This window comes from Tachypleus tridentatus, chromosome 10 (assembly GCF_004210375.1).
Source record: "Tachypleus tridentatus isolate NWPU-2018 chromosome 10, ASM421037v1, whole genome shotgun sequence".
In the NCBI taxonomy this organism is placed as follows: domain Eukaryota; kingdom Metazoa; phylum Arthropoda; class Merostomata; order Xiphosura; family Limulidae; genus Tachypleus; species Tachypleus tridentatus.
In genome coordinates, this window is record NC_134834.1 from 82,155,769 (window position 1) to 82,299,947 (window position 144,179).

A 144,179-nucleotide genomic window follows, 5' to 3' on the forward strand; every position below is an offset into this window, starting at 1 on the left:
TAGACTTATCGATTTTCAGAAAATTAATACATTTTAAATGTATGTGTAAAACTGGAAGTCTGATTGGCTCGAATGCGTGTTTGCATGTGAACAGGAGTTTATCAGAGTACTGTACATACTTTGGAGACCATTTAATAAACACTATGTGCTTTAACTAAAAAAAAAAAAAAAGCTAGTTCGTAAGAACTGAAGGCAAAACAAATGCATATATGAAGCAAATTTTCAATTTATTTCTTTAATAAGTTTGCATTGTCAGAACAACTCTGGCATAGTTTTCTCCATATTTTTATTCAACTGTCAGTAAAGGAAAGCAAAACGTTCATTCGCTGTTCACAGTATGTACTCAAACCAACATTAAAGCACTATTCTGTATTTTAATGTATTTTCTTTCTTGGTGTTAAAATGTAATTATATTCCCAAACATTACGATTAAACATAATCACTTCCACGTTATCAACTTATTTTGCTTTCGTTGTGCAACCAAAGGGCTTTGTATTTTTTGTAAATGAATTCCAATCTAGCTCTAACAAAGTCAGTTCGATTTCGAAAGATCTGTTTACAGCGCCACCACGCACAGTGATTTGAATAGAGCTCACGTGATAGTAAACAAGCATGCGCTTAATGTGGTTGATAGTTAGACCGTTAGAATGTCCAGACGTATTCAGGGTAAGACGGCGTATTGTGTTTATCTCTAGAAATGTTAGTCGATACAGTTCGCTCAAAAATACTTGATATAATACAAAGAGTCTGAGTGCGTAATGTTACTCTGCTTCTTCGTGCCGTAGTGTGAAGTGAGGAGAATCTGGTTACGAACAGTAGACGGTTGATTATGATATTGGCGTCGAACTCGTGATTTTGTTATAAAGGTTGAATTTATCAACAGTGGGTTTAGAATGTTGTTGATATCCTCTCTTGAACTAAACCACGATTTTTATGTTTTTGTTTGTTGTTGCTTTGTTTTTTTTTTGTAATTGCTATTTAAAAACTAAGAACTGTTACTGAATCTAAAATTGTGTAGTCACAATTCGGTTGTTGTAAGTCCAGAATCTTAACCGATACTTGTAGTTGAGTTTGATGTAAGCTGAGAACTTGTTTCATCTGGTTCTAGTTGTAATAATTATAGTTGTGTTTTAATGTAAATTGTGAACTGGTTCTTGATTTCTAAGTTGTGGTTATTTGAATTTAATAATTCCGGTACAGAAATAATATCATCATTTAACTACACCAGTTTATTATAATGTAAGAATGAACTAGTTCATATTCACTTCAATAATGTAAAACGTCCTGATTATAGTAAGACCTGACCACAAATACAAACTATTAATTTCTGTTGTAACAGATCTTGCCATTAAAACAAGAACATGGCATTTCGTCTACGTTATGTGTGCTTTCTTCCACACTTGGAAGTGTACTACTCCCTTACAGAGTGTATGAAGAAGGCAACTGATATTCTCAGCCAAAGTTAGACCAAAACGTGGATGAGGAAAGTGTGAAGTGAACTTATTTGACCAAAATATCAGAAAGATCATTAAACCTCGCAAACTTTACCAGCTTGATCAACTCAGAATTTCTCGTTGAAAGCGTAGTTGTATTTGCACAAGTCATGAAAAAACATGACTTTCGAGACTAACCGAGTGTCCTGTATAAACTGATTATTTTTTCGCATTTGAAAATATTTAACAACAGAGGATCCATAAAAGAAGACTATGTTGAGTAAGTATTGATATATGTTAAGTGTTTTTTTATTTTAATTTCTTTGATCAAATCATTTCTTAACATATCAAATTAAACCACGGTATCTAATTAAGTTTCCAAGACTTGTTAGTTTGTCAGTTTTGTTCCGACTTCGATAAAACTCGATATTCCTGAGCTCGAGTATAAATACATTATTTATTATAGTATAATTCATTTCTTTAACGTGGTTAGATATATTTATTTAAATATATATATACGTGTATATAAAATTCAAAGGTGACGTTTCCAAAGTGTGTGGTGCCCCCACAAGGAGGCGTGAATTATCTCCTGGGGGGTCGAGCGATTATTTCTTATTAATGAAAATAATTAGTTACTACTATAGATATTGATGCGTATCTGTGTAATGTATCTTGTCACGTAACTTATCTTTCATTCATTAAAAAATGCATATTTATATTAAAGAAAAGTATGGGTGACAAAGGTTCGAGAAACGTTGGTCTTACTACAAGCACTGAAGTTATTTATAATGGAGTTTAAAACATGATGTGGATATTGAATTTTATTTAGTAGATTGCCACTTTATTCTCGTAGGGCTATTGAAGAAGTTGTGTTTTGATAATTTATTCCATAAGTGTATAACCTCATTATTAAGCAAGGCTTCAGGACACGCCAAAATGATAAATCATATTAATTTCTGGCTAATTTGTTTAAGTCAATAATTCAAACTTGGCCGTATCAATCATTTCCATGTAAGCTAACTACTTCAACTGATTGCGATGTGTATGCATTTTAAAAAAAAGATTTGATTATTTTATTACCAAAAGATGAAAATCGATTATCATTCAATAAAGATTAGAGTGGCGACATTATGTACGGTTTTTCTTAATGTCTTTATTAAGATGCGAGTTTTCATTTATAACAATTAATTCTAGACTTTGTTCGGTTAATATGTGTGTATGTATGTGTATGTATATAATTATTACTCAACATTCGAGTTAAATAAATCAAAAGGAGGAGCTGCGTTGAAACAGCTAATCTAGACCTCCGACTAATGACATTTTCTGATAAACTAGAACAAGCCCAAACAAAAATAAAAAACGCTGCACGAATTAAAAGGATCCCCAGGGTACAGACTATAATGTGGGGTACAAAATGTACCATAGGTTTTGGAAGTGACTACTAAAGTAAGACCCACAACGCAGTGGGGATACACGGTCTCAGTCTTGTTAAATCCGTTGAAAATTAATTTTTGCATTAATAATTTAACAATAATAATAAAATATTGTAACGTATTACAAATTTTCCAAAATGTGAATAATTGCGAAGTTAACAGAAACTCTAAATATATTTATCGTAGAATATTAATAATTTTAAGAATGAATTAAATAAATATAAAGTAAAAAGTAAGTAAATTTTACTGAAAGTTTCTGAGAAATATTTTTATTTATTAATGTCATTTAAACAACTTGGCATTCCTTTATGCGGATGAACACTTTACCGCATTTTAAGGCTTGTATTGTGTCTGAAAAGTGGTAGTTACCATGGGCTTTGAGTTGCACTTAGTAGTTATACTAGTTAGTTTAGGATTAGTGGTTGGGATCCTTCATACTTGTATAATTTGTCTATTGGACTATTAATAAGTATCTGACCAAGTGGCAGTACCTTATTATTACTTTGTTTCTCCTTTATTTCAGAGAACAGTCACTTTCACACAAATGTCTTCAGGCAGTGAATGGTGATATAGATGTGGGACATTTAGGCTTGAGCACTCACATCTCGTTCTCTTAATTTATTTTTATTGCCTTATTATTTAATTATTTTATTACTATTATTTCTTTATAGGACATTGGCGAACGGAGATTAAGACTGATAGACGGTGTATCCCCACCGCAATGTGGGTCCTATGTCTTTAGCCACCTCCAAAACTTAGAGTATATATTATATCCAACATTATAGTCCATACACTGGGAACCCTTTTGATTTGTGCAGGGTTTATTTTGGTTCAAGCTTGTGTTTGTGTGGAATATATATACAGGGTGGCCCGTAAGCCCCTACCCATCTATATATCTTGTGTATCCAGTGTATCTGTGTACTGTCCATCATTCTCGCTGCATAATATTATGCACAATACGCTCTTCAAGTGTAAATGGGCTTACATCGGCCATATTTCTCTAAAAAAAAGAAACAAATTTATAACACATGAGTAATTGAATATAACAATACCATATGGATGGTAGGGACTTACGGGCCACCCTCTGTGTGTGTGTGTGTGTGTGTGTGTGCGCGTGCGTTTGACGAATCTTACGTTTTAAAGCGTTTCTTTTGCGTTAGCTTCTTTATTTACCTTACAATGTAACAAGTTAACGTGTTGGTTGCATCAAGAACGATAATTCATTATCGATTTTGTAGTCTTCATGTGGTGATATTTTTTTACGCTTACTGTATCAGCAAGAAATATTGAACTGGTGATTATTTTCTGTCATTGTGGGAACCATTTGTAGGGTATATTTATTTTCTCTTTTTATGTTTGTTTCATTGGCTACATGAGACGATAGGCGAATCATGGTTAAATAGTAAGTTTCAATTCTGATGTTTCCTCCTTGTTATCCGGATATTGTTATCTTTAATATTCATTTTGTATAATCCTCTCTGTTTTATGCTAAAGAAACAATGGATATTTGTAACATCATGGGCTAGTTTACACTACATAAGACAAATTTTACCAATAGTATTAAATAGTATATTTAACATTCGTATTTAGAACTGCACTGTCCAATAAGGATATTGAGCATGGCGATTTAAATGTACATGCGATAGGCTACAACTCCTTAAGCTGAATTCATATTGGCATTTGTATTTAAGCCTATATAAAAGCAAGAAATAGGGTTGTGTATGAGATACTATTGAAATAAAATTGTTTTATAGCCACTCAAGCTAGAAAGATAAAGAGAAGAGATAGGACAAAGTCAAGAAATAAAAAAACTAACATTTTTGTACTGAGGTGTAAAGAAACATTAAAAATTGAGTTCGCCGTGACTGGTTAAAAGCTGAGAATGGGGAAGTAAAAACTTAAAGGAGTCTTAACAGAGACTACATGAGTTTAGTAAAGTGGGTGAAGAAAAACATATAGCGATTTTTTTCCCAGAAACAAAAACAACAAAGGGCATAAATATTATAAGGAGGAACAAATAATTTTGAGTTGTAGGAATCGTATCATTTGGGACAGAATAAACCAGTGGTTCTCAACCTTTTCTGACTACGACAATCAAATTTTCGAGACACACCTGGAAAGCCTCAACGATTTTTTAGGTACACGTTATACGGCAAGCGTTAAAAGCCTTAGAACGCAAATCACAGACAAAGCAAAGCGATATTAACGTCATCTGCACATTGACAATACTATCGCTTGCTTTGGTCGTGAGTGTCGTTCTAAGGCTTTTTAATGAATTTGTGGTATAGCAGAAAAATCAAAACTTTTTAATTTTACATATGTTTTCAATGTGACGCCTGTGCCTGCTTCCGAGAGCAAATCAAATTGTAGCGAGGCTCTAACATAGGCAAAACAAGCTCGCATTTCATCATTGACTGTAAGAAGCCTCTCTCTCTTTCTGGCTTTAATTTCGGTCTGTGCTGAAAATCCAATTTCGCAAAACCACAAAGATGCAAATGAAAGCACAACTTCAACTGCTTTTGAATTGATTGCAGGATATGAATTTTTAATGGAGATCCAAACTCTTTTCGGGAAATAATGACTGATAAAATTTGTCGTTTCGTAAATCAATGAGCTGTTCTTCTTCCTCAGTTGTAAGATTTGTCTCGTTGATTCCGAATGGATAGGTCACCCTGTTATATTCGTCGACAGCAATGTTTTAGTGCGGACCGTAGGTCGCTTAATGTGTTCAAAATTTGAGTGACAATTTTCTTCTGTGACGGACATTCGTTAACAGAAGGAAAAAAATCAAGGACTCCTTTCGAGATCTTATTCTTTCACAGCGTCACCTTTTCATCGAAGGCCTTCAGTTTGGACGTTGCAGTAATAATGTTTTCAGATGGTCCTTGGAGACTTAAGTTCAGAGAATTTAATTTGTCAAACATGGCGGAGAGAAATTGAACCTTCAGCCACCAGATCTCATCATGAAAAGAAAATTCAAAACCTGCTTCCTCAACCTCCAAGAAATAATTTATTTCAGTTTTTAGTTGGACAAGACGCTTTAACACCTTTCATTTCGAAAGCCATCGAACTTCAGTGTGATACAGTAGCTTTTTATAGTCTGAATCCATCGCCTCACAGAGAAGAGAGAAACGTTGAGATTGAAGTGGCCGAGACTTCATGAAATTCACCACTTGAATAACTCTATTCATAACAAACTGCAAATATTTTGGCAAAGATTTGGAGGCGAGCGCCTCTGTGAATCGTACAGTGAACAATTCTAATGTTTGGATTTTGTTGGCGCACCAGAGTGACGAATCCCTTCCTTGTATTGAAGGACAGCCATCGGTACAAACGTTGATATAGTTATTCCAATGTAATTTGAAGAGCAAAATGTTTTCATTCACCAACTCGCAAATGTCTTGGCCTTTTGCTGACTTTTTAAATCTTTGCAAAATAAGTATTCGTTTACGATTTTTCATCTTTTATGAATCAAACAAAAGCCAGAACTTGAACTTTTCCACTAACGTCAGTAGATTCATCAACTTGAAGAGGCCACAGCAGAGACAATTCATCTTCAGGCGCTTCGAAGTGTTCGCAAACTTGATCCTTCAAATCCGACGACAAGTCTACAATTCTGCGCGAAATTGTGTCATTGTACAGTGGAACTTGCTTCACCTTTTTGGCGGCATCCGTTCCAAGCATAGTTTCAACGATGATTGCTAACGCTGGCGCAATGACTGATTCGGCCTCCGTATGCTCTATCTTTCGTTTTGCCAACAATTGAGCAACCTTATAACTTGCAATCAATCCTTTTTCGATCAGCTTATATAGTTCACAAGCTTCCTTGATCGTTCATGTTGTTCAGCCGCGAGATTCTCGAAGTATTCTTTTGGTTTATCCTTCACAGCTGAATCTTTAGTTTCCAAGTGTCTCTTCAGTTTGCTAGGAACAAGCGCCTCGTTTGATAAAGCTGCATTGCAGAGTAGGCAGAATGGTAATTGAGAATGTTCAAATTCCAAAGCGATAAAACCGTATTCGATGTATTCGTTTTTGTATTTTCGTTTGATTCCTTGCTTTTGATTCAACACATTCTCCTTTGCAGTACCAGACTTACTTAAATATTTTTCCATGGATAAATGATAAAGCTAATTCATACACAATGAACATGAAGTTCTGCAGTTGATATAAAATTCTTACCTACAGCGTAGTAGCTGTAGCTTGCCGCAGAATGAGAACGTGTTCCAGAAAGCAGTTTGATTGTTTGATGCATCATTTTTGACGTACGAAGCGCTTGTTGCGCCACAATTAAACTAACAGTCGAACCGTTGCAGTCGAGAATGAAATTAAGTATAAACTTCTCTGTGATCGAGTTCAATGAAAACCATCGAGTGTTTTGGAAGGTTTCAGTGTCTATATAGTAGCTTTTATTAACTGATGTGTTCGACTTGCTTGTAAAATCCCAAGAAAGTTGAATATGTTTCAAAAACTCCGCGGCACACCTGCCAATCTCTCGCGGCACACAGGTTGAGAATCACTGGAATAAAGCACAATTGTTATTGAATTTACTTAAATCAGCGCGCACGTTTTACGTATGTAAAAAAAAAAAGAAAGGAAATGGATTAATATCAGAGACAGGATAAAGTTAAAGAATGACAATGAGTGTGTGTGTGTGTGTTTTCGTTTAACAAAACCACATCAGGCTATCAGCTGAGTCCACCGAGGGAATTGAACTTCTGATTTTAGCGTTGTAAATCCGTAGACTGACCGATGTATCAGCGAGGAATGAATTGCCATGAACAAATTGGTGGGTTAAGGAATATTGTACAGATAGGGTTAAAATTGAAGAGTGCAAAAAATATGAAACGGGAAAGTAAGAGGAGAAAACTGGCACAACAAAATAGTGAGTGAATCAATTTAGTTTGAGATATAATAAGAAACATGATGTGAATTAAAAATAAAGTTCTGAAAATAAAATATGTACTTGAAGTATATTTATATTCGAGAGAAGGGTGTGCAGGTACTTCATATAATAAACAAAGTTATTCATAGAATATACACGTGACAAGGATTGCTTGGATGGGCAACCGAAATAAAAACATTTTATATTATGTGCATGTTTCGGTCTGATGGAAGAAAAAGTGAATAAAATCTCAACTGTTCCTCTGTCCTAAAACACACAAGAAAAACCGGCACTGAGAACACCGGCAACTGAAATAGTGGAAGGTATTGAAAACATGTCACTTTTGGGGTGGGGGAGGTTTTAATTTCGCGCAAAGCTACGCGAGGGCTATCTGCGCTAGCCATCCCTAATTTAGTAGTGTTATACTAGAGGGAAGACAGCTAGTTATCACCACCCATTGCCAACTCTTGGGATCTTTTACCAACGAATAGTGGATTGACCATAACATTATAAGACCCCTACGGTTGAAAGTGAGAGCATGTTTGGTGCGACGGGTTCGAACCCGAGACCCTCGGATTAGGAGTCGAGTGTCCTTACCAACTGATCATGCCGGACCAAATAAAGTTGATTAAAAGTGTAAATACAAGAGTGAGAGGAAACAAAGTTCATAACTCTAACACAGTGTAGTATATTTATAACTAACTAACACATAACTAACTAACACAGTGTAGTATATTTATAACTAACTAACACAGTGTAGTATATTTATAACACTATCATATGTTAGTTATAACCACGCAGACAAGACGTCTTTGCAGCTGATAATTAGCAGCTATATTCTTGTTCTATAAATTTAATTCACTACCGGGGTTCAAATCTCCTGAGTATAACACGATCGCTTTAGTTTTATGTACGTCATAACGCACGATTCTGATAAACGTAATTCGTTATTGATCATACAAGTCTGCTGTTGGTTAACGTGACGCACAGAGATTACCAAAAAATAAAAAAACCTCTGAAATAACACGTTTTCACTCATTCTCATTAAACGCCATAACTTGAGTTGTATCAGTTTGACAGCTATGTAACTACACGCATCCATCTATTAGATACAACGTTTATCAAAGGCGTCGGCGGAACGTCTGGTCTTTGAAACTTTTCGATAAAATAATGTCTGAACAAGACCACTACTTAAAGATGTGTGTCGTCTTCATGTCGACATTTAAGACAATATTGGACTGAAAACGAAACGTGAATGTATCGAAATAACAAAGGGTTAAATATGAATTTAAATCGTGATCGAAAGACGTTTATCAGAATTACATTTCTACATTTTTTGGTGTTACGTCGGTAATATGGTGCTGCCAAAAACTGACCGCTTTTGGAAAAGGTAGGTAAGACCTCTTTCCTCCGCAAAATCTTTAAACAATCATTTCATAAAGATGTGTTTAGATCGGAGATTTAGAATTTCCAAAGCGGAGATGTCCGTTATACTTAATAGCATTGGAAAACAAAGGAATGTTGATTAACTTTGGACACAGAACCACTGACACAGAACGAGACTTATGAGTAAAATAGTAATAGTAAATAGATCATATTGCGCGAACTTAGGTTCTGTGACAACAGTACTCAAAACCAAGAAGGATCTCTTCTTGGAAAAGCAATGTCTCCTGCACACAAGCTGCTTTTACGACAATGTTTTTCAATATTTGCATACCTCGAGTAGCTGGAGAATTAACCAAATATTTACAGTATTTCACATGAAGATATAACCGTTAAGTTACTGAAATCGGCATCTATGGATTTTTTTCTTCTGTGTTTTTGCAACAGGCGCTGGCAAACAATTATGTTCGTGCATAAGATGGATTATGGAAAGTAGTTTGGGGAGGATAGGTGTTATTTGTACACGATAGCCTTGCGAAGGAGCCTTTTTCAATATAAACTACTTTTCAGGACCATTATCAAAATACTCGGCCATCAGATAATGCATAACTGAACCTCACCAAGTTCGGTTAAACAACAGAGAAACACTTTTTTTTCTCTGTTTAACTGTTAAGCAAAATATTCTGTCTCTTTATCGTAGATCTTCAAATATTTATTAATTAAACTCAAATACAGTTGTATTTAATCTAATAGATGATACATTACTTGTACTTGTGTCTGATTACCCCTATAATTTCATCTATTTGAAAAGAATAGCAGTCATTAGCTGGAAGATCATACTTTGCCATATTACTTACGAAGTGATGCAAAGAAAAGAAAAAAGAATTGGGTAAAATTAAGGTTTGATAACTCATTCATATGTTAGGTAGAAGTAAATTCAGGATATTTTTACGTTTCATTTTTTTATATTTTCAAATATGACTTATGGCTACTTTTAAAATGTAATATTGAAAGTAGACATCTTTAGGAAATATTTTCATTCTTGATCAATCACCAAAAAAAATCTGTTAAAGTAACTTTTTAACAAGAACGCAAAACATAACTTTGCTGCAAACGTTGTATGTTTTATTAGTAACTAGAGCATTAATTTTCAGTTGGAGATATTTATCGTTAAGATGGTTAAAGAAAAACATTAGTTCAGTTCTAATTACACAGTACCGATCGTGGCCCAATGGTGAACGTTCCAAACTGAGGTTTTGTGGTTCGCGTCCCGTTACCGTTGCTCTGCACTTAGGGGTTGCAGGTAAATCATAAGTGTAGGGATGAAATCACATTATTCGGTCCAACAACAGTGGTCTAAGAGTTGACGGTAAGCAATAAACTGTAATAAATGGAAGTTTAATGGAGTTCTGTAACAAGTAAGACAAAGTATGCAGAGTTAGCTATGTGCGACACTAACACGTGAAGAATTGCTTTTGTTATATGTGGTATTTGTGCTGGAGTTTTCTTTCTTCGTCTTAACGCTGATTATAAAATCGAAGAACATAGAATCAGTTGCTTTACTTACTTTGCTTTATATAAAATTCACTGAGATATTTTCGTGATCCTATCTTTAATATGGGAATATCTGGAGAATGTTGTCTTTAAATAAATTTCGCACCTAACAGTCGCCGGAACTTATGGGGATCATGTACTTAATGTGAGAAAAAAAAAAATCATCCCACTTACAGGAAAACATATTTCTTGAGCTAACCAGTATTTTTCTTCATTCAGTAGTATTTCATATTACAAGGTTGTACATCTGAAACTGCTCACGTTTATAACATAAAACAAGAATTGTACTAAACACTTTAATTGTGGCTGTTGTAAATAAAGTTAACTAAGTCCATAACTTGGGTACGTGAATATTTTTGAATTTTGTAACACGATCAAGGTATAGTACTTTAGGTCACATCCACGAAGTACTAAATAATGGTTATTTCCCTAAACGAATTAAGTAAAAAGGATTGTGATAAAGGTACTAAATAATGGTTATTTTCTCAAACCTGTTATTAAGTAAAAGAACCGTTTCGCTCTTCAACTTCGAACAACAGTCATTAGATAGCGTACACACAGTGACTTTAAAGTACAGTGTTAATTTACATAGGTGAGCAGCAGCTAGTCAATAAAATATTCAGACAATACCTGTAATTGCTAATTAAACCTTGTTTGTTTTTTGTGTGCAACAGTTATAATAGCTTTTTATAAGCATAATATAAATTATAAATCTGTTTTTAACCCCATAGTGCTCGAAAATTAGTTTTAAGCTAGAGGCCTCGTCAAAACTTGTTGCAGCATATAATGCGCGGTTTATAGGTTTGTACATTTTGCATTCATTTAAAAAGTTTTTATTCTGTTGGAAAACTTTCACTTGAACCAAAAGAATGGTGCAGTGAAATATAGAATTTACTTGTTTATAAATTTTGTCTCTACAGGTACCACCCTCCAGTGGCAAGTGGTATGTTTGCGGACTTGTACTACTGGAAATAGGGTTTCGATACTCGTGGTGGGCAGAGCACAGAGAGCCCTTTGTGCGGCTTTGTGCTCAATAACAAACAACAACCATAGGTATCTAGAGACGATATACATATTAAATTTCAAAATATTTGTCACCGAATGTAGAATATTTAAATATGCGAGATCTGTGTGCAATACTATTTATATTGTAGGTCTCTCAAGACATGATCTTATCATTTAGTTTAATAAGCTATAAGTTCTAAAGAGTGCAATGGAAATACAGCTGGAATTATAGCATGCACACTATAATCTTTGGAGAAAAGTTAAGTTTGAATAATTTCGTTGTAGTGTGTTGTTGTTTTTTGTTTTTTTTACTTCATCAATATCAGGCTTTATGGTATTACTGTGTATTTATTGTTATAAGGCTTTAAACAGGCTAGCTTGTGTGCTTTGCAAAATGATTTTAGTGTTAAATACTTTGGTAAGTACGCGCAATTTATTAAATAGCTGAATCTAACTAGTGGCCTATAAAGGACTGTTACAATTATTTAGAAAGAACTCAGTAGATAGTTTTGCTTCGCTTACATTCACATCTTTGCACTCCAAAGAGAAGTGCTCGAGGTTATCTATTTTGTTTTAGTTCGATTTAGCTCCCACTCATCGTAAATTACTCAGGTTAGTCAATCTGCTTTTCTTAGTTACATCCACCCACCCTTTTCTTTATATAAGGAATATGTTTATCTCAAATACTTAACTTTTCCACATCTGATCAGTGTCTCCATAAACCTCAGCTCCCGAATTCACAAAAGATTATTTTGGTCGCATCCCTTGTAAATTTTAAAGCAAATTTACAATAAAATATCGTTATCCTGATCTCATTTTGCACCAAAACATCAAACATGTTAGAGCCATGATCACTGCAACCTACTTGTTCCCCAATTCCAACTTATAAATATTAAAAGTTAACATAAACCTAAAATAACGTTGTTTATAATAGGTTCCTTGACTTATTGGTAACGAAAACTACCTTGAACAGTTTCTAAAAATCTTTCTCCCTCATGGTTTGACTCTAACATTTCTCAGTGTACATGCCTGAAATGAAAACCACCCATCATTATGACTTCTTTAACAGCTGAAATTCTAATTTCACTATAAAGTTCCCAGTAATTTCATCAGTATCATCTGGTGGTCTGTAACAAATAACCATTAAAAGCTTATTCCCTTTATATCCGTTAATAAAATCCAAATGGATTCGGCTTCTTTGCTATAATCTTTAATATCCTCAACTTCAAAGAGATAACTCACATTTTACATATAAAGCCACTTCTTCCCATTTCTTTAGTACTCTTTCACTATTAAATAACCTATAACTATGTATCTCAAAGAAATTTCTGTCATCAAAATCCTCTATACTTAATCATGTTTCAGTTATTCCCATTATATCAAAATCTTCAATTTCTGCCATTGCTCTAATGTCATCTATTTGATTTCTTAAAGTTCTAGCATGACAATAGTAACGATTTAGCCTACTCTTATAACTACATCTCTACTCATTTCCTGTGCAAAACTTCTAATATTTTTGCATTTAATTTACTTTTGCCCTCATTACTATCTAGTCCTATTTAAATCTTCCCGTACAGCTTGGTTAATAGTTGTAGCAAACAAACCAAATCCCTATCATTTAAATGTAAAATTCCATTCCAAAACGACCCTACTCCCATTAAACTGATCCCGCAAGTATAACTAGCCAATCTGCTCATCCTTATATATTAACCTAAGGCTATCATTCAGCCCTAATAATCTACGTACAATTTCATCACCACTTCAAGTTAGAATTATGTTATCTTTAAGTTGTACATCTATAACAATAATGTTATCTAATCAATACTGACAACGGAAGGTGGAAGTGTATTTATTCACTAAGCTTTTTGAAATTCAAGGGTTAAATTCAATTTTTCTTCCTATAGACAAAAGTGGAATGTGGCGGCCACCTTAAACTTCGAATTCCGTTTTCATCAGTAAAAATTATTGTTGTGAAAAAAAATAAAATTAACCCTATCTTAATGTAAACTTCATTTCTACTTCAAACAAAGACTGGATATAAACATGTTTTTAGATGTTGAAAAAAGGCACTTTTTATGGTTGAGAGCCATTTTACCTATCAGGTGCAATAAAACTGATTTACAATATGAAGTAAAATAGTCCCCATTCTAACTCGAAGCAACTGCAATTTAAAATAAGTGCTATATTTAGCACCTGTATTTAAATCACTTAACTCATTTAAATATTCGCCCAAGTGAAAGAAGGTGCTTGTGCGGGGCAATGGCGGAAATATACATTGTGGATGTGAGACGGACTCTGATAAGGGGCTGCTTCACTTCAAACAATTTGTCGTAAAGCAGTAGTATCTTAAAAAAATCAGTGGTTACACTGTTTGTAATTACTCTTTGTAGGAAAGCGACAAATATAATTATTTCCCGAAATTTGTATAAATAAATTCAAACAAAAAAAGTGCTTGTCTTAGCTCAAAACTGTTCAACCACATAAAAAAGCCACGACTTGAAATTTACATTCGCACCAGTGTGTACGTAGTTGTGTATAATCCACTGAATACAGCTGCACATCATAAATTATAATACATGGGGTTGGCAGTTTAACCTCACTGTCCCTTGTATTAGTTAATAACCTAAACAGTTTAGGTTTCATTATTCTACTCATACAGGTTTATAAACATTGAGAGCTGATATGCCAATTTTTAAAATAAAATGTTTACTTATCGCCCGACCAACTCGTTTGTAATAAACCCCCCCCCCCTTCATCTCTCGGCAGGCACAGCTCAGCTAGCTCATTTTACATGTTTTGTGTTTAACCAGACAAACAATCAATCGTACCGATTATAACCTACTGCTTAGAATGTCAAGACTATAAATCCGAGGTGTTCGTCCCGTTGTTTCCAAAACGGACTTTGCACTTTGGGATCGTGGACAAAGGTGTCGAGAGGCAGGTCAGGCCCCGGGGGATAGTTATGTCCCTTTTTTAAAGTTTTCTTAAATTTATGGTACATTCATGGGCGTATGAAGATTTTTTCCGGTGGGCGGAAGCCAAATATGTTAATTTATATTTTTTGAGGCAAAGCTATTTCCCACAATACTGCGAGTTTTCAGTAGGTATATTATGGAAATGAGAATACATTATTCCTTACCCCTGTATTTTCCCGGGACCCGGAACTGACACTCATCTTGTCAGGCCTGATCGTGGATTCTTTGTAAGAGTGACAGTGAAATCCCGCTACTCGAACGAACAGACCAGAGTAACCCAAGAGTTGGCGGTGGATGCTGTTGAATAGGTGCCTTCCCTTTAACCTATCATTTCAAAATCGAAAACGACTAAGCAAAATTGGTCTTTGTGTAGATTCACGCAAAAAAATTTAACAATTCATTAAATAATTACAATAGTTTGTGGTATTGCTCTCTAATTCACTTTCCTTGATTACGGCATGGTCAGGTGGGTTAAGGCGCTGGACTCGTAATCTGAGGGTTGCGGGTCCCCGTCACACCAAACATGCTCGCCCTTTCAGCCGTGGGAGAGTCATAATGTGACGATCAGTCCCACTATTCGTTGGTAAAAGAGTAGCCCAAGAGTTGGCGGTGGATGGTGATGACCAGCTGCCTTTCCTCTAGTCTTACACTGCTAAATTAGGGGGTTCCCGTCACACCAAACATGCTCGCCCTTTCAGCCGTGGGAGAGTCATAATGTGACGATCAGTCCCACTATTCGTTGGTAAAAGAGTAGCCCAAGAGTTGGCGGTGGATGGTGATGACCAGCTGTCTTTCCTCTAGTCTTACACTGCTAAATTAGGGACGGCTAGCACAGATAGCCCTCGTGTAGCTTTGCTCGAAATTCAAAAAAACAAACGAACACTTCCTTGCTTTTCTGTAACATTAAGAACAAATAAGATTCCCACAACTGATGAGTGGTACTGTTACTTAGATATGGGCTTGAAAATTCGCAACTGCTGTTTTTTATGGTTCTGATCTCATTTCCCACGTGGTACTTGTAATGCGTTGTCATACATAAGAGTTACAATAACTTATTTAAAATATAGATCTGATGCTTAACATAGATTCAGGTTACTGGTCTCTACTTACTTTGGTTCAAAAGTGACGTTATTTTCGTAAGTCTGTTAAATATGAAGAACTGGCGTTAATTCGCGTCTTGTGTTGTCAATGCTGTTAATTTATTTAACGTTATATTGCAGTTAAAGTTATTTGTGGTCTAGATTACTTTGTGCTATCAGTCGTCAAATGACCGACTCAATAAAACCACGTTTTGATATTTTTGTTAAACTCAGTCTAAGTAATCTTGCAATTAGGTAATTGTTTACAAATTTCTTTGCAGTTTCAGTATTCGAATAATTTATTTTGTATAATCCCGAGTTGTTTGGTTTGTTTTGAATTTAGCACAAAGCTACACGAGGGCTATTTGCGCTAGTCGTCTTTAATTTAGCAGTGTAAGACGAGAGAAGGCAGGTAGACATCACCACTCACCGCCAACTCTTGGGCTACTCTTTAACCACCGAATAGTGGGATTTACCATCACATTATTAAACTCGCAGTTTAAAGGGTGAGTATTATTAATGCGATAGGGATTTGAACCCACGACCCTCAGATTACGAGTCGAACGCTTTAACCAACAGGCCCCCGAGTTACTACCATTACTTTCCGCACTAGTTTGACACGGTATAACAGTTAAGGTTCATTGTTTTCAAGCACTGCAGCGTCGATAATCGAATCATTTACTCTATAATCTTGAGTCACCATTGTGGTTAAACTCAACAATCTGATGCAATATTTCAATTAGTGTTTTTCTTGGACATTCTTTGTTGCGTCAGTAGTCTGATAATTTACTTACGAGTACAATGTTAACTGCACTCGCATATCTTGACATGCTTTTAGTGGTATCGATCATGTTTGTATGACTATTATTTAAGCCTACTTGGTTTATATATGGTTTTAATTAGCGGCACTAAATACCAACATCATTAAAAGTAAAACATGTAATATTTAAAATACTTAACTAAATAACGTGTTTTTCTTTCGTTCTCATTTTATAATGTTATACAACGTCAGGGCTTTTTCGTTGCTCGTTTGTTATGAACATGTAACATTTTCTTTTGTTAGAGTAACGGATGAGTTTTGTTGTTAATTTGAACAGGAGTCAAAATTGATACACTGTTATATCAGTATTTCAAATGATAATGGCAAAAGTTATCAAAATAACTTATACTAAATGTCTGCGCTTCAGAAGATACTACTGCATCAACCATTCACACCAATAGTAACTATTAAAGCAAGCATTCTGCACCAATAGAAATTATCAAACAATCGTTTTGTGTTAATAGAAATATTACATCGATTTCTCTTGTTTCAGTAAAATATTCTGTAAACATGGAATTTTATCAGTTTGAAAGGATCACTAAACAATGTTTGTTACGGTTAAGAGGCTTTTGCAACACCAACCACAGAATTGACAACTTCAAAGATTTTTCGTGATAAGCAGGATGAACACTTTAATATAAAGAAATAAAGTAATTCGAACACTTTAGACAAAAGTTTCAGTGAAACTAATTTAAGTACTTTAGACAAAAGTTTCAGTGAAACTAATTTAAGTACTTTAGACAAAAGTTTCGGTGAAACTAATTTAAGTACTTTAGACAAAAGTTTCAGTGAAACTAATTTAAGTACTTTAGACAAAAGTTTCAGTGAAACTAATTTAAGTACTTTAGACAAAAGTTTCAGTGACATTTTACTTCAAAAGTGAAAAGGTCTTACAATAATCTAAAGTAAATCAGTGATTATTTCCTTAAAAGTAAGAATGTGATTAATAAAAAAAGCCAAAGCAAAATAATTTTAAAATGATTCTAAGCTACAATATATATAAATGTCAGTAAAAGATTCGTCATTAACTCAATTACAGATCATTAATCGAGAAATAAGATGTAAAATAGACAGTGAATTGAAATAATTGCCAGTTAGGTCAAAATTACTAGAACATTTTTAATGATAGAGTAATTGGTCTGCTGAAAAGTACTATTTAATTGTGATTTGGAGTTAATCCATCTATTTAAGCCAGTTAAATGTTGTAGCTGTCCTTCGCTCGTGAACTTTATTAAATTAATCCCTTGTGATTATGGAAGAAATCTGAAGAGTTGTTGTTAATATGTGATCTTAGAATTAAAATCTTTAAACGGTGAATCAGTGCAAGCCCAAATGATGTTCTATGTCAGAAAACAAAGTTCGTGGACAAGTAAAAACTGAGAAACTGAATTATTTGTGAAAGAAATGAATCAATATAAAGTTTAGATACTGAGTTGTAGTCAGTACGTGTATCGGTAACAATAATCATCAGAGCATTATATTTGGAGCATACACATATTTTTCAGTTTAAGTCTTACACCAAAGTGCAAAACGTGACAATATTTTAGAATATCTGTTACTAAACAATAATTATAAGTTCCCCCCAAAAGGGCCGAAAGCTACCTGGAGAAGACATTTGTCTTAACTTGTCGCACTACTATGCAATACTCTTTTCTCTTTCAGTTAGTAGACATTAAAATGACGTCACATAAGGGACACTAAACGTTGCAATTTATACAGTAAAACGTGCGCAAGCCATGAAGCATAAGAAGAAACATGAACTCTGTAGACTACAACGGAACAAGATATATGGACTACAAAAGCAAAAAAAGACATTTGTTACTCAAATTTGGTTTTATTTGCTCTTGAACGCTTTAGGGACCCAGCAGAATTAGATGTAATACATTACTGGGACAACATCAGTCACTTTTAATCAAGGAAAGTTATATGTTCAAAAACAAGAAGTTTCTTAAAACTTAGATATAGATAATGTGAAACCTTCAAGGTTTGTGAAAAGAGATCTTTTCGCTTTAGCTGAAGATAATATTTCACATTTGATTTTTATATCTCCATTAAGCATTACAGCTGGTGGTATTTAATAAATGTGTGAAACTTTTAAAACGTGTACTTCGGCCATTCTGTGCTGATATTGTTATAGCAAGGCACAGCTCGAGCAAATTTCAGCCATTAGTGTTTCATCAAGTTTGCTGTAGTTTTAAAATGCATATTTCAACCATTCTGTGTTGATATTGCTATATAAAGGTATAGCTCGTGTGATGTTTTGTAGTGTTATAAATGTAGTGATAGTAATATAAAAGCAGCTGGTGAATGATTTTTAATTATTTATATTTTATTCTGTGCAGTATGTGTAAAAACTACAAGAACAATTATTTTAAGTAATAAGAGAAGTTTAAAAAGGCCTGCAAATTTTGTCACAACAGTGATGATTATTTCATAAAATGAACGTATTTTGTACTTAAGGTGATGAATCCAAAATACGTAAAGAGATGAAAGCTGTTTATTTTAAGCTGTTCATTAAACTACCACAGATTTTGCTTGTTATATTACATGCATCATGATCAAGAAGATGAATGATACGCAAGTTTCAATCCTGAAACAATGGGTGATAAATTGTTAAAAAAAAAGGACTTTTCTAAAAATATAAAGCATTTATCAAAATCAAATAAGTATAACATGACAATGAGAATGTTTTTTTTTTTTTTCTGGATTTACACAACATTTGGAAACTCAAAATTGGAGATGACTGGATCAGTGGATTTGGACCGACTGAATACGTAACTTCAGTCATATGAATACCACTGAGAATAAATTGGACTAAACAATAATACAGATTCATCACGTAAATAAATGAGTTTTATACAGTATTTATAGAAACAGTCTTGAATGTATAACTATATACGTCTCTCAGAAATCTTGGATATAAACTTGATTATAAGAAACAAAAAAAAAAAAAAAGTTATTTGTTGCGTTTTGATGTATAACTAATAACTTAAGATACTTTAGGTGTTTCGATATCATTCCACCAACATACGAGGCCTAATTTGTTTAACTGCTTTGTTTTTCCAGGCGGCGTTAATGAGCTATGACTTCAGCGAAAACTAATCTGTTGTAGTGGAAGTAGCGAGTCAAGTAATTTATTAGGTTTCTGCATTGTTCTCACTGAAACTTACGTTCTTGTGATGAAAGGAAATTCACAAAAATTTAGTTCTCTTATTTTTAATAAATTTTTATTTTAAATATTTATTTTAATTTAATAAAAATATTTTAATAACAGAGCCTTGTATAGATTTTTTTTATCATTTAAGATTTGACGTATTATAAATAAAAATTGTTTGTTTTTAAAGAGCTAGTTATGTTCTGACCATCATAAGATTTGTAGCGTCCTATTCTCTCCAGTTTTACTGTTGACCCATTGTAGCGAAATAAAATTATGAAGGGAACAGAACGCTAATATATCATTGTATGGCTTTCCGCTAAAACAATAATATTGTTTCATCGAACAATATCGTAGCTGGATATGGGGTGAAGGAGCTCCAACCCTCGTATGCCCAAATAATTTTTAAAAATAAAATTTAGACGTCATAAACGTTTTGAATAGAAATAACTGGCACATTTAGTTTTAGACAATTAGTTATTTGTTGAACTTTATTGTAATCATACATTATATATGATCATAACCATATGTGTGTTTGTAATTTAATCCTTCTCTAAATAATGTCGTTTTAAAGCGCTGTTCAGATTGACGAGCTATGTCGAGACCACGATGCACTTTCTTTACTTTAAATAAGTGTCCTTTTCAAGACGATAAGTGATTTACGTATAAAATGTTAGGAAATGCAAAAGTATGATTTAAATGTTATATTAAGGAATTAGTGTTTTATACCGACTGCATTAAATCAAGCTATTGATGACACGTTGAGGCATTTATGATCGTATCTTCATGATTGTAGTTCTACAGGGTATATATCCAGTGTATCTGTGTGCTGTCCTTCATGCGACGCCATGTTCTGTGAGACATTTTCCTCAACATAGCAGGGTTATTGTTCCAAATGCTACGGTAACAGCCTCCTTCAACTCATCATTAGTATTATAACGTTGTTTATAATAATATATGGATGGGTAGGGACTTACGGGCCACCCTTTACTTCTTAGAACTATGACCTCATGGCTGGCTGTCGTGGTGACCAAGTAGCGTGCCCTCTGGTGACACTTCATGGAAATGTTATATCTTCCCTACTAGCCAATCAGCGTGAGGCGGAATCCTTTGATCACATGAGGGAGGGAACTGCTGTCTTGTAACTGAATTTCTGTTCTAATACTTCCTCGTGCCAAGTATAAATTGGATAGGTTATGGATCTGCGGTTCAATATTTATATCCCCATAGCAACTGGAAGCTATGTCTATGGTTTATTACTAGAAATTGCGGTAGTTAACAAAAACCAAACATATGTATGATGCTCCGCACTTTGAAGTCATAATGTGTTATGATAGCGAGAGGCTCATTTCATTAACTGGCTAGAAAAGAATAGTTTAAGAATTGATGATGGGTACTGTTGACTAGCTGTTTGTATATTCAAAACTAACGACGGCTAACACAGATAGTTTTACGCGAATATCCGACAACCAAACAAATCCATTCTTTCTTCAAAACTAATTTTATTAACAGTATTGTTTAAAATACCAAGTATAAGGTAATGTACTTATTTTTATTATTTTGCATTTATTTGCTATACTTCATTATTATGGGAACTATTTAACATTGTTAACACTATGGATTTGGGACACCTTAAATCTTCTAAACTGGATGAACCTTGTAAGGTGTTATTGGGGTTATGGCCGAAAATGTCAATAACAATAAATATAACAATCTTAAGATTCAGTATATTCTAATGATTATAAGTTTATTTTTTTCATAACGTTACGTTCTCACAGTTAGTTCTTTACATTTCTCGATAGGTCAGCGGTACGTTTCTGAACTTACAACAGATACGCTAAACTCAGCTACATTATTTATTAGGTTAGGTTTAATATATGTAAACTGCTTGCTTTAATCAGAAGTTACTTATAATTTCTCGATTTCCATTTTATTCTGTTTACCCGAAATCCTCATTAACTTTCGCTTGTAAATTCGATATTCGTTAGATTTGCGTTCAAAGGTCACTTATTTTTCCTGTTAATCCTATTTAAAATAGAGATAATTAATGAGACCACGTTTGTACACTAGAATGTCCAAGACTCGTTAACATCTCTATTTTATTCAGTCGTTCAATCTTTCTATCTTTACATCTTTCCCAAAATCAGACTTTCAAAACGTACTGACTGTGTAGGAGTCTCTCACATAAACATTAAGAGCAGTATTACGATCATAATATTTCATAATAGGTTCTTTTATACACTTAAACAAATTCTAGAGCTTCGTGTGATGAAGACCATTTATTCAGGTTTATGTTCCTAAAACTGACGTCTCCCATAACAGTAAGCTTGTTTCTGTGAACAGCACGAGTTCTCTCATTTTACGTGTATACATAGCCTTGTCGCTACGAGCAATGCAATCAGATAGTCGAAGCTGTAGAAAACTATAGCAAGTTTGTTTTTGCTTTGTTTTCAGGGAAACGTTACAAGTAATCTATCTCTGTTATATCATATACTTCCCTTTTTGTTTTAAACACAATGTTTGACTACACCGTACACTTCCAATCATTTATATTCTTTCTCAGCGCTTCGTTACCATGGTAATGTTACTGTATACAAAAGAATGTTTCTTGTGTTGAATCAGCTTTTGATAAACTGGGAACAAAGTCATTTTGCTTCGATTATGCCATAAAACCTACACCATGCCTCTTAGTGGCCCAGCGTCAAATCTTGGGTTTATAACGTTAAAATCCGCATTTCGATACCTACTGTTGGCAGGCCACAGGTAGCTTACTGTCAGCTTTGTGCTTATGCAGTCCTTACATTCATATCGCACTTTCCTGTTGTACTGTGTACTTTATCTAGAAGTAACAGTGAACACATCTACCTGTTATATCAATCAATGTGTATTAGTTCTATTATAAGAAGCATCTTATTAAACTTTGTTCTGATGAATATCGAGTTAAAGTACTATAGAATAATATACATATTAATATAATAGCAATATTTAATATTATAAACCATTAAATAGTTCATATGTTTGTTAATTTTTGAATGAAAGGTTTACTTTGTTTTCGTGCAGAGTGGATGTATTCTTAATCATTTTCGTGTCTGTTAATTTTTGAAGATATTAAATACAAGCTGATTGTTTTCGGAACTACAAGTTTTGCTACAACAAAGCAATCAAACTTGTACAGCAGAGCGTTTGTAACAACAAGAGCACCAAAACCACACCGCAAACCAATCCGCAGCAACGCCCTTATCCGCAATAAACAGGTTATTGGTACAAAACAACATATGGCTCAACAAAATATTAGAGCTGCTTTATATCTATCTCTTACTACAGTAAAGATTTGAAATTGATGAAAGATTACAAGCCAGAAGTTGACCAGCTTATAGCTGTTCCTCGAAGTAATGTTTGTATGTTTATTGTTTTCGAAAGATAGACAAATAAACTCTATCACAACAACTTCATTAGCCTTTATAACTTTCAAGTTGCCCGATTCAAATCTAGTGATTTTCTGTGTCATTGATCGATTTGAACATAAACCTGGAAGATGAAACCATTTATACAAAAAAAGGTTACATCTTAAACAGGTAGTTATATCATCATCATCTTAAACAGGTAGTTATATCATCACCATCTTAAACAGGTAGTTATATCATCATCATCATCTTAAACAGGTAGTTATATCATCATCATCTTAAACAGGTAGTTATATCATCATCTTGATCACAGATGTTATAGTGTGAACGGATAATTATACCATTAGACTGATCGCAGAAGACGTCATAATTGAGTAGATAATTATACTATAAAATTGAACACAGATGTTAAAGTGGAAACAAGTAACAGTAGCATCATACTGACAACAGATGACGTTAAAGTGGAAACAGGTAATTATTCCATCGGATTGATCACCTAAGGGAACATGAAACCTGGACCATTGTATAAGCTGCGAATATCTCTGCTATATAGATAGGTTGGATTAACTACTGGGCATAGAAAATAATAAATTACGATTGTATACGGATATTAAAAATCAACCTTGCTAACAGTATAGCCAATTAAACATACTTTTCTTATTATGTACTTGTAAAGATTAGAATGTACTGTATTCGTCAGTTGTAAGAAACAAAACTAGGAACTAAAGATATAATTTTAAAACTTTACGCCGTAATATCCGCATGCTGGCTTTGAAATGTTTATGCAAATACATTAAGTTTATGTTCAAAAGGTCAAAGGTTGGTATATGAGTTATTCGTTATTCTTTCACAGCTACGCTTAAATATATATATTTGTTTCTGTATTAAATAACCGATCATCAGAATAATTTTAATATACTGATAGATAATCATACTTTATCGTAACACCAGTTATTACTGAACGAAATGTTTCGCAGATTTAAGTCTAAATCACGTATTTAAAAAAACAAAAAATTCAAATCGATTTCTTCGAATTTGACAATTTCGACTTGAACTTCTGATGTGTTTGTGAAATTGAAACGTTGAAGTCAACACTAAGAAATACGGCGCCGTTCTGCTTACATAAAACATTACATTCTAAGTGATGGAAGATACGTACACAGACATTTAGTTATAGTGAAAAAAAGCTAAAAGTTGTGTGAATACACCGAGCAATCTTATTGAAAAGACTAATTATGTTTAGAAAAGACTTGTTCGGATCCTTCACATATATCCATCGATTTTTCTAGATAAGCATATTAGTTTCTTGCTTTCGTATAAAAATATATTAAAAGCCCTTTATTTCTATGAAGAACTTGGTTTGAACTATCCTGCAGTTTTGTGTACAATAGCAGATATCTGTTGATATTATCCAGTATGAGCTCTCCATAGTCGTTAATCGACTTTTTTTTGTAAGCCAGTTGTAAATTGTAGATTACGAATTGTTGTAAGAGGTACGTGCGAACGTGTCAATCACTTGGTTTCTTTAAGTTTTTTGTTTTGATTTTGAATTTCGCACAAAGCTACTCGAGGGTTATCTGTGCTAGCCGTCCCTAATTTAGCAGTGTAAGACTAGAGGGAAGGCAGCTAGTCATCACCACCCACCGCCAACTCTTGTGCTGCTCTTTTACCAACGAATAGTGGAATTGACCGTCACATTATTACGCCCCCACGGCTGAAAGGGCGAGCATGTTTGGCGCGACGGTGGTGCGAACCCGCGACCCTTCTTTAATAAGTAGAGACTGGCGTTTTCAAGAATGTTATAAATGCGCCCTGTTTTCATTTGTATTTGTTTAGTGTTTCGCATGTATATATGCAAGTACGCGTAATATTTTACCGTTATTGAAACCAGTAATTGTAGAAAAAAAAATTAGAATCCCAAACCTCCTTTGATCAGATATGTTTATATCGTTTGTTATGCTAAAATATTTTACAGAGAAGTAAGCGCACTTTCTCTGGTTTTCGCTTACAGTTAGAAGCTGATTCGCGAGAGAAAAAAGGAAAGAACAGCTTATGGTTAAATCTCTGTTGTTTATTTTGTTTTGTTTAGACGGTTGCGCTCAATAGTGAACGAAAAAAGATAAAAAAAAAATCATCTAATCTTTGCTTAATTGCTGCTAGGTAATTATTGTTGAATAAACACTTCCCGGCACCTCTTACGGAACTCGTACCTCAGAAACATCAGGTACGGTTTGAGAAATACCGTAGCTGATTCTACTTGTACCATTTTGAATTATTTTCAATTGTCCATTGTATCTATGTTTATTTAATATTTGAAGAATACGTAATTAAACTAATACTTTATTCTTATCGTTTATTCAAAATTTTAAGACAATAAAAGTAAATACAAAGTGTGATTTTATACTGCACTTGTCACTTATTTCTGATTCGGTGAATTTCATCCCACAGTAGAATTGATTACGCTTCTTATTTAGTTTTTGAACCGTTTCTTCTGTTCTTTATTGTTGTTAAGCATGGTGTTAAAGAATAGGTTACGTGTTCTGTGCTCACCAAGAGTATCGAAATTCGATTTCTAGCGTCTTGTGTCGAGAGACTTGCCTCTACTACTATTATAGGTTGTTGTTTTATCAGAAGTTGCTAAAGCTTCCTTATGCTATGCTTTTAATTTTAGAACTAAACCCTAATCTACGTTAATTGTACATTTGAATTAATTATTGAGGAAAGTGAATTATTCGGTTCATTAACATTAGACCTGGAATTACTCTTCATCTGTACTAAGGTCTCTTAAAACTCTGACAAATTTTATATATTATAATTTATCTCGGACGAGCCTCCAATTTATTATGTTACGTACAGTGGAGCGCCATTAAGCCGCGGACCAGTAAACCGCGAAATCGCTTAAGCCACTGTAGCAAGTCTTGTCCCAAAATTTTTGATGTATTAAATCTACTACCTGGCTTTTTAAAGTTTCTCACACTCTTCTTGTCTTTATAACTTCAAGGGAATATTTAAAAAGGATTTGCTTTAATTTGGGAAATAAATAAAATATATTACAATAGAAATCGACCGTTAATCTACCTTATCCGCTCTCCATGTCAGCTTTATGGAGGCCGCCATTGTTACCGAATCACACCTTTCCATACATTAAAATTAATCCGCGGTAAATCGGTGAAAAAAGTGATCAATAATTAAAGTATTATTTTTAATTCGATAATCCGATATTTTTATGGAATTGTATAAATATTGGCCGCAAACCTAATAGAAATCACTTCAGTTTCTGAATTAATAGTGAGCATATCATATTGACATGGCGGCCCTCATGTAACACGGGAAGACGAAATTTTACATGAAAAAGCGAACCATCACAATGCATTGGTCGTTTGTGTTAAAACGTCTTGTCAATTGTATTTGAATAGTCTATACATTAATATTATAATGATCACGCAATGGCCCGGATGAGGCTCCTCAGCGGAGCTGTTTGCGACTTCGGCTTTTCAGTCACAAAAGTTTAAGCCGCGGACCACTTAAGTCGCGGTTAAGCAGGTTGACCCCCCCCCCCCAAATACCGCGGCTTAACGGCGCTCAACTCTATTACAATTTTGATTAGCCTGAAATTTTAATTTTAATTTAGAAATTTAGTTGAATGTCGATATGTATTAAATTTATGATATTTGCCAACAAGATTGATTTACAGTTTTCTTTCTCAACACAAATATATCTTAATATACGAATTATAATAACGGTTATTACAAATAGTTATATAAAAAAAAAATGTTTACATGCAAACTTCCAGACTATACTGAGTTTCCCATCTGTTCTAGAACTGAATATTTTATCGACGGTTCCTAATAAGTGTATGAATCTCGGGTTTATATTGATATAGATCACTTACTGGTTAGCTAGCTAGCTCTCACTGATCGCACGTGAGTTTTTCATAGCCGAAGTTATACAATGTCTTCGTAGAAATATTAACGTTCGAAGTTAATACCCTGACGTTGAATGGTTTGTAATGTTCGAAATCTGTTGACGACCCTGGTCAGTTTTTCACTTTTCCGATTAATAAGCGTTTATTATAATTATAGCTCCCGAGGTTTATAGTATACTGATAGAAGTGATCCAACAATATTAAACTCTCTCCACGTGTTGCGATGGCTACGTTTTATACTAATCAGGCGAGATTTTCGAAAATTCAGCTGGCAACAATACTAGTATGTTGATTCTTACACTCAATGTTCTACAAAGTCAGAGAACAGGCGAGACTTTCGCAATACACATTCAACAATATCAGTTACACGCATTTCTAAATATGTTAAACTGAAGCGATCATAGATACTAAATCCATTACACCTCCCTCCTTAGAGAATTAAAATTTGGCTTTAGGCAGTTTTAACTCGTATATATATATATGTACATTGATACCAATACATTAAATACAATACATTGTCAAAGAATTACACAACTTCAGTCATCATGACAGTACATTATAAAATCAATACAAAAATACATTATAAAATTGCATAGACCGTGAAAGTGCTGAAACAAAAATGTTAACTTTCTAGCTTAATCAAGAATCACACGACTGGAAGGTTCTTCAAACGCTGGGGTAGGTTTTAAAGGAATGTCATTTGTTACAGACACAAAAGGTCTAAATTCCTTCTTACTATATCGTCCTTATGATCAGGGATCAAATCAGCAAAATCGGGTGATTTGGTGAAACTACGTCTGTATGTGGACACGAACAAACTGAATGTTGTCTCCTTTTCTTTTTTCTTTTTCAAACACTAACAGTCGGACATAACATGATCAGGTTGGTTTTTATAAAGTGGCAGACAGGTGTTGATGATTTTGATGAAGTTTTATCCCATCTTTAAGAAGATTTCGTACTGTAGTAGGTGGATTTTTATGAGAATCTTCAACTAAGTGGATAGAACAGGTACAGGTTTTTGTTAACATGGTAGGAATTTCTTTTTATGAAAATGATTTTATGTCTAAGTGTAATTAATCATGAGAGAGAGAGAGAGCAGCCACTTCTTATAGTGTTTCAACTTTATTTTCATCCAAGTACGTTTTTAGGTCGTCACTTGTACAGCATTTAAATTCGTTAATCATATATAATTGTCTTAATTTGTTGAAACTGTTGCCAATATGTATAGAATTACACCATCAATTAAAACAAACCTCTTTGTCGTTGGTGAATTCCATATAAGGTTAGTTTTCATGCTTGTGATAATCACGAAACCTTTGGCGATAAGCTTGCGGTACTGATTCATATGCTTTGAGAATAGCTGCTTTAACTATATCACGATCTGTACAATCTTCTATATAGAGAGTGGCATAAGCTTCTTGTGTTTTACCAGTTAAAACAAATTACTCTAATAATAATTATTTTAGTGAGCCACTTCATGGTTTAGCTTTCTCATAATGTTGGAAATACTTATCAACTTCATTTTCATTAAATGTTGGTACTTTAATATATTGAGTTCAAAGTTCTCATTTTGTCTTAGTTGATCGGAGTTGAGTCTAATTTCCATTTCTTTCTCAACCTCGATACGTTTATTTTCTTTCAACTTTGATACGGGTTTGTTTAAGCTCGATTTGACTGAGTTTTAATTGGACTCCTGACTTATCACTCAACTGTGATTGGCTAATGGAGACACTAGAGTATTCCCCTAATGCTTCTTCAGACAACAAAACATCATCGACTAGTATTTCATTAATACACTTTCTGGTTCATTTTTATCAATGATTTAATAACTTTTAAAATTCTAGCAATTTCAAGCAATTCAGTTTTGTTACACCTTTACAGTTGTTTGAGGGAGGGTGATTCAAGAAGATTTTAACACTATGTAACATTTTTTTTACTTTCCTCTGCGAAAAGTGTTATTTCCCAATTGCTTATGCATAAAGTAAATGGAGAAGCCGTATTTTTCTCTTCAAACTTAGCTTTTGTGACCTGGGAGCGTAAAACGAAAACATGATGAGACAAAATTTGGGGGCTAATACGTGAAATTCATTTATATTGCAGTCGCAAATCTCGAAAACTACTCACTTCTATACATCTTCGTATAATTTTAATATAAATACACGTAAATCTTGATTCATATGTTGTTTTATTCAGACCTTATGAAAGTGAAAATGTGTAAATTTGCCCGTTTTTACATAGAAAATAGGTTAGTTTCTAAAGTTCATTATCCCGGTCACAAGAGCAAAGTTTGAAGGGAATAATGGCCATTTTCTGTACTTTTACAACATAAGCAATTAAGAAATAACGCATACTATCCAGGAACAAAATTTCTGTTAAGTAGTATAATCAGACTGAAATCTTGTTGGCACTGATAAATATAAATTGAATTAAGATTTATATCGTAATTTAGATCGAATTTTGTCTCTGATTTAGATCCCGAACAGGAGCCCCATATTTATTGTGACATATTATAATTTATCTCGGACTAGTCACTGAATTATTGTTATGCATTAAGATTTCAAATAACCTAAAATTTTATTTTCAGTTTAGAAGTTAATTAATTGAATGTCGATACGTATCAGCTTTATGATATTTGTCAACAAGATTAATCACATAATTATCTTTCTTAACACAAATATATTTTAATATGTAAATAATACCATTTACAATAAGGGTTATTACAAATAATGATTTATATGAAACAGTTTTACAAACAATACTGAGTCTTTTATCTGAGGCCCGGCATGGCCAGTAGGGTTAAGGCGTTTGACTCCTAATTCGAGGGTCGCGTGTGTGAATCCCCGTCGCACCAAATCTCCTCGCCCTTTCAAATAAACTTTGATCTAGAACTGATTCTTTTATCGACGGTTCACAGAAAGCGAAGTAATTTTACGTTAATTGGTCTGGTTTGTTTTGAATTTTGCCCAGAGCTACGCAAGGGCTATCTGCGCTAACCGTCTTTAATTTAGCAGCGTAAGACTAGAGGGAAGATAGTGGGATTGACCGTCACACTATAAAGCCCCCACAGCTGAAAGGGCGAGCATGTTTGGTGTGACGAGGAATCGAACCCCCCGACCCTCCCTAAGATTAAGCGCCTTAATCGCCTGGCTATGCCGGGCCGGCTGAAGTTACACAATGTCTTCATAGAAATACTAAATTCTTTAGTTGGACGGTTTGTAATGTTCGAAATCTATAAAGTTTTCTGATAAAATATCTATAGTTTTCCGATTAATAAGGGTTTATCACAATTATAGCTACTGACTGTAGCGACCCAAAGATATTAAACTGTCTCTCCTCATGCTTACCTTTTATTCTCATTAGGTGAGATTCTCGAAAATTCAGCTGACAGTGATACTGGCAATCACTAGTATTACACACAACATACGTAGTACAATGTAGATTCTTACACGCCAGGTTCTACAAATTTAGAGAACAGGCGGGACATTTGCAATACACACTTAATATTAGCATTTCTACGTATATGCTAAATTGAAACAAACGCAGATATTAAAACAAATATATATATATATATTGTTAAATCTGTTACACCAGCAAAATTCGTTAGTGGTTAAGAAAAATTCGGTAAATTTCTTCCTATCACTGAATGCAGAAACTTAATTTGGTTCTTTCATTGAATAAATTATTGTTCATATTGAAAATACTGTTAACTTCAAAGTGAATGAGAATCCATTAAAGTTTCCAAAATGTCGTGTTATATTTCAATAAAACGATTAGTATTTAAATATATTCTTATATGAGGAAAGCACGTGCTTTACCTTAAGCCGTGTCAGGTAAGGGTGGATGGGCACAGAGACTGCAGTGTTCGAGGACTGGAAGAATATTTCCCCACGATGGCTGATACTAAGTATTGTGATTAATTCCAAGAACTGGTTTCATAAATTATTCAACCAGTTGATTGTGTTAGTTACTATAACTTTAATTTTTTGTAGCTAATTTATCTGTACTTATAAATCTAAAAAAACAAAAATGTTTCTTCATTTGTTTGTTTGCTTGCCAAGTACTCGTAGTCTTTGGGCCAGTATCAACCAAAATTAGTAGGACGATACGTAGAATCAAGAGGGCATGTCATAGGGTGGTTATTACCCGGTTCAATCCACCTTAGACTCTACAGTCTTGAACAATTTGTATTTCTAATTGTTTTATTTTGCATTTTTCTAGGACTTTTTGTTTTTAGTTCATCTAAGAACATTAAGTTCTTTCATTAAAAATACGCACGACATGGCCAAGTGGTTAAAGCACTCGACTCGTAATCTGAGGGCCGCGGGTTCGAATCCCCGTCACTCCAAACATGCTCGCCCTTTCAGCCGTGGGGGTGTTGTAATAATGCGGCCAATCGTTGGTAAAAGAGTAGCCCAAGAGTTAGCGGTGGGTGGTGATGACTAGCTAGCTGCCTTCCTTCTAGTCTTATACTGCTAAATTAGGGACGGCTAGAGCAGATAGCCCCTGAAAAGGCGATAACCCTAAACTAGTAACAACCAGCTCCCTAAGGTTGTTCAGCGAAACGTATCTGGGCTTATGTCGCTGAAATTCGTGTTTCACCTTCCTCGATGGGCACCTTAAAAGTAACCCATTGTGGCGTTATGCTTAAAAAACACAAATCGCAGTTTCTCTTGTTATTCAATGTTAGATAACTTGAACAAATAAGTGACTAAATAAATATTTAAAATTCTATAATTGTTGTTATTTTCTATATCTATATTAATTGTTATTGTTTGTGTCTATATAAATTATTTTTTGTGTTAATCTGTTCACCACAAAGTGTTTAAGAACGTATCTTTGATTTTGTAAAATAATGATGTGTTTTTGTACTAATGCACTCCATGAACCGATAAGTAGATTCACTCCATCATACGGTAATCGACGTTCATTTACACAATCTTTCGTAACTAAGTTTTACTTCACTAAAAGTGGACTCGGCAGATAGCACAGTGTGGCTCTGCTATAAGAATACACACACACGCTTTAGTAAAAGACGTAATTTCTGTTGGGATCTTCAATAAGATTTTAATCGATTTTCATTTCGTTTATCCTTTTGTTTTCTATTAGTAGAGTCCTAATAAAACCACCCACTCGTCCCTTTTTAACTCGTGTAATAGGAAATCCTGTTTCGCGTGTATTTGATGTGTGTGTGTGTGTGTGTGTAGAGGTTCAAGAAAAGAAACTACTGATAAGGTTTTATTCGGCAGTAGGTGGAGAGATCCTTGGTGTTTTGCGTCATAAAATACCAAATCCAGTTATTAGGAGTTAAAAGATGAATGAGTTAATTCTCTTCTGTATCAAAAACTATGGAAAAATTGAGTACGTGTAGCTTACTGTAGGCGAGTGTAAGGTTTCTAATAGACGTCGAAGGTTGAGTTACAAGTTGTTCAGAGTCTGCCACTAGTTGCCTGTCAGTACATCATATACGAAGATAAATCCTCAAGATTGTATGAGGCTGTTTATGAAAGAATTTCATCCTATCCCTGCAAATAATTTGTTACAGAACTTGCAGCAGTATATGGTGGAAACAGATAAGACGTGTTTAGTCACCTCAAGTGCAAGATGCAGTGGAGCGTAATACGAGTGCACTAGTCTAGACTAGAACTAACGAAAATGGAAAACTCGCTGCGTCGTTTGTGGAGTTGTGATTTGTCACCGAAGCGACTGAACTCGTTAAACATCATAGTATTATTTTCTACAGTTCGATAAATCCACAAACGAGTTACACGTTGTGTTGATTCATATGTTGGGAACTGAAGTGATTTCATTTTTAAAAACGTTTCACATTATCAGTTTTCCGTTGCCTGTATTTAAAATATTCAGTGTTATTTTATTTAGGTGTCATTTTCCACTTTACTGGATTTTTCTAAATTACCTGATATCACTGCACAACAAAGTTTTTGCTTCTTGACCACTGTTGGATGTTTCTTATAGATTTTTGGCTGCTGATCACGAAAATCACATCCAAATTTGCCCATCACGTACTGTTTCATCGAAATCTTCAGTTTTACTAGGACATTGCTACAATGGAAAAACGATATCAGAGCAACTGGAATCCATCAATGCTTGCTGACTGCTGTTGGACACTGCAATGTGATTCCCCGGACATTGAATACAAACGAAAATGAGGAGCAAAACACTTTTAATTATGTTGAACTTAACAGCGTATTAGAAACATAAACGCAATTAAATACGTTACTGCCGGTAAACAGTTAACTGTCTATTTCTGAGTTCCTACGTGATGAGGCAAAACCAAAACTATATTTGTGCATATCCACCAGGTACCTGTCACATCAGCAAAAACTTTTCAGGAAGCAAAACTTTTCAAAACAATTGTTGTACAGTGTTTCCAGAGGGTAAACCTGGAACCTTTTTTCTCCGTGTGAAGTAACAACACTGCAACTGCTGTAAAACAGTATAAAAGTAAAACATACTTTTGACAATTTGTTAAATAATCTGATATGCATTTCAACGCGTTTTAGAAACACAGACAAATTTTTTTAGTTATTTAGGAAAATGTAACAGAGGTTTATTTTGTTATTATGCGCAAAGGGTTATCTGCGCCCTGCCCACCACGGGTATCGAACCCCGGTTTCTAGTAGTATAAGTCTGCAGGCACACCACTGTGCTGCTAAGGAGCGCGTATCAGAGGAGGAGGGAACGCTATACCGCGTGACCTGTCTCTTCAAGTAACTTTTCAAGTAAACCTTAACAGTTGTGAATCACGAAAAACTGTACATTTCGAACTTCATGAAATACATAGAAGCTGGGACAAATTAATATGTTAACTGAGACGTCTCGTAACCCTGGTTGTCGTTGCCTTCACGGAATTTGACTTTTATCAAATATGTTGATAATACGAGGTTTGTTCAAAAAATACGCGGACTGTCGTCATAAAACAAAATGTACTTTATTTAGAAGTTACAGGTCTGGGACCCCTTCAAATTACTCTCCTCCCCAACGCACATACTTATCCCAACGGTGTTTTTACTTGTTGAAACAGTCCTGGTACGCTTCTTTTGTAATGTCCTCCAGCTCCTTCGTCGCATTTGCCTTAATCTCGGGAATCGTCTCAAATCTTCCTTTCAAGGGTCTTTTGAGTTTGGGAACAAGAAAAATCGCAAGGAGCAAGGTCAGGTGAGTAGGGGTGGGTGGGGAAGAACAGTGATCGAGTGTTTGGCCAAAAACTCGCGAGTTCTGAGGGCCTAATTTCGCAGCAACGCGGTGCATCTTCAATTTTTCGGTCAAAATCTCGTAACAAGATCCAACTGATATCTTACACTCTTCAGCAAGCTCCTTGACAGTCAGACGTCGATTTGCCCGCACCAGGGTATTGATTTTGTTGACGTGTGGGTCGTCAGTTGACGTGGAAGGACGTCCAGGACGCTCATCATCTTCAATGGACTGTCGACCATCCTTAAAACGTTCATGCCACTTGAAACATGCCGTACGATTCATAGCAACATCACCGTAAGCCGTGTTAAGCATAGCAAAAGTTTCAGTCGCAGATTTTCCAAGTTTAACACAAAATTTCACAGCAAGTCGTTGTTCCTTCAGGTCATTCATTCTGAAATCAGGCCAAACGAAAAAATCGCACTTCACTTACAACCGCGTAGCTAATACACAAATGAAGATATCTGCAATCGGGATGGCGTCGTAATCAGCTGATCTGTGCGAGCCTCGCGACACCAAGCGGATTCTCCTGGAACCAACTGGAGCCGCGCAATTCAAATAGTCCGCGTATTTTTTGAACAGCCCTCGTATGGTTAACCGTCAAAAGCTTTCACCTTAGTTTGTAATGGTGCATTTCACTCCACAGCAGGCAGGAATGTTCCCGTCGCAGTCATTAAAGGGTCTTCATACCCTAGTCACTATCATAAAGAAATGCAAAGCTAACCAATGTTAAGCAGTAGAATGAGCTGATATATGTTCATGCACGTGCGTGATGAATTATTTTACTAACTGACAGGTGACATGCGATGTTTAAAATGTCACCGCCTCCAGGTGCCGCAGAATTTCAACTTGCCTTCCCAATAATTAAACCATAGAATATGATGGAGTTTGTTAGCGAGAGTGAAAGAAAGCAGAAGTATTTTTGATCTCAGCAAATTTATAACGGAAAATTGAGCGAGGGGTAAGTTTGTCGAGAACCTATCACTTCATATTATTCTATCTGGGCTACTCACCATTTAAAGTTACGAGCCATACCGGCCGAAATGTCGAAGACCGGCAATGGCGTCGAAAATTGAAGGCCTAGGTCAATGTTCAACAAAAAGTAAGTCTAATGTAGGTGACGTAACCTTAAATGAAAATATAAATTTAAAAACTTTAATAGAACTGGCTACAGAAGAACTGAAAACTATAGCCTCCCCTGTGGATGTTACTCAAATTAAAGATAGGGAAAAAAAATAAAATAACTGAAGAAAATATAAACTCTACTGCTGTTGACAATGAATCTGAGGCTACATTATTAGACAATGACAAACTAACAGCTAGTAGTATAAATGTTAAAAACCCCACTCTGGATATTGAAACAAACACATATTCGGAACCAGACGATACAAATTCTGACGACGAAGGCTTCACACGAGTGAAGACTAGAAGTCAGAAAAAAACAAGAAAAACAAACACTAACAAACACAGAAGCACACACAAAAAATATATCTAAATTACCAAAACACGCCATTATCATACAAGACATACCAGGAAATTACAACCAACCACAACTAGCAAAGGAAATATTCAGGTGTAAACCTAAAATTAACATTACTAACATTAAGCGTCTGTCTCGCGGCGGGGTCCTCGTTCAAGGACAGAAACCCGCTGACTTAAATAGATTACTGAGAGAATGGCCTTCAGACACTTTTAAAACAGGAAACATAATTATACACTTACCTGGAGCTAGGCCAACACCCAAATCTTTTGTAATTAGGGTGTTGCATTACTCTATTGACATAGAAGATATTAAGGATGAATTAATTAACTAAACATAAAACACGTTTTAGTTGAACGAATAATTTCTAATATAACTAAAAAAACCCAACTAATTTAATTAAAGTAATAACTAACAATACCCAAGACATAACTCAGTTTATCAATAATGGTATAACAATGTGGTATAAGAGTATAATAAAATATACAGTACAACAAACCAAAACACCAGCAGTTGTCGTAACACAGTGCTACCAATGCCAAAGGTTTGGACATGTAGCAGCAGCATGCCAAGCAACTGCGCGCTGTGTAGGCTGTGGAGAAAATCGCCACATTTCACAATGTACTAAACAAAACCCCAGACCTAAATGCTGTAATTGGGGAGAAGAACATACGGCAAAGTATAAAGGATGCCAGAAATACAAATCAGTTAAGACACACTTATACGAACTTAAAAATCCGAACACACCACAAACAAAATTCACGAACTCTCAAAACCAACTACCACTCCAGCACCAGAAAACACACACATACACAAACTCGAATGCTGCAGTCGTCAAGAAAACATCATTCATGCAGGAAAACCATGAACAAGTAATGAAGATTTACCTAAAACAACTGAAGACACACACCTAACCACACCTATGAATATTGAAAACACACTAACCAATGCCATTACTTCTACCTTTTCTGAAATATTGACAAAATACACAAATCCAAATAATGAAAACAGTCTAACAGGTATAATTATTAAAATAGTTATGAAAAACATCGAAAAATACCTACCACAAATGTTAACATACATCATGAACTCTATTAAACATGGATAAATTAACAGTATCACACATCAATATCCAGGGTGCTATTACTTCCAACACCTCTCCCCGTTAAATTTGTACATCTGATCTTTGGATAAAATGAAATTTAAATAATAATAAGATAGTGCTAAATTAAAACAGCCACCTACGTACTAGACTTACAAAAAAAGAGAAAAATATAAATGGACATTGCCCTGAAAAGGACCAGTCTGAGTTGATATTAATTCATATTAATCAGTCAATTCCAACAATGTAATGGAAGGAGGAAGAGGTATGGTGTACCTGACCCTCCTGGGTATAAAATTATATATACCAAAACACGAGAGAGAGAGAGAGAGACCATAGAATAGTCTCTAACAATGTTTCATGCCAAACTCTTCTCGCTAGATACATTATTGTTTACCAGGTTTTTAAACCGTGTGAATATTTGTGTTTAATCGAATTACAATCATACGTTACTCTTCTGTTTTCTTCACACATTTCTACACTTACGTACATCTAGAAGTTTGTCTTATGATGAAGGATGCCCTAAACTGTTTAATATTGCAAATTCTAATATTGTCTGCAATTGATAATGCACGATTTAATTCAACTAAAATAAACGGAAATTAGCAGCTTGCAGCTTTAATAAATAAAATAAAATGTGGTCATTAGTGAAACTGTAAGGAGGAGATAATGACAAGCATGTGTACACTTATTTTTACAGGCATGGCTTGATGGTCAGGGACCATCGACTTGCGATCTTCGGGTCGTGGGTTCGAATCTTCGTCACCGACCATGCTCGCCCTTTCATCCGCGAGAGCGTTATGATGTGACGGTCAAATCCTACTATTTGTTTGTAAAGAGTACCCTAAGAGTTGGAAGTAGGTAGTGTTGACTACTTGTCCACACTTTAGTCTATCACTGTTAGAGAAGGGACGACTAGTGCAGATAGCCCTCGTATAGCTTTGCGCGAAATTCAAAACAAACGAAACTAGTGGAACATAAGGCATAAGGACGTTTGGCCATATGTTCAAAACCGAGTTTCAGTACGCATTATGGGCACAACAGTCTGTTATATCATCTTCAAAATCATTTGGTTGGTGATTTCAGTAATGTTGAATTCTTTATGCTCTTGGATTAGCTATTGTTATTATTCTACGAGATGAAAATGTGAAATGATTTTTAATGATTGTTTATTTGTGACTAAGCACAATGGGTTATCTGTACTCTGGTCATTACTATCGAAACCCGGTTTCGAGTGTTGTAGTCTACATATATGCTGCTGTGCCACTGGGGGCACTTTATAAGGATCACGTGCTCCCATGCCTGAAGTATTATCGATTGCAAAGTCGTCGATTACAGTAACTGTTGGTAATATTGGTATGTAGGTTTTTCACTTGATTTAGGTCAAAATGTGTTTTACTTGTACATTATTTGAAATAATAAATACTTTTACGAAGATGAAAAGAAATATTTGTCTTTTAACACGATTATTCTGAAAAGTTTTGTTTTAAAAAGTATAACTGTATTAAACAAATATGAAATATCTGTAGAAATGTATCATGTTTCAACAATGTTTTAAACAGATTTATATTTTGATAATGTTAAATTAGCAGTCATATACCGTATTTTCCGCTTAATAAGCAGAATTTCTGGCCCTAAATTTTGGACCTGATTTTTTGGGGTCGGCTTATTGGCCGATCACTCCTTTCGGAAATTTTTTCTTAGGAAATGTTTTTTTTTTGAAAATTACCATAGGCGGTAATTTTGTCCCATCAGCAAAACACGTTATGACTACAGTGAAACGTTTTTTCTGGAATTTCATTGGTTACCTAATTACAGTGAGTGGAGCCAATAACGAATGACATATTGATTCCATCTCTGTCTCAATACGACACGTTCTGCTTTACTACAGAACGCCAATGATCACACACAACATGCATGCTGACGCTGAAACGAGACTAAGAAATCATTTTGAAGGAACTTGTCACTTCTTAAAAATGGCTTCGGCTTATTGGGCGGTAATAAGCAAAAACCCTCATTTTCAGAGCTGATAATTCGGCGATTCGGCTTATTAACCGGAAAATACTGTATATGTTTGTCTTTTTCAAGTGCTTTATACCTTCAAGCATCAGGACATCATGATGTTTAGAGGTATCTGTTGAAATAGGACCCACAGTGCGACAGTAATAGTCCTACATAATACTTCACTTATATTAACCAACCTCACAAATTCTGTAACAAATCAAATCAAAATAAAGTAATATAAAAAAACAGACAAGGGTACCCAACTCCCCAACGGCTTCTGTGATATTCTCATGTACGGTGATTACCTTACAACTAATCATAGTAATTACAATAATAGGAGAAACGACTGAAAATGTTATGTAAAGTTAAATTTGAGTTTCCGACATAGACTAAATTCAAGAAAATCGCTGATGAAGTTGTAAAAATAAAGTGACAAAATAATCTTAATTTACGATCGGAACACAAACCGATTGGCGAATGTAGATAATTATAGACGGTATTACTCCCTAAATGTTGAGGTCTCTTTTACCTGCCAATTCTAAAGGAAATCTGGAAAACTGTTATGAGACTAGGAAAGTTAATAATTTACGTAGAGAAAAATAACAAAGGTAAGAAAGCATTTACTACTCATTTCATTTGTTGCCAATTCCTAAGTGAAAATAGGGAAAACGTATCCTCCAGAGATTCATAAACTTCGTTAGATTTAGCTTAGTAGAGAATCTACATAGTATAAAACAAGGTTTCACAAACCTTTTTGAGCTGTTGACCTCTTGATGAAGTTAGTTATCGACCTCCAGGCTAATATTTTGTAAGATATATAAAATAAAAAAACAATTAGATTAAAATTTATTTTAATTAAAATGTGTGAATTTATATACTGTGGAAGATTCGAGAAAAAGAATGAATAGTTTTGCTACTAGGCATAGAGCTGTTGGTTGCGTAGGTCAACTTTATCCTAGAGGCCATTTTCGACTCCTAGGGGCCCGGCATGGCCAAGCGCGTTAAGGCGTGCGACTCGTAATCTGAGGGTCGCGGGTTCGCATCCCCGTCGCGCCAAACATGCTCGCCCTTTCAGCCGTGGGAGCGTTATAATGTGACGGTCAATCTCACTATTCGTTGGTAAAAGAGTAATCCAAGAGTTGGCGGTGGGTGGTGATGACTAGCTGCCTTCCCTCTAGTCTTACACTGCTAAATTAGGGACGGCTAGCACAGATAGCCCTCGAGTAGCTTTGTGCGAAATTCCAAAACAAACAAACGACTCCTAGGTCTTTATTGACTCCCACCCGCCACTGTACAATCTCAACAACTCCAAAAAATCGACATCGAGTAGAAGCCCTGGTATAAAGTTAGACTCCTCCAATAAAACGTTTTAGGGCTAAATAAGAAACACAGATAGAGAATACCCTGTGACAATATATAACTCTGGCAGTAGCAAATTAACTGTATTCCTAAATTGTTTTCTTCAACCTGAGAATGCGTCAACACTCAATGCATATATGTAAAAAAAAGTATTTACTATTTTGCCTGTGATAAAAGGAAAAAAACAACTGGTTTGTTTCACATATAGTCCCATATCTTTACTACCTTTTGCTGTCTGCAGTCAGTTGTGGTCACAATTGGATATTTAGATGTTACTAATGAAAGTACCTTGCTTTTCTTGGGTGATTAGGTTGGTATAATCTAGACGACTATGTCAGTCTGTGTATTCTAAACCCATTTTAGTATAAAAGTGTAACTTGTATACTTTTGTTAAGAAACGTGTCATAAAAGCCATTGTTGGAACACTATTACGAAAACACATTTCTTCGCTAGCTTGCTTCATTAAAAATGATGCGCAGATGCATGTCTGTGATTTATATTTGTAATATGGATAAGTAATATCCAGATGTAAAATTTCATATTTTTACGTTCTTTCCTCTTGGAGCTATGATGATCAAACTTGTACACAAAGAAATGCGCTTTTATTATTATAGATTAAAAACGTGATTTACATTAAATTTTCAAAACATCTAAATACAGAATATTAATATAAATGTGATTAACAAGATCTTAAATCAGTTGAGAAACTTAAATCACAATGTCATTTTATTTAATTATGTTACTGACTACTTCTTAAATAGTTTTTATAAAGCATTTTTTTATTTTTGATAGAATTAGATATGAACTTTATTTTATTAATTTGTCAGAGTTTTATATTAATCAACCATTTCTGTTTAATATTAAATCTAAGTAATAGCAAATCAAATTTATAATAGCATTTACTCACAAAACAAAATATTGTTCTTTGATAGATTGTATCAGGCAAATTATTCATGATGAAATTTTGTAGAATGGACGGCAACTGGCTGTTGTGGAGACACAAGTGCAGAGGACGACGTTTCGAAAGTCTTCCGCCTTTCGTCTTCAACACATAAGACGTCGTCCTCTACACTTGTCTACAAGATAGTTTGTAAAATTAATTCCACCATTATTTTTCAATTAATTAATAGAAGTAAAAAGTGTTATTCCAGAATGTTCTGAGTAAGTTTGATTTCAAAATGTAATTTTGATCTTCAATTACTTTTACATGTATATTATTCCCAAATTACATAAACATAGTTATTTTTAAGGTGTGATGAAATAACTTACAATCCTAATAAATAAATTATATAATATGTTAGATGGTAAAATTAAAGGAAAAAGGTATTAATAGAAAGATTTACTATTTAGGTAATAATTATAACTCTGGAATTTAAAATCTTGTAGATATAGTTAAGACTACTCAAGTATGATTTTATTACTTTATATATACAAACTAATTTCAATGATCTTGTTTGTGTATTAACTCTAAGTCAGTTTACTGGATTATACATTAAATTATTTAGCAATAATATTTAATCCTATAAATATTAAAGAATTAGTTGCTCTATATATTCTCAACAATTTAATTATTTTTTAAACAAAGTAATAAACAAGTTGTTTGAGTCTCCATGGGAACAAATTATTCTACATTGCTTAATTTGAGTTTATTTAAATTTATTAAGATTGTCGAATGTACCCCAAATACTAGTGTATTTTCGAGTTACGAATGTAATGATGTCTTGATTAGCGTAAATAGTCCTCAAATGGATAATTATGTTTGATATACGTATCCTTCCGAATTAAAATATGTAATGCAATAAAACACTAATTTCGAGTTTTAAGTTTCATTGATTATATTAAGATATTAACATTTCAAATGGTTGTATTTGTATTAAATGTTTCGTAATTATGGTCTTCCTTCTCTTTATAGGAATATTTCTTCAAGTTTAATTAGAAATGTTGCTACATCGTATTTCCTTGGGTACTGTTTATATTAGGTTAATTTTACTAATGCCAGTTTGTTGGTTTATGGACGAAATTTTGCTGCATTTGATTAACAAGTAAATGAAGGTTTTAGATCAGTATACCACCAAAATATAGATATATTTTGTGTAACTTTAAACAACTAAATTTAAATGATAATAATGGAATTTTTCTGATAAAACTTACCTAACCCTGATTTGTCTGTTGAGTGTATATCGAAAACATAATCATTACTTATTTTCTCAACAGCAGATCGAGGCCGACCGAAGTTACCATTCAGCTTGGAGACCATTCCTAAAGTGGACCATTTTTCTTCCCAACGGCACCGTTGGAATACTAACGAGGTACAGCAACTGCCAATCTGATTGAAACTATACGTTTTTAGCGTTTATTTATGGAAAGTGTTCCCATGCCTTGTCCCACTGTACACACCATGATCAGAAATATAGATCTAGAGTGAAAATCGAATTGAGATAGATACGTTTCTGGTTTGTTTATTTTAGTGCAAGTTTGCGCTCCATCTATCGAAAGGAGTCTAATCCCAGATTCTAATGTTATATTTCAGGGGTCAGATATAAATAAACTTGTATCTTTGTCCATATCTCTTTTATTTGTAAAAGTATCAATCTAGGAAAATTTTACAAAATCACGTATTTGTAAAAATGTGTGTATAGAGCGATGTGAACTAATATTTGTATGGATTTCGACGTTAGTTGTTTTCTGCTCTGATATAAAAGTTTGTTTACCAAAACATTTGACGGGCATGTTAATCACGTGAAACCATGCTGAGCGTTGATAATGTATTGGAAATAATACCGTGTTCTTTGCGTTTAAAAAAACAAACTATTAGACTAAATTTTAATGAAAATTTTGAAAACACAATAAATATTTTAATTTGTTATTGAGTAACTGAGTTAAACTGTTTTAAGGTTTATATGATTTTTAGCTGCTTGAAATACAGTTAAATCCCACTCTTCGGTCTAACAGGACTATCTTAAAATGTTGGTATGGGATAGTGTTGGATAATTGTTTATATTATCACTTCAAAATTAGGGACAGCTAGCACACTAAATTTACGTGATTACTTGACAAACAAGCTCTGCTTTATGACTTCCACCAAAGTATTTGCCAGTTTACATTGGATATCGGACAATAAGTAGCCATTTCCTTGATACTGCATTTCCTTAAATAATAAGAAATTACATGTATGCACAAACACGCACTATACACACGTACATTTACACACATATCATGAACAATAATATTTCACAAAAATAATCTCTCATCCAGATTCTATGTAAAGTGTGTTACAAACAGGTTACGAAACCGTCCAACACAGATGACCGTCTAGGATGCATCATTGATACTGATAACGCCATCACTTGTGTTGTAAAATGTGTGCAGCGGCTGGTAAAGGCGTCTAACTTTCCATTTCGACGCTGTTAAACGATATTAGGAAATTGATTCTAAGCAGCATCTTCTTTGAGTAAGCGTACGCTTGCGTCATGGGCCATTTCACATGCAGAACTGAGTTGTTACTGGTTTTGTAACAAACAGCTATGTTTTTATAAAAAGTTATGAAACTGTCAGTGAATGTTCATTTGATTGTTTTTAAGCCAGAGTTATCTTAACTGAATCGTATGTAATGTGGATGTTCATTTGATAATATTTGTTTAAAGCCATATTGATGATAATTGGCCTCTATATATTGTGGATGTTCACTCAGTGCTGTTTTACATCCATATTAATATTCATCAGTTTCTATATATTGCGTCGAAAGCACCACAAACGCTTTTAAGGATAATTGACAAGAAGCCTAATATTTTGTTTGCTAAATGTTATATTTTTAATTTTTTTATTAAATGTACGCTATCTGTAGCTTCAGTGTTTTACCAAAAGACTTTTTTTTTTTCGTTGCTGCCATTCGTATTTTGATACTAATAATGTCCTCTCATAAATAGTAACTTGTATATCATAACTGTCATGAGTGTCATTGCAACTTTGTCCAACTATGAAGAATTTAAATAACACGAAGTTCTTAATTTTTTTTCTAGACTTGCAATAACGGGAGACATTATGGAAGCACACAAGAGATATATGTACAAGAGTCACAAAAAGTATTGGTCACTACAGTACAAAATATGATTGGATAAAATACTAGAGAAAAGCGTCTAAGTTCTACAAAGCACTAGTATTATGTGAATCCTATATTCTACAATGAGTAATAACCATTGTTCCATACAGTTGATCATTGTACGATTGTGGAATATTGTTCCAAATATCCTGTATTATTCCCACACAATTTAGCCAAGTTATTAGGTGGCCTTTAACCTTCTTCAATAAGCCAATACAAGTTCAATAATATTCATACAGGTAGTTTGTGTGTACTAAGTCATGATTCTGTTAAGATGTCGTTTCACAACATTTGCTTGAGATGGTTGTCTTGTCGCAAGATGTCATGTTACTGAACGAATGGCATTATCCACCATAATAAGCCCATGTTTGTCACCAATCATGGTGTCATCAGCTAGGATGAGGGCCGGCATGGCCAGGTGGTTAGAGGGCTTGGGTCGTAACCTGAGGGTCGACGGTTCGTATCCCTGTCACACCAAACGGGCTCACTCTTTCAGTCGTGGGGTCTTTATAATGTGATGGTTAATTACGCTATTCCTTGGTAAAATAGTAATCCAAGGACTGACGGTGGGTGGTGAAGACTAGCTGCCTTCCCTCTAGTCTTTTACTTCTAAATTAGAAACAGCTAGCACAGATAGCCCTCGTATAGCTTTGCGTGAAAATAAAACCAAACCAAATCAATCGGTTAAGATGAAGCCCTAAAATTGGGGGATTTGTGTTTTTTACTTCTTTTCTGTAGAAGTCTTTGTATTGATATTTATATCATTGATCTCGATGTAGAATTCACATCTATTTACACCAAAGGCATATGAATTATACAGTCACTTGTTTTCTACCTTGTAAAGGTACCCTAAGATAATTAATATCCCTTCTGGATGGGTTAAGTTTCTAACTCAACTACTTCTATTGTAAGCATTGCTAGTTTTAAGTACCCTTAGAGTTTTGTACTACAATTCCTGCTGTAATGTTTCACATGGAATTTTCTTGACCAACCATAATTTGTATTTATGCACTCCTCAGGGCCATATGTATGTAGAATGTTTAGAGCAAAGTACAATACTATGTAGATGCGTAGTAGTTATTAAATGTTAATATACGTTACTAATCTAAACAATTCTGTACAACAGTAGTAAATTGGCTATTATATACGTAATGGGCTACTGAAATAACAATAACACTAAGCCTGGAAAGTATGTTATTTCTTAATTGCTTATGTTGTAAAAGTACAGAAAATAGCCATCATTCCCTTCAAACTTTGCTTTTGTGACCTGGACAATGAAATTTAGAAATTAACCTATTTTCTGTGTAAAAACGAGCAAATTTGCACATTTTAATTTACATAAGGTCTGAATAAAACAACATATGAATCAATATTTACATGTATTTATACTAAAGTTGTACAAAAATGTTTAGAAGTGAGTAGTTTTTCGAGACTGGCGACTGAAATGTAAATCACTTTCATATATCAGCCTCCAAGTGTAGTCTCCCATTATGTTAAGTCCAGTGTATCTTGGTGGAAGCACTCGCTTTACTCCTCTGAGTATGCTCTCATGTTCTTTTTGAATTTATCGAGATGAGCGTCAAGGATATGGACTTTCAGGGACACCCTGGAACCCATCTTGCCGTAGTTCTTCACTAGAGCCTCAACTAGTTCCACATAATTTTAGGCCTTGTGATTGCCCAAGAAGCCCCAAACCACTGCGACAAAGCTGCCCCGAACTGTTTTTCCTTCCTACTAAGCTTCTTAGGGAATTCTGTGCACTCCAGGATCTTCTTTATTTGTGGTCGAACGAAGGCACCAGCTTAGGGAAGAAGGCTCGAAGGTGCTTGAAAACTGCAGGCTCCTTATCAAGAGCTGTGACAGATTATTTCATAAGACCCAATTATATGTGTAATGGTGGGAACAATACCTTCTGTAGGTCCACTAGTGGCTCACACTTGACATTGTGCCTCCCCGCAGAGAACTCGGTCTGTTGTGGCCAGTGCTTCCTGTTGTAGTGCACTGCGGTGTCCCTGCTGTCCCAAAGGCAAAGAGAACAGGGAAACTTGGTAAAGTCTCCTTGGAGACCCATCAGGAATGCTACCATTTTGAAGTCTCCGATAACCTCCCAGCCATACTCATCATACTTAAAGGCTTCTAGCAAGGTCTTGACGCTGTTGTATTCCTCTTTGAGGTGCACCGAATGGGCCAGGGGAAAAATTCTACAACATTCTAGAAAGCTCTTGTAAATTCTTCTGAGTTCGAGAAAATTCTCTATCAGCTACTTAGCACTGAATCTACCTGCAATATTCTGAAGAATTGGTAAATTTGACAATTTCATTACCCAGGTCACAAAAGCAAAGTTTGAAGAGAAAAATGGGTCTTTTCCATTTTCTTTAGGCATAAGCAATTGGGAAATAACATTTCTGTCCAGGAACAAGAAAAACTAAAACTTTTGTTACGTAGTGTAAGTAAAGTTAAGATTCGGTGTCGACAGCAGTGTCATATCATTATGATTATATATTAGTCTTTATTCCCTTTGTGTACACCTCAGTTAATTAATTATTCAACAGGCGGAAAGCGGATGCTGAACTGAATTTAGTATGACTGCTTGAACTTTTCTTGTGTTTTATAATAATAAAACAATTTTTCTCATTGCTTGAATGACAACCAATCACGTTGTTAGCAAATTAGCACGTGACTTGATTTGAAAACCGGATGAGAATAATAATCATACTAGCCAAGACCCTGAGCCTAAATTTTTCTTATTCTATCATTTTCACGCATAATATTTAAGTTACGATTTCTTACAGGAAGTTGGTTAGATCGATAAATTCTGGTCTAGTTCAAAAACATGTTACGTGGTCAGCCAAATTCACGTAGACGTAATCTTATTCAGTAAAACTATGCGTAAATTAAATAACAGAGTATAGTAATGATATACAGTGGAGCGCCGTTAAGCCGCGGTATTTGGGGGGTCAACCTGCTTAACCGCGGCTTAAACCTTTGTGATTGAAAAGCCGAAGTCGCCAACAGCTCCGCCAAGGAGCCTCATCCGGGCCATTGCGTGATCATTATATCGGATTATCGAATTAAAAATACTTTTATTGATCACTTTTTTCACGGATTTACCTCGGATTAACTTTAATGTATGGAGAGGTGTGATTCGATAACAATGGCGGCCTCCATAAAGCTGACATAGAGAGCGGATAAGGTAGATTAACGGTCGATTTCTATTGTAATATATTTTATTTTCCAAATTAAAGTAAATCCTTTTTAAATATCCCCTTGAAGTTATAAAGCCAGGATTAAATTCGTAAGCCGCGTTTTTTACACGTTTTTAAATTAGTGGTGAGCCGCGATAATCCTCGCTCACATCGCTCACAAGACTTGCTACAGCGGCTTAAGTGATTTCGCGGTTTACTGGTCCGCGGCTTAATGGCGCTTTACTGTATATAGAGCATGAAACAGTTACGAGTGTTCAGTTATGACACGGTTTTATGAGTTGGAAGAAAAACTTACAAAAACAAAGAATAAAAATCTCACCAAAGAAAAACGTAGTTAAAACGTTTTTAACAGGCTTCGAAACGAACCGAAGCCGAATTATTGTTAAGTAAAGTAAATGTAAAGTTGTGATAAAGTCAAACTTAGCTGAATATGCAGAAATATCTGAATGCGTGTTCACAAAGTGATATGAATGAGCATGTATATTTTAGATCCAAATAAGTTGAGAAGGCTCATAGCAGTTGTATATAGTGTAATACTCATTGTTAGAATATTACTTGCGGGTTAAATGTTATTTGTGTAATACCCTTACATTTTAAAAGCAACAATTAAAGTTGAAATCGTAGAAAGTCATCACGTGATAACAATACTATGTCATGATGCATCATACTATTGTATTAAAAATTTTGACTAAGCAAAAAAATTGATAAAGTGAATCTGAATGGAAAAGCTAATATATAATCCGGACTCCTCAGACAAAGGTACTTCTAACGATGAGTTTTATAATATTTGATCGAGAAATTTATGGAGAAAAGTTCCGGACAGACAAATGTATGCATATTATTTGTATAAATGTATAGGGATGTCTGTATATGCAAATTTGACTTAAACCATTAGATATTTTATGGGTGACATATGGAATAGGTCTGCTTCTCTGAATGTAAACAAGAAATTTGAATAGCCCGAATATCGTTGAAATCTAGTTTTATAGTTTCAGCTTGCATTATTTATAGGTTGAAGCGGGAAACAGACTTCTCTGTATGGAATATCCTATATTACTAATTAAGCGCTCTTTCTTGGCGCAACTTACACTGCATATTACAACAACTCCACCCCCTGATGTCACATCTACTTAGAGTATAATTTTCTATGTTAAGCTTTCAAAAGAAAACCGTCTTGCTTGTTTCACTTGGAATAACTTGATGACAGGTGCATCAACCGCATCTGTGTAGTTGACATATGAGCATAGACCATTGATGGATGTGAAGTTAGGCCTATATGGATATAGTATTTAAACTCTATATGCTATACTTTGGGTTTTCGTGCAACTCTGATTTTCTGTTATCTTCCTCAATAAATTGTGTGTGTGTGTGTGCGCGCGCGCGATTGTTTCTTATTTAATTAAATTATGTTATACGAGTAATGCGGAAACAACTAGATAATGACTTGTATGTGTAATTATGAGACTGTTACTGTGTAAAACGTTCTTGTAATAGTTCTCGTGCTTAGTCTCGTGCTTTCAAAAGTTTACTTATACTGTAGGATGGAATTTCAAGATGTCTGTAATTAACATTTCAGCACATCTACGAGCTGTTATATTCCATCCAACCAGATAATATTGTGAGCGAAAGACGTCTTGTAAGTGAGCCATAACAGACAGTAGAAAAACAGAAATAACTTTGACTGAGGTTTTTAATCAATAACTGTAGTTTCGAAACGTTAGTAGCTTGGTGTTCGATCACATGCTGTATATGGATTGCTTACGCTGCAAATATAAAGCATCCAGGACCACGATGAAATTCCTTTGTAACGTTTCATCATCACAGTCCACTGGATCTCAAGGTTATTTCTAAGACTGTTCCACAGTTCAGAGTCGTTTTACTGGAATATTTGTCACATATTTCTTGTCGAAAAATCGGAATAAATCTAATTTTTACATACTTTTTGTATAAACTACTCATATAAAGTTGCAGAAATCACGGCTTCTTGTATAAAATATTTCATTTGGTAACACGTGTTCAGGTATATGAATAATCCTCACCAAAACTTTCCAGTCAAAATATAACTTAATTCAGCAGAGCATAATGATTTGAGCAATAACATACTCGTAAATACAGTGTAAATATGAAAGAAATTCTACATTAAAAATTATTATATCTGAAAACTTAATAGCTCTAAATAAACTAAATTTCATCAGAGGCATTTTGAGGATCAAACCTTCACTCAGGAAAACTTGGACATGACTGTGGATATTTTAAACTTGTATAACTAAATCTCTTCTTCTAAAGAGCATTGCTTTTATTTGTATGCTTTCTTTCTTTAATACGTTGTTAGTAATATGAATCAAATACAATTCCCTAGCGTACAGGATTTCGCGAGGGTAAATTAACTCTACCCGGAACAAATGGTGCTTACAGTAGCTTTATTTAAAGATAGGTTTGATATGTTAATTGACAATGAAAAAACAATATTGAACATTTTATATATAGTATTAAAGAGAAATGTTCACTTCCTACTAAATAAACCAAGTTCTCTTTATCTTAAACTGGAATGTTCTTGATGCTCCAAAGGTAAACTGTTCAATTTTATTCATTATTACTTTATAAACCTGAAAAGTCTATTTGCATAAACTAATATGTTGTGTTATTTTAATTTCAAATGCAAGTAAACCAAATTAATTATGACAGTTTTCATATGCGACTTAATTTATGTTGAATAAGTAAACAAAACTGGTATAGAACTTGTATATCTATATTTCTGCTTGTGAAATTACAAACTAGAAAGCAGACAAGACATCACTTTAAAACTTCAACATTTATTAATGGTCGAGTCATCTCTTGAGTTATTTGCAAACTTGCACGTTGATTGCAGTCATGCCTATAATTACGTGTTTATGTATGTATATATGTATTGTTCCTTCTGCGTTTGAAAAACTTATTTCCAACGAAAGTTTCCTGTTGACTTCATTTGACTAATAGCAAGTTACAATTCTTGCATGTAGTGAGGTCATGTAGTTTTTCTTCATCTTGTTTTCATACACGAGCTAGGAACTAAACTTTAAAAAAAATCTCTTAAGTCTTGCGATAGTAATTAAATACCACATGATACCTACTGTACAGGGTGGCCCGTAAGTCCCTACCCATCCATATGTTATTAAGTTATATTCAATTACGCATGCATTATTTTTTTTTCTCAGAGAAATATGGCCGATGTAAGCCTATTTACACTTAAAGAGCGTATTGTGACAAGTACGTGGGTACATGAGCGCAGCGAGAATGAGGGACAACACACAGATATATTGGACATAAGATATATGGATGACTTACGGGCCACCCTGTACATGAAAAAAAGGTTTGTATGCAACAGTGTTCAGCAAAGTATGTTTTTACAGACAATTCATACAGTATAACTGTGTCTCACAATGTAACTACTACTGTCGTAAGTGGCACCTGTCATAATAATTACAACTACTGTTCATCAGTTGAACATGAACAACCTCCGTCCTGCTAGTTTCAGTGTCCATCACTTGCCATTACTCAGTAAATAGAATGGTTTACATTCTCGTGTTGGTAGTTTAGATGTATTTTGTAATTTACTTTTGAAGTCGTATGGGATAATTGTGTTTTATAACTTTGTTAGATCTATGTTTGCTGATAAAGGTGAATGTACGACACGATCATACGTGAGAAATATGAAGCCAGTCAAAGCCTTTTCAACTTTCGTTTTTTAGCAATACATTTACCTACAAAGGGTTGAAATGACAAGATTACATATATTAATTGTAATATAAAATTACGATAACTTATGTAGATATTTTATTGTCATTCAAACTGTGTATGTCACATATGATCAATCTAATCGCAAACCAACGATTAACGTCGTGATTATATCTGGTGTCTCATAACCAGTGACAGCGACGGAACATGAATTGAGATCGTAACTGTGCAGTGTTGTCTGGGAGCAAGTTACAACTATAAACATGAGATAGGGATTTGGTATTATTTGAGTCTTTGTACTAGTTACAGCAACAAATTTAGGATCGAGATCTTGTCTACGCAGTGGTGTCTAGAGGACAGTTTGTCTCGGACGAGTCTCCGATTTACATATCTTAAATATTACGATTTCAACCAGCCTGAAATTTGAATTTGAATTTAGCAATTATTAGAGTTTCCATATGTATCAAATTTATGGCATTTGTCAACAACAATGATACACACTATTTTCTTTAACACAAACATATTTTAATGTATGAATAACAATACAAATAGTTATTTAAAATATTAGTTTATATACAAGATTAACAAATTTACAAACAATACTAAGTCTTGTTTGTTTGTTTTGAATTTCGCACAAAGCAACTCGAGGGCTATCTGTGCTAGTCGTCCCTAATTTAGCAGTGTAAGACTAGAGGGAAGGCAACTAGTCATTACCACCCACCGCCAACTCTTGGGCTACTCTTTTACCAATGAATAGTGGGATTGACCGTAACATTATAACGCCCCCACGGCTGAAAGGGCGAGCATATTTGGTGCGACCGGGATACGAACCCGCGACCCTCAGATTACGAGTCGTACGTCTTAACACGCTTGGCCATGCCGGGCCAACTAAGTCTTTTATCGACATTCACAGATATTTAAATTAATTCTTTGTTGATACATATATACACTTCTCTTGATGGCTAGCTAGCCTGAACCATTCGCAAGCTTTCACCGACGACAGCATCTCATGCCCTCGTAGAAATACTAACGTCTGAAATTGAATGGTTCGTAATATTCGAAACATATAAACGTTCCTGGCCAAAGTCTGTAGATTTCCGATTAATAAGCATTCATATATAGTTTCCGAGGCCTGCAGCACACCAACTTTAACTGAACAATAATAACTATCATTCAACAATGCTCGAAAACAAGCTAGCGTTTTCGTAAAACAAATATTGTTGATCATTGTTCTCGAGAATCTGTACAAATTTAGAGAATAGGTGGGATTTGCACAATACACATCCAAACTATGCGTCACATGCACCAAACTGAAGCACGCGTAGGTATTAAAATAAATATATAGTGGTAACTCTGTTATAACAGCTACAACAACAAACTGATGATAAAAGTATGAAGTAGTTTCTGGGGGACAGCTACAACAACAAACTTGGTATTGAGATCGGGCCTGGGGACCAATTACAACAACAAACTCAAGACAGAGATCAGGTCTATGCAGTAGTGTCTCGGGGACGGTTACAATAACAAACTAAGATAGAGGTCGTAACTACATGGTGTTGGATGGTAATTTGAATTATAAAGCTTAACTAATGAAAAATCATGTATATATATACACACACACACACACACACACACACACACACACACACATACATACATACATACCGCTGGCCAAAATCTTAAAGCCAATAAACCTAAAGAAAAAATATGCAATGAAAATGAAAATAAGAAAAGGGAATATAAAATTAAAAAACGTTTTTACCATTTAATAGGGAAAATGTGAACATTATGAAATTAGCCTAAATGCTAGCTGGTCAAAAATTTAAGACCATACTCAAACGAAGCGTTAATCGGTAAACACGTAACGAAATTTTGTCATTTGTATTCAAGCATTAGCGTTGTCAACATCTCCCACTTATATCTCCTGTGTTACGTTGGCTAAAAACATGGCAAAGGACAAAAAGTTGACAGAGTTTGAACGTGGCAGGATTGTCGAGCTGCAAAAGCAAGGTCTTTCATAACGTTCCATCGCTGGTGAGGTTGGGCGTAGTAAAACTGCTGTTGCAAATTTCTTAAAAGACCCCGAGGGGTACGGAACGAGAATTTCAAGCGGTAGGCCCAAGAAAATTTGGCCAGCGTTGAGCAGGAGGATTTGACGCGTTGTTCGGCAAGATACCAGCCGATCGTCGAACCAGATTAAGGCCCTGACGGACGCAGAATGCAGCTCAAGTACAATAAGACGGCAACTACGAGATGAAGGTTTTAAAACCTGTAAACGTCTTCAAAGGCCACGCATCCTTCCACACCACTAAACAGCTCAGTTAAACTTTTCTGAGAAACACCAAACATGGGGCGTAGAAAAGTGGAAGAAGGTTTTGTTCTTTGAGAAAAAATTAACCTGGATGCCCCAGATGGCTTCCAACGTTATTGGCACCATAAGGATATCCCACCAGAGACATTTTCTACTCGACACAGTGGAGGAGGCTCCATCATGATCTGGGGTGCTTTCTCCTTCCAAGGAACAATGGAGCTTCAGGTTGTACAGGGGTTTCAAACAGCAGCTGGCTACATTGGTATGTTTGAGAGAGCATCCTTATTGACTGAAGGCCCTCGCTTGTGTGGAAATGACTCGATCTTTCAGCAGGACAACGCTGCAATCCACAATGCCCACAGGACAAAGGACATTTTCGTGGCGAATAACGTGATTCTTTTGGACCATCCAGCGTGTTCGTCCGAACTGAACCCCATTGAAAATGTTTGGAGGTGAATGGCAAGGGAAGTCTATAGAAATGGACGTCAATTCCAAACACTGCATGATCTTCGTGAAGCCATCTTCACCACGTGGAAAAACATTCCAGCCAGCCTTTTACAAATTCTTGTATCGACCATGCCAAAGCAAATGTTTGCAGTTATTCTCGATGACAGCCATGCAACTCACTACTGAGACTCCTGTTGGGCATTTCATACCCTGTTTAGGACTTCTTTTTGGTATGGTCTTAAACTTTTGACCAGCTAGTATTTAGGCTAATTTCAGTGTTCACATTTTCCCTATTAAATGCTACAAAACCTAATTTAGCAGTGTAACACTAGATGGAAGACAGCTAGTCATCACCACCCACTGCCAACGTTTGGGCTACTCTTTTACCAACGAATAGTGGGATTGGCTGTAACATTATAACGCCCCAATGCTAAAAGGGCGAGCATGTTTGGTGCGACCGGGATTCGAACCCGCGACCCTTAGATTACGAGTGAAACGCCTGAAACCACCTGGCTATGCCGGGCCGTCTTTCGAAGCTCTACTCAAATAAGTGGATGAGTCTAACAATGCAAACTGCATATTCTTTCTTTATGTTCAATGACATTAAGATTTTGGCTAGCAGTGTTTCTATCATAGTTTTCATATTTATATAATTATTTATTTTCATAATTTCATATTTATTTATTTGTTTTCATAATTTCATATTTATTTATTTGTTTTCATAATTTCATATTTATTTATTTGTTTTCATAATTTCATATTTATTTATTTATTTTGTTTTCATAATTATTTATTGTCATATTTCATATTTTCATATGTATATCATATATGTTTGACTTAAAATTTGAAAACCTAGCTCGATAAAATATAAAGAGCTTTCTTAGTTGAGTTTGGGTAACAATGAGTCAGTGTTTTCGTCGTAGGTGTTTTGAGCTCTTTTTTTATTTTTGATGTAGCTTAACAAATAGTGTAATACTGACAAAAGCTATTATCTGTGTTTAGAACAATTATTTTAAAAGTGAAGAAATCCCTCTAACACAAGCTAGTAGCACAGATTAAAAAACTTAGCATCAGGCACGAAGAACCTACCCATGTTTTTCACTTCTGTCGTCCCACAATTTTGTAATTCATCAACAACAACAAAAAGCATGTGGCTAGAACGCAAAAGTTAAATTTGTTATTAGCTAATTTTTGGAATGTTTCACAGTTTTGTCGTTCTTGCAGTTTTGTTAACTTTCGCTGTGGTAATGGTCTTTGAATATAGGTTCATCAATCACGTTTTTATCATTGAAAATAACGTCACCTTCGAGAGCACATACTAGATGAACGAATCAATATAAAGCCGTCAAGATGGAAGCGAAGCTCCTCGTGCAGTTTTATAGAACACATTAGAGCCTGTTGGACTTGCGTGAAAAGAAAAAAGAATGTTCAACGCTCCTAACGTAGCACAGTTAGGCTAAACACGAGTAATAAAGTCATAGCTGGCGTCTCTCGTTTTGTCATTTTGGCCTAAAAATCCAGTTAAAAAGAAAAATGACACAGGTTTATTTAAAGGCACTACGTATTTTGAAATTCCATAACAGAAAAAAATATTCAAAAGATGCTGCAGCTTTCTTACCATCGAATGAAATATTCGTTGTATTTTTTTTTTCAACATTAAACTTGGCTTGATTTGATCTTTGAAGTGAATGTGAACGTACAAAAATAATCAAATAATCACCGAAAAATGTCCCCAGCTGGTGCAGCGGTAAGTCTACAGATTTACAATGCTAAAAACAGGCGTTCGATTCCCCTCTATGGACTCAGCAGATAGCTCAATGTAGCTTTGCTAGAAAAAAAACACACATCACCGAAAATTGGTGAAATTCAAACAGACATTCAAAAACAAGAAAATTTGTTTTACGCTAAGAAAAGAAAATGGAATCCAGCGAATGGATTGAATTTTATGGTAGAGGTGGCTAGTAGATCAGAAATGGGTGGATTTAAATCAGAGTGATTTGTGGACCAGACAGAGGTGGAAATTAATGTGATATTATTGTAACGAAATGACGTAAAAACTTAGAATAGGCATATCTCGCATACAAAAATCAATATGTAAAAAGTAATAAGAAATGTTCTACTGCTTAACGTTTATTTTTAAAGATTTATATTTTCCATTAATTGGGTAAGAAACAGTTTCTTTATGTACCTTTTTGTAGTGCAACACTCGTCTTAAGAATTCAAGGTTGTAGCATGACATTTTATTTTACGCGTAGAAACCAGTTAGTGAAAAAAAACACAAAAAAATGAAACCATTTAGGACGAAAATACCCCATGAAAACACTTAGTGAAAGAAAAAACACCATGAAATCATTTAGTTAACAAAACATGTCATTAAACTATTTTGTGAAAGACATATAATATAATTTTGTGAAATCAAATTTTACCTAAGTCTTAAAATTCACCATTATTGAAACATCAATTATATAGAAATGTACGTTCCTATAATTTGAAATGCGTTTTCTAGGAGTTACTAAACGAAACATGGGGTAACAGATTGAAAATTCTGTTTTTGTCCTACTTTTGACAGTTTAGAGTTAGGTTAAGTATTTGTTAATTCGCTATGGTAGCGTGACTAAGAAATCTATGATTGTTGTTGAATTCAACTTTTCTAGCCCGGCATGGCCAGGTGGTTAAAGCACTCGACTCGTAATCCGAGGGTCGAGGGTTCGAATCTCCGTCATACCAAATGTGCTCGCCCTTTCAGCCGTGGGGGCGTTATAATGTTACAGCCAATCCCAATTTGTTGGTAAAAGAGTAGCCCAAGAGTTGGCGGTGGGTGGTGATGACTAGCTGCCTTCCTTCTAGTCTTATACTGCAAAATTAGGATAGGCTAGCGCAAATAGTTCTCGTGTAGCTTTGCGCGAAATTCAAACGAAACAACTTTGGTGTTTCATGTTAGAAGAATTCTGCAAGCTACAAATTTTGCTTGCTGTTTTATTTGAGCTTTGAAGTCCGTAATCTAGTACAAATACAGCCGCAGAAGAATATAAAGAGATAAGACAATAAAATATATAAGAAGCGTCATCTTTATTGACATCTTGTAGAAGTGGATAAGTTAAACAACAAAAGTTAGAAAATAGTGGCCCCGTTATTTTTTTACGTATGGAACAATCGGCTATTTCATTTCTGGACACAAGTATGTGTAAAGAATAATTATTTAAACATTGTTCGAGTTAATAACTAAAAATTGAAATATGTTAATTGTGATGTGTTTGTTTGAAGTTGATCATAAAACTGCACAACAGGCTATCTTTGCTCTGTCTACTGCAGGTATTCAAACCCGCAAACATACCGCCGTGCTACTGAAGAGGTCGATTTTGAGTCAGAAAATAATTATTGTAACAACAAAGTAATAATCATGTATAAGTGGGCTATCAGAGAGCGCGAGCTTGTAATATACGGTGAGAAAGGGCCAGGTATAAATTCCTTTAAGTGTTATAAAGAATGCAAATCATTGACTCCCGAGTTATACATAGTAAGTTAGATTGTATCCATTAATTTAACTGGATAGTTTGTTGAAGCAAATGACAGAAAATATTCTTGTTCAAAATAAGTTTTATATCATCTATACACATGAAGACTGTTACGCTTACCTATAGCTTCTTATGTATCATATTTCAAAAGTCTGAATCTTTGAGAAAACGTTACAACTATGTCTTGATATATATAGTATTTTATATAACGAAAACAGTTTCGTTCGATGGGTAAAGTTGCGTTTCTTTGGTACGGTGTAAAAATATTCAGACTTTCAAACAATTAAGTTTGTATACAATGAACCTATTGCATTTTCTTTGTTTGTATGAGTTTATCACCCTCTCTCATAATTTGAGCCATTATTGTAGTGTCAATAATTTCTTTCTAATGATGACATACTTCCTGTTTTAGTGACACTTGCATACAATGACTTTATTTACGACTGCTACTTACAACATTTCGGACTTCATCACGGCATGAGACCCTCTTCTGAAAAGCGTTGTTGTATCAACTTTACTGTATTAATTTCCATAAAACAGCGGACCTTTCCTACTGCTGAAGAATCATAAACGAGTACATTTTCTGTCGTCATTTTAAAGATTTTAAGTGGGAAAGCTAATTCTTTGCTATGTTCATGTCTTAAATCAAACTTATTCCGTTTTTATCGAGGTCGTATTTTCTGAGTGTGCTTGCATTCCCACCTAAAATTAATAAGCTTTCAGTCTTCCTTTTTAAAAAGATACTTATTTTTGATGCGTGCAAATACAATGACGCAAGTAGTTAACTTGTCATGAAACTGGTATTAATGAGTTTAGTTAAACAGCCATTATTTTGTAAGTAGAAAACCTTTTTAAATAGTGTATTAGTTTAAAGGATATGTTTTAGGTTACCAAAGAACGGACAGGAACAGAAGTAACAGCAATTGATGGTGGCTGACCCCAAAATACCTGAAATTAGCGGCTCAAAGCTGACCCCAAAACACCTGAAATTAGCGGCTCAAGGCTGACCCCAAAATACCTGAGATTAGCGGCTTAAAAATTAATATTGCTAATAGAATGTGTGTGCTGCCCCCCTTCCATAATTTTTCACGTTTGATGGAAAGGTTTTTTTGTTTTTGAATTTCGCGGAAAACTACTCGAAGGCTATCTGCGCTAGCCGTCTCTAATTTCGCAGTGTAAGACTAGAGGGAAGGCAGTGATGGAAAGGTACACGTCGCTTCTGTTTCAACGTCGGCCTCGCGTGTTTTTACTCGTCTCACTCAATGGGGACTTCATTCGTGGTATTAACTTGGTAGAATTTAAGTAACTGCTAAACCTGAAAGGTTTTGTATCCATTTAAACTCGATCATTGGGATGGGGTCGGGGGGGAAGGGAAAATCCACGTAGTTCATTTAACAGTTTTTGTTGGTTATTTTTTTTAATTCCCAGGCAAATTCTTATAATAATCTATGAAAGATTAGTTTTAGTTTGTTTTGAATTTTGCGCAAAGCTAGCTATCTGTGTTAGCCGTCTTTAATTTAGCAGTGTAAGACTAGAGGGAAGGCAGCTAGTCATCACCACCCACCGCCAATTTTTTGGTTACTTTATTGCCAACGAATAATGGTATTAACCGTCACATAATAACGCCACCACGGTTGAAAGGGCGAGTATATTTGGTATGACGGGGATTCAAACCCGCGACCCTCAGATTACGTGGGTGCGTTATAAGTGACGGTCAATCCCACTATTCGTTGGTAAAAGAGTAGCACAAGAGTTGGCGGTGGGTGGTAATGACTAGTTGCCTTCCCCTCTAGTCTTACGCTGCTAAATTAGGGACGGCCAGCGCATATAGCCCTCGTGCAGCTTTGTGCAAAATTCAAACCACTGTTTGTTGTACGTATTTTGGTTTAGCCTTTGAAACATGTCTGTTACAATCATGTGATTGGCACCAACGCAAACCGTTCTGAGATCTTTTGTACTGCACATAATTTAATTTAATAAATATACATTCAGAAGACTAACTAAACTTTATAATACGATATTACAGGCCTCATAATTCCATTGGAAATACTCCATCGTTGATCGTGTAAGTCTTCAAGTTATGATTATGCACCCATTACCTAAATCCAGAATTTCCAATGTATCAAACTTCTGCAAAGATCATGAGGTCAATCCCAAACAGCAGGCCTTCATATATATTTATACTATAAGTAAACGTAGACATCCCAGATCGGGCCCGTCATGGCCAGGTGGTTAAGGCACTCGACTCGTAATCCGAGGGTTGCGGGTTCGAATCCCCGCCATACCAAACATGCTCGTCCTTTCATCTGTGGATGCGTTATAATGTGACAGTTAATCCCACTATTCATTGATAAAAGAGTAGTCCAAGAATTTGCAGTGGGTGGTAGTGACTAGCTGCCTTCTCTCTAGTCCTACATTGCTAAATTTGGGAAGGCTAGTGCAGATAGGCCTTGTGTAGCTTTACTCGAAATTCAAAACAAACCAGTTACCATAGCTCGATACGTATATTTTCAAGTGGGATTGTTTCATTCCCAATTTATCCCTCGTCTTTCTCAGGATAACTATCGTTGATTTTTTAAGGACGGGATGGAAACGTATGAATTTTGGGTTTGAGAACCTTGGTCAACTTTAAATGTTTATTGATTATCTTTTCATGAATGTTGGGAAGAAAGCTTGCCTTCAGTGCAAAAGGTTTTGGCATTGGAGGGAGGTTTTTTCGTGACCATCATATTTAATTTGCTGATATAAGCGAAAAAGGCTTAATATGCCGTTTCGGAGTCCGTTGCTGTGCGAAAATTTTCACTTGCTTTGGAGAAATTGAAGTTTGCCTTTTGACGATCTTTGGCTCTACACCTTATAATAATATCGCTATATGAATACTTGTTTTTTAAAACTTAATGACTACTCTTTTAATTTAAAAGTTTATTTATTACGAAATTTTACTCTCGAATATTCGGGACCCATAAGTAGGTACCACACGTTAATGTTACTCCATAACATGTTTCTGTGCCATTATATCACTGTATCATCACATTCAAGTCTCTTTTGTAAAATACATTTAACCTTCTAAATTTATTATAGTGTTCTTATATTATTAGCGTTTTCTCTTTTTATAGATGATTCTGTTTTTTTTCCATTGCAGGAAATAGCTGCCATTTTAATAAGTTTCGAAAGGCACGATGACTGGTTGTCCAAAGAGGTGACAATCAGGTATAGTATTTTACAATTACTTCCCTGAATCCCAGAAACTTAAATTACAAGACTGTAATAAGAGGAATGCAGTGGGCCTCTTTTCTGGCAATATTGTTGAGGTAATTCAAATTTATGTTCAAGGTCATGTCCTTCAGAAGTTTTGTTTATATGAGCCATACAGTCAATCGTAGAGACGTGATCAATAGCAAATGAAAATTGTGAGGGAAAATTATCACTCTGCAAGAACAGCAATTACACATATAATAGTTCCTCTTCTATCTATTTGGAATTGTGACACAAAAGATTGAAATCTGACTTTAGCTATTGTTTTACACTAATCTAACTTTGAGGTTCAAGACCAGTAAGTAAGGCGATGCATTTTTGAAGGACCTAAAAGGCTGAACCCCCCCTCACCCATATTATGCTATAGTTACTCCCAAAGAATTTAACTAAGTGCAGAGTATTCAGTTGAAGAATATTCTAACAATAAACCAACCAACAAAGACGTTCAACGAAGAGTAATCAACATCCATATTCAACTGTATCTTTGAAGAACATTGCAACAAATGGAGAGTGACAGTAGGAGACCATTGTGTAAACAACCCTCTGAAGTGATTTTTAAATGATCAGTTCGTTTATTTGTTACTGAATTTTAGAACTCTGTCTCGGTTTTTAAAGCAATCAGATCCAAACCCAAAAGCGGTTTTTCGATACACATTGGGATATTGAGGTGATATTTATACTTTTGCAACCAGTAAGAGCTGAATACATGTGTTCTATTGTATCATCAGTTATTGGGCTGGATCACGAAACCGGTCCCGGTTTCTTCCTGAATGAACCTATAACTTTATTTTCATATATCTATGGTTATGCCCATATCTTTTGTGGCTCAATGGTAAATGTCAAAGCTTGTAACGCTCAACATCGGGATGCGATATTGGTAGTGGGCAGAGCACGAATAGCTCATTGTGTATCTTTGTGTTTCAACAACAAACAACCAAAAACTTCCTTGTTCGTGTTGATATGCACGAATATAGATTTACATTCACAGAATCTACAGAAATTCTTTCTTATTTTGGCAAACACATATTTTGAAGCCATTTATACCATCAGCAAATAGAAAAATAGATTAAGAAAATTTCTTTCCTTCAAAATTTTGAAGCCATCTTTCTGATAATATTTTCTTCTGCGTGAATGCTTTCTTGTTTTATTTATTTATTTGAAATATACATATACTGTGAATAATAAAAAGAAAAAGTTATCATAGGCTCCAAAAATTGATAAATATCTCTACATCCACCCCTCAAGGTCGGATTAAGAGTTTTATTGGCCCTAGGCTTTTAAACTTGTAGAGCCCCCCCCTTCTCGTGACAGAACCTCTAAGTGCAGTACGTTTATAGTCATAGCTTGAGGACCCCTAATTAGTGTGAGGCTCAAGGCTTCAACCCGTTATGTCCGTGCATTAAACCGGGGGTGTATACTTCAGTGCACAAAGAAAACCACTTTAACCTAAACTGAGGAACACGACCCATTAGAAGGGTCAAACACATTTTACAGGATTTTACATTTTCATGAAGAACCATTTTTAGCTCAAATATAATAATAATGCTTCAAAACTTGACAAAGATAACCTCCAATTTTTCATGGATCAATTTTTTCCAGTGCAGAACGGTGTTCAATAGTACATTTAACATTGTAGTGTTTCGTGATTTATTTAAGTTCGTGTTCTAAAAATTTTTATCACCTCCCCCCAGAAAGAAACAATAAAATTAATATTGTAACAATTGTTTCTTTATTCTTAAGTTTTATGACTTACCCTTTATTGTCTCATTACTTTCACCACAAGCATCATAGGTTTCTGATTACTTGGGAATCAGATTATAATATTCTCAGATTTTAATCATTCGTTAGCACAGGACGTGAGTGATATACTTGTTTCAAAAGGAAATAAAGCACACGTTATTTATAATAATAATAATTAATTTGCTGAGAGAGAAATGAATAAATTGCTGTTAAAAACTATATATGCTAATAGTTTTGTGTTCTGATATATATTTGATGAAACATAGTTTAAGAATACTTTATACTGCATTTGCATCAAATAAATGCTACTTCCAATTGAATATTTTACGTTATAATAACAAAATTATTTCTTCAACATCAAACCTAAAATGACATTCTCTTAACCTATACATACATACATGCATGAATAGAAGATTCTACTTTGAGTTTTCTCTCAGGCCTAGAAGCGGTTCTATGCTGCTCTACAGTAGAAAGCGGGTTAGATATCGACGGGATGGTTACTGTTGGAAGAAACGCAGGGATGGGAAAACAACAAGAGAAGACCACATGAAGTTGAAAGTTCAAGGAGCAGAGGTAAAGAGGAGTTGCCCATTAAACTGGTTGTAGATTTTATCTTTTACTTCGAGGAATCAGATGAAAAATTTTGATGTTTTCAGTAAGGTTTACAGAGATGATTTTTTGTAATGTGTACAGCACCATGCGTACTTTACTTTGAGGTAGAAACTTCGTTACAAAGTGCAGCACAAAACAATGTCAACAAACACGAGGGGAACATGTCAAAATTGAATTTCCATCACCTCAAATTGAGTTTTACTCAGAACAAAAAAAAAAAAAAAAACGTTTGAAGACAAAATGTAGTTTACACTGTGGTGTGGCATGGCCTGGTGGTTAGAACACTCGACTCACAGTTTGTGGGTTCGAAGCCCAGCACCAAACATGATCGCTATTTCAGTCTTGGGGGCGTTATGGTTTTAGAGTTAATCCCAATATTTCTTGGTAAATAGTAGTCTAATAGCTGGTCTTGTTTGGTATTGAGTAGCTGCCTACCCTCTAGTTTATCGCTTCGTAATTAGAAACGGTTAGTGCAATAGTAGGCCTGGCATGGCCAAGCGCGTAAGGCGTGCGACTCGTAATCCGAGGGTCGCGGGTTCGCGCCCACGTCGCGCTAAACATGCTCGCCCTCCCAGCCGTGGGGGTGTATAATGTGACGGTCAATCCCACTATTCGTTGGTAAAAGAGTAGCCCAAGAGTTGGCGGTGGGTGGTGATGACTAGCTGCCTTCCCTCTAGTCTTACACTGCATAATTAGGGACGGCTAGGACAGATAGCTCTCGAGTAGCTTTGTGCGAAATTCCAAAACAACAACAACAACAAGAAACGGTTAGTGCAATAGCTCTCGGGTAGCTAGCGAGTTTTGCGTGAATTTCATAAACGAAGTCTGCTGTGTAGTAAGCACACTGTTTGTGTGTTTCGAGCGATCACCAAGTCACCAGTGTTGTGTGTTTGTTGTATATAGTTATGCTACTATAGAAAACATTATCAACACCTTGATTCCTTCATACGCAGTTTTGTCCAGGTTAACAAGCTCTGCGTAGAACACGAACACAAACTGAAGTATGAGTGGTGGAATACTTTGAGTTAAAGATTAAATTAACACAAAGATAACACAAAGATACAAAACACTGTTTAACATTTAGAATTCTATAAAAAATAATAAAATAAACTAAATGTCTTTTTGCTTCTATTTTTAAAAGCTGTTTTTGCATAAGATGTAACATTATTCAAGATGTCAAACCGTTTTAATAGTAGAGAGAACTTGCATACGTAGTCAACCACGACCTATATTTATTGTCAAATTCAAATGGATTAATTTGCATAATAAAAGTTAAAATATTTTCTGATAATATATTAAGGTGCATAAAATAGCTAATCTTAATAATAATATTGACAAAATTGTTTGCATAATATCTCGCTTGGTATATGAAATTTCCAGTAAAACAGGATTGTTGAACTAAATATTGAAAATTAATTAATTCCGGGAAGTAAACAAGAAACGGGAAGGAATAAGACATAACTTTGTGGTTAGCATATTGTGTTGTAGATCAAAAGATCCAAAGTTCGAGACGTGTTATTGCTGAATACCTTTATAATTTTCTGTTACCAAAGTGACAGTCAAGTCTATTATTTACTTTAAAGATCCAACCAAACTCTTTGTGGCAGCTACCATCCATTTAATCAGTAATTCCAGATTGAGGTTGGTTATATCTAAATTCTGGCGTTTACCTCACGTGCGCATGATATTTTATTTAGTAATATATTTTGTGAGATTTATGAGTAAAAACATAAATCCAAGATGGTTGGATCAGTTTTAAGAAACTAGTGAACAAGGTGCTTGTGTGTTTGTTTGTAATTAAGTGCAAGGCTACACAAGGCCCATCAGGTATCGAAACCCGGTTTTTGTAGCGTTTTAAGTCCGCAAACATACCGCTGTGTTATTGGGGGGCAAATACAAGGTGCAGTCACCAGAGAGGTGTATTTGTTTGCATGTTGTTAAGCGCAAAACTACATAAGAATTATATATGCTCTTCTCCGCGGCGATTATCAAAACCCTATTTTTAGAGTTATAGATAATTATACGAACCGCAGAGCCACAGTAGCAGAGAGAGACTGATAAAGATAAGTCACAGTTTACAGACTGTAGTATCATGCTAAACTGTTAGGCTGTTATTCAGGCCTATTGTTAATCGGGGTAGCCTGGTAAAAAAAAAACGTTTGTGGGGTTGACTGTTTGTTCGTTTGTCTTAACAAAAGGGTACACAGTAGAATATTTGCATTCTGTCTATCACAGGAATTGAGCCCCGGAGTTTAGTATCGTGAGTTCTTAAACTTACGCTGACCCTTTGGGGAACTTGTGGGGTCGAAAATATTTTCATTCCTCGAATAGTTTTATTTATACAACATGCAAAATAATGGCTTAGAACTAAAACAAATGAACTGTTGAGACACCTAGTCTCCCGGTGGGACATGGTAAGCCTACGGACTTGAACCACGAAAATACGGGATTCGATTCCTCACGGTGGACAAAGGAGATAATCCAATGTGGATTTCATGTGAAATATACAAGCATCTATGAACTTTCTAACGCTCAACAACAGGGGTCAGTACACAATAACTGTTTTTCAAGCTCAAAATATTGTTTTATTTATGTATTTCAGCTCGTGACATAATAGGAAATAATTTTAGGTTTTATTACCGTTGTTGGTTTTGTCCTTTTTTGTTTGTTCATGTTATTCTGCTGTTACAAGTTTTGCTTCCGTAATCTATAAAAAGAAGTGTTACCAAATCATTGTTTTTTGTTTGTTTTTTGAATTTCGCGCAAAGCTACTCAAGGGCTATCTGCGCTAGTCGTCCCTAATTTAGCAGTGTAAGACAAGAGGGAAGGCAGCTAGTCATCACCACCCTCCGCCAGCTCTTGAGCTACTCTTTTACCAACGAATAGTGAGATTGGCTGTAACTTTATAACGCCCCCACGGCTGAAAAGACGAGCATGTTTGGTGCTACGGGGATGGGAACCCGCGACTCTGAAACTGAGTCGCAGTTACCAAATCAACAGAAGCGAGAACTGTAGTTTTTTATTATTCAAGTTTTAGTTTAGTAGATTGAACCTAACGTTTCAAACATATCTTAAATATTCACATACGTAAGTTTTTATTATTGAAACTATAAATCCTTATAGTTAACTTAAGGAATCATGTACTAATCCCCTACTCAATTGTATAACCTCACCTCACATTTCTGAGTTACTTGAAATAAAATATATTTGCAAAATCAAACTTAACCAACAAAGGGACAGAAAAGTGCAGTCGAGGCAGTCAAACATCTTTAACTCCTTTGCGATACAAACAAAATTAAGATCATTCATGAAATGAGTTTATGGTGTATTCAGAGATTAATTATTGTTTGATATCATTTACATTGTCTGCTTCCAATATATATAGAAAATCCAATGTTTTTGGTAACACAACGTACCAACCAACAATAACTTTTTGTCATGTTACTTAGCAACATAAGTATAACTTAATATTGTTTGTTATTAATCCATGCATAAAAAGTATAATGTACAATGTATAGACAACAAAACTGGAATTTTTATAAATTTAAAGCTTCCGTTGATTAAAGAGGTTTAATTTTTTAATGATCTAACAGAAAATGTATTTCATTCAGAAACGATTTAAATTTAAGAGTGAATCGATATTTTTACTTTAATGATACATTTTATGCATTTGGCTCGAGGATACGTGATCCCGTGCAAGGTGTTTACCTTAGGCTTATTATAACAGTACTCACTGCACTTATAAGGTTTCACGGCACACACACCTGACGACCCTTTTGCACCACTTTAACTAAAATCGTAAATGGCAGAAGTAATCGAACGATTCTATCTGTATCAATGCATTTTGGCTTTTATGACTTCCTTTATTTCGATAAATCAAGATTAATCAAGCGTGACATGACACACGGTGGTTTTTGGATAGTTTTCTGTGCGCAAGCAAAAAAAAGCGTAGGGCACGCATATACCTGATGCGATTTTATTACTCATCAGGACCTCTACCAGCCTACCCTCAAACTGTAATTATTTTAGATAGTATTAAAATAAAATGATCTGTGAGACATTGGGCGTGGCTAAATACATTAGTTATAAGGGTTTGCCTCCTGAGTCGAAAAATGTAACTAGATGTTAGATCGGTTGAGAGATGATGGAGCTATGAGCTAAAAGTTTGAACTTCATACATATATATATATATATATATAAGAATTCTGAAGTTGCAGCCCCCGGTGACTTTAGCTGTAAGTCCAAAGGCTTGTAATGTTTAAACTCTGATATCAGTATAGCAGAGATAGATCACTGTGTAACTCTGCGCTTAACAACAAACAAACCAAAAGCTAAAATAAAATGTTTCTGTACGTTTTTAACATGAGTGCGTTTGTCACAAACATCGATATGGAAATTGTAGCCATCGCCCAGTGACTATGTATTGTGATTACCAGTTTGTCCCTATTTCCAATCGGCATACTGTTATTCAGGTAAGATAAGAGAAAAACTAATAATTATAGTTATAAACAAATTAAAAAGAACTAATCAGTCAGTTAGAATTATTCACAAGGTGTCTTGATTCGGGACGCAGGTAACCCCCGTATACAACTTTTCAGAGGTGATTGATCCATTACAACTTTCAATCAGTAGGATTCAATATTTATGACCATTTCAAACTCAGTGATGTTTGTTACTACTAGAATTCGCGTACTTATCCGTAGAATAAACAATTGGTTGTGTGAAATAACCTCGTACCTCATTCATCGATTGTTTTTGTTTTTTGAATTTCGCGCAAAGCTACATGAAGGTTATCTGCGCTAGCCGTCCTAAATTTAGCAGTGTAAGACTATAGGGAAGGCAGCTAGTCATCACTACCCACCGCCAAATCTTGGGCTACTATTTAACCAACGAATAGTGGGATTGAGCGTCACATAAAAACGCCCCCACGGCTGAAAGGGCGAGCATGTTTGGTGCGACGGGGATTCGAACCCGCGACCCTCAGATTACGAGTCGAACGCTTTAACCAACTTGGTCATGCCGGGGTCCATCTTCATCACGCATTTGTTTAATAAAATACATTTTAAACAGCTTTTCTCCTAAGACTAATTCTGTCTTAAACGATGTAACATTCGTGAAGGACATTAAGCACGATCTTTACCCAAAACAATGCAAAACTTTTGGGAACCTGCTTATATATAACTAGGAAAATAATTCTTTGAATAGGCTTTTAAAATGATTCTCACACAACTCTTCGCAAAATCATTTATAAAAGGACAAAAAACAGCGAAAGTCTAACTTTTAGTTTTGTAGGCATGAACGCGAGGTAGTTACTTAATGAAGTGTATATCTCGTGAACCATTCTGTTTCTTGAGATGGCAGTCGTGTTTCGCGTGCAAATAACTCATCAATACCACCAAGTTTTCATCACCATCATGGTAGTTTCTGGTTTAAAACTGTCCCTTTGTTACCTGCTCTCTGGCTTATTTGATTAGATAAAAGTATGTTACATAAAAGAACACCTCTTTTTTTTTTCTTTTCTCTGGGTTTCTTGCTCTAATGAGGATTATCCTTTTATCTCGTAATATTTTTGTATTCAGCTTCGTTTCTATAGGAGTTTTCTATAATAATTCTCTCTTTTTCTTTTGGCAGTTTGTTTCCTTTGATATATTTTGTATTTGATCAGAAAACAGTTGTATAGCACTCGTTGATAATAACCTGATCTAGGATTTTACAATTTTTTTAAAGGAAAATAGAGTATGACATAGTGTGTCAAGTTAATGTTGTATTTGATAAAACGTTATTTTGTTGCACTCTAACGAAATTTTGTTTGTTTGTTTTTGTGGTCACCACATTTTACGAAGTTTCATGAAACTTAGTATTGTTACTACTGCATTTTGATTTTCTGTTGCAAGACTTCCGTGAATAAACTTGTATTGCATTTTGGTATCAGGCACGACTAAGTGATTACAACAGTATGGTATCGGGCACGACTAAGTGATTACAACAGTATGGTATCGGGCACGACTAAGTGATTACAACAGTATGGTATCGGGCACGACTAAGTGATTACAACAGTATGGTATCGGGCACGACTAAGTGATTACAACAGTATTTTCACATTAAACTAAACATGTACCATATCATAGCAGTATCTTTGTACCAGACATGAGCACGTGGTGCCAATAATTTTGTCACAGACATGACCACATGATTACAAAAATCGGGCACGACTTTTTTTGTATCGGGCACGACTAAGTGAGATATGAGCACATGATTGCAAACTTTTTTTTTGTACGAGATATGAGCACATGATTGCAAACTTTTTTTTTGTACGAGATATGAGCACATGATTGCAAACTTTTTTTTTGTACGAGATATGAGCACATGATTACAAACTTTTTTTTTTTTGTACGAGATATGAGCACACGAACACAACAATAATTTTTACCACTCATTACTATATGATACCAGTAATTTTGTAGCAAGCATAATCACATTACCACTCTGGTCAGTCTTGCGAATTGAAAACGTTGGGTCACGATTTTGTGTGACAAATAAGCTCAGTTTTGTGTTATCGGCATCGCTTTGCACATATAATCTAAACCATGTGTTTCTACAGCAGTGTGACGTCATAAGTAAGTACTATTATCTCATAGCAACCTTAAGGAGGGATGATTGGTTTGGTTTGAATTTCGCGCAAAGCGACACGAGGGCTATCTGCGCTAGCCGTCCCTAATTTAGCAGTGTAATACTAGAGGGAAGGCAGCTAGTCATCACCACCCACTGCCATCTCTTGGGTCACTCTTTTACCAACGAATAGTGGGATTGACCGTCAAATTGTATCGCCCCTCACGGCTGAAAGAGCGAGCATGTTTGGTGTGACAAGGACTCGAACCCGCGACCCTCAGATTACGAGTCGAGTGCCTTAACCACCTGTCCATGCCGGGTCAAGGAGGGATGAAAAGAAAATTACAAGTGTCCGTTTATCTTTCTTTACTCATTTAATATATATAAAACTTTCCAAGTCACTGAAATTATATACGATTCCACTATGTTCCGAATTCTTATGCATGTAAATGCCTTTATGTTTTTATTTATATAAATATAATTAGCAGTACTACATGAATTTATGTAAACGTTATATGCTGTAATACATATAACCTTTAGGAGTGTTAACACGTTTTGCTTTCGTTTTTTTTTTTAATTTCGCGCAAAGCTACACGAGGGCTATCTGCGCTAGCAGTCCCTAATTTTGCAGTATAAGACTAGAGGGAAAGCAGCTAGTCATCACCACCCACCGCCAACTCTTGGGCTACTCTCTTACCAACGAACTGTGGGATTAACTATCACATTATAACGCACCCACGACTTAAAGGACAAGCATGTTTGGTGTAACGGGAATTCGAACCCACGACCCTCAGATTACGAGTTGAGCGCCTTAACTCAATTGGCCATGGTGGGTCACAAAAAATAGTGAACACGTTGTAAATATTAACCTATTCTGGCTACACTTGGTCATTATAGAATCAAGTAGCGTTGTTTGTTTGTATCAAATTGAACATCAAGAAGTATGTGTTGCTTATTTAGATAAAATTATCGATAACTATAGTACTATATATTATATATAGTTTGTTATAACCAAAAACAAGCCGAAACAAAAAACGCTGCACCAATTGAAAGGATCCCAGGGTACATACAATAATGTCGGACATAAAAGGTACCCTGTGTTTTGGAGGTGAGGTGACTGCAGAAATAGGACCCAAATTGCGGTGGGGATACACTGTCTATCAGTCGTAAACTCCTTTCACCAATCTCGCAGAAAAATAAATTAAAAGAATAAAACGAAGGAAAAAGCAGCAAAATTATAATAGAAATATATATTAAAAACGGAAATTAGGAGAACGAGATGTGGATGCTCAAGCTTACAATGTCTTATATCTGTATCACACTTTATTGTCTACAGACAGTTATGGAAGTATGACTCCTCTCCAAAGTAAAGAAGAAATATAATTTAAAATTAAATGAAAAAATGCATAAGAAATAAGGTACTATCATATGGGAGTAAGTAAGTTAAATGAACTTACCTCTTGAAGTTAGCATTCCAGCCCCTATTATGGTAATAAGGCACTAATAGGTAGCCATGTAAACGAATTACACTTGTAAAAAGGTTCCAACCAGTTATCTAAATTAACTAGTACAGCTCCCAACCACCAACCATTAATTCTACTGTAACTATCAATTTTCATACTCATTTTAAATAACGTTTTTATATGCGGTAAGGCATTCATCCGCATAAAGTAGTGCCAACTTGTTTAATAGTAGTATATTTTCAGTTTGGTAAACATATAGACACCAAACATGCTAAAATTAAGTTTCATATTTGTTATCGGAATATATTTTAATTTCATTTTCTTCATTATTTTTAGTGTGTGCGTATATGTTTTGAAGCTTTAAGATAATTTTCTACGTAAATATAACTAATAATAATAAACACAAAATGATTCACAAATGCTTGCCAAACGTAAAACAGTTACACTTCTTTAAAAACAAGTTTGTAGGAACAATAGCCGTCAGGAATGTAGTTGATCGTCTAAAGGGCGTTTATGACGATTATCAGAGTTTTGCAGAACGGATAGGATGGGTCACATGGATATGAAAACTTGAATCAATTAAAACGTTCGTTGGACATGTCTTATTAAGGTAAAAGTGTTTCCTGTAATTTTATACCTTCCACTAAAATACTCTTACATAATTTCACGTATTATTGTAAACTTATACATAAAATATGTTGTTTCAGCTGATCAATAAACGCGTGCACAGCAACTTGGGCTAATCTGACCTAGTTCCTTCAGAGTGCACAACAGCTTGGGTTAATCTGAACTAGTTCCTTCAGAGGAAAACGATGAATGGTCGAATATTTGGAAGTACGTCACTGTCATACATCATAGTCTGGTCAACCTATTAAAAAAGCCACCCAACTTCAAACTGAGTGCAAAAAAATCTTCATGTTTCATGCTCGGAAAACTGTAGTCATCAATGTATGAGAACTCTAACAGTGTCTAATCAATAGAGCATAATTTCATTGTTGTATAATTATATTCCTTGTTTGACGGATTTCGACAGATTTTAGGATATACTCGACTTGTAAAGTCTGCTGGAGAAAATATTATTGAATGGAATGCTAAATGCAAAACTATTAGAAAGCTAAGTCATACGTGTACGAAATGGTTATATTTTATTGATTGTGTATTCTGTATATTGAAGGTTCATAAACGAAAAAGCATCCTTACTTCCTGGCTCCTCAGAGTCTGCGGACTCACACCGCTGGAAACCGGGTTTCGATACATGTGATGAGCTTTTTTTTGCTTGTTTAATTTGAAACAAACGGTCTTTATTCCCAAGTATAACAAAAATATTCAGTAATGTCCGCTAAAGTTTCAAATTATGAACCTAATTATCCACAGTGTGTCATTTGGAGGGTTTCTAGAAGAGCTAGCTACCAAACACAAGTAAAAACAACTGCACACGGTATCATATGTACATTTATTATTATTATTAGTGCCACTCAATTTCTTTTAAGGAACATAGGGCCGCAATCACTGCGGTTTCTTGAACATGTTTTTAAGTGAGTAGGTTGTTAGCCCACTGCACCGAGCCGTCCCTAATTTAGTTGTGTAAGACTAGAGGGAAGGCAGCTAGTCATCACCACCCACCGCCAACTCTTGGGCTACTCTTTTACCAACGAATAGTGGGATTGACCGTCACATTATAACGCCCCCACGGCTGGGAGGGCGAGCATGTTTAGCGCGACGCGGATGCGAACCCGCGACCCTCAGATTACGAGTCGTATGCCTTAACGCTCTCGGCCATGCCGGGCCTTATCATATGTACATTAGTGACATAAAATCATTCCAAAAGTAACGTAATTAACTTCAAACTTCCGGTACAAACTGGAAAGACAGATCTCTAAATGTCAGTGGTTATTAATGTAATAACCTGATTAGGTCTTTTGACCTGATTTATACAAAGTTACGCCAACTGCTATACTTTCTCGTATTTTTATGCTAACAGATCACACTTGATATTTTTTGTTTTACAATGTTTGGGTTTAAAAGAACAAATACAATATATATTAAAAAGTACTTGTTATCAATACTTTGTATGATTCATATTGTACCTCGTATAAAAATCATTTCTACTTTCTTAATTGTATACAAGTTTTGGCAATTTTTGTTGTGGTATTTTGTTTATAAACAATGAAAAACAAGAGGAAGTAAACTTCCGTTTAAAAACTTTAATAATAATTTTTTTACACAATGAAACTGCATCACATCAATGATGTCCATTCGCACAATTTTTCCACGTGCTCTGATTGGTCGTATTTGGTTGATTAGTTATGTGTCTTCGTTCAAATTATGTCGGCTACAGTTGTAATATTTGTGCAAATGATGTCCATGCAGAGAGTGTATGGTGGTCATGTGCAATTGTTAAAGAAGTTGTGATGCCAACTGTAGTAAACATGGCGGGGATTATAAATTAGTGTATCTGGTGTTGGTGGTAGGTAGTAGGATTTCCTGAGCAATTTTAATTCTTACCAATCCTGTATCAAACTTGCATAAGGTAACCTAGCTTGTGGATGTAGGTGGCAGAGTGTTAACTTGCACGTGTGTCGTGTTTTATATTATCTTGTTGCCGAACCATCTGTGGAGAGAAACAACTTCTACATTTAAGGTTTCTCTGCAAAATATCTCTACTATTTCCTTTTAAATGAGCACCACTTCTAAGCTTGTTTGATATCACGCATTCAATTACAAAAAGACGAGATGTGGTTTCGCATCTTATAATGACATGGATAAATAACAGATGATAGCTATTTGATCTAAGCAAGATTTTTGTCTGACGAATGTCTCACAATATCATTTTCTTTGAAGTAGCTTGTTTGAGCCTAAGTCAAGAAAATGTCACGAGAACTTAGATCAGTATAAATTCAACAAATAACTAGAACAGTTACACGATTCATACCACGGCTACTACAGTTTGTCTTATCAGCAAATTGTATTATGAATGGAAGAAACAGTTCTGCAGCATTTTCTTTCTCAAATGTTTGTCCAGCATACTGATGAAACATTGTTTATTCTTAGCGTTATCTGAAAATATTCTTTCTTTGATTTAAAAGGCAAATCTTCACTAAAGCTAAACTTCGATCTGTGTACTCATCTTGCACGAATTGGATGTTCTTTGTGAACAAACCCATTGAATACTCATCCAAGGTAGTTATGAAATATGAGTACTCTCTTGTAACGTAAATTTTAAAAATGGATGAAGAAATGGATTATTTCTGATCATGGTATATGTTGGCTTGGCATGACCTGGTAGTTAAGGTGCTCGACTTGCACTCTGGAGATCACAGGCTCGAATACACCAATCATGCTTGCCATTTCAGTCTTGGTGAATTTATAATAAGATATTCAATCCAGCTATTCTTTGGTAAAATAATAGCTCAAGAGTTGACGGTGGATGGTGTTGAATAGTTGCCTTCCCTTTAGTCCATCACTGCTAAGTTAGGAACTGCTTTGCATATGCATCCTGCCCTCCGCTAGTACAGCGGTATGTCTCCGGATTTACAACGCTAATATCAGGGGTTCGATTCCCGTCGGTGGGCTGAGCAGATAGCCCTTTGTGGCTTTGCTGTAAGAAAACACACACGCATATGCATCCCTTGTATATCTGAGCAAAATTTAAAAATTTTTACACACCACAAAACCCAACCAAGATATATTCGCTGCAAGCGAGAACTTCCATCTAAAACATATTTTACTCATCACCTAGTTGTCCATTATACTACAGTTTTCAAGAGCCCAAACCTTATCAGCAAGTGCTGGCTTGTGTGCCACTCTTAGGGGATAAAAAGAACTAAAAGATAGTCGCACAATTCAAATGTGAAGTTCTCTGATATATGGTTGGCATGGCCAGATTGTTATGGCGCTCAACTCGTAATCTAAGGGCCACAGATTCAAATCTGTCTCACCAAACATGCTCGCCCTTTTAGCTATGGGAGTGTTATAATATTATGATCAATCCTATTACTCTTTAGTTGGCAGTAGGTGGTTTTTGTCTAGCTGCCTTCTATTTTCTTAACTTATGAGTTAGAATGTTTATTTATTGAAACATAAAGAAATGTTCAAACTTTACTGATATGCAGTTCGGTTTAATATTTCCAATTGTGACACTGTAATTGTAATGCAGAGGGCTCCTCTTGGCTTTTCTTGTTATATTTGGCTATTTAAATCTCGCACACACAAAGCTATATAGGAACCTTTTATAACCGTGGTGTTTCTTTGTTTCTTTGTATTTAAGCACAAGGATATGAAATATAAAATAAGTGAAAAGGTATAGATTTACGATAAAGCAAAAAAAACAAACCAAAAAAAACGTGAGAATTTACGTAGATATTTTGACATTGTTTTGTAATGAATCCGTGAATAGACCTTTAGTTTTTCTTCTATCGAGATGAATCTCTACGGAACTAGTTGGGAGAAAAGTCAAAGATACTTGAGCAAGAACATATAAGCTATGATACTGTAAGAAACATCGTATTATTTCTCTTAGATAACGTCACCGAGTATATGTGAGTGGTCATTCTCTTACAGCATTCATCGGTTGAAACATAGAAATGTCATCCACTTGGTCAGAGAAAAGACGCGTCAGCATCTTCGTGAGGAATTTGTAAATCTTATGTGCTATGAAAACAACAAGGGTGCATTGAACTTAACAACTGTGACTTCACGTGATTGTTTGATTCCAAAAGTTATGCATATATTAAGGAGTGTAGTTGGCGGTTGTTTTTAGAAAATATAACACACAAGTTAGGTCATAACCAACCCCGGATTGAGGCATTGGCTTACCGGGCTGAAACCCAGGGTTAACACCAATTAGGAGGCCTCAAGCTATGACTATAAATATATTGCACGTAGAGGTTCTGTCTCGAGGGGCTTCTATAACTTGAAAGTCTAGTGCTAATAAAATCCTTAATTCAACCTTGATTATAACAGTTTGTTTGTCTTCGTAATATTATAGTTTCTAAGTTAATTAACCTTGTCTTAACTTATTAATCAGAATGCTAATTTCGTGAAACATAAAGAAATGTTCAAACTTTACTAATATGCAGTTCGGTTTAATAGTATTTTTAATTGTGACATAATTGTAATGCAGTGGACTCCTCTTGGCTTTTATTGTTATATTTGGCTATTTTAACCTCATATAAACAGACCTACTGCTGTGTTTTGTTGTTATTTTTAGTTTTGCACTTATACCTGCAGATTAAGAGTAATTTGATATGAGTTTTGGTTACATTAAAGTTCTACATTCCACAATACTATTTTGTATGTCAAATAGTTACTTTATCACTTAAAAATTCTTCCTTTACTAAACATTTCCTTTTTTTATATATATATATGTATATGTAGTGCATTTATGGATGCTATGTGCACTCGGCGATCCTCTCTACGTTCCATCGTCGTTGTTACTGGCTTCTTCAGGTTTGTTTCAATTTATTTCCGCCCATGACTAGTTGTCTATTTAACATTTAGCGTGTGAAAAGTTAGGAATCAGTGAATCTGCGAAACACGTTATGTGTGCTTTCTGTGCCAGTTAAAAGTAAATACAACATTTAATAAAGTACTCAGTGGTGAATGTTAAGCCTAGTCTCACTTGATTCCTGAGTCTTGTCTTACCAATAACTTTATTAGTACAATGCTTTAGTGGTACGTGGGACTTATGTTAAAATCCAAATTTTATAACGTATTCATAATTTTTAGCCATTTTGTAATCAATAAACAAATGAGAAATTTTAGAATGTTAGATTTATGAAAGTGTTTTACAAGAAACATGAAAAATTTCGGCAAAATATAGCATTTTATTCTGTGTCATTACAACATGAATGAATTTTATTCATGATGTAACTGGAAAAAAGAACGTACGTAAGGCCAAGTAAAAAAAAATGTGTTGGGGTATTAGCACTTTTCAGAAACCTAAAAGTGGAAAGTTTTTTTTTCATAATCTACTTCATTTATGATAGAGTATCAACTCACAGTTATTTTTTAATTATAATTGAAAAGCATCGTCATTCGTCAATCAAATATTTGTATAGATGACGCTTCAATCAAGCACGTAAAAATAGAAGTAGAACCTACGAAATTTAAAAAAAAAGAAAGAGAAAATTAAACTCGGCGTCAAATGTGAACTTTGAGAAACTAATTTGTTTTTACTTTGAACAATACATAATTTTTCTATTTTAATTTTGAATTCAGATGTATCAAGAGAAATTGAATATAAAATTTTTGTATGGTTACATATAAACAAAGAGCTGAACAATAAAGTGTAAGAGCAATTCACTAACTGGTGAAATATTACAGTCAGTCTCGTTAAGAACGTACAATACATCTCTCTTTAAAAATAGAGTTGAATGGCAAATCTGTGCTGTCTTAATATTTGTGTGTGTTCTTGTTTAAAATAAGGTTTAATTACTATGTACAATTTACGTACTGTGCAACAGATTGTTTTATTATGTGGAGTTAGATTTGAAAACAAAAATCACCAGAGTTCTGTTGCCAAGATATAACAAATTGTAAAACGTTACATTTTATAGAATCCTGAAATTGTACTTGTTCATTACCTGAACGTTCCCTACAGTGATGACAATAAAATCCTCATTTCTCCCAGTCTCGGCTACTATGCTGATAAAAAAGAATGGACAAAAGACGAGTTAATTTTGCAGTTAAAACCCATGTGTAAGTCTGTTAATAGTTTTTCTAATTATTTAATTGTGAAAAATGCATTTACTTTTTCTCTTAGCAATAAGATACCAAAACAATAATATCATTTTTACTCAGTTATAAGGAAATTACAAAATATGTCTTAATGGTAAATTAAAAACGTATCTTGGAACGGGTGGTACGGGTGTTAACAGTTTCACTAATAAAGTGGAGAACAACGTTTCGACCTTCCTCGGTTGTTCTCTGCTTTATTAGTAAAAGTGTTAATACCCGTACCAACCGTCCTGAGATACACTTTTATTTCAAGCAGGTTTCTCGTCATCAATAATGATAAATTAACATTAATTATTTTAAATGCAGGATGACGGAAGGACCAGTTGACTCTCTGATCAGTTATTTCTACAATGAGTAGTTTTAAATGAATAAATAACTGGGCATAAAACTTTATTATTTAATTAAACCTTACTTAGCCAAGGCTATAGGCAACTGAAACGAATCAGATCACGTTGTCTGGCGACAATCACCCCACTCGGTCACTAATGCATTACTAAATTTTCAAAGAATTACCATAGTGCATACATGTGTGTAAAAATATGTTAACTTTACACAGTTATAATTATTTTATTTTGTATAAAGATGTATTTAGACATATAATAATAAATACTCTGCAAACACTTTAAAGACAAGTTACCCTTCAAAAACTAGTTGTTTTCTATTTTGTCCATTTCTATTCTTTGTTTTTGTTTTAATGTAGTTTATTGTGTTTTCAGAAAGCTTGTGTTTTCGTTTCTTGCATTGTTAATGTATTTTTTATTAATTTATCGAAGTAAATATTGACATTTTTTACTTTAACTTTTCTTCATTGTTTTTCTATATGACAGACACATTTTACCTTTTTGATTGTTTTGTTCATGAGTTTCAAGAATTAAAAGAAATTAATTTAACTCCATCTCTTGCTTCTGATTGTCTATTAATATATCTGGTAGAAATATGTTTGGTTAATTTCAGTACAGCAGACATAAATATACTTACTGGAAGGTTCACTCTTCGGAGATTCTAAACATTTCTTTATTTTTTCGGATCTTACCGCATTGTAGTGCTATTTTTTTGTAGTTCTGTTATTGTTTTGCGGAAAACCAGTGTGCTTAAATATGGCGTGACTTGCTACTTGTGGTTTATTGAAAGAAATTAGTAATAATTGTGTAGTTTTCTGCATAAAGTGCCTTTAAAATGGCATGTCTTCATCATTATATAAAAGTTAAGAAAGTTGTCATATGTGTTAAACAGTTGTTTGGACTGGAACAAAATGTAAAAAAACAATAACATTATTATAATTATATAAGCTGGTGCTTTTGTTACACAACTTACATAGTCTAATCTTCTCTATTTAACTTATAAGAAATTCATTGTCTTTGAGCAAAACTTTTTGGTGTAATATCTTTACAGTCTATAATAAGAATGAACCAGATTTGAACAATGACCAAGAAACTTCGGTGAGTAACTTCACTAAATAATAAATATTTTAAAGAAGAGTTTTCTATAAGTTAGTACATATATATAATTTTGTAAAGATGCATGTTGTTGGTGTTACACATGTTATTAAGGTAAAATTGTTTAGAATAATATAATTTTAAATAGCTTTAATTGTGTTAAATATTGTGGTTACCACATTTTCAGGTTTATAAACTTCAGTGTGAAATTTGTGTGTATTGTATTTGTCTCGCACCCTATTTAAATTCAATATCATAATATGTTAAATTTTGTTAGCAATGAGTTTTGTAAAATGTTATTTCGTGATAAAAGTTGCAAGTTCTTGAAGGTTATTAAAATGTTTAAAAATTGTTTGTTCATATGAGACGTCTTACTTTTATGAATATTCATAATAAAGTGAAATGTTTAAAATTGTCAACTATTCACAACCTCCAGAAGTGACTTGCTGGATAACAATGAACCTTCACAAGTATTTGACCTGTGTATTTCATGCCATCAACATATCAGAAAACAAGTGTTCTATTTTGCATTCACAACATAAAGAAATTAATAATAAGAATAACTCAAGTTTCAGTTTCTACATTCAATATTTACTAAGCGAACTTCTGCTTTCTTTCTTGAAGCTATTTCTCAAATTAAACATTTTAAAATAAAATCAATTAGCTTGAAGAGACAAGATAAAGTGTATTCAATAAACATTAACCACGGAAAACAAAATCCAACTTTTTATCAAAAATCAAGCATATTCTAAAACCTACTGATACATTTTAATTTTTAGTTTGAAAAACCACGTATTTAATTATAAGACTGTTTTGCAGTAAACATCTTGTATGGAGTTGGAATGATGTGTATGAAAACCAGCAATCAGTTTTACTAACAAAAATAGTCTTATTATTATTAACACAGAAGAAAACTGAAACCTACGTCTCTGGAACTTTGCAAATAGATAAATACACTTACCTTATCATAGATCTTATTCTAACTGAAATGTGAAGAGAAGGCTCTTCCCCCTTCCCCTCGGTGTGGATTCCTGTGCGTGATGAGGGGACCTCCTAGGGAAGGTTCTGTTCTTTCAGTTTACCTTCTCAGGTATCTAAACATCCACTCACGTGTTTGCCGTGCCTGGTGACCCGTGAAGGGGAGAAGAGGATCCTAATTGTTGAGGGGTCAAACCCTAACATATCACTTTGGCCTTGAATTCCTGTAGACAGGCGGCATTGAGGTGGACCCCCTAGGGTCAATCGGCTGGTCCACTTTGGCTAGGGTCAATCAAATACCAATGTTGGATGCTCTCAACAGGTGTTGTTGACATTGTATCTGATGCTAGTGTTTGGATATAGTGCTCGCAAAGCCCTGGCATTACTGCAGTATCTTTGTTTGGCATTGTAGTGCGTCCCCTCGTAGGGCTTCATGGTGGGTGGGGTCGGTGGGCACCAAAATTCTTTTTTATTATGGATCATCCAAATAAAAACTTAAATGAAATAGTGAAAACACAAACTATTGGTAAACGATCAGGTTTTGAATATTCTGAGCAGCAATCTTCAACATTTGTAACACCTGCACCTCATTTTCTTATACTACATTCTATTTCAGACAAACCTTTAAGGCAAATGCCCCCCCCTTTTCATTCAGAAGGGACTAAAGGGACTTAATGGCTCTCCAGAGTCGGTGAAAAAGCTTCACTCTGGTGACATATTGGCGGGGAAACATCCACATCTCAACAGAGTAAACTCTTCTTACATTCAAAGGCGATTGGGGATATACCTATTGAGGTTATGCCTCACGCTACTTTGAATTCGTCATGAGGAATTATTGTTGAGAAGAATTTGAAGAACATCCCCGAATCAGAGATCCTCGCTGGTTTCTCCACCCAAGAAATTTCTGCAGTGAGGCGTATTCCTACTCTCATAGATTTGATTATGATGCCGACCAACACCCTCATTTTAATATTTACATCGCCGTGTCCACCTGCCACCATCAAGGCAGGTTATCGAAATTGCAAGGCACCGCAATACATTCCAAACACACTCAAATGTTTCCAGTGTCAGCGGTTCGGTCACACGAAGAAATCATGTTTTGGCTCCTTGACGTGTGCTTGTTGCAGTGCAAGGACCACGATGTTTTTGAGTGTCAAACGGACACTCATTGTGTCTATTGGAATGGTTCTCACCCATTCTACTTTCGTTTTTGCCCTAAATAGTTGGAAGAAAAAGAGATGCAGCGTTTGAAGACGATTCAAAACATTACTTACCCTGAGGCTTGAAAGTTGCTGTCCACCACTTCATCTCGGACGTATGCTGCTGAACGTCATTCCACTACTGCAGTAGGAGTACAGACGGATCTCTGTGCCTCCAAAAGAATCGTTCTCAAACCAAATGAAAAGTATTTTTGACATCCATTGTTAAAAAAGTAGAAGAATCAACGTCAACACCCATCTCTGTCCCTAACATTCATTCCAGCAAACCCAAAGATCCACTTCCTTTGGTTCCAGATACGGGCATTTCCTCGGGTACGTTTTCCTCTCCCACCCCAAAATTCAAAACAATCATTCGTTCACGTCCTCAGTCGCTGGAATCCTCTTCCAACAACAAAGACCTGCCCAATCAACTCGGGGCAGGATCCATGGAGGTCGACAGACCTCCATTGGATAAAGTCAATAAAGAAAAAGGACGTGGTCGTAAATAGAAAGGCTCTCTACCCAATTCGCCTACAGATAAATAAAAATGGCCACTCTGATACAATGGAACTGTCGAGGTTTCTTTTTTATCTGGATAACATTAAAGCATTGGATGCTTCCTACCATCCTGTATGTCTTTCCTTACAGGAAACATTTCTGAAACCTGCCGATACAGTCACCTTTCAGAAGTTTTCTTTGTAGAGAATTGACAGGTTGTGTGATGGAAGAGTGCAAGGAGGGGTGGCACTGTTGGTTGATCAGCATGTGCCCACCCTGCCTTTGCCACTCGACACGCCCTTGAAGGCCGTAGCCATTCGTGTTTCCGTGGGTCGCACCATCATTGTCTGTTCTCTCTACCTGTCACCTGGAGAGACCTATGATCAATCAGACTTTGATACTCTCATTGAACAGCTGCCATCTCCCTTTTTAATCCTGGGGGACTTTAATGGACATCATCCCCTCTTGGGAAGTGCTGATATTGATTGGAGGGATCACTCCATAGAGTATGCTCTCTGATCACAACCTTTCTCTTTTCAATACTGGTTTTTATACCTATTTTCATGCACCTAGTCTGTATTTTACTGCTATTGATCTCTCAATTTGCTCCCCTTCACTAATCTCCCACTTTTCATGGATGGTTGACAATAATCCACGAGGCAGTGATCATTTTATGAAAATGGTTAATGCTCATCTTGTTTGGTTCCTCGAATCAAACAACCTCCTCTCGCCCATCTAGTGTGGGTTCCGACGACAACACTTCACTACGGACCACCTGACTCGACTTGAAACGTCAATCAGAGAAGCCTTCTCAAACAATAACATATTGTATCAATATTCTTTGACATTGAGAAGGCTTATGATATAACATGGAGGTATGGAATTTTGCGAGACCTCCATTTATGTGGGTTACGTGGCCATTTGGACATCTTTATTAAACATTTTTAATGGGCAGGCAATTCCAAGTTTGTGTGGGTTCGACACTTTTCTATTATTTTCTACAGGAACTTGAAATCTCTCAGGGTTGTGTTTTGAGTGTCACACTTTTCAGTATAGAGATTAATGCCGTCACTGAACAACTCCCTCTTGCTGTTGCAAACGGGCTCTATGTCGACAACTTTCACATCTCATATCAGTCGTCGAACATGAGGTATATTGAGCGGCAGCTACAGACTGCCCTAAATTGTTTACTGAAGTAGACCACAGCAAACAGTTTTAACTTCTCTCTCTCTAAAATCGCTTGCATGCACTTTTACCGCCAATGGAGTATTCATCCTGATCCTAAACTCCGTATCGGTGAAGTTGCGCTGTCTGTGATCCCTAAGACTAAGCTCTTGGGTCTTATCTTTGACCATAAGCTGACCTTTATACCATACATCAAGCAGCTACGGATCAGATGTACAAGAGTACTTAACATCTTCCGTGCCCTCTCTTCTACCACTCGAAGAGTGGATAGATGTTCTATGCTAAATATATATCGCGCTCTTATTCGACCGAAATTAGATTATGGATCACTGGTATATGGTTCTACCAGGATCTCGGCCTTGAAGATGCTGGACTCCATTTATCATTAGGGACGTCGCCTCTGCTTTGGAGCTTTCTGCACTTACCCAGTTCAGAGCTTGTACACAGAGTCTCATGAACCTTCTCTATACCTCTGCTGTTTGCAACTGTCTTTACTGTATGCTTCGAAACTTCAATCCGTACCACTCAAATGTGACCTTTCTTTAAGTCATCTGAGAAAAACAGATACTTCCGATTGGAAATACTGTTTGTTATTTGCAGAACATCTTTTGAACCATCCTTCCATTCCTCTTTATACAGATGGTTCGAAATCAGGTGATTGTGTGAGCTCTGTCATGGTTTGTTGTTGTGTGGTGGTTGTGCGCAGAATCCTCTATACAGTTTCAGTGTTCCCTGTTGAACTGTACGCCATTTCTCTTGCTCTGGATCACATAGAAGCTGAGCAGTACTTAAATTGCACTATTAATACTGACTCACTTAGTTCTCTACTGGCCCTGGAATCGCTTCACGTTAGTTCTCACCCTGTTCTTGCCGATATTCAAAACCGACTGGCCCATTTCTCTAACATCTACTTCTATCCACTTTTTCTGGATACCGGGCTACGTTGATATTCGCGGGAACAGGTTTACCGAAACCACAGCTAAATCTGTCTGCTCTGGCTCTATCACTGCTGTGCCTGTTCCATACATGGACTATGGTCCCGTATTCAAGGCTCGGCTCCGTGCCAGCTGTCAGTCGGCTTGGTGTGAACAACGTCTATTGGACGTTGGCCGTCTTGTTTCCACAAAGATCGGAAGGAGAAAGTTGTCCTAACTAGAGTGCACATTGTTCACAGTTTTTTAACTCATCGTTTTCTTTTATCTGGGACTGATGCACCAATGTGTTGTCTGTGTAACACTCAGGTCACAATAAGTCAATTTTAGTGTTTTGCCTTCGTTACGACTCTCAACAATGGCACTATTTTAAAGATGTTTTGTTCCCATGCTTGTCTATAACGTTAGACAGTGTTATTAGCGATGGTGACACAGTCCACGTTAGAAATGTTTTTAATTTTTTTATAGGCCATTAAGCCTTCTAATGCTATTTAAGTTTTTAATTTACACATTAGATATTTTTTAATGTTATTCCCTTTTAAGGAATTTGAAATTAGAAAATGGCCGTAATGTCAAATAACTCGAAAGCAGTACTGGAAAGGTTAACTTCAGATGTCTAATGTTGATGTTTGAACTACCCGTTAGTCATCCTGGCGAGTAATGATAATTATAGTTATGCTACAGAAAGTCCTTTACAACTTGTATTACTGTAGTTTTTTCTCTTACCACTGTAGACTAGATATAAAAATTGTATTTAATATTATTAATGTTTTTCATTCAAAAATTAAACTTTGTTTTGTTTTACCTTAATTTCCTTTTATGAATTTTAATAGTTTTACTTTAATTTTAACTTTTTACCGGATGTTTGGCGCAGATAGCCTAGTTGCTTTGCGCCATAAAACACCAAATCAGCTAACCAATCTTTTTTCCTGTTTTACATACCTTATTTATAGTTGTGTTTAATTAATGTTTTGCAGAAAAGAATATAGCTTGCTTTACAAAATATAAACTCTTCAACAAAAATAGGTAAACATGAAACAATGTTTACAAATATATATTATTGTAATAAGTTAAATCAGTTGAATTTATGGAGATATAAAACTGAAGTTAAGTTATTAGCTTACACAACTGAAGTCATGTAATGGTTAAATATGAAGATGTTCCGAACGTTTGAATTCTTACCTTTATCTCATGTTTGTGTAATCGTTCATTCTTAAAATGCATAATCTCAGCTTAAAGTCAGGTTTCATGAATTTATTAGTACTGTAGTTAGACAGTAAGCTGTATTTGGAAAAAAGTTTTGGTACTTGTCTCTCTCTTCTCAAGCAGACAACAGAAGCCATTGAGGCTATTGTTCAACAACTTATGGGAAAACAACAACCTAAGATGACTGTTAGAACACGTGAGTGTGACACAACTACTCCCTTTCACTCAGTTGCTGCTAGTAAGTTGGTGACTGTAGGACATAAGAAATGTAGTCCTAATTTACATCAGATCATCTCACCCAAGGCCCAGGCTACAGATTCTGCTATTGGTATTACCACTGCTGCTAAGGTATCAACAGTAGCAGTTCAAACTTCTCTTTGTAAAATAGCTTGTCAGAAAACAGTGACTTGTGTCAATCAAGCAACCACAACGACCAGCACCTTTACAAGGTTTAACAAACAAAATGAGGTAATTACCTCATTACCAGATGGAAGTTCTCAAGAAGCCTCAAGCTACCCTGTGTGTTCAAGCATTAAAACTACTACCACATCTCTCATCTTAAACCTTTCTCCGCTTCAGACAGGTGGTGGACTGTTGATTCTGAACAATGTTGCTTCACCAGCAGATATGAGGTTAAATTCAACTTCCTTAACGCCTGTCACTCTGCTTTGTGGCCAAAATTCAAGTACTTCTTTTGTCACTCCAGAAATGTCAAGTGGTGCTATTGACTCGGACTCCATGGAAACCTCGGAAACTGTGTCTACACTGCCGAAGCATATAAATTTTGAAAAAGAATCTCATCCAGCCAAATTGGACATGTCCATAAAGAGTAGAGACATTGATTTCAGTGCAAGTGTTTCTCATGAAAAAGATCCAAATCTAAGTCAGGGTCTTCATGATTTCACTCTTGATTCTGATGGAAGCTTAGCACTGCTTCAAGATCTCCAGAATGAGAAATCACCAAACCTCTTTTACAGTTCTTCACCATTATTCGGTGATAATTCTCCACCTGTATCAATTAAAAGAGAACCCACCAACCACCCAGAAGTGGTGGTTGACCAAAATCCCATGGACTTCATTGATAATGATCTTTCAACCCCTGATGATGAGGTGTTTAATCTTGACACTTTTTACATGCTTACTGACTTACCAAACCTAGAGGACCTTCATTCTGACCTAGAGCCTGGGACTGACATTTACGGAAGCAGTAGTAACACTTCTTTTGTAAGTTCCACTGCAGCTTCTGTATCTAAAAGTAATAATCAGAATTCTCAAGCATTCCAAAGCACAACACAGCACATCACCGATTACTGTCCTCATTGGTCCTTTACGGAAGTAAGTTACAGAATATATTATATCATGCACGTCTTCTAAGAGTTATAGTTTTTGTACTTGTGTTTGTTAGTGTAATATTCCATGATAATATAATATAACATGTAATATTTGAGTACGAATTTAATAATAAATCATAAAACTGTCAGATATTTAAGGGAAGGTTGTGGCAATCGGATATTAATTGCTGTGTTGCTTTCTAACTCTTATGGTCACAAATTAGTTATTATTATTCTCTTTATTATTACTATTACGAGCTATTAAATTCTAATTACTAATAAATCTAATTGCAATGACTATAATAGTAATATCAATAATAGTAATGAAGCATTATTAAATAATTAGTAATTTGTTTGAATATGATCTGCAGAGAGTTCAAGTACGTTATATTAAATCTACTTTTAATACGCTTTTTTTCATTTGTTATTAAATGCAAAGTTATATAATCTATCTGTGCTCTGTCTAACATAGTTGGATATCTGATTTCAGGTCTAAAAAGCCTTCAGACCTACTGCTAAGTTAAGAGGGGCTCTAAATGTGTGTGTGTGTGTTTTCTTATAGCAAACCCACATAGGGCTATCTGCTGAGTCCACCGAGGGGAATCGAACCCCTGCTTTTAGCGTTGTAAATCCGGAGACATACCGCTGTACTAGCGGGGGGCAGGGCTCTAAATATACAAATCATGTGACAACCTCAGTTGATATAAAGCCACAATGGAATGACATATATCAAAAGTGTATTTTGTACATTGTTTGTTGTATCATTTATAGGTAATATGATGCCACTGAAAACTTGTTGCTTTTGGAAAGAGCATATAATAGTTTTTCTGTTAAAAACTATTCGTACACCCATGTCATAAAGGTGTTTTTGGATCAGGGATCTAAAATTTCCTTTATAGGGATATTCTTTATATTTAATGGCATTGAAAAATAAAGGAATGTGGGTAGCATAGGAAATCTGAACCATCCAGAAAGAGACCTGAAATACATCATTCCCTAGTAGTAAAAAGAAAACAGAGTCTTGTAATAAATGAGAAACAAAAAGCACAAAATTCAGTAGCCAAATACGTCCATCACTCTTATTCCAAAATATGTAACTTAATAAGGAAAAATCTACGTCTAGAAAAGGGATATAGTTAATGTATACCAAAGTTGTTTTTATGATATCCATTCAACCTTTGCATACTTCAAGAAGCTGGAAAATGAAATGGGTTTTCATGTTATTCCATGTTATGGAGTTTTGTGCAATTGGACTGTTGTAACAGACACTGGGAAATCACTTCTTTCGTATACTAAATGGATTATGGAAATCCTGCAGGGGTGAGTGCAGTGCTCTGAACAGAACGATCTTTTGCAGTAAAAATTATGCTCGTCAAACAGAGCATTACTGTTTATAACAACATGGACTGTAACAACGTGGGGAAGCTCAACATTCATTTTAATATAACATAATCAACCTCTGTACAGACTAGTTGTAGGACAACTTTCAATTTTTATTTCAGGAGAAGAAATAATATTAAATCAGATAGATGGTATTGAAAATGTAGACAAAGGTAGTTTATAAAAACACACACCAAAAAACATAAATGTTTCCATGCCTGTGGAGTGAAAAGAAATGGGTAATAGTAACAAGTAGGTGAAAGTCTGGAAGAAGGTAAAGTTTCCTGTGAGGTGTAAACAATTTTGAGTATTGAAACTCACAGTTCTTAATCATTAACTTAATTATACATTACTACCTTAAATGTTTGTTTGCGACTCACACCCCAGTAAAAAATAAATATTTACAGGCTGGGGTTCATTCAGAGCTACAACAATTGATAGATGAACTATTGAATTGAGATGATAGCCACCACTCACCATATGGTGCTAATAATGAACTTTGCACAACCAACACATTAAAAATGTTTGATGTGACTACTATTTATCTTCTATGCTATTATCATTAATAAGATCACGTAGAAAACATCTGAATGATACTGCTCTGTTTCCAACTGTTGCACTTGGTATTACATGTTTTCCAGGTTTGTCACGCAGTGGGCATGTCATGACTTGAGTTGGCTCCGAACTCAAGACACAGCAGGAAAGGGGTGACTTGGGACCATACCTATGTGTATGAAAAATTTCTGCTGATATTACTTGTTCCTCAAAAGCATGTCCTACCCCATATTGCATGGTCTAGCACCATCTTACATGAAGACCGTTCCATTCAGAACTATTCTTTCTTGTAACTTGGGTTAGCAGCTTCATCATATTCTATGTCGCTGTGACTGATAAAACTGTTACTTAGGAGTTATTTAAAGAAATTAAAACAATGACAGAGTTAATTATTTGATCCAACCCAAATACACTGTTCCAATTATGATAATAATTATAATATAAAATATTGTGCAATGCCTTCTTCCACATTTAACATCGTTAACAGTGTTAACCTGGCCATGGAGAGAAAGGCGTGTTCGCCAATCCGTAAAGTATTTTCTAGCTAGGTTCTGTTGATTTACACTCCAACCAATAATTAATGAGTAAGTGAGCCTTATCAAATCATAAAGTGTTTGATGGATAGGTGCTATCAGTTTCCACTCAAACCATAAAAAAATGATAGTTTGTTGAAAGATTTTATCAACTTTCAGTAAGTTTTATTTTTGTAAGTTTCTCATTATTTATCATTTTCATACTGATCGGATCTTAATGTTGCGAGAGTTACTATCAATGATGTATTAATGTTTGTGATAATAATTATAAAATCCAAAATTAAATGGTTGCAGTTATTCAGCCATAAAAAGATCATATTGTGATGTTTAATCCTACTATACGTTGGTAAAGGAGTATCCAAAACGTTGGCGGTGGGTGGTGTTTTATAAGATGTCTTTTTTTTTTATAGTCTATTACTTCTAAATTTGGGATGGCTAATGAAGGTAACCCTCGTGTAATTTTGCGCAAAATTGAACAAACACGTGCAAACAAACAAACAAACAACCATTTTTAGTGGCAAAATTAATTCTGTCATATTTGATACTCGTTTCGTACGGTTCTCAAGATAAAAGCTTCACAATCAACATTTTTCTAGCGACTTGTTATTTCTAACACAGTAATTGGCCTTCTTATTGTTTCGTCTACCAAATATTTTAGCTCTCTAACTAGCCTTGAAGCTCATTGAACGTTTGGTCATTTTGAAATATAACTGTATGGGACAGTTAATGGTCAAGATTACATATCTAACTCAGTTCAAGATAGTTCTAGACTGATCTCCACTCAATTTTTCACGTAAATTGCATAGTTTACCTCCATGTGGCCAACCTTTGGAATAGGTTACCTACAGATATGGTAGATGCAACATGACTGAGCCAGCTTAATAGAAGGCCTAATGAATACTAAAAAAGTCAGAAAAAGATGCAGGCAAATGAATGTTAGACAAAATGAATAGAACAGTATCTTGTCATTTCTTAAATGTCACGTAAAGTTATTTACTACAAAGAAAATACTTAAACGTTTAGACATGTTTTGAAATACTTGATAAATAATTTTTACACTAAACATAAGTCTTCTGTGGGATAGCAGTAAGTCCACGGATTTACAACACTAAACTTAAAGGGTTCAACTCCCCTGGGCGGACACAGCAGATGGCTCAATATAGTTTTACTATAAGAAAATACATAATAATGGTAATAAGATATTAAGTTGTAACATTCAGTTTCTGAGAAAATTTCAAAATTTTATCTTATTATATGAGTAAAATTATTAATTTTCATGTGCAGATATTATGTTCAGTATAGAATGAGTGAACATTTGGTACCATCGTAATAAGTACTTATGTAGTTTCGGTTTATTAATGACTTATGTGCCTGTTAAATTAATTTGAAATACAGTAATACAAGCTTCATCATCAAATAGGATTTTCTTTAATTACTTAACCTTGTAAGAACTAAATTTCAAAATTACTTTAAACTTTCTACTAGTATATATCAACTGAATTTACTGGAAATCAGTTAATACTAGTTAAAGGTGACTCTCGTGCTGGCGAGAGATTAACCTGAAGATGACCTAAGAAGGTCGAAACGTTGTTCTGTACTTTATTTTAATTAGTGCTAATACCAATACCAGCCGTTTTGAGAATACATAAAGGCGACTCTGGTATGTGCGCGCGCACTAATGCTCATATTTAATTGGCTCTTAGAATCCTGTAACCGACAATGCACTCTGTCGCTTGACGGCCCTAGCATTTCTGAAACACTAGGAAACACTTTAATTTCTCATCTACTCGTTGCTACATACCATAAAACGTAACTATGTTGCATTTTGTAAGATATATAACTTGGAAGATAAGGTCACAAAGATAGCAGGTGTTCTTCAAAGTGTAAAGAGTTGTTAAGCAGTTATGGTCACACACCGGTCATTCTGTAAGGCACAAAAAGGTCACTGGTGATATTAGCTGCTGCATTTTCTACCTGCAGTTAGGTTTGCTACTAAACCCAATAAACTACATTTTGTATGTCACTTCCAAAAATATTAGCTGGATAACCCCATGTTTCTTGTTCTGTTCTGCACGGTGTTTTTAACCACTTGAAACAAGTTGGATCCAAATCCCTCCAGTGAAGTATGTGATATACTCCATTTACCATAATGAAACCACGTATTATTACATTTATTTCAATGAAAAGACCGTTTGGTTGTATTGCCACTTAGAAGTGTGTAACAAAATTAAAATTACGGCACTTACTAGGAACTGGCCAAGCGTGTTAAGGCGTGCGACTCGTAATCTGAGGGTCGCGGGTTCGCATCCCCGTCGCGCAAAACATGCTCGCCCTTTCAGCCGTGGGGGCGTTATAATGTGACGGTAAATCCCACTATTCGTTGGTAAAAGAGTAGCTCAAGAGTTGGCGGTGGGTGGTGATGACTAGCTGCCTTCCCTCTAGTCTAACACTGCTAAATTAGGGACGGCTAGCACAGATAGCCATCGAGTAGCTTTGTGCGAAATTCAAAAACAAACAAAAAACAAACAAACAATACTAGGAACATGTGACACAGCTCCTTTATATTTATTTTTTACAATCTTCTATAGTTTTAGGGAAATTAATCTAGCGATTTGGTATGCCAGAGCCACCTTTACCTTTATACCCGCTCATATACGCTGGAGTTTTATGAAATAAGCCAGCCACAGTAAAACATAAAGAACTCTCCTATATTTGTAGAAAAATGGTTTTGTATAAATTACTTTATCTCCCGTATTCTTACCCAAATTCAGTGTGGGCAATATGCTGATAAACATTGAAAAAGCATTGGATATATTAATGTGAAACAGTAGCCTCTCTAACACAAATTAACCATTATTTGGCTCATTCTAACTTTGAAACATGTTAGACAATAAAACTACACGTTTGACATCGAATATACTAAAATTATTATGACATTTCAGGAATGCACACCCGTACGTCCACTGTATAAAAAAAGATCGATACTTCCTGATTTCATGAATGATTTCCAGAACATAAATCAACCATTACAATTGTCGAACGTTGTGGTGCTGTGAGCATTAAAAGCTCTTTGTAAAGAGAAATGTAAAGCTATCGTATGGATAGACTGACTCCTATTACTGATTGTTTGCTTTAGATAAACCTACCTCGATTTGAAGAAAATTGGAAAATGATTTGGAAATGATTGTCATTCTAACTCAAGCGTTGAAATAAGACTATTGCGTAGACCAAGTTTAGATGGTTTATCTTATAAATTTATGGAAGCCATAAAAGCTCTCTTCTATTGGAAAAGTCATACAGTACTATACGTTTGTCAGTATAATGGTATATCGTGTCAAACTGCTTGTTACTGGTTTAAGACAAATAACATCGATAATTCACCTATGCCAGAGATTGAACGTAAATCAATTTAAACAACTTTGTGGCGGATAATGAATGACATTTGAGGAACCGAACATGAAATATCTCTAGGCGTAGAGCTTCATTCTAATAGATGGTAGTCTTTTTCACCAAAGGTGAACCATTAGTTTCCATTAAGTGTTTGTATCAAAGCCCAAACTGTGAATAACACTAAAGGTTGTATCAAAGCCCAAACTGTGAATAACACTAAAGGTTGGTGCATTTCTTAAAAAAAAAAAAAAAAGACTTCAGCATCAAAACATGACATTTCCTTCAATTTTTAGTATATTACTTTAGATAAAATAGTCAACTCTCTCAGTAAGTTGGCAAGTTTTCGGATTTACGATGCTAGGATAAGGAGCTCAATTCTCCTCGGTGAACACAGCAGATAGTCTTATGTATCTTTGCTATAAGAAAAACGCACACTCTTTCGGCTCGGCATGGTCAGGTGGTTAAGGCACTCGACTCGTAATCCGAGGGTCGCGAGTTGAAATTCCCATCATACTAAACATGCTCGCCCTTTCAGCTGTGGTGTCGATATAATTTCACGGTCAATCCCACTATTCGTTGGTCAAAGAATAACCCAAAGAATAGTTGGCAGTGGGTGGTGATGACTAGCTGCCTACCCTCTAGTCTTGCACTGCTAAATTAGGGACGGATAGCGCAGATAGCTCTCGTGTAGCTGGCTTCGCGCAAAATTCGAAACAAACCAAACCACACTCTTTCAGCAGAGCATAGTGTTTTGTTGGAATTAAATTCTAAACAAATTAATTCATTTTTAAAGCGTATCTTTAAAATTGACTTACCTGTATGATTGAAAATGAAACATTGCTAGTTTTAAGAATTTTTTACAACTTTAGTATTATAATTAAGTATTCTTTTCGACGTTATCGTTTTATAGTACTCAAAATAGAAATTTAAAAATGTTGTTACATATCATTTATTTTTAAAAGGGTAGAGTAAAAGTACTGATAATCGGTCCATGGAATTCGACATGTTCTTCATATACAGTTATGTTTGATGGAATCAGTGTTCCTACAACTTTGATACAGAATGGTGTTCTACGCTGCTTTTGTCCAGGTGAGAACTTTTATATTTCCGAATCTTAGAGATTAGACTTTAACAACAGTTCAAAAGCAAAATGGGTCATGATTGTTTTACATATGCAGTTTGAGGTTACTGCAAAGTATTATCATTACCATTAGATAAATATCCTTTGTAACTGAGGTAACAATACGTAAAGAAACAAACGTATGCCATTTTCAGTGTGAATGGATGTTTAAGGTTATGATACTGACGTGGTAAACAGAAAAGAACGTAACGTTGAAATTTTATAATACGGATAAATGCCTACTACAACGGACAGCTCAAGTTAATGAGATTGATTTCAGGGAGATTCAACAGTAAACAAATTTCGAAACTGTTGCTATCGAGTTTGCCTTGTATGTTTGATGGACAGGTAACTGACCAACCAATTTCAACTATCTTGTTTTAAAAAGACAACCAATGTTGTTTTGAATTACCTAACTGTCTGAGCATAAGTTACTTGACATCGATTTATTTAGTACGCTGTTTGCTAACGTATTAGGCTTTATAGAGAAGCTTTCGTTTATTTTCGTGAGGATTGAAGGTTTTATTCAGATGAAAGAGATTCAGTGGGGTTTCGGGAGATTTGGGCTGTCTGCTGTAACTACACGTAGGCATTTATGTAATAACGCTCTAATGAAATATGTCGCATAGTGGTTCAGAATTTACAAGAACCTGAGCTTAACAACAAAATTTCTTATAATCTAGTTAACGTTAAACCAAGAACAAATTGCAATAGTAACGAATCATGGGGAGTTGTGTCCCCTTAAATGGGGAGAGAGTTGCTGTTTTCGCAAAATATCACATTAAACTGGGAATAACACTGACTTTGCTATTAATGATTGAATTTGCATAAGATAAAATTCATGTCGTTTGTATAAGTATATTATATGCTACATGAAAATAGAAAAAGTAAACATTTTTCAGTTTGGGCCTAAAAATTTCGTTTTTGCTCAGTAATGATGGAAACCTGAAAAAATATATCATTCGATCTCCACAACTGCAAACTTTACTTTCGACAAACTGCAACAGGACAGAGTGTTTACAGACTGTTAATTAATAACAGTCTTAAGAGGTAAAATTAGCTGTATTTGGAAATTTGTTATAAATATGAAGTAAGAAGTTTTTTTCATCTATCTACCATAAATCATGTAAAAAAAATAATTTAATGTTCTTTGTACCGGACATATTTATTTGCGGGTTGGGTGAGTCATTGCTTACTAAAAATATCGCAAAAATCAGGGAATTACATATAAGTGTAGTAGTATGAACAGACGTATGACACGCATTATGTATTAGTTTGTCATATTCGGTATTTCAGTAGTTTCAGAGTTTTAGTAGTTAATAGTTACGCCTTCTTCAGAAGTTGAGGAGCAGTTCAGGCTCGTGTATTTTGCTTTACACTTACACGACCTTCACTAAGGCACCGGGAGTAAGTGGCATTACTGTCTGTTTATGAACTGTTTGATCATTGAACATAAGTAATCCTTAGTCGATGATCTTTCTCATTTGCGTGATTTGAAAATAAACACTTAGAATCTGGAGTTAAGTTGCTGTTGTGGGAAATACTGTGTCTTTGCTTCTATTCGATTTACTTGTTGCGAATCAAATTAAAATCGTAATTTTCCGTCCCTTTTGCAGAAATATATCAGAGCCACCTCACTGGTACTAATAACTTTATTTGCTTTAGCATCCTCTCTACCCAAAACATCAGCTTTCGAAAAACAAAATTAACATCTGTAAAAAAATGTAGTGAAACTCTTTCACACCCAAAATATCTGATCTTCTTTCACAACGTACTACTGCATGCACAAATCAAATGTTGCAACACATATCTGGAAAAAGAACAGCTTCAGTAAAACAGATATTCCAGTTTCTTAGGTTCAGGGCACTGAACTATTTGCCTATTTTTCACTTTCAGCACCACTGGACTTTTAAATGCAGCAACTGTATTTTTGGTTTAGTATACACTTGCCAACCTTGTCTGTGAACAGTTAGGCCTCTTTTTACGGATATGTTGTATGCCCATTTTTCAATTCATTCATTTCTTCCTTTTTCACCCTTCGAGCCCGAAATGGCTAGGTGGTTAGGGAGCTTCACTCGCAATCTGAGGGTCGAGGGTTCGAATACCCGTCACACCAAACATACTCGTCCTTTCAGCCGTGGAGACGTTATAATGGTATGGTCAATCCCACTATTCACTGGTAATAGAGTCGCCCAAGATTTGACTTTGGGTGGTGATGGATAGCTGCTGTCTCTCTAGTCTTACACTGCTCATTTAAAATATGGCTCACAACAATAACATAAATAATTAAATTTATGTAACATTGAAATGATCTTAAAGGTTAGCTTATAGAACTCTGTGTTATACTGTGGATAATGCATTTAATGTGCAAGTCAAAGCCGTACTATTAAGTAAACTGTTATTGCTGTTGGATAAATGTCTGACGAAACTCGAAACGTCGCACAAAATAAATAAAACCAGAAAAAGCTTTCATTTAGACTTGCCAATTTATTCACTGTTATTATTTATCTAAGACTGTCTTCTCACTTCTTGTGGAATGAAGCTCATTAAAGTATTGTTGTGTTTTTAGTGCAAAACTACATAACGAGTCAGTGAAATTACTGTTGACCCAACGAAAGAAATAAAATATCGCAGACGCATTAGTAAGTATATTTTTTTTCTCTATCTAGCTCATGAAGCTGGCGTAGTGACCTTACAGGTGAATAACCAAGGACTTTTAGTTTCTAACTCAGTGATGTTCGAATATTGTGAACGAAGTATGATAAATGTCATTACAGATGATCCAGACCAGTTTGGCGTTGACGGCGAGTATTTTTATATATTAAAGATTCAGTGTTTTATGTTTTATAAAATGCCTTATTTTTTCATTATAGCATAGCTTCTTGGTTCTATTTACACGCCTATTCCATACATTATACAGTTGGTTGTTGCAAACATGTATTTATGGTTTTGCGCCTAAAAAGATAAATAATTCTGCGACTTTCTTTCTGTGTAACATATTTTTATAGCAAAGTGCTTTGCATATAGCGATGGGCCGAGACAAAAAAATTGCCGACGTATTATATTTTGCTCATGATAGACTGAAATTTCTCTTACAACATTGTAAAAGACTTTAATAAACACTAAACGTAGCTTTTTGAGATTTTCAAAAACCATTAAGGCCTTCAGTTCAGCCAAAAAATATCGCTAAAGCAGAGAACTGGCGAGAAATGTAACAGCTACGTGCGCTGATAATTATTCTGATTCCACCGTCAGAATGGTTAGCTTACTAATGTCTGAAATTGTTGCGATGATTTACATACCAAAAATGATGCATTTTAACTTGGAGAGTGGTCCGGCATGGCCAAGCATATTAAGGCGTGCGACTCGTAATCTGAGGGTCGCGGGTTTGCATCCCCGCCGCACTAAACATGATCGCCTTTTCAGCTGTGGGGGCGTTATAATGTGACGGTCAATCCCACTATTCGTTGGTAAAAGAGCAGCCCAAGAGTTGGCGGTGGGTGGTGATTACTAGCTGCCTTTCCTCTTATCTTACACTACTACATTAGGAACGGCTAGCACAGATAGCCCTCGACTAGCTTTGCGCGAAATTCAAAAACAAAACAACTCGTCTCGCCAGGTTAAATCTGCTGCCTTTAACGTTCTTTATTACTTATAACATAAGGTGATTATAAAGGGACTACAAAACAACTCGTCTCGCCAGGTTAAATCTGCTGCCTTTAACGTTCTTTATTACTTATAACATAAGGTGATTATAAAGGGACTACATTTATTTTATAGTTGTTCTTAGGTGTTTCGAAAAAAAGTTTGTTTTTTACTGATAGATTCCATTCCACTCGTAAAGATTATATTTCATCATAGTTTAATACTTTTCGGCGGTAGAAAAATTTAATATTGACTTTAATGATGAAATTTTTATGATATTATAACATTTCCCATTCATTCTTTTTTTTCTTTTTGTGACCAAACTTGTTTTTTATATATGGTGGTAATAGAAGGATTACATTTTTATTCCATAGTTGTTCTTAACAGTTTTGAAGAAATGTTTGTGTTGATTACTGACAGTTTCACTTTTCACTACTGAAGGTTATTATACTTCACCAAACTTTAAATTTAATACATTTTTGAAGTTCGAAAATTTACTGTTAATATTACTAATGACAAAATTCATTATAACATTACTTTTGTGTCTAAACTTGTATTTATACTGAGACAAGGTTTATATATTTCTAAAAGAAAAATTGTTATTAACAGATATACACTGCTGGCCAAAATCTTAAGGCCAATAAACATAAAGAAAAAATATGCATTTTGCGTTGTTAGACTCTATCACTTATTAGAGTAGAGCTTCAAAAGATGAAAATAAAAAAAGGGAAAATAAAAAACTTTTTTAGCATTTAACAGGGAAAATGTGAGCACTATGAAATTATCCTAAATACTAGCTGGCCAAAAGTTTAGAACTATGTCAAAAAGATGTCCTAAACAGGGTAGGAAATGCCTATCAAGAGGTCTCAGTAGTGAGTTGTACGGCCGTCATTGCGAATAACTGCAAACATTCGCTTTGGCATGGTCGACATAAGCGTTTGCAGAAGGCTGGCTTAAATGTTATTCCAAGTGATGAAGGTGGCTTCACGAAGATCATGCACTGTTTAGATTGACGACCATTGATATAGAACTTCCTTGCCATTCACCCCAAACATGGGGTTCAATTCGGGCGAACACGCTGGATGGTTCAAAAGAATCATGTTATTTGCCATGAAAAAATACTTTGTCCTGTGGGCATTGTGGATTGCAGCGTTGTCCTGCTGAAAGATCAAGTCATTTCAACACGACCAAGGGTCTTTAGTCAATAAGGATGCTCACTCCAACATGCCAATGTAGCCAGCTGCTGTTTGACATCCCAGTATAACCTGGAGACCCATTGTTCCATGGAAGGAAAAAGCACCCCAGATCATAATGGAACCTCCTCCACTGTGTCGTATAGAAAATGTATCCGGTGGGAAATCTTTATCGTGCCAGAAACGTTGGAAGCCATCTGGACCATCCAGGTTAAACTTTGCTGAGAAGCACCTAACATAAGACGTAGAAAAGTGGAAAAAGGTTAACCTCATTGTTCTTGAGCTGCATTCTGCGTCCGTAAGGGCCTTAATCTGATTCGACGATCGGCTGGTGTCTTGCCGGACAACTCGTCGAATCCTTCTGCTCAACGCCGGCGAAATTTTCTTGGGCGAACCACTTGAAATTCTCGTTCCGTATCTCGCGGGGTCTTTTAAGAAATTTGCAACAGCAGTTTTACTATGCCCAATCTCACCAGCGATGGAACGTTGAGAGAAACCTTTCTTTTGCAGCTTGACAATTCTGCCACTCTCAAACTCTGTCAACATTTTAGCCTTTGCCATGTTTTTACACAATGTAACACAGGAGAATATAAGTGGGAGATGTTGATAATGCTAATGCTTGAATATGAATGACTAAATTTCGTTACGTTTTAACCGATTAACGCTTCGTTTGAGTATGGTCTTAAATCTTTGACCAGCTAGTATTTAGGCTAATTTCATAATGTTCACATTTTCCCTATTAAATGGTAAAAACGTTTTTTTATTTTTATTTTCCCTTTTCTTATTTTCATCTTTCGAAGCTCCACTCAAATAAGTAGTTGAATCTAACAACGCAAAATGCATATATTTTCTTCATGTTCATTGGCCTTCAGATTTTGGCCAGCAATGTATATGTACTTTTTAGCATGTTTTAAAGAGTGATTTATGGAGAACGGTCGTTTTCTTTATTAATAATTGTAATGATAATTCTTACACTCCTAGATATGTTTTATTTGTCTTTAGTAGAGATGTGGAATTATTTTCTATGTTAGTTATTTTGTTAACTCATAGTCTTAGTGAAAGGAATGCAATTTCATTTAGATTTCAGTGCAAATCATACAGACTTGTTTTTTATTATGTATACATTATGTATGGACATTATTTGTAAAAGGTTTGCATATATCTATATCTCTCTTTCATTAGAAAGTATATTAAAGTTCTCTCTATTGGAACGATTGGAAATGATAGAAAAGAGATTGTCATTTAAACCACAGGAGTTGCCAATTCACTTGGAAGAAATTTTTACACAAGTAAGGGATGTGATTAACTTGACATATTTTACCATGCAACCAGTGTAATTATGTTAATTAATAGTTAACCCAGCTCACACTCAGTACTACCTGAAACGATGATAATACTGTATGATTGTACTTAATTTTACAAAAATAATTTAAACTAATACACAAATAACTGTTACATTAAAATATTTCTACGTTTTGCATTATTGTGCTTTAAATATTAATCTTAAGGAATCTCACAAAGTGAGTTGCTTTTGCTAGTAATTAGACAAGAACTGTTTCATTTCCATAACGTTAATTACTAAGTGTTAGTTTCAGTTAATATAATTAACAATATCTGTCTCTTCTTCGTTTTGAATGGAATTTGGGAAATGTTTTCCCAATACATTTTTTTCTTTGTTATTAAACACAAAGCTAGACAAAGGCTATCTGTACCCTGCTTGCCACTAGTATCAAAACCTGGTTTCTAGTAGTATAAGTCTGCAGACATACTGCTGTACCATTTGGGGATTTTCTGACGCATACTTATAGCTGTTACTCGACATCCAAGCATTGGTCTGATTTTCTCAACTTACTCCAGACTTTTATACCCCTCTAAATTGCCCTTGGTAATATTTGTATTGTGACACTCTCCAATGTTACCTTTATAGATTCCATTACTACTGGGTCATAGTAATTTCAAATCTTCAGTTCACTGACTAGGATAAGTAGTTCTTCTTGCTGAGTTAGTGGTTATAGTGAGATAAAAGACATGGGTTTCCACAGCATCAGTGAAAATCCAATATCCAGGGAAAGAAGACTTCTGGACCTGACTATTGACTCTCCCTCTTACTTACAAGTTTGTTTTTTCTTGTGGAATATGCCATTTTCTTTCACTAAATAGCCTATATTAAATTTAAATCAGAGTTTAAGTGAAGGATAGTACACACTTCAGTAGAAGTGGCACCTCCATAATATAACCTGGAGTCATAACACTAATTTTTCATTTCCATTATATACATGTAAAACTGAGATAACTATATATCAATAGGATAGATCTACTCAAAAACAGTATTCATTCAAGATACTGATTACAAAGTAACATGTCTTAGAGTAAATGGGTCATAAGAATAAATAAAATGAAGAGATTGGACACAAACTAAAACACAAAATAACCAAACTTTATTGTATCACATATAAAATAAACTGTATGCATGTGTACTACTTGCTTTATTGCCATGGGATATTTGATTTTAGGGAATATTTTATCTTCAACCGATCTGGCTGAATTCATGTATCAGGCTAACTAAATCCAGGATTCCTTACTTTGCATTAAGTGTCTTTTTAACCTATAGTGACTAGCATTTTTCACATAGCTGGTCATTCTTTTTCAAACATAAATGAAGTCAGGATCTCTAAATATTACCTGTAGGACATTGCTGTTGACATTCTTGCACAGCATACAGTATTGCAGCAATAAATCCATGTAATGTCTACAAAAGAATAACAAAGGAACAAAGGCAGCTAGAACAAAATTACCTTATTGGCTTTCAAAACCCACGAAACCTGCTTGCATTCAGAATAAATTATAAATTGGACGGTGCTTCCATAGGCCACGCCCATAGGATTTTGTAGAAATTAATTTTTCAAGTTATTGCAGATCATTTGTTTATTGGCTAACACTTCTACGAAAACCTGATTGGACAGAAAGCAAGTGATTGCTGCACCCTTTGTGAAAACTGGGTCAATGATTGGTCACAAACAGATATTTACATACTATCGTTTTTGTTCTGAATATGTAATAGGTTTTCCTTTGAGATTATTATGTTTATACAAACCCATGGAAAATGTCATCCAAATTACTTAACATCCTTACAAATGTAGATGATAAGTTAGCTTGCTTAAAATATATTAAAGAAATAGTTTGAGTTAATGTTGTGCATGTTAGACTTTTAAGTTTTTCTTATTGACAGATGTGGCACATAATATTTGTTTTGCATATGGTATTGCTTTCTATCTGTGAATTTAGTAATTAACTGAACATAACTGTATAATACTGTGGTGTATTCAGATGAAATGAATATGGTTTTGAGGTTTACCTTCTAAATCTGTTTAACAGATGATTATATCAACATGTGGTGATACAAAACAGTGCTGAATTTATGTTGGCTAAGTTTTAAGTGAAGAAACGAATGAACTTAATACAAAATGCAACATATGGTGACAACAATCTTTTTTGTTATTTAATTTTTTTTTTGTATTGTTATTGCTTAAGACAAAACCACAGTGTGTAATTGCATAGGTTGAACTGTCACTAGTTGAAGACTTAATGAATAGTATTTCAAAGCTAACTAAATGAAAGTTTTCTACTTACAGTAAATTATTGTATTCACCTAGCATGACTGTGATACTGTATAACATAGGTGGGGACATAGCTTCTAGATATTATATTAAATTCAGTGAAGGACATTGCTCTCAACATCCTGAAACAAGGTTGCTTTAATCCACAGGCAGTAACAGGTATCACGTAATTTTAGAATGACAAAAGTACAAAAATAAGTTGAATCAAGATTGACTTAATGTGTTTTTCTTGACCATGTATTATGAGAAAACCTGAACAGAATTCAGAATAAATTTAGGATAAGTATAAGTTAAACAGAAAGAATAAAATTGTTATATTCCTATACTACAATACAAATCATTTTTTTGTGGTTTATATATATACATCTGTATTTCAGGACTACATTGGCAAACAGAGAAGCTTTGAAGACCGATTGGTGGTTTTATGTCAACGGCTTCTTAGTGGATCTTGGATCCAAGGGAGTGACAATATTGTTCTAGAAACTACTTTTCGACCTGATCTCACTTTACTTCATTTGGCAGCAGCTCTTGGTTACAGCCGATTGATCCAGACTCTCCTACAGTGGAGAGCTGGAAACCCTTCACTCATTCTTGAGTCTGAGGTTGATGCTCTTAGTGTAGATAAGAACAACTGTAGTCCTTTAGTAAGTTCAAATGCAACATCTTATATGTAAAAAATTACTAGTATGAGAAATATTGATTATGCCAACAAATTCCTCAGTGTAATGTGTTGTATTATGAAACCATATGTCACCTAGAAACTTAGGTGCACTTGTGGTATTTGGTTGTTTGTGCAAATGTATTAATAGAAAAGATTTTCATTACCTCTAACTTACATTGCTCTAAACTGAAAACTTGAGATTGTTAAAAAAGTAATTAGTTTATGAAAGAAATAAGTTAAGTACTGCAAATTTTGCTTTATTAGTTTTTAAGTTTGTTTTGTTTAAGACGTTTTTGTTGATGTTTTCCTTTGAACAGTCTATGAGCTTTTCGAAATTCATCTACAATCATTGGATACAATGGTATACATTTGCAAACAGAAATAATTTCTACATGTTTTAGGATAATTTATGTTATGTAGTGGAAAAGTTGTTTATTACAAGGAAAGAATTATAGAATCATTTAATTCCACTACCAATCCAGGTTCATTCAGCCATAAATTACTCTTGAAGAAAGTTTCTGAATGCAATGTAGGGCACCTGTGGTGGGTACAGCACAGATGGCCCATTGAGTATCTTTGTACTTAACAAAAACAAATATATTCAATAGACACCCAAATGTAAACAATAACCTTAGTATTTTTCAACTATCTTTATTTCAAAAAAATTAATTTTTCTCTTACACATATAAATCACAAATTTTGTGTTCCTTAAGTAACAATTATATATACATATTGTTTGATTTTGGTGATTTTTATATACTTCTTTTTTATGGTATAATTAATTAACTTCCACTTTGTATCACAAAATTTTAATGCACACATTTTGTATCATCTTTAATTTATACATTTTTACCAGTAACTGACAATGTAATTTGTGTATTTTGAAAGTTTGAGATGTATTTGCAATTGTTGCAAGTGGTACTTCTGTTTTTTAAATCTATTGTTGCTTTTTTTGATATTTGAGTAATCTAATAATTTTTTTAATTAAATTTACCTTTTCATGTTATTAACAGAAATGGGTTTGATGTAATTTCATAGTTATGGGCCTGTGCTAAAGGTTGCAAAGAAGCTGCATTATTTTTGTACCAGTGGAATGCATTGGCAATCAAAATTCAAAATGGTCCATTGACTGCTGCTCATCAGAGAGGCCATCAAGAGCTAACAAAACAAATTAAACATTTAGAAGAAATTCATCATTCTCAAGATAGGAAATCGAGGTAAATATCTCTTCCATGGTAACTTCCACCTTTGTTTAATATTTTCTTTTTTTTTTATTCATTCCCTATATTAAATTATGAATGAGTAAGTTTATTGATAGCTTGTTTGCAAACAGCTTAAAATCTTTTACTGTTCATATATGCAGTTGTAAAAATCTGTCTCTTATAGAAAGCAGATTGGAATCTTCAAACTTTCATTTCTCTGCCTGTCCAACTCTTAGTGAACTATCAAGTAGTATGAATCTCAAAAAAACCAGTTGTTCAAATTTGTCATTACCAATACTGAACCCTATATCCAGTACGAAAACTTTCAGGATAGCTGAGTAATCAAACACTCCCAGCATGTTTAATAAGCAATCTTCTAGTAATGAAAATGTCTACCCACAAACTACTATATCTGATAGTTTATCTAAATCTGCAATAAAGAAGAAGGAAGTTTGCAGGACTTTATTTTTATATGAAATTGATTAGAGTTTATCTTTGCCATTACCTAGCTGTCCTGATGTAGTCACCTCCAAGACTGGAGAGCGAGGCTGTATTTCACCTGGAATGATTGATATAGGTAGGTTAAATATAACATACAGCCTGAATGTAAAAGAGTGCATAATTTCACTGATTCTGTTGTTTAGTGCTGAGTTTCAGTGTTGCATGTTCTTGTGTGTGTATATATATATATATAAGTTGTTTATTTTTCAGAGTACTCTTAAAAAACACTTTTCAATTTAATATTTCATTACTTTTTTATCTTTATTACTGAATGTCATTATGATAAGACTATGATATTTGTTGTTTTTATATTGATTTTCTTGGTGTTTATCTCTTCTTGATTATTATTAGGAGAGAGAGTGGCCAAAATTTGAGTCCTTACCTTGATCCTATTGGTATTTCAGATAAATATTGCAACAACCAAGGTCTTAAAGTGGCTAAAGGTAAGTAAGCTTATCACATTTCAGATATAGTGAATGTACAATTGTTGTGCAATGTCGTTTATACAGGATTAGACTGTGGCCTGAGATCGTTTGATTATTAAGTATACATCTTGTGAGATGTGTAACTTGACATGTGTGAACACTCAGAAAAATTAATATACAACTGCAACCTTAATGACATTAACAGATAAAATAGCTTTTACAACTGAATATAATCAAGTGATCATTCCACTTCACAGTAATCATGGAGAAGTTTCAACTTTGTACAGTAATTGAGTTTTTTTTTTTTGTAATGGGTCTGCACTAAATTTCCTAGATCATTATTTATATTGAGACTATATGAAAAAATATGAGAATATTATAATAACTAAACACTCAGTTACTTTTCAAAAATCCTTGTTCAGCAGTATGAAATTTCTGAATGTAGTTTTGAACAATAAAGGTACTAATTTAAATCTTGTTCAGTGTTTTTGAATTTTTTATCAAAATTCTAAATTTTATACTTTATACTCTTAAAAACGTAAGTTTTAAATTAAATTTCTTATGACAGTTATAATGTAAATATAAAACATTAAACAAAGGTTTGTGAAAACAATTCTATGTGGAACAATAATTACTCATTAGAGACTTTGGAGTTAAAATGGGGTTAATAGACTTACAACAATAAACCTAAGATTTGATTTGCTGTGGTGGACAGATTGCATATAGCTATCCAAAAAAATAAGATTATTGTTTTCATGTAAAAGTTTATCAAAAAACAAAAAAGCTTTTGGATGTATTTCTGTAATTACACTACCCTCCGAAACATGCAAGTGTAACAGTACAGCATTTTATATGAATCATCACCATTACAAGACTAAAAAGGTCATGTCATATTTAAATAATTTATAAAGTTATGAAATTGTATTTTCTTCATGTATATAATTAAACACTATTATTAAACATAATGTTTCTTTTGTTGAGTAACAGCAAATTTATTTTATTTTAGAAAGAGTCAATATTAATCAGTGATGTCGAGAAACCCACTTGTTGAGAAATTTATATGCAAAAACATGTTTGAAAGGGGTTGTGTAACTGTGTGTCAAAATGTAGAGGGCGGTATTAGATGTTTGAATCTATAATTTTATTTATTTTATTATATTAATATAGGTATAAAGGCGTTCCTTTATATTGGTTTATTTTGGGTTTAAGTTGTTGTATAAGTAAGGCTTCTTTAATTTTGCGTTTGTTTATGTTTGTTTCTTTATTTAGTATTTGAGTGTTTTCTATGGTTATGTTGTGTTTATTTGACTTGCAGTGTTCGAAAACGTGTGAAGGTGACTTTTTATGTTCTTTGAATCTGGTTTCCATTTTTCTACTTGTTTCTCCAATATAGAAGTCGTGGCAGTTATCACATTGTATTTTATAAATAATGTTGGTGTGGTGTTTGTCAGTGTAGTTTTTACATAGTATAGACCTCAGTTTTTGTGTCGGGTTTTTGAATAAATTTGGTATTAACTGGAATGTCATATTTTGTTACTAATTTTTGCCAAATGTTGGTTATTTGTTTGCTGATGTCAGGAATATATGGTATACAGCAGTATATGCTGTATACACCATAGAAATCAAAACATGTTTAGAAGACCTAGCCAGGAGACTTGTGATACTTTCTACAGAGAAGAAAAACAAGGAAACAACCAAACACAACCAACAGAAAGAAGACAACTTAGATAATTTTATTGACATCCAACAGCTAAACTTCCCAGGTAAAATTACAAATTTATATTTTCCAGAAACACCTAAAAACAACATCTTAAACGATTTTTTCAAAGAATTTTCTCACAAAACCATCAACATAATTTCACAAAACAGAAAACTAAAAAACAACCTTACAAAAAGAGACATTAATTCCATTAAAAACCTAAAACAAGACAAAAACTTAAAAATTCTAAAAGCAGATAAAGGTAACGCTATAGTCATAATGAACACGAATGAATACATCCAAAAAATGAATAACATCCTATCAGACACGAACAAGTTTAAACAAATAAACACAAATCCAACAAAGACACACGAGACACAACTGAACAAATTACTACTACAAATGAAAAAAAGCCAACACAATTTCACAAACACTTTATTCCTACCTACGTAAAACCGACTCACGCACACCACAAATATACGGCATCCCCAAACCTCATAAACCAGATTGTCCATTATGACCAATAATGTCCACATATGAATCGTTTAATTACAATCTTGGCAAATACATAGCATGGGCATTCTCCAAATATGCAACATCAGCCAGCTCATTCATCAAAGACTCTTTTAATTTCAAGTATAATCTAAATCAACTTAATCATAAAGCCTTAATGGCCAGTTTCGATGTTATATCCCTCTTTACAGAAGTTCCAACCACTGAAGCCTGCAAGATAGCCTTAGAACTCTATATCCGAGACCCTAACCCAACTATAGAAATTCCCAGTAACCAGTTAGCAACCCTCATAGAATTCACCACGATAAAGACAAACTTCATGTTCAACAACCAAAACTATATACAAACAAATGGCCTAAGCATGGGCAACCCAGTATCACCAGTCCTAGCCAATATTTTTTATGACACAAGTTGAAACACAAGCAATTAACAGAGCATTACATCCACCACTATACTGGTACAGATATGTAGATGACACGGTTGCGGGATTCAAATCTACAGAACACATACTTAATTTTTTCAATCACATTAACTCTATACATCCCAACATTAACTTTACATGTGAACAGGAAGAAAGCAATCAAATATCATTTCTTAACCTCAAAATTACAAGAACTGACACACAATTCAAAACAGAAATCCACCGAAAAATCACCCATACTGGACTATACATTCCTTGGGACTCAGCACATGAAACAAAACAAAACTCAACATACTAAGAAACCAAATAAACACAGCCATAAAACTATGCTCACCAGATAAAATTAACGATGAATTAGACAAAATAAAACAATACTTCATCAACATCAATAAGTTTCCTCCACAAACCGTAGAAAACATTATTAGCACACACCTACACAGAAAGCAAAATCAACCAACTAAAGTAAATACAGCTCACGAATCAAAACCACGAAACCATATACTGCTGTATACCATATATTCCTGACATCAGCAAACAAATAACCAACATTTGGCAAAAATTAGTAACAAAATATGACATTCCAGTTAATACCAAATTTATTCAAAAACCCGACACAAAACTGAGGTCTATACTATGTAAAAACTACACTGACAAACACCACACCAACATTATTTATAAAATACAATGTGATAACTGCCACGACTTCTATATTGAGAAACAAGTAGAAAATGGAAACCAGATTCAAAGAACATAAAAGTCACCTTCACACGTTTTGAACACTGCAAGTCAAATAAACACAACATAACCATAGAAAACACTCAAATACTAAATAAAGAAACAAACATAAACAAACGCAAAATTAAAGAAGCCTTACTTATACAACAACTTAAACCCAAAATAAACCAATATAAAGGAACGCCTTTATACCTATATTAATATAATAAAATAAATAAAATTATAGATTCAAACATCTAATACCGCCCTCTACATTTTGACACACAGTTACACAACCCCTTTCAAACATGTGGTCAGCTTCCGGTCAGTTACTTCTTTCTTTGTGAACCTGACGATGACCGAAGAAGGTCGAAACGTTGTTCGCTCTTCTATGTAAAATATTTTCTCAACCCAAACGAGCCGTTTTTGCATATAAAAAATGAGTCAATATTACTTGTAGAAATGTAGTTAGAAAAATAATCTAGCAAAATTTTCCTCTTTGTGTTATATTCAAAGATATTACCTAAATGATTCTCTAACTATATATTATTCTGGAACAATACAAGGGTTAATCTAACTTTATAAGAATGATTTGCATCTACTACAATGATAGCATAGCATCACACAGCAAGCCATCACAGTTGACATTTTTTTTTCTCCTTTTGTTCTTTTTTCGGCTTATGGTAACTTTTTGACTATTCAACAGTAACAGTCCTTTCAAAAAAAGAATATTGATGTAGCAAGATTGTTAGTTAATGTGTAGTCAAAGGACAAAATCTGAAAAAAGAAGTCATTTAGCATCTTCCATCAAAACAGAAAAACATGTGTGGCTGAGACACTTAGGGCATCAAAAGACTCTAAAACCACACATTAAACAATGGAGCTGGGCATTACTCATGGCTCATGGTAACACTAATGAGAAGTTGGAATAGGCAAAGGTTTGCAAGCCACAAGCTTCCAATTATACCCCAATCCTAGCAGCTGTTTTCATGAGAAACATGGACTTAAAATAGAAAATTTCATTCTAACTACATATCTATTAAGTTTCATGATGCAGCTTCAATAGATATTAGTGTTTGATGTGTTTAAACATGAAAAAATTCTACTAGAAGGTCTGTAGAAATTGTTTGAGATTTTATGTAGTCTAATACGGCCTCCACTGTCAGTCTTAGAAGTTCATTACATTGGAAGTTGAAGTGGAAGGAATTAGTGTATAATAATAGTCATCAATTTGAGTACAACCAATCATGAGAGAAGCTAGTTCCGAGGGTAATATAAAATCTGGATCGTCATTCTTATAAAGTACAATCAACCCCCAGTAATAAAATATTAAGATATTCCTAATTAAAATAACTTAAATTTGCATTAATTTCAAAATTTACTTCGCTTTAGGAAAATCAATTTCTAGTCACCAACAGACAATTAACAGATATGTTCTCAACATGGATGATGAAAACAATCAAGTTTTAAGTCTAGCTGAGAAAATCATCAATGCCATGCCAGACCACATTAAATCCTCTTGTAACTCAATCAGTGGGGGACTTGAAGATCTGATAGAAATAGGATGTGAAATGATGTTACAAACAGAGAGAGATGAGCTCCAGGAGAATTGCTCCAGTCAAGACAAACGTCTTTTCGGATTATGTGCAGTGAATACATCTCCACATTCTCTTCTGAATGAAGAATTTAGTTTTGCATTGAGTGATCATAATTATAGGTCAGAAAGTTTTATAACTTTTTATTACTTAAGTAGTTTCTTTCAACTGAATTTTTGCCAGAAGCATAGATACTTTCATGTGAAATGAACTGCATTATGATCATTTGGAGATATAAAATAAAAGAGTTTAAAGCTGATAAAGTTATGTGCTTTAAAGTATTATTTAGATGGAGAAAATTTATAAGAAACCCTGTGGCTGGATGCATGGTACCAGACCTTGATTTTAGTCTGTTAAAGATCTCAGTTTTCAGAATTATGCCTATATAGCAGGATTTATTTAAGATATGTACTTCACGTTTTCCTTAGGTAACTGTGCATACTTGACAGGCATAAATGTTAAAAACTATCAATTGAATATTTCGTGGCTACAGTATAATTAATGTGTTGTAGACTTGATTAATAATGAGTCAGTAATATGTTTAACACGTTTGCTTCTAAGCCTATTTTGCCAATACTCTCCAGGGTTCCACTAGTCATATTACAATTACTTTTTATAAGGATGAGCTAACATGTAGTAGTTGTGTCCCAGGCAGTAAGTGGCCCTTTAAAAGAAAATAGAGCACAACTCATCAGTGGGACGTGTGGGTCTTTCTAGAAGACTATCACGACCCACCTGTGGGTTATGTGGTACCCAAAGTGTTAACAATGATGAATGGTTCTCAAAAATTGAAGTAGAATATTTTGCTATTTAATTAAACTTAGGATCAACTAATAATATAAAATCTAGTAATCATTGATTTAATACCTTAATATCTGATTCAGTACTTCAGATAGGGGTAACATGACATTTACTCTAATAGTATATCAGTATATTGTTCAGTTAAACTAGCAAGGTTTTTTTTAGTTTCTCTTACGAATTAATTTTTCTTATTGGGATGTATCTGTCTTATTACTTGTATCATTTTAGAGTAAATATAATTACAAGTTTGTTTGATTTATATTTCCTAGGCAACATTGACTAAAAGTATTAAGATTGCCCTAAAGCATACTTGAGTTCTTAGACTCCCCTATTTTGTATGTATGTTACTGTAATATCCCATTGGCTTTAATTATTTTTATTTTTTGCTTATCTAACAAAACAAGAATTGCAAGAGAGAGAAGTTAACCTACTTTTACCACGTTGATCAGTTATCAAATGTGAGCAATTAAGACTGTGTTAGGCTCTAGGTGTATGATTTGTTATGTACGAAGCACAGGCAGAAGTTTTAATCTTGTGATTAAGGAAACAAATGCATTATTTTAAAATCTTAACACCTGAGTTTATTAATCTCGCAAAAAGAGCAATTAAATGTGTCTACAGTGCTTTTAGTACTTAATGGCAGGCTACAAAGATATTTTTGGTTGCTTCCTTCCAGGGGTAGTCTGAGTTATTTTGAAGCCCTTAGCAGAATTCATTAAATGGGGCCCATAATAATGATAAAAAGTCAAAAGTAAGTTAAAAGGTGGAGCACTGAGGGCCCTTCCATGTGTGGAAGCCTCAATAATTTCCCAGTTTCCCCAGTAGGTAATAATAACACCTATGCCTCCTTCTCATACTTTTTCTTAAATAACTACGTAACAGTCAAAATTTATGCCCACTGCAATTGCCATTTTGTTACACATACTAGTTCTCAGCAACATGAAATCTTGTGCTTTGCATTTAACAAAATTATTTTGAAATCAGTGACAAAATAAACATTCTAGATCTTCAGCAAACATAAGTCAAGATCCTGCACCATAGCTCTAGCCAAACAGTGTAAGAAAATAAAGAACAGTACATGTTTTGTATGGATGTTTGTACATACTTTAAAAATTTGATTAGGTTCTTTGTGTTATTTGATTATGTTTTTCCAAGAATTGGCATAACGAATATGTTCGAAATAAGAAAATGTTTTTCTAATTCGTATGTGTATCTTTTGATTTTCAAGATGCTGGGATGATGACACTTCTCATTCTTCTGTTAACCCTAACTCTTCAAATCTTCAAAGTCTAGCTAGTTTCACCTTTGAATCCTGCTCTTCATCACCCATCACTGCAGAATTTTGTGAATTTTTTGAAGCTTCTGGCAAAATTACGGATAATGATTTCTCCAGCTTAACACTATCATGTATGTGTTTCTTTCTTGTTTTTGTTTCTGTTAAATCTTTCTCCACATTTCAGTTTGTCACCCTTAAAATACAGTTTTTTTTTTTGGCATATATAGTACTTAGTGTTTAATAAATGATATTTGTTGATCTGGTGTTTTTATGTTACAAGTGATGTTTTATGTGCATATTTTTTTTCTTTTTAATCTTGGTCAGCATATTTTATTTTCATGCTATAATTGTTAAATCTTCATGTTTTATGTGTAGACAAAGAAAAGAGAGAGCTTTATGGGGCAGCTAAAGTCATTCAAAAAGCTTATCATTCTTATAAAGGTCATCAAGGTAAAAAAGATGAAAAAGAAAAGATAGCAGCAACATTGATTCAGAATTATTACCATAGATATAAACAGGTGAGAACATTCTGTTGGATGAGATATATTACTAATACTGTCCATAGATATAAACAGGTGAGAACATTCTGTTGGATGAGATATTTTACTAATACTGTCCATAGATATAAACAGGTGAGAACATTCTGTTGGATGAGATATTTTACTAATACTGTCCCTTTTTTCTTTCAATTACACTATACAACACAAATTTTGTTCCTGTGTAGTACGTGTTATTTCTTAATTGCTTATGTTGGAAAAGTACAGAAAATGGCCACTATTCCCTTTAATCTTTGCTTTTGTGACCTGGATAATGCAATTTAGAAGTTAACCTATTTTCTATGTAAAAATGGGCAAATTTGCACATTTTCATTTACATAAGGTCTGAATAAAATAACATATGAATCAAGATTTACATGTATTTATACTAAAGTTATACAAAAATGTTTAGAAGTGAGTAGTTTTTCGAGATTTGCGACTGTAATGTAAATCACTTTCACGATATAGTCTCTCATCATGTTTTCGTTATATGCTCCCAGGTCACAAAAGCAAAGTTTGAAGAGAAAAATAGGTCTTTTCCATTTACTTTAGGCATAAGCAATTGGGAAATAACACTTTCTGCCCAGGACCAAGATAAAGTAAAAATTTGTTACACAGTGTAATTAGTTTACTTTGATTATGCTGTAGTAATGTTATTTCAGGAAAGACATTTCAACACACTTATGTTAATCAGTTAGTATATTTGTTAAAGGTATACTTTGGATCTCATCTATTGTTTTCAGTTTAAATGTACACCTCATTAAAAAAAACTCTGTAGGTTTATAGACCAGAAACATTTTCTCTTATCTCCATATTTTCTGACACACAAATACTTCTTTTGTTCAATATATTTTTAAAACTCGTATTATAAAAATATACAGTAGTAGATATGGTGCATTTAACAAGGGAATTAGCCATTTAAAGAGCAGTTTTATTAATATTTAACTTTGAATGAGACATCAAAATATGACAGATTCAAATTAAGCTCAACATCATAAATACTACTCACTGATATTTTCGTTAAAATTATTATAGTTTTATATAATCTATTACAAACAATAGAATATTCTCAAGGTTTAAAACCATTTTTTTCAATATTGATTTTTAAATTTTTAATATTAAATTGTAATTTTTTAAATTAATTTGTTTGTTTTGCAGTATCTTTACTACAAACGAGTGACAAGAGCAGCCAAAATTATACAAACCAATTATCGTAATTACTATAAATACAAACAATTCAAGAAAAACCAGGAAAACCAAATCTCAGCAGGTTCAGGTCCAACCACCTTTAGACATCATGGAACACTGAATTCTAGTTTCCACTCAGAAGAAGGATACAATAAGTGTTTTAATTCAAAGCGTGGAAGGGTTCCATCTTCACTTTTTAAGTATGTTTGAAGTCACTTACTATTACAGGATAATATTAAATTGCACAAATAAATCTATGTGCAATTAACTGTATTGTCAATCAGTTTGTGTTAAATACTTTTGGTCAGTTTATATGCTATATGATGAAAATTTATATTCATTATTATGTGTATGGTGTTCATGAATATCAAACTGCAGCCCAAAAACTAAATGCATTTTACTCTGGTTTTCCTAAACTTAGCTGAACCCAATAACACAAACATACATACACATATTCTTTGGCATGCTTTAATGAGATATGGTTTATGCCTTTATCAAGCACATAACTGATAAATTTCTAATTTATCAGTGAGATGGATATTTTAAAATATTTAACTGTGTATTTTTAATTTAGAACAAAAAAACTTAATAAAAGTAGGGGTTTCAGTATTGCTTCCATTATTGTTGAAAAACTGTAGTTTTTTAACTTTGACACTTATTTCCTGTTTTCTTAGATTATTATGTTTTGTTTTTCAAGTTTTTAATTTGAATTTAATTGTAACATCAGACATACTTGTAAAAACTGTGGCACATTCCTGTAGCTTGTAGTAAGGGCAACTGTAACACATATCTGTAGCTTGTAGTAATGGCAACTGTAGCTTGAAGAATTTTAGTTTGTATGAAGATGTACTCTAACTCTTCAGCAGCTTGTAGAATTTTAAACTTGTACTGAGGGTGATTGTAACTCATTTCAATATATTATAGAATTTTAGTTTGCATTAAGAGTAACTTACTTTTGAAGTGTAGTACTTGTTGTAGCTTGTTTTGAAAATTATTTTTGAAGCATATAAAAATACAAACTTTAAAACTTTTAACAAATTGCAAAGTAAATTATCTGGTAATTGAAGTGATCTATAATGAATGTTTTGATACTAATATCTTAGCAGCATGAAAAAAAATTTTCTAATGTTCTTAATCTTTTATGATGAAAGTATTAATTTCTCAGAAATATCACATTGATCTTCCAGTTAATCAAGACGTACTTTTTATTTTACTTCTAAACTTTTAGACGTACTTACTCGCAGAGAAGACAGCATCAAGCTGCAAAGAAAATCCAACAGTTTATAAAACAATCAAAAAATAAGTGAGGATATTACCCTACCTTTAGCCTTTAAAAGCTATGTTAATGAAGTCTGTTAATTTATTTAGATGAATTAAATATAATAAAAAAGGTATTTATTAATATCTATCCTACCTTGTATATCATGAAGGTTATTAAAAAGCTTATTATTATTTTTTTCCTCATTAGATTTTTGAACATTTTAACCATTGTTTTGTTAACCTGTTGAATGCAGTGTGTTACAGAATTTCTTTAAAAAATCAATGATTTGTAGTTTATTGTTATGCTCTGCAGCAAAACTGTTGTTTGCTATTAAATTTTTAAACACGTTTCTAAACTATTTGTTCCACTGAGGTCTCATGATTGTGTTGGTTACAAGAGTCCCAATAAAATAAGTCACACACAGAAATTTAAAACAAAATATTGTCAATATTGTCATTAAGACCTCTGATTGCTTCTGAGATCTCCCATGTATTTTATATGGAAAATGAGAAAATCCATACAATTTTTAGGTCGTTCTTTGCACAAAATTTTTGAAAATACTTGAATATGCAAAGTTTATCATAACTCATTATAATAAACTTTGCATATTCTAGTTGCAGAGAATGGTATGTTAAAAAGTCTAATTTTGAGGTGAAATCCTAAAATTATAAGAATAATATATTTTGTTTTGTATCTTTAAGTAAAACAACTTCTAGTTCACTAAATATCCAAACTAGCTTTACAATTTAAGTACAATTATTTAAATTTTGTGTACAAATTCACAGTCATTATAAGCATCATGGCACCATAAACATATTTAATTTTTGGATTTAATGAATTCATTTTTCTAACTAATTATTCTTTCTTCTTTTATTTTTCTCCATTGCTTATCTTTCAGTGTCTCGGACTTGTTGGGTGGAAGAATGGTGAGTTTTGTTTCTTTGAATGAATTTTTCTTTATAAATCACAAAGTTTTGATGTTATATTATTGTTTCTTGTATTGTTAACTAACATATAACCAGTTAGATACACAGAGGTCTAAATTATGATTCCTATTTTGAAATTAAATAATAATTAAATAACTAAAGAAATACAGTTATGCAGTTTTCAACATCTTGTAGCCCATTGCAAACAGTTTTTGCTGATATGTCAGTAGACATCTACATGTGCACCGTAAGTGGCTCTCAGCACATTCAAATGATATTCAATTCATGTTCACAGTAATTCATCGACATTTATAGTGATGATAGCATCTCTTATCCTGATCTGTAGTTCTGTGATGTTCGCTGTAGACATGTGACACAAAATATTCTTTTCATTCTCCCAAGAAAGAAATCTAGTGGAGTGATTACTGGAGAACTCAGAGGCTATGAAATTGGCTCACCCCAACTGATTCATTGCCTTGGAAATGACTCAACCTGCAAATGCCTAATCAACAAACTCCAGTGAGGTAGACTACTGTCCTGTTGAAAGACTATTCATGGTTGTATTTCCTCCAGTTTAGTGACCACAAATTGTTCCAATATTAAGGTATATCCTCCCAGTAACAGTGCTCTTAGCAAAAGAACATGTACCAATAATCCTGTTGCACATGGAATTGTATCACACCTTCATTTATAGGCTATCATTTACAATTCCAATAATCTCATGGGGGTTTTCCCAGCCCCAAACACAGACATTACAATGATTCACATTACCAGAAGTATGAAATGTAGCATCATCACTAAACAGTATACATGCTAGAAATTAATTCTTCTGTGTGGTGAAGGAAGTTCACTGTAAATGTGTTGCATTTTGATATGTCATCTAGATGCAGTGCCTGTACCAAATGAAGTTGTCGGCAGGCAGATGAAATTATCTGTGAATGACATAGAACAAGCATGTTCTTTGCATGTTAATTTCTTGTAAAGCACATTGAAGTGATTCACATTCTTTGTGTGATATGCTCATCACTGACAGAAGGCCTTCCTGCTCATGATTGGTGTAACACATTGCCTGTCTCCAAGAGCTATGCATCCACTCCCAGATACTTGGTTTCTATAGTACTTCTTTCTTTTACTGATGTCTATAATTATGCTGCAACACATGTGCAGTCACTGACGTGATCTTGGGAAACCAAACATTGTAGTTAGCCTTTTCTTGTACAGTTGCCATTTTACGGGGTAACATTACTCACTGGAATGATAAAAACATGGCAAAAAAAGCTAAGTTACAAGATGTTGAAAACTGCATGGTTGTATGTCATTAGTTATTTAACTTAAATTTTAGACTACCCTGTATTTCTCTACACAGAATTTTTTTATGCCTTTAATTTCTTAAATATTTTCTTTATTTTCAGGAGTTTTGAAACAAATTTTTCAGTTAATTGTGGTTTAGTTTTTGATTCTCACCTTTATTTTCTTTTACTGGTAATTTATTTATAAGGTCACATACAGCCATGTGGCAACAGGTTTAGAGTTGATTCAAATAAAGAACAGTTTTAATGGACTTTGAAAATATTGACAGGAAATTAAAAATTGCTTATCAAAAATAACATTTTTGGTCAAAAATGTCAAAGTGATCAACATAATTTTGTAATTACCTGATATGACAAAGCTGTTGCATTCAGTAAACTGCACATTTTTATAAAATATGTGCTTCACAATACATTAAAAAGGATGATTCATTTGTTAAGCACAAGCCACACAGTGGCTACTATAGGTATTAAACCAAGGTTTTTAAGTATTGTAAGCTTTTAGACTTAGTGCTGGGGCACTAGAGGTCAAAAATAAAACTAATGATGATAAATTGATAAATGCAAGTACAACTGGAGTTAAGGTTAAACTAGATGACTTGCACTTCTTTTAAATAATGTAGACCAACTAGTGTACTTATCAAATTTCGCAACAAAAGAAAGTAATCTAGGATATCTAACGAGTCTTTAAATTTTCATTTTATTTGATCTCTGACAACATTGTTGTAATATATGAATGAAATCTGAGTCATACACATAAGAATATGTTTCAATATTTTAGATCACAGAGACAGCGTGCCTTAGCTACAGGAAAAAAGGTATTACAGAGTCGAACAACAGGCTAGCAACTACAGCTCCCAAAATCTCAGGAACAGTCTTGTAACTTAAGTAGTAATTACTCAACAAGGTGAATCATTTACTTTCTTCTGTAATGTTAATGAGATAGACATTACCAGAGAGATAAAATATACAACCTTAAAGGTGAGAATGATAAATTATAATGTAGTAAATTATAAAAGAATATACATTTTTCATTCTAAAAAGAATATTTAAAATAAACACAAAAGTTGAGTATGCTATATTAAAATGAGTTTGGAACTTAATCCCATCATTGCAGCCATGTAATTATATATGGCCGTGTTCTATCTGATAACCATACATCTTGAAATAGCCCTGCAGTATACTTTCAATCACAAAAGACTGTCATGAGGATATTATGTTCAAGGCACACCTCCTCTCTATAGGCTTTCAATAATCCATCTTATGTCTAAGGATGACTATTTCCAAACACCCATTTTAATAGTCCAATAATGCAAAAAGCCATAGATTCTTTATCTGGTGATTTGATGTGGATGTTTTTTTTATTGAAATGCATAAACACCTGTTTCATTCTAGCTGCTTGAGGTATGTAATAATTCAACAGATATTTCACAGAAGAAACTTGGGTATAAGTTACTTCTTTCACTTTACGAAACAATGATTCTTCTTAATTATATATATTAGTTGCCTGGAACACACAAGATGGCTTTCTCCACTGATCTTTGTTTGTGGAATCACACTGTAACTTTGCTAACTACTGCTAAAATATGAATTTGCAGGGCTGTTTCTGGATGGTCTTGGTGCCTCATGTTGATACATATACCTTTGTTTTCCAATGTCATTAGGTACATAGAATATTTTTGTCTTGGAAAATCTAAATCTCCACTATGAGCATATCCTTGTGATCTGGGTGTATAAATATTTTGCATGAAAAGAGGTGTTACATACCCTTCCCAAATGTGATCACTTTTTGCTGTCATGATACTATCTATAAAATACCAAATAATGTAAAAATGATGTTCTGGTATATGGACTTTCATTGCTACTTTATAGTGGCCATGGTTATCACTGAATTGCATATTTAAACATATAATATGATGCTTTAACATAAGTAGAATGGTAAAATGAAAACAATCTTTTAGTTACAATAAAATCGATCATATGAGATAGGTAAAATTGTTATACTGTTTTAGCCATGTAAATTATACACCAGGCATTCTAACTGCAATAAACTACCTTTGTAAAATAAGTAAAACAGAAAGTCTCATAACGAGAGTAAAATGGTCAAAAAATAAATTATTCAACAGTTAAACAGATCAAAACAGTATATAATGATTATCTAACATTAATAACTGATAAACAAAAAAACGTCATTTAAATATAGTAATAAGTTTTAAAAATGTATTTATCTGAATGTATATTTTTCATTCTGTTCAAGCACCATTAACAGTCAAAGGTCAACAAAAAACATGAATAACAAAAGCAAAAATATAAACTGATCCAATTTACAAGAGATAATGGAAATAAAATATGTTTTGATGTTAATAAATTGAGAAAGGTATCTCAATCTTTCAATGTTGCAGTCTTATTTAAGATAAACTATAGTGTTAACTTGAACTGCAGGTAGTTAAAAGAAGTAATATTTTTCCCAAGTTTTGTACCAATGCTGGATAGTTGTGCACACATTTTCGTGAGAGTCATGATAGTAAATGAAAGATATTGATTCAGTTTCACAAAGCATAATTAAGGGTTTTATCTTTCTCACAGATCTTGTTAGAAACTGCAGTTACAAAATTCCTATAAATACAATAAAAATGAAAGTCAGAAGACAGAAAAATGTGTTTTTTTAATTTTTAACTTTAAATGAGAAAACATGGCAAATGATTGAGCACTTAATAACTAAATTTTTTTTTCATGTTAATGTTTCATTCATGCATCTGTTTCAGAATTACTAACTTCAAAACACTACCTTTATAATGTGTACACAGTTTGTTTTACTTCTACAATTGATGTTTAACCTATTTCTGTCATGGGTTGATAACTTTATAATTGAAAATCTGTTGGATTAATCAAACAGTATGTATGTTAGCAAAATTATATTTTCTTGACTGTCAAGTCATTTAAAAACACTTTAATCAAAGTAAAATACTGATCTATAAGATAAACAGTTAAATGATTTTTGAAAATATAAATATTCTCTTCACAGTGTAACGGTTTCAACCGAAACAGATCAGTTTCTTCATTGTATTTTGTTTGTGGTGTAATAACCATTGTCTGATGAAATATGATTCTTGGGGAACAAGATGAGGCACAAGTTCCCATATTTCTGGCAGAAACTAACAGTGACATGACAACATTCTTCTATTTGCTCACTTTCTCGAAAGTTTTTTTTATTGTTGTTGTTTTTGACCAGTTTTACTCACTATAACAAAGAACCCAGTGTATCAAACATTTTTTTGAGACCTTTAATTTAACCCATTTGAAGTGCAAGCTATCCTGCTAAAGTAATAACTTACTAACTTCTCCAGCAACTCCCTCCACCACGAAACTTAATGCTTACCTATTTAACATCAGATGACTCTAAATTAATGCATAAACTTGGAGAGAAGCAACCAAATATATTTTCAGTAAGATCTCAAATGATCAGTACCATTTTCTGCTTATAACCTTCCATTTCACAACATAATTTGCTTATTAGTTACAATGAGTTATTTATTTCAGCTGTTTTTTCTTATGATGTTTCCACTATACAAGTTAATCTTACATGTGAAAAGAGTAAAAGTGTGTTGGACTCGTACATTCTAATGCATGGATAATTTTTTTTTCCACATATAATATTAATTTTATCCTATCCTAATTTTCTGTTTACTTTTCATATCAATGTTAAGGTAAAATAAAGCTTTTCTTATCACAGAAATCATGCAGTTAGACCCCTCTCTCTTTTTTAACTCTTGGAAATCTATTAGTTTTGAAAGTATTTACAGAAGAGAGCAATGCGGTAAAAAGCCAAAATTTCAGTGCCAAAGGTGCATTCCAATACAAAGTTTGATTATCAACACATTTTTTTATGTACTGGTTACAAATAAATAAAATTAGTTTTTGTTAGCTGAAATCATGTACCAATCTTGACTTCAGTAATTAATGTTTGTAGTATTGGCTTTGTATAAGGATTTTTCTTTTTTAATGTTTTATTTAGTGAATTGAATCTAACAAGAATTAGAAGGTTATTGTTTATGTTCAAAGTTTTTTAATGCAGTGGTGGTATTTGTGGTTGATTGAAATGCAAAGTATACAGCAAAAATATTTTATTTTGTATATGTCTGATATGTCTATATAGCTAAGAAAACTCGTAACTAAATTTTGATTCTCAAGGTTTTGTATCCAAGTTTTTAATTTGGATGCCGAACCTTTAGACTCAAAATTCATTACAATGTGTTAGAACTTCAATGTTTTCAAAACATAGTTATAACAAGACATTCAAACTTGTAATATTTTTTTGATTTACATCAAAAAATGATAAATTAGATGCAATGTTGTATCTCTTTTTTTTTATCTGTGTGCGTACTCTTGGATAGATACCTAGAAATATCAGTTGTAAAGCAAACCGCTGAGATTAACATAGCTGTTACAAGTTAAAAATAGCCAGTTTACTTATCATTGGTCAGCATCATATGCATGTGTCTAACTAACAGAAACACCAACTGTGCACATTCACTCATCATGATAACTGTAAGTTAAATAACAATTCAAGGAAATTCATTTTAAGTGCTTGTTTTATATAACTATTTTGAAGATTAAAGACTGTTCAAGTCTCGGAACTTCCACAGATATCTCTAATAGAATTCCTGGGGTTTTATAAGTAGTGTAAAGAAATGTAAACAAATACTTTGAATAGCGACATTTGCACTGCAAAAAACGTTGATAGTATCTTAAGTTGTCTTTATTTTAAACGATCTGTTGATAAAAATTGTTAAGAGTATACATAGGGGCCCATGTATCAGTTTAATGTACTGAAAGTTTTAAACTAAGAGTTTCAATAATTTATATTTTACCAATATACCCTTTGAATGCAGTTGTTTGGTTATTAGGATAGTTTGTTGATAACAGTAGAAGGAAAGAACCTTGTTTATAGAAAAATCAAAACTATATAATTTAAAATATTTTAACAAGAATGACTGCACTACATGAAACACACATGAATGAAAAGTTGTTTTTATAAATATTAATTATTATTATTGAAAGCTTTTATCTGCAACTCTAGTGTTACTCTTAAGTTTTGGAAAAAGGTTTGTGATTCAGTTCAAAAAATGATATTTGAAAACATCAATATTTCTACAGTATTAGAAACTTTGAAGATTTATGATGTATTCATTTTCAAGCCAGTTGCCCTTACTACATACTAATATTTTGTTTTTGATATTGGATTCAGTTTAATACATATATAAACCTCATCCAGAAAAGATTAATACATTATTGTTACACAGTTCTTACTATTTGTTGGAAGTCTCAGAGTTTTGTATAATTTATTCACTGGCATCATTTCTTTAATAATATTTACACAAGAAAATAATATATTTACTAGTCATATTAACCATTTAATTAAATAGATACTGTATTAAAATTCCAACTGTAGTGAAGTAGCTTGTTTGAAACGTAAGCCACTGTATTTTTTGTATTTACCACAAAAAAACTTGGCACACATTTTTTAGAATTCCATTTATACGTTTTTAGAAATTGAGATTTTTTCCTTTCTTCTCAACTTTATTTTTCACATTAACCATGCACTAGAAAAAAGAACCATTTCTAATGACTTATTATAAATTATAAATAGTTATTATATTACTGTCACGACATGTAGGATGATTTGGTTTTAGTTAAATTACAACTAAAATTTTCAGTTAGCTTACAGCGTAAACTGTGATTAATCCTGAAATTAGCTTCACAGTATCTCTTGCAGCTGAAATACTGTTATACATTTGAACTGTGCTAAGATAACTTTTTCATAAATAACACAGTTCCATTCTGCTTTAAATAATGAAACAGTTATCCTTCCAGGGCAAAGAGGACATGGATATCTTATAAAAATCTTATCTGCCTGTCAAATAGTAATTAATTTATGAGATGCAATTTATTCATTTTTTGAAATATAGCATACCTGTATATATATATATATATCCGTATATTACCTGTATAATTGTTAACATTCATAAGTTGCCACTTCTCAGTTACAATAAAGGTGCATACTCTTGTTAGCTGTGCCTTGATCAATACACTTTCACATTATTATTATATTTATTTTTTAAAATGAATGTCAATACAGAATAGTTAAATATAATTGTTTTATTCTCTTGTATCTTCTGTTGTACTGCCAACATCAAAGGAAAGAAAATGTTTTACAGATAACATTCCAAATATATATATATTGTGTGTGTGTGTGTGTGTGCAAAACTTGGCTAGTTTTGGCTTTATCATTTTCTAATGAAATGGTAGAAACATGTTTGCTTACTTAGGTCTAATTTAACTTCTCATTACAGGTCGTTTTAGCTTTCCATAAAAACGTGTTAATGTCACTGACAACTTGTTATTCATAAGAGAAAAAAAAACACTTGACAATACTGAACATTCTTAAATAAATATCAGAACTCATTTTGTCAGACATGAGCAAGTTAGTATTTTCTCACATCCTACTACCACCAGTAAAGTATATAATTTCTTTCAACAAATTTACCTTCTTGTTTCTTTTTAACAAGTGTAATGATTATCAATTATAAAGCTAATAATTCCTTCTTGTGGGTTAAATATCAAAAATATACTTTAAAAATATTTATGAACACTGCTCCATTGTAGTTAAAGAAGAAATTTCTAGCAAAATTACATATTAATTTTGACAATAATTGTACTGACACTGCTCCAATATACATTTATGTGACAAGTCTGCATATCAACCAATTATTTACTTTAGACTTTCTCACATGTAGTACGATATTCTACTCAAGATATTCCTGCAATATCCCTGGTGTTTGCATCTGTATATAGTGAGAAATACCAAATGCAGACAGACGCTCTTCAAAACTGTGTTATTTATGTTACTACAAGAATGTTTTTCATTAGAAGAAACCTACAATGGCTATTCAAAGAGTGACAGAAATAATGGTTGGACAAGCTTGTATAGTGTAACAGATTTCAGCTTGTTTTCAAGTTAACCAACTGCTTCAATGTTGTTCTGAATTTCACTATCTCTATTAAAACCATGGAAAGTGCAACAAAGCAATTAATAACCATACTTCACAACCACTAGCCTCACATACAAACAGGTTATAATGATTTGAACAAAACCTGTGGATATAGAGTTGCTGGAATGATGTTGATCAGTATCCAAAGTCACAAGCTGATGTTCACATTTTTATGTACAAAAGAGAAGAACACCCTCTCCCAGTTTCAAATAATTTTAGTGTCAATTGCTAGGTCCTTTTATTACTAGTATCAAATGCATATGTGAACATTTCCAAAATCAATTCAAAAAGCATGAGAGTGACTTTAGTCACTTCCTTTAGAGTCAACACAGGGATACATATTTTAAACATTTAGTATTTTTAAAAGTCACACATTAGACACCACATGATTCCATGTTTATTACAAAAACAATTCAAGTGCTAGACTACACAACAAATTTATAGTTTCTACTTTATATGGGATAACTGACTTCTAAGAATCTCCATTCTTTTGTTTGCATGTGAACTCTCAAAACAAAATGCGTGCTTTATTTCTGAGAATAAAACTAAAGATCTTTCACATTTCTTAGAAATTTACTGTTAATAAATCATGTCTTAGTTTTCCTGTTCAAAAACCTGTACAAGTATATAATTCGCTTATTGAGGTCATTCCATTTAGTTGGTCGAGCATATCTCCAGTGTGAAAATTCTTTCCTTTTTCTGAGAAGCATTTGGTATTCATTACCTTGAAAACCACGAAGCCAGGTTGGGATGTTAATTAATAGTTTTGTTGGATGAATGCTGCCATCACCAAGGATATCTATCAAGAGGTTAAAATAATTCAATACTTATTTAATATATGCAGACTCTTATATATACATACATAAACCACTAAGAAACAATATTTTGACCAAAATGTTGCCTCGTGTTTTTCTTTTTTAATTCAACCATAAAGATATGAACTTACACCTATGACATTACATTTCCATCCATTCAGATATTTTAAATAATAGTCATAATTCTAATCTCTTAAATTATAAGCTGAAAACAGTTTTTGAAATCATAGATTTAAATGAACATTTACTATAAAACATTTAACAAAAAATTCTGTATTTTAATAAAAGAAATTAACGAAATGCATATATTATCAAGAAAACCTTAAATAAACAATAAATTAACAATAGTCAATATGTGCTGGTGAACCAAAGTTTTATAGTAATATTGTGGAGCTAGAGCTAACTTGGTTTCAACGTGAAATCTCTATCACTTAAACCTAATTATATGTAAAATAGTAACAAATTTGCTTTGTTAGTCCCCTAGCAAAAAAATATTACAACTAAAATACTACTGTTAAATATTACCACAATTGTTTCTTTGAAGACAAGCAGAAATTGAAATTACTGTAAAGTAATATCTAGAAATGCATGCAATAAATTTCAATCAACAGTGAAACAACAAGTGAATCCACTTTTTCTCAGGAACAAGAGAAGAGGAGAATGGAAAGCTTTCATTACATATAGGTTCTTAATACAGATAACAATGAGTTATGCTTACTTTATTCCTGTGACTGGTCATTTAAAAATTGGCTTATTTAATGTGAACACCAATTAAACAACAGAAAGGAGTAGTGGTAAAAAGACTTTAATTACTATTTCTTAAACAGGAGCTTAATTAACGAGGTTTATACATGGAAATATTTGTGATTTTTCTCACTTTATAGAAATTCTGAAAACAGCTGTCCATTTTGAATTTGTTTAATATTTATGACAATAATTAAATGTATAGTTTTATTTATTACACAGTTTCATCACATGTTCTAATCAAGAGATTTTAACTCTCAATTGCTCACCGAGTTACACATCTATAGTTGTGAACACCTAGATATTTATTAAATAATTAAATATTTAGTTTTGATTTGGATTATAGCAGTGCCAATATTTTACCCAATGATGTGATAAACTTATAGATTGACAATAACATTTATTCCTAGCTGGATCCACTTTACACACCTCTATCTATTTCTCCTGGCTCAAACACATATATACTTACTACACTATTAATAAAACTCACCTACTTCACTTTTTCAAATATTTGCAGCCTAATGTTCAAGACTGAGGTGTTTCCATTTTCATGAATATACTTGTAATATTTCACATTACCTAACAATTTAGGAAAACCTATATAAAAAAATATTCTTCTATAACCTTTTCCTTCTCTGAAACAACAAAATAAAGTTAACATTTTGCAACACTGAAATTAAATTTGTAAGACACATACCTTCATTCATAGGATTAGCTTTTGTGTGCAGGTTTTTGCTCACCATCTATCTAAACACAGGTCTGCATGGTATTTCTGCCCTGTAGCATACAACACACTCTCCTAGTGCAGCTGACTCCCTCTGTACCAATTTTTAAATCATTAGTTCAAGATTAGGTAAAAAAAAGATGCACTGGATGTACGAAGGACAGATGGAAAGTGTCAGAAGAGGTAGCTGTTGGAAATGCATATTCAATTTTGGAAAATGTTAACTTCCAATACAATACTTTGTTTTCTCATACATTAGGATTGAACTTGTTGAGGCAGCAGTGCAAGGGATACCTAGATTAGCCCACTGCAGAAAGTGCCCCAAGATAACCCATGACATTTAACACCTTATACCACAAAAATACAGGAGCACACTCATGGGAGACTGAACCCCTTCTGTACCAGTGTGTACTCTTTGCTTGTACTGAAAACATGGGTAGCCAAGTGAGACAGAAAAGAAACAAGTCCAGAAACAGTATTAAAAATGGGTATCCTGTACAATATGGAGTGACTAGGGCATGTCAGACCACACAAGCTGGATCAACTACAGTAAAAAACTGTCACTTATTTGTCATCCAGTCCACAGTAGCAGGAGGATCCCAACTACCTCCCTATCTAGCAGGTTACAAAAGGCAAAAGTAACTTCCATTCCATCAAATTTGTGCTCATTTGTTCTAACCCTGTACAAATCCACTCCAAGGCTCCCTGATGGCCCAATATTCAATCAATAGTAGGATGGGGGAAAATAAATGAGGTGGGTCTACTCCAGTCCACAACCAGGGACAGCACTGGGAATTTTCATCCACTCCACAGTAGGAGGAGGGCCCCTATCAACCACATGAGTGAGAACTTATGTTTGTTGGTCCTGCATTGATCCAACACCAAATTCCTTGGGAACTGACAATCAGGCATCAGTAAAATATGAGAAAGATGGCTGGAGATGCTAAATGTATTTGGTGGATTATGTCCAGTGAAAAATCAAGCAGTACTGAAAAGTTTTAATTTGCTTCACAGTAGATAAAGGGTTTATGTCATCTGTATCAACAGAACAAAACCACTCTACGGAATTTAATTTGTCACATTCAAAAGAAAGCCTCCATAGTTCACCACTCTCCAGCAGTTAGGAACTGGGGAATGGTAACTACTTCCATACTACACTAGAAGAAAAGAAGTAAAAGGGTGCCTTAAGACTCTGCATTAGTGACCATAAAACCCAATTTTTAAGGCAGACTAGTCCAGGTGTATTCAACTAGGAATGGAGGGATGGGCAGAAATAAAAAAAACTGCTTTACTCTAAACAGTCTGTGAATAGGTATAGTGAATGGTCACATGTTTCAAATTTCAAATACAAGTATAACCCTGGTAGGCATCACATGCCACTCAGCAGGATCCTGAGATGTAGAATAGGGTCCCTCTAAAAGTAAGAGAGAAAGAAAAAGAACTTAATAAATCAGAGCCAGTAAGGTGTACATAGAATGGTGACAGGAAGAAGTCAATATCATAAAGATGTGTAGCAAAAGAATACAGGGTAGTCCATTTGTTATCCCATATGACCTTTAAATGACAGAAGTGAGCAGTTAGAGAGAGAAAGAGGTGTCAGGTATGGTTAGAGGACACCTAAAAGAGTCACTGTGAAACAACACCCAATGAAGCATAGACTTGATAGGTGAGCTGCTATAGTCTTCCAATGAGGGTACTGGGAGAAATATCCTGATAGGGTGAGGAATTTAAAGAATAAATAGACAGGAGTATAAACCATGAAAAGGAACAGTGTATGTCAAATTAAAATAAAATTATCCAGATAAGAGCAATAGATAAAAGTGAGATATGAAAGGAAGGGAAAAAAAGGGTTAATGTGTTGTCCTCTTCACAAGCCACCAAAGTATAAGAGAGAAAAGCAAGAGCAGGCTAATGAAGAATGTAAGAAAAATTAAAATGAATATGGGAAGCAGAAATAGCAGACACATCAAATCTATGGCCACAGGCAAAATGTAAGAAACAGAACATAAGTAGAAAAATGGTACATGGAACAAGAGACTAAAAGTAAGGGCATGGAGAACCATATTCAGGTTTCATTGAGGAAGGAATGCAGAATGAGGTCCAAAGGTTACAAAAATAATGAAAGAGCATACAAAGGACAGAAGAGAACAGATGACAGTAGTGGGAAAACCTAAAAGTATTATTATGTAGAGCTGACTTATAACAAACATGATGCAGAGACTTAACTACACAATGAATGCCATTTTTGTGAACAGAAGGAGGGAGGAAGAACAAATGGAACAAAAGAAAAAGGCTAAACATGAAAAGAGTCTGGAAAGTCCTGCAAGGGACCAGACTAAACCCACATGTAAAGTCAGAAATGACAACACCACCAGAAAAAAGGAGTAATGAATTTAACAGAGGGAGAAAAGTCATTAAAGAAAATGACAGTTGAACCAGCCAGAACACAGCTATCAGGAGGACTTGACACTATGTATCCTGAATGACAGAAAGCACACAAGGGAGAAGATGAATAGTGTGGGCAAAAAGAAAAAGACTGGACCAATCCTGACTGAATGAATCCACAGCTAAAGCTCACAAAAGAGAAACGGGGGATCAGAAAAGAATAAGTGTAGTGTTGATATGGGTGGAAAAAACATCTGGAAGAAGAATGCCCAGATGAGAGCACATACATCTGAATACTAGGGAATTGAGGGACATCCATTGTAAGTAGGATCTTGTTGGGCCTCAAGAGACAATCTTGACAAGATTTAGAGTACCCAGAATATCACAATCTATTGGATACAATTGTAAAAAATGGGCCCATAAAAGGATGTACGTAAAAAGATGACAATAGTATGGCTGATATATGTATCATCCCTAGGCATTGATAATCCATCATACGAAAATGATCCAAAACTTGACACACCGGCAAAATTTCTGATATAAATATGAATAAAAGATTTATTGTGGGACCACCAACCCAAACTTACTTGAGAATCAAGACATCCCCCACTCCATCTCACCAAGGATGCATCTGGAAACAAACAGAAGCCTAGATAAGAGCAAGAAAGAGAAACACCCTCTATGGTATTGGTTTTATAAAGTTGCCATTTCAAACCTTTGAGTGAGAAAGGAAAATGGTGAATGATAAGGGATCTCAAGTGAGGATCCAGTGATCAGTGCACATGTCACAAATGAATAAAACCCCATGGAAAACAGAACTCCAAGGCTTCAAAAGAGAGAAAACCTCCTGCACACTTACAGAAAGAGAGGATAGGACATGGAAAACTAAATGAAGAAATGTAATACAGCAACAAATAATGCCTAATCACATAAGAAAACACAAGGAGGAAGACAAGGCATGTATATGCCATTGTACTAGTAAAAGTAATTGAATATGGACTTGCATATCAGGACAAGAAGTAAAAAACATAAAAGCAAGCAGCATGCAACAAATCAAAAAGTCGAAGAAAGAAATATTCCTGAAAAACCTAATCATAAAATTATGAAAAAAAAAAAAAAAGACTTTGGTAGATTCTAGTGAGAAAAAAATTGGCAAAGTCTCTACTATCAAGAGTACAAAACATAGGCAGAGGTTTGTCAGGTACAAAATAAGGTTCTGGCTACATGAAAGACTTCACTACCTACCACACAAAAGCCATCACATCTCTCAGTAGACAAAGACAGACCTTAATTGAATATAGTTGTCAGTCTAGGATGACAAATGTCTTATCCCACAACAGACGAAGTGAAGTTACTGACATTTATAAAATAAAAATATAGAAATGTAAGGCCACAAAATCTGCAGGTGTAGAAAATGTTGAAAAAACAAAAATTCAACAAGAAAAATTTCACATATAATGTCTTTGAAGATACTTCCACTGAATAAAAAGGCCTATTTCTAAAACTTTTATGATCTAATGCCAAATTGAGAAATGACTGAACAATCGGTACAGAGAGAACCAGCTGTACTAAGAAGGCGTATTTCACTCCTATTGGTGTGTGACCACTCAAAACTGAGGAGAGATGTGATATTATATTGGAATACTGTTATTATTACTAGGTCTGTGCATGCCTAATTCTATTATGCCAAATAAAGCATTTGACTGTCCAGTGTCCTATTCTAAAACTCAAGTCATTCAAGTATTATTCTGTTTAGCAGCACTATTGTGTATGTAGATCCTAATCTACTAGAAAGTTACACTACAATGGCAGGCCAAAAAATAAGAATGGGCAATCAGCCACATACCAATCATTAAAACTTAACAGGTTTACAAAACAATGGAAATTTGTCATTATAATAAACCTGTTATGGAAAGAATTTAAATGCACCATTTTAATTCTTTCATTAATTATCTTCAATACTAAAAATATAACAAATATGGAATTTTCAAAACCCACAAGTCACACATAATTAAAAACTGATACTTCCTTGGAACTTTTCAACAGAGATGGTCAGTTATTACAAATACAACTACTATTGAGCTAAAAGAACACATTATTTGCCTCATTCCAAAGCAGCAATAATAATTAAAAAAATATGCTTTAGAAAGTGAAATTTAACATTATGTTTAGGAACCTATTGGTCCATCTTGGCTGTCCCAGTTTATGAGCCAAATTAAAACAATTGAATAAAAACATATTCAAAGTCAGCCATGACCATTCATATATCTATCAAGCTATAAACTCACTCAAATTTACTGCCTCCACAATGTATGAAAGCAGACACTTCCATAGGCTAAACATCCTATTTGGAAAATCAAATTGTCTTAGCTGAAGACAGTTTCTAATTTGCTTGAATCTATATTTGTGTCCTCTAGTTCTATAATTCTCACTATTAAGTATGAAAAATGTTATAAAGTATCAACATTATCAAATCCTTTTACAATTTTAAACACTTCAATTAGATTCCTTCTAACTATTCTTTTTTTTTTTTAAAGAAAACAATTTTAAAGATCTTAATCCCTTATGACAACCCCTCCATCCCAGATACCATTCATGTAACCTTCTTCTGAACCATTTCCAACAATTCAATGTATTTCCCAAGGTAAAGAGCCCACAGTACTCCAAATGTGGCCTAAGTAGTAACCTGTACAATGAAACTATAATCTCTTTAGATTTATATGCAATATTTCTGTACATACAACCTAAAATCCTATTTGCCCTACCACTAGCAACAGCACACTGCTTGGATGGCTTAAAAGACTGACCAACCATTACACCAAGGTCCTTTTCTTTCATAATACTCTTAAGGTTATTCCCATCAAATTATATTTGTAATTCAAATTATGATAACCCACATGCAGTATTTTGCATTTATCATAATTAAAACCCAACAGCCATTTTATTTGCCCAACTAACTAAATGATCTAAATCCTTCAGTAAATAAACAGCATCCTCTTCACAGAAACACTCAGGACCTTGATATCGTCAGCAAAGGAAAGTAATTTATTGACAATTCCTTCATTTTTTTATATATTAACTAGAACACATACTAAAAATATACTACTGTACAATATGATGTACATACTGACCAATGCCACTTACCTTTTTCATATCTAGCCACAGACATTTGAATTCCCTGCAACTTATAGTTTCTATGCCATAATTAACAACACCTAGCTTAATTTTAACAAAAGTTTCAGTTACAAATAGCTTCATTAAAGCATCTTAATGCACATCTTAACATGGAAAGTTTACCAATAAAAACATGAAGTTCTAAAAATGTGCTCTGGATTGTCTATATTTAATTGGTTACTTGACAGTTGCTATCATCTAATTAAGATGATGATTTGTTGCACTTCATATGGAGAGTATTCTTAATCGAATAATTCATCTTTATGTATTTACCTATGTAATCATTTTGTCCAAAAAGAGCTCGTTTCTCATGCCACCTATCCTTTGGTTTATACTCTGGAATAGTTGGGATTCGTCTTGTGCTACCTGGTATCCTCGGTAAAAGACCTAATACATCCATCATGATTCATTAAAAAAGAGCCCTAATAATCTTGTAGAAAAAATAGTTGCTTAGAATTATGTCTTGACAAGTATCACAAGCTCACCCATTCAATATATATTTAAGTTCTAACCCTATTATTATTTATTACACAAATGTCTTTATGCATTTAATGTAAAGAATTGGCTAAAAAATAATTGAATGAAATTACTCAATTTCTTTGTCAAACCCTAAGGGGACTTCCAGGAGTAATTATGTGGATTAATTATAATCTTTACAGAATTTTTGTTCTAACCCTGTACCCAAGAAAGTCATTGATGTAGAATCAATTCTATATATTTGAAAAAATATCAACAACTCTGGAATTAATTAGATAAAAGGATTTGTGAATTAGTGTGGTTATTTCAAAGTTAGCACAAAATTACTAAATCTCCAAAGAAATTAGAAGTTTGCAGATCTAATTTGAGGAAGAATAGGTACATTACTTTGTTTACAGTGATATTTAAAACAAACTCTGATTAAAATAAAATATTTTATTTACAGAATATGACATAAAACTCAAAAGCTGTTCATCAAATGGTAAGATTATTGAAAATGCATAAATATTTAAATAAATGAAACTAATTACACAGTACCTAGTGGAAAGCTACCACACAATCAAGTAATATACAAAGAAAAAACAATTTGCTGTCCTCAATAGTCTGAATGAATTTCATGTGCATTCAAGATATACTTTTTCATTGAGTAAACAGAAAAAAAAAAGAGAACCAAAATACAAAAACATCTCTGCTACAAATAACAGATGCAAAATAGTCTTCTACAAAGACTGAAGATAACGTTATAATACAATCCAACTATCTCATGAAACAGCAAATGAGTTACATGATCAGAAAGTTTACAGAAAGTAACACAAACTAAATTCAGAATGTAATCAACTGGATTTAACACGTTTCAGGCTTAAAACTTACAAAGCATTTTAAATCTTGTAAAAATTAAATTTATAGTAAAAGAAAGAAAGATGTATAGTACTTGCATACTACAATAATTTCTGTTTAATCTACATTCTCTCAAAACCTTCAAAAGAATGTATACAATATATAAAAGTGGCTTGTTTACTTAAAATAAGTAAAAATGTTTTACCAGTAGTTGTAGAAGATAAATTTTGATATACTGTTACTTATTACCAATTTAATGAAAAATATTACTCAATCTCTCTGTAAAAGCAATGAACAGTTACAACCATTACTAGGATAGTACTAATTGCATTAAGATGGCATATAGTTTATATTGTGCAAAACAGAATCAGAAGTTACCAGTACATTTAATTTTGTGTAATTTTTTATCACAATAACATGATAATCACTGTATCAATAATTCCCTTATTCCAGGTGGACTTTTCTTGACATTAAAAATGAAATGTGTTCATTCTCAATAAGTGACAGGTACATGTTAAAGTAAACAAACAGGAAACAGAATTGTAATTTTTTTAAAAACTATACAAGACTTTAAATGAAACTAGATTTTGCTTCACCTTGTATACAATCTACACATCTAATACACATTATCAGTCATTCTAAATTTTTTTATAAGCTAAATTAGTATTAAAATCACTCATATTTGTATATGTAATTCCAGTTACAGTAAAATTCTAACAGTTATGCTGCAGAAACAAAATGTTTTCTTTTCTAGAAATGTAATATCTCTTTAACTCATATATATATATATATATATATCATTTAACAAAACTACAAGTTTATAACTTAAATTTACCTTGTGTTAAAAAATGTTCTGAATGTGTTACTAGGTTCAACTTGAATTTCTAACACAACACTTGTGTTAATTCTAAATCTTAAATTTTCTCTTAGGTGAATGTAACTTCCACCACACTGCACATTTTAACATATAGATGGAACTCTTAGAATGTTAAGAAATAACATACCCAGATTTTTAAATGTAATTGTTCCACTTGTGTTCGTAATGACATTAGTATTAATAAAATAACCAAAGTTAAAGTGTGTTTGTTGATATATATATTATTTAGCAAAATTAAAAGTTTATATCTTGAATTTACCTTCTGTTAAGATAGGGTCTTCATAACCATAGCGACGAATAAATTTTCTTCTTGTAAAATACCTAACAAAAATTGAGTTAGGAGACTGGTGGCAGCACAAGTTGGTGAGATGTCTAAAAAGTCCCGACATCCTAGAATCAGAAGACATGACATTAAGTAACAGAACATTTTCTCCTGCTCATCCAATTCTAATTCCAGAGGATTAATAAACAAAAAAGGATCATTTTACTGTTGAAAAAGAAAGTTAATTTTTGTTTCTTAAAAATTCTTGTATTTTAATTTTGTTTGTGCACAGATTTGGAATTACAAAACTGAAAACCACTTTTATACAAAATACTGCAGTTGTTCTTTTAATATTTAAAGTTAAAATGACAACTGACATCAACTTGATTCCCTAGTTGCTGTATTAGCCCAGATCAATATTCAAAACTGAAATTTATATATATATATATAAATAAGATTTAAATGTAGACAGAAACTTTTGAAAGTAATTCAGCCAATATGACTAGGTATTTATACAGTATGATTACTAAACAAACTGAGGTACTTGTATTTCATTGGGTATTTTTTTCAACTTGTTATCCTGACATCATGAAAATATAATACGACTCTTGCATGTATCTAACACAATGTCTGATAGATTATTTATACAGTTTGACTTACAAGTACTTCAGACAACCTGACAGGCTGTTTATACAGATTTACTTTTAAAAGAAATGCTATCAGTATTTGATAGGCGAGTTAAACAGTTTGACTTACAAATACTTCAACCAATCTGATTGGCCATTCACACATTTTAACCTACAAATACCTCAAACAATGTGACAGACTTTCTACTTTGAATAAAATAGTATTTCTTATCAAATGGCATAAGTTATTTTTACAACATAGTTTAAAGCTAACAATATTCAACTGATTAAAAAAGTCATTACAAACTGTATTTATGTTTGTTATTTTCAATACATAATTTTGTAGATTAGTAAAAATGTTACTGTATATGAATACAATAATTTTTTTAAAATAGTATTTTCAATAATAATTTCATTTCATGCAAAATCTTCACACACAAAATTATAAAAGCCAGACAACCCATAATAATTAAAATATTAATAGTAATTTGAAACTAACATTTAATTATAGTTATATAATGACTCATAAGAAAAAAATATCTATACATTATATATACGTGTGTGTGTGTGTATATTCAAACCAACTCAAGGTTTTGTTTTTTCAGTGATGACGAGAAAACCCACTTGTAGAAAAATATATATGTAAAAATGGCTGATTTGGGTTGAGAAAATTTTTTTATGTAGAGGAGCAAACAATGTTTTAACCTTCTTTGGTCATCCTCAGGTTCACAAAGAAAGAAAGAGGTAACTGACCGATAGCTGACCACATGTTTGAAGAGGGTTGTGTGAACACAAAGTCACTTTCACACGTTTTCGAACACTGCAAATCAAATAAACACAACATAACTATAGAAAACACCCAAATACTAAATAGAAAAACAAACATAAACAAACGCAAAATTACAGAAGCCTTACTTATACAACAACTCATGCCCAAAATAAACCAAGACAAAGGAACACCTTTATACCTATATTAATAAATATAATCAAACATCTAAGCACGCCCTCTACATTCCTACACTCAATTACACAACCCCCTTCAAACATGTGGTCAGCTACTGGTCAGTTACCTCTTTCTTTGTAAACCTAGCAATGACCAAAGAAAGTCAAAACGTTGTTCGTTCCTCTATATAAAAAAATTTTCTCAACCCAAACCAGCCATTTTTACACATGTAGTTTTGTTTATATTCTGGATTAACTTGTACTGCTTTACAGCTTTAACACTATTCTTCACAAAACTTATATAAAAGTAACAATATATATATATATATATATTTTTTTTTTTTTTTTGACAATGTTGAAGTACGTATACATATATATATTTTTGACAAACAAGAACAAGCCCAAACAAAAATAAAAAAAGACGATCCTCAAGGTACAGTCTATAATGTAGGACATAAAATGTACCCTAGGTTTTGGAAGTGAACACAACAGTGGAACCCACACTGTAGTGAGGATACAGTGTCTATCATTGTTAACCTCTGTCTGCCAGGCTCTTATGAAAAAATCATAAAAATAAACAATAATAAACTAAGTAAAATAAATAGAAATTAGTAGATCGAGATGTAGGTGCTGAAGCCCACAGCATCTCACATCTATATCACCCATCACTGCCTGTAGACAGTTCTGGGTAGGTGACTACTTTCCAAAGTAAAGAAGATAAAGAAAAAAGGTATTATATAAAGTACGACCACTTGGGGTAAGTAAGGTAAACTTACTTCCTGGTCCCCATTATAGTAGTAAAAGTACTAATTAGTAGTAGAGTAGACAAGTTATACCATTACAGAATCCCAACAAATTATCTAAACTAACTAGTATAACTCCCAACCACCACCCATTAAGTCAACTGTAACTTTCAATTTTCAGACTCCAAACAAACATTCATATGCAATAACATGTTCATCCACATAAAAGTGGTACCAGATTATTTAAATGACCTTATTAACAACTAAATCCTTAACTATTCTAAAATGGGTTGATTATTTTTAAATATCCAAAATATGTGTTTCTTACTATTAATACTTACATTTTTAATTTTACAAAAAAAATCAAGTTAATTAAGTAAAGCTGTTTTATAATTGTTCTTATTGAATTGGAAACAAACCTAAATTTAATTAGAGATTTATGGAGTTCAGGAACTGCACACAGAAAGAGTAAATCTCCAAATGAATTTGACTTACATTAAAAGTTTTTTTGGTAGCTTTAACGAAATTATTAATTACTCTATCTTTAGATTGGTTAATAAATTTAAATGTTTGTGTACTGTTGGTTACATTTATCATAATTAATGCACAAAACTTTGTACAAACTAAACCAAAATTACATTTAGCTTTATTAATGGGAACTAACATTTTTGCTGTACTTCTTGAATCTTGTTTTTTTAACTGATGCAATGATAAATCATTATGGTACTTTAATTTTATACTGGATAATTTCATTTTTATTTTTTTAAGTACATAAAACTGCCATTCCAGAAACCATCTTGGTGGATAAGATGTAATGTAGTTAAGTTTTGAAATATATTCACCAGTATTATTTTCAATAGATTTTAGAATATTATTCTAATTACATTTTGTGACTATTCTGTATTCAGATCATTTTTTGAGTATTTCACATAATATTTTATCTTTTATAATTTTCAAGTTACCAGTAACAACATGTTTATGAAAAGTATCAATAAATAAACTATTTTTTCACTCACAAGGCAAGTTATTAACTTCATCTACATTTAAATTAGTTAATTGTTATAATGGTATAACAGTGTACAAATTGGAATTTTGTATTCATAACAACAGTGAGCTTTTAAGTTTTAACAAGGAAAAATACTATTTTTTATAGAATGATTAATGATTTTTAGATATCTGCAAGCCATTGAATACTTTACATTTAAAATTAATTACCAAATATAAAGATTTAATTTGCAGTTTTTCCTTTTCAAAACTTCACAAATCATTAACTTTTAATTGGTATTTTATAACATCTAAAAGTAAGTGCTTTACTTAATCATTTTGAAAAACAAAAATTATTAAATTAATTAATGCACTGATTTTAGGAAGATTGAGTTGATAAATCTTTTTGAAAAATAATTTACACACACTAATATTAGAATAAAAAATATTTAAATTACTACATAATTCTAAAAAATCAACATTTTATTTTTTCTTTTACCCCTTTATTTTCTTTTATGAACAAAGCTATCTATAGAGAAAAATTACTATACAATAATCATTACTTAAATTCAAAACAGTAGAGTTCCTAAAATCCTGGTTTAATCCATAAGGATATAATATTCTTAATTTCAAAATATAGAAGTTCTCTCCTTGCAGTCTGTTGGTTTCTCCACTAACAATTTTTAATAGTTATCTTAAAAGAAGTAAAAGAATGAATTCTAAAGTGAATTCCATGGAATTTAATAAATTGTTTTTAACGTGAGATCTACATAAGTTAATACATACATATGTAATGGATCTGAAGTTTGGCCCACATATTCCATATTATATTTAGTACAAGTTAATAAGATAAACGTTTTTTATTTTGCAGAATAAATTTGTATAAGTAATAAGATGAAGTGTTCAGAGTAAGACATGCGAGACATCTTTTGCTATTTCATTTTATAACATTAACAGCAAAAATAATTACTATAATCTGCCCACTAGGCTAAATTATAATTTACACAATTTGTCAATCAGTTAAGGCAATGACAGTTAACTCCATAAAGAATGAACAATATAATGAAAAAGTGCAACACAGTCACCTATAAATCACATTCATCAAATATATATACAAAATATTACTACACAACAGTCAAGTAAAATTATGCACATTGGTGTTCACATTAAATATTTTTATAGTCTTACTGTAGAAGTTCAAGTGAAGCTAATGATGAAAAACATTAAGACACTACCAAAAATCTCTAAAGCATTCTAGATAATGTACATTACTTAATAATAAGATAAACAGAGACTATGTCATTGTTACTGGGAGTTGGAATGTGACAGGTCTTGTTTACAAAAGGTGGACATTGAACATGTTTTACATTTTTAACATGTTAATGAAATAGTAAAACAGGCAATAAAATATTAATTTACACTCCCTTTCCAAACTTTCATCCATATTATTTCAAATCTAGTGAACAATCCTGGAAGCTGTTAAAGAAACTGAAATATATAATGATTTGAGATTTTTAAGATTGGTGTAAATTTTCAATTCATAAATCCAAATGATATTTTCATAAAAGCTGCAGGCAGTACAGGATTACAAGAAACAACTTCAAACTATAGGAGGCACACATATGATTCCTGTTACAATAGTTTCACTTTACTAATAAGGTGATCAGCCTACAGTATAACTTGTGCTCTTCTGTAGTAGAACCTGTAGCACCAAAAGAATTGAGAGAGGAAACTGGATAGGTATTAAGAAATTTGTGTTGGATATCGGAAAAGAGCTTACTACAAATAATTTGTATTTGATTGATAGTACACAATTGGAAAGCTTTGGACTAATGGACCCTTGCTATTTACAACAAATTTAAATTACACTATAACTTTCATCTCTCACTTACAAAATAAAATTCAAAATCTGGCTTACAGTAGAGTATCATTAGCATACTAGTGATGTTAGGTAATGCATTATCAGTATCTTTGGTATTTTAGTTAAATACATGTAGTTATTGTAGAAATACTAATAAATAGCAATGCTAAATACTTCACCTTTAGACCATTAAATAACACTTTTAATATCTATATGAATACCTTAATTTTTGGTCTTACTATACGAAATTTTAAAAGCACCATAACATTTTTCTTGGCTTTTAAGGAAGAATCTATATGGCAACACTACTTTTAAAAACCCTATAGATTAGTTATGTACATCACAGTAACACTGAAGAGAGGTTTGAATTGAATACAGGTTAAAATAACTGTAGCAGATGTGTGCAATTATAAACCGTACAAGGGTATTTCAGTTTGTAAAGGTATGAAGATAACAGTTGCAAAATAGTAAATTATACCTTTATATTATGTTGTTTGTCATTCATTTATTATTTCTTCTATTGTTTATTTATATTAAAACACTAACTCACCTTCTATAAGTATATATATGTATTAAGAAACTGATATAAGCTTCCCTAGCAGTAATATACAGATATTAATGATGTGAAAAATTATGTAAGTAATAACTTGTCACATGAGATGCAACCTCATGGTTTAACTACTAAATAAAAAGCTTTCCTTGATAATGAAAATGAGTTACTTCACAAGATAGTTATAAATAATTACTGTCCAATATTGGTCTAAATATTGAAAATTGTTCTAATTTTTAAATTTATTATTTTCTCTGTTGAATTAGGTTTTTCTACTTCCTAATTCCTTTAATATTTATTGAAATTAATAATTTAAATTCATGTTGTATTGTTTACTAACATTTGTATCTAGTCCTGGCAAGGTATGGGCTTATTAATTGTTTTTTTTATGTGATAAAATTTGCACTCTGGTTGCTTGAAAGTTTCATTTTTGACTTTTGCTATATTTAAGAAACTATTTTTGTTTGACCTTGATCATAACAATATTTTGTTTTATTCCACTGTGCAGTGACCTGAATCAAAATTTACATGCAGCAAATAAAACACTACACACTTTCATAAATTAGTTGTTTTAAAGCATATGGTAAATAACTTGTTACAGTGATATTTGTAGTGATCAAAGAAAATAGAAATCTCATTATGAAAATATATGTAATGTGAACTGAACTGATACATATACATCTGAATTGTAAAATACAGATAATCATGAACTGATATGTACTCGTTTGTAGACAGTGATCTGGGACACTAAAAAATATGAATGAACAGCATGACAGAAAATAGTTATGACTAAATAATAATACCAGTACACAAGAAACACATCAGTGGAAATACTAGCCAAAAATTGCCAGCCAGAAAGATACACAATTTGGCAACATAGTTAGGAATAGAATAATATTTTTTGTGGTTGAAGAATGCAAAAATTGTATGATGAAAACATTTCTCACATGCACCAGAATTGTAAACATATGTTCTTAAACCAAACAGTTCTTTACTACTAGTCCTAATGAAGCCACAATAGAAAAATATTGGCTGAAACAAATTTTATTATCTATAATAAAGATTGTTTTACTTATATAATTTTGTTGTCAAAACATCTAAGCCTCCAACATGCACTACAAATCCTAAATCACAACAAAGACAAACCTATACACCTACTATAACTAAAATGATCTTATTGCTAGAAGGAGCTTTCATGAGTATAATAAAGAAAACCAGGGTAATGTAGCAAACTGAGAAACAAACAATACAAAAAAAAAAACACAGAGCTTCCACCTATTACATACTGCATAGAACTATTCCTGGGGTGTTTCACTATCTTCTAAGCCTTAGCTCCCTCTAGTATTACACTTGAAAAATACCAAAAGTCAGCAAAAACTAACAAAAGTTAAAACTCCAAATATGTATTGTTGGTTCTTGAACTGTAAGTGATATACTTCTATTCTAACTTGAACTTTTTAAATCAAACAAAAATATCATTAAAATACTTATACTAAGTAGTGTAAGTTGAAAATATTACTGAAGAAGATAAAGTACACATCAATAAATGTAATTACAAGCATAATACCTAACAGTTTTGGTATAACTACTTTGGTGCTTTTAAATTTATTCTAATAATATTCTAACTAGCAGTAATGCATTTTATGCTAAGTGCTTTACAAGTTTTATTGTAAATTAAATTAGTTTCTGCTAACAGCTGCTAGCTGCCTCAGGACAATACAACTTTCATCTTTTAGAATTATTATCTAGCTGTTGTTTTTTAAAGAGTATTTCTTATACAAATACAGTTTAAAGTACTTAGCCTCACTTTCTTCAGTGTTGCATGTAGTTCTCTTATTTTGCTTAATGGTAACATTAATTCAGCACAAAAACCTGTTATATCTAAATTTTTTAAGTGAGTTTCAGTGTAAAACTTTTTAAAACTTCAAACCTTTCAAAAGCTGGTTTTATAAAGTCAAAGATACAGTTAAAGAGCCTTACAAGTATGCACTACATCACACAATGAAAGTATTGAAATGAGCTTTCTTTCCCCAGATCAGAAATGCTGAATGCTGTATTATAATTACAAGGGTTTCCTTTTCCTGCTTTAGTGAACAGACCCAGTGCTAAAACAATTAATAGATGTAAATATAGAACATTGACTAACAATATTGTACCACATAATGCAATAATTTTGATTGGATTTTGTACATTCAGAAATCAAAGAATCTAGTAACTAGTTTGTTTGTTTTTTAATTTTGCACAAAGTTACACCAGGGCTATCTGCACTAGCCATCCTCAATTTAGCAGCGTAAGACTCAAGAGAAGGCAACTAGTCATCACCATCCATCACGAATTCTTGGGCTACTCTTTCACCAATGAATAGTGGGATTAACCGTGACATTATAACATCCCCATAGCTGAAAGGGTGAGCACATCCGATGTGATGGGGATTGAAACCCACAACCCTCGGGTTAGGAGTTCAGTGCCTTAACCACCTGGTTAAGCCTTCCAGTAACTTGTACGAGTCTTTCTTTCATATTATGTTGGGTTTTTAAGCATTTAAAACCACTGTACCAGAAGAAAAATATAATTATAACTTAAAAGTGTGATTTCTCATTATGATAGTAAACTAAAAAACAATGAAATAAGTACTCTGTTGTAGTATTATTTAAATTTTATGTCAACCTCCATCTTACAATATCTGTAAAATATAAAGTGATAGATTGATAGTAGTCATTAGACAGTGAGGTAGGGATCCTTGAACCAGGCTCATAATATCCCAAATACTGGGCTAAGTCCAGGCTAATGTTAAATTCTAACTTATAAATGCTTTAACTCTTAAGTGTATGAAGTGAATAACAAATGACTCATCCATCTACCCACATCACTGGTTTAAAATTGATTATGGAATTTGTTTTTGGTCAAACCTTTCTCAAATTCTTAACTGATCTATCTTAGCAAATAAGTCAAAGGAAATCCTGTTTATTATGTAGTAACTTTGAATGAAATGGCATAGGTTAGTAACACTTCAAGCAATGCATACTGTAAAATTTGTGTACATTTTATCAGTAAAGGCATGCTATAGATAAACATCATGAAGAACACATTAAAGAATATTGCTTCTAATGTATCTCAAGATGGCTTGGTAAATGTTGGATGAAGATGACCTAAGAAAGTCGAAATAATGTTCTTTACTTTATATTAATAAAAGGTTTTAATACCTGTACCAGTTATCTTAAGATACATTTTACTTCAAGTGGGATTCTCGTCATCACAAAATACTGCTTCTACTTCCAAATGCAAGATGGTCAATGTTCCATATTTCTGAAAACACGTAGACTAGCATACCAAAATATACTAAACCTATCTGCTCTTTACATTAACACAACGAAGATGAAACTCTGTGATAGCTGCAAATAAAAGCTATCACACCTGAGTAACTGTGTTGTATTTTTTGCTTATTTTTGTACAATAATTTATCTTGCCGATCTATTATTAGCAGTAGTAGTGTTACATGTGATGAAAGTAAAATACATATAAACATATTCCGAATCTTTACTTTCGTGGATCACTTGTCAAATATGGTGTATTAACCTAACGTGCATTTTTCATTTAACGAGGTTTAAACAGTTTAAGAAATTAAAAAAGGTCTCACAAAAATCATAGCGTTACTTTTTAAAACTGAATTATGAATACCTTCGTGACAAGCACTGATGTTGTTTTGTTTCAGAAAACTTTATTAAATAGATAAACTTCCTACTAATTTTAGATTCCAATAACTATATTTATAAATTATAATTTACAGTACACATGTCAAAATTACATACCCGACTCTTTAGAAAAGCAAACTGTGTTAACTTACTCGTAACAAATGGTAATATTAAAATCTTAAATATTATTATAGTAATACTAACAGTTTCAGTTTTAACGATGGATACACTTTAGTGTCCCAACGCTACAACCATACCTCCCCACTTTTCTTCATTACATATTACTCTACCAAATTG

At 33.7% G+C, this 144,179-nt stretch overlaps 2 protein-coding genes across 12 annotated transcripts in view; one reads left to right on the forward strand and one right to left on the reverse strand.

Annotated features, from left to right (window-relative positions):
• The first annotated feature begins 613 nt into the window (after positions 1-613).
• On the forward strand, positions 614-120,545 carry LOC143229715 (calmodulin-binding transcription activator 2-like). Of its 8 annotated transcripts, none has more exons than XM_076462441.1 (23): positions 614-666; positions 1,340-1,713; positions 42,419-42,513; positions 60,639-60,706; positions 62,929-63,064; positions 76,552-76,623; positions 77,733-77,874; positions 79,306-79,352; positions 85,468-86,682; positions 93,499-93,625; positions 96,326-96,460; positions 99,677-99,783; positions 102,489-102,755; positions 103,811-103,989; positions 104,484-104,551; positions 104,880-104,918; positions 109,640-109,964; positions 111,872-112,050; positions 112,295-112,437; positions 113,614-113,843; positions 114,872-114,946; positions 115,803-115,830; positions 117,919-119,211. In XM_076462441.1, the coding sequence occupies exons 2-23, from the start codon at positions 1,707-1,709 to the stop codon at positions 118,018-118,020; spliced, it is 3,786 nt and encodes a 1,261-aa protein (XP_076318556.1). In that variant the 5' UTR covers positions 614-666; positions 1,340-1,706; the 3' UTR covers positions 118,021-119,211. The 8 variants fall into 8 exon arrangements, with proteins under 8 accessions (XP_076318556.1, XP_076318553.1, XP_076318554.1 ...); XM_076462438.1 differs by lacking the exon at positions 614-666 and adding an exon at positions 120,163-120,545 and having other exon boundaries at positions 673-1,713; positions 117,919-118,044; XM_076462439.1 differs by lacking the exon at positions 614-666 and adding an exon at positions 673-882.
• A 3,857-nt stretch (positions 120,546-124,402) lies between these two features.
• Positions 124,403-144,179, reverse strand: part of mRpL51 (mitochondrial ribosomal protein L51) — a 20,287-nt gene continuing 510 nt past the window's right edge. The window contains exons 1-4 of one of the 4 annotated variants that reach the window (XM_076462448.1): positions 144,087-144,179; positions 134,482-134,612; positions 132,305-132,418; positions 124,403-124,988 (exon numbers count right to left, since the gene is read on the reverse strand). The exon at positions 144,087-144,179 is cut by the window's right edge and continues 49 nt beyond it. In XM_076462448.1, coding sequence (XP_076318563.1) covers positions 124,777-124,988; positions 132,305-132,418; positions 134,482-134,611 — 456 coding nt within the window. In that variant the 5' untranslated portion in view covers position 134,612; positions 144,087-144,179 and the 3' untranslated portion in view covers positions 124,403-124,776. Of the gene's footprint in view, positions 124,989-132,304; positions 132,419-134,481; positions 134,613-143,999 lie in introns of all 4 variants that reach the window. The other 3 variants (XM_076462447.1, XM_076462450.1, XM_076462449.1) reach the window with 3 other exon arrangements.

What these genes read in the sequence shown, in the direction of transcription:
- LOC143229715 (XM_076462441.1), top strand. An exon ending in TTGAGTGATCATAATTATAG is followed by an intron (nt 109,965 to 111,871) that starts GTCAGAAAGTTT and finishes TTGATTTTCAAG; the next exon opens with ATGCTGGGATGATGACACTT. An exon ending in ATTACCATAGATATAAACAG is followed by an intron (nt 112,438 to 113,613) that starts GTGAGAACATTC and finishes TTTGTTTTGCAG; the next exon opens with TATCTTTACTACAAACGAGT.